The 125,008-nt window shown below is 44.6% G+C and overlaps 1 protein-coding gene and 1 pseudogene across 5 annotated transcripts; one reads left to right on the plus strand and one right to left on the minus strand.

Moving 5' to 3' along the window:
- Nucleotides 1-578: 578 nt before the first annotated feature.
- On the minus strand, nt 579-1,429 carry LOC118088473 (6-phosphogluconolactonase pseudogene; annotated as a pseudogene).
- A 26,151-nt stretch (nt 1,430-27,580) lies between these two features.
- Nucleotides 27,581-118,251, plus strand: MTCL2 (microtubule crosslinking factor 2). 5 transcript variants are annotated; one of them, XM_035122433.3, is made up of 15 exons: nt 27,581-30,612; nt 56,201-56,425; nt 66,426-66,584; nt 79,100-79,162; nt 87,031-88,260; nt 90,610-90,783; nt 91,216-91,341; nt 93,367-93,597; nt 94,701-94,823; nt 96,668-96,838; nt 106,008-106,259; nt 107,631-107,696; nt 108,829-108,899; nt 110,681-112,133; nt 113,701-118,251. In XM_035122433.3, the coding sequence occupies exons 1-15, from the start codon at nt 29,863-29,865 to the stop codon at nt 113,848-113,850; spliced, it is 5,244 nt and encodes a 1,747-aa protein (XP_034978324.3). In that variant the 5' UTR covers nt 27,581-29,862; the 3' UTR covers nt 113,851-118,251. The 5 variants fall into 5 exon arrangements, with proteins under 5 accessions (XP_034978324.3, XP_034978323.3, XP_034978326.3 ...); XM_035122432.3 differs by having other exon boundaries at nt 90,613-90,783; nt 107,625-107,696; XM_035122435.3 differs by having other exon boundaries at nt 27,582-30,612; nt 107,625-107,696.
- The last annotated feature ends 6,757 nt before the right edge of the window (nt 118,252-125,008 follow it).

Below are 125,008 nucleotides of genomic sequence, written 5' to 3' on the forward strand. Positions count from 1 at the left end.
GGGGCAACTCACTACTGATTTATTATTTCTCTTTATTAGTTTTCCATTTTTAAAACAAATATAAGCGAGCTTGCTTAAGTGCTGCAGTTCTCTTCATTGCTTTCACAGTTGGCCTGAAGAAATCCTGGGGTGGGGGTGGGGTGGGACAGAGACAATGAGGGGGATAGTTACCATTCAACAGCATCACCCAGGGACTAAGGCTTTGCGATGTGTCGATGCATCGTTGCATCGTCAACACCAGTTTGTAGACCACATCATAAGAACAGTTTCAAAATAATTGAGCTGGCGATGTGTTGTTTTCCCCCTTTAATTGTGCACTCACTTTACACCACATTAAACCGTTCACATGATAAAAGACTGTAACGCTGTTCCCTGCAACTCCTTTTACAACTAGTAGCTGGACCCAACCGTCCCCACACCTCCATTTCACACTTTGTCCTGGCTAAAGAAATAATTATATTGGTTACACAGTGCTCCACAAGTGTATCACTTCATTTATTTTTTTAAGAGGGGGAAGAAAGGAGGGAAAGACAGTGTTAGTTTAGTACCTCTCCTGGGCGCTACGACCAGATGTGGAGACCGTGACCTGGAATGTTGGCAGGCTGGGCTCTACCCCACAACCTGCACTTGATGGGCTCTCCCCAACCTGAAACGTGAGCTTCTACAAGATGGAGTGCTTCTCAAAGGGGATTGTCAACTCCTTTGCAGCTGGCTCATCCAGAAACCAATACAGCTTCCCAGTATGGGGTTGGACCAGGGCAGCTGGCAGTGGGTTCTCTTCATTACCTTCCAAAATACGCTTAATCACGGCAGCCTTGCTGTCCCCAGTGGCCACAAACACCACGCTGCGAGCTGCGTTCAACACTGGGATGGTCAGCGTAATGCATTCCGGAGGTGGCTTTGGAGAATCGCTAATGGCAGCCACTATTTTCTCCCGCTCCTGCAAGAGAGAATGATCTGGAAAGAGTGAGGAAGTGTGCCCATCTGGTCCCACTCCCAAGATCAAGAGGTCAAACACAGGCATATCCTCACCTTGGAAGGCCTCTTTCAGTTTTGCTGCATAATCTGCAGCTGCCTCTTCCACCGGTGGCAAAGGGTTGATAACAACAATTTGGTCCTCAGGTACAGCAATTTTAGAAAGGAGGTACATCTGGTAGCCACCGTAGTTGCTCTTGGGCTCACTGAGTGGGACGTGGCGCTCGTCGGCGAAGGCCAGGAGCCCGCCCGGCCTGCACTGCGCCTCGTGCTGCACCACCAGCTGCGCCAGCACCAAGCCCAGCTCCTGCGGGGAAGGGAACACCGAGACGTGTGGTGCCAAGGCCGCTGGGCCGCGCCACGACGACAAGGACCCTGGCACGGCGGGCGAGGCAGAGAGGGAGCCGCCGGTGGAATTGAAAGGCCGCACGGCGAGGGAGCCGGGGGGACCCATCAGGGGTTGGTATAATTGCGAGCCCTCTGGTGGCTGGTGGCTGCCTTTGCTTTCAGCTGTCTTTCCCCTCCGATAGCAGAACGGTCCCACTCTTAGCCTTGGCGCCTCCCCATAACTGCGGTGTCTCTCTCTACCCGATACAGGAATTGCAACTGGGCTGCTTCTTCTTTCTCTCCCTCTCTGTCTAGGGAGGAGTGGAAAAAGTTCACCCTCCAAATACGAGGGTCTGCCTGCCTCAGAGAGGAGGAATTCACAGTGTACATCGCATGACCTATTAATCTCTAGGACTGCTCCTTTGCCCGATCTTCACCCCACCACCCTACATAGTTCCATGTTTCAGACATTTATGATGTATCACTAAATTGTAATCTTTAGCTGGTGATAGACCTACCCGGCACCTCCACTGGCTTCAGCCCGGAGACTTCATCAACTAACTTCAGCTTGCCAACTTCCAGAGCTTTCAGCTGTTCATGAATATCCACCAGTCCTTTTACACATCACATTCATGTAGCTACTGACACCATTTGCCTTGTCCACCATTAAAACCTCCCACACACATAGGCATGCATATGCTAACCAACATCCATGATAAACACCAACGGATACATTCACTCATCATTCACTCTTCATTCATTCACATTTGTTCCCTGGCTTCAATCCGCAGATATCCACTGGCTTCCAAATTTCATTTGGGAGGGTTGAATTTTGCTTATTGAGCTCTTCACATTTCACAAATCCATGGCTCACTGACTTTTTTTTCTTTTTTAAAAAAGATGCCCTGCTATCTAGGTCACAGCAGGTTTGAAAGACTGAAGGTATGTGTTCTTTTTCCCCAGTTAGAAAAAAGCATTTATTAAGGAAGATAAAAATTTATTAAGGAAGATAATTTTTTTTGCCAGCTTCCATTAAGTCTATCACCAGATGTCAGCCAGCTTTTGACCATGGGTATCAGCTGCCTTCAAGCCACATCCCTCTCAGCAAGTGAACTTGCCTTATTAATGCTCCATGGCATCCCACAGCCTGATGATCAGCTCCGTCCATCTGCCAATTCTCCTTCTCCAGGTGGAAGAAGACTGGGCAATTCTGAACGTCACAGCTGTTGCCCTCTGTCTTCTGTTGGAGAAGTGGAAAAGGTCCACCTTTATATCCATTCAGCTGTCATGTGTTTTTGTGACATCACAGGTAGTCTGTAGCCAACAGTAACAGGCTGGGGAAGCATCATCATCTATGCACAATTGGAGGTGCACTTCAGCAGCGATTTATGTGTGTGCTTGTTTAATAATAATAATAATAATAATAATAATAATAATAATTTATTATTTATACCCTGCCCATCTGGCTGAGTTTCCCCATCCACTCTGGGCGACTCCCAATCAAGTGTTAAAAACAATACAACATTAAATATTAAAAACTTCCCTAAACAGGGCTGCCTTCAGATGTCTTTTAAAAATAGGATAGCTGCTTATTTCCTTGACATCTGATGGGAGGGCGTTCCACAGGGCGGGTGCCACTACCAAGAAGGCCCTTTGTCTGGTTCCCTGTAACCTCACTTCTCGCCATGGGTGTACCCAGGATCAAAACTAGGGGGGCACGCCAGCCACGCCCCCCAGCCACCCGATTGGCTGGCTGGCGATGACATGGCTGGGATCCCCCCAGGAGGCGTGGTTGATGTCCACGCCCCCCAGAGGAGAGGGGGCCATTTCCAGCCGTCGCTGCGGCACATGGAGGGAGCCACCCACGCTTGTGCTTCTGTCTCTCCTGCTCCTTTACCAGGAGCAGTGACTAAAACGAGGCAGCAGCAGCGAAGCTGCCTCCGTCGAGAGAAATGAAGTGCCGCAGAGCATTGTGGGGCAGCACTTTCTGTGCTGTGCTCGCTGTGACTTGAAGGAGTGTGGGCTGAAGTTAGCCCAGGTCCAGGTCCAGGTCCCCCTTGACAGAGGCAGTTTCGCTGCCGCTACTGCTGTTTCGCTTCAGCGTCCCTGCCTGTCGTGCTGTGCTCTCCCTTTTTTGCTTCTGGGGGGGTAGCTGCCCCCCGCCCCATGCTGGGTACGCCCATGCTTCTCGCAATGAGGGAACCGCCAGAAGCCCGTCGGTGCTGGATCTCAGTGTCCGGGCTGAATGATGGGGGTGGAGATGTTCCTTCAGGTATACAGGACCGAGGCTGTTTAGGGCTTTAAAGGTCAGCACCAACCTTGAATTGTGTTCAGAAACGTACTGGGAGCCAATGCAGATCTCTCAGGACCGGTGTTATGTGGTCTCGGCAGCCACTCCCAGTCACCAGTCTAGCTGCCGCATTCTGGATTAATTGCAGTTTCTGGGTCACCTTCAAAGATAGCCCCACGTAGAGCGCATTGCAGTAGTTCAAGCGGGAGATAACTAGAGCATGCACCACTCTGGTGAGACAGTCTGCGGGCAGGTAGGGTCTCAGCCTGCGTACCAGATGGAGCTGGTAGACAGCCGCCCTGGACACAGAATTAACCTGCACCTCCATGGACAGCTGTGAGTCCAAAATGACTCCCACGCTGTGCACCTGGTCCTTCAGGGGCACATTTGTTGATTATTAAAGAGATGTGTAGCTCACCCTGCATCCATATTAATACCAAGCAGGGACACACTGTAAAATTGTTGCAGGGGACCCTTTTCAGCACAAGGGCTGCATTTCCTTCTGGGGAACCTTCCAAGGGTCACATGCCAGTGTTGGGCAGAGACAGAGGCAAATGGAAGCAGAGCAAAAGCCAGAACCCTGGCTCGGTCAGATCTCTCTATGGCTTTTGCCACAATTGATGGAGGTGTCCATTTGGGGGGGGGGGACTCAGGAAGTAGGGATAGGTTAAAGTAGAACTCGGGGAAAGTAGCACTGCAGCTTTGGGGCTATGAGGATCTTCAGCAGTCTCTTCTGTCTCCCAAGTTATTTAACAGTTACATGAAATGGTTGTAGGTTTATTTATTTATTTAACACAATTTATATTCTGTAAAGCCTATACTGTAAGTGGTTTTCCAAAAAGGCTTTTGTTGTCATCTGGGCATTTGGCGCAAACTGTAATTTGGCCAGCAACAATTGGACCAATTGGCTTTCACTTAAGGCAGAGTTCCATTGGTATGCAGCCACTGAAACAAGGGTTTTCCATTGCACACCTTAGATCTTGTCACTATTTGACAGTTGTTGTTTTATAAGATTCCATTTGAACTCACAGGATCTCCAGCGACTCATTAGTAATATGCAATTTTTTTTGTCTAAGCAGAAAGGCATCATAATACTGTATAACTTAAGTCACCCTTGCTTAACTTAAGATAAGGCAGTTCTATTCCTCTTTGTCCCTTGGGCGATACAAAGTCTGGAGGGTTGTTCTACTCCACTTACTATCTAAAATAAAAATTTAATTCGCATCAGCCATTTCTGTAATTGGGATTGAAGAATTGGTATAGAGCCTTGAAATAAAAATAAGAACATGGGAAGAGTAGTCATTTTAACGGTTGCAATGCAGCCCAATAAGCTCCATTAAAAAATATTACTTGCCCTCAATTAATTTCTTAATTTTTTGAATAGCCAGCCAGCTGTAATTTTTTTAGTTGATTAATTTGATAGTAACAAAATTTAACTTTAACTCTCCTCTAATTCCTATCTCTAGAATACTATGATGATGATGATGATGATGATGATGATTACGACGAAGACATGTTTCTGTCTTGGTGGTCTTGAAACAAAATCTCTATACCAACAAATGAGGCACTCAGCAGCTGGAAACTTGAAAAGGTGGTGGCTGGAGCATTTCCCCTCTCTTTCCTTCCAGGCTAAAAAATAATAATTACGCACACCCTCCACCCAAGCAGGGGATCCAAGCGGGCTCCCCCCTCCCAAAAAAAAATCCCCTTCCAAGAGACCAGTCCTTTTTGATCCACCGGGTTGAGGTTATTCCGTGTTTGTCAACCACCGGGTTGAGGTTATTCTGTGTTGAGGTTATTCCGTGTTTGCCCTTGTTCTGTGCGTGTGTGGAAGCCTCCGTAAACGGGCTCCCATCTGCAAGTTTCCTTTTACAAGTGAGGCCATGGTGGTGGCTGGCTGGGGCTCCTTGCCACCTCTTCCTCCTGCTGAGTCACTCGGTGCCGAAGGCATGCTCAGCGCTCCAGGCTGATGAGAATTGAAGTCAAATGACATCTGGAGGGCCACCGATTACCCATCCCTGCACTAATTTCTTGTGGAGTGTCTTATTCTGAATCTTGACGGGGCACAGGCAAACTCGGCCCTCCAGATGTTTTGGGACTACAATCCCCATCATCCCTGACAACCGGTCCTGTTAGCTAGGGATCATGGGAGTTGTAGTCCCAAAACATCTGGAGGGCTGAGTTTGCCTATGCCTGATCTTGACCATAACACCAAACACAGACTTTACCACATTGTTCAGATGCATCATTCATGAACAGCCTTGCCTCTGTATCTGTACTACTACCTGCCCTCAGCAGAGCTTGGTAGCATCCATTCTTCAGGTAGCTAAAGGGCTGGGATTAGGAGAAGGGCCATAGCTTAGTACCGTAGTAGAGCATCTGTTTTGCATGCAGAAGGTCTCAGGTTCAATCCCCAGCATCTTCACTTAGGGCTGAGAATGTCCCATTTGAAATCTGGGAGGGCCACTGTTTGCAATTGATAACAATAAGCTAGTTGGCCCAAAGGTGTGACTTGGTATAAGGCAGTTTCTTTATTTTATGTCCTATAGGTTGGTGTTTTATTTAGTAGAAATGTTTGGGAACACTTGATTTAATGTCTGATACTCTTGATGATGCTGTATCTTTTTAGGAGAGTTGTGGGGAGAGAGGGGGTCCTGGACTTTATCAAGCATCATTCACCAGTATGAAATTTGCATAAGGATTTGTACGCCCAGCTTTATGCAACTCTAAGCAACTACAGAACCCTCTAGCATGCTTAATTTAATCAAAATCCTGACCTAATGCTTCTTGACAGGACCCCGGCAGCCATTTGGGAGGCATCATGCTTATGAGCTTCCCATAGATATCGGACTGGCCACTGTGAGCTACCATAGTTCTATGTTTTGTCAGGTAAAATTGTTATTTTATTTTATTTATTTTATTTTGTTTTATTTGGAGGTTTTTATCTTGCTCAGAGCAACCCAAAGCTACATACAGTACAACTAACCAACCAGGCAGACAATAAACCCCACACAGATACATTAAAATCAAGAGTAAAAAGAAATACAAAGCTAGCCAGTGGGCCCTGGCTGCTTTTTTTGGTGTGAGTTTATAACTTTATTCTAACAAGACCCCCGCCCCAGACCTCAGACAAGCTCTGCATGGGCGTAGCTCCCCTCACCAAAGCCCATTTGTGGGTTCCAACAACATATTTTGTCCAAACATTGATTTTGACCTCCACCCTCCAACCAGGAGGTTTGGTGGGCTCAGAAGTGGGGAAACAAGCAGGAGGGGAAAGGGTTGTACTTGAACACCCCTCTGCCTTCTACTTTCTTGGTCTAATGATCCTCTTTTGAAACTGCTTTTCCTTAGGACGGCTGTCAGGATTTTGTTATACCCATTTGCGTGCAATGTTTTGTTTGGCTCCGCGTCAGACTTCATTCTGTCTGGGAATCACAATGGACACTTTGTTCTGTCAGTTATGTACAAGGGAGGAGGATTAATGGCATCTTCCCCCTTGTAATAAGGTGATGAGAGGCAAAGGAGGGCAGGGCTTCTGCACCTGAAACAGCTGTATAGAAAAGCGAATTTTAACTGGTGTCACTTTACTCATTCCTGCATCATTGTTATCCCACCATTCACCCAATGATCACAGGACAGTTCATAGTCTCACCCCATTTTATTTGCATTGCAACCTTGCAAGAAGGGCTAGGCTAAGAAAGAGTAACAGGCCAGGATCATGCAATCAACTTCTTGGACGTGCAGGGATTTTGATCTGGATCTCTCTGATCCTAACTTCCAGAGCCTAGCCGTGGCCTATGGTAAGGAATTATGGGAACTGTAGTCCAATAACAACTGGAAGGCCACAAATTCCCAATCCCTACTTGAGATTCTGCCTCTGTGCCAGTATAGGGCATACTGACTCTTAAGCTGCATCTGCCAAAATTGCCTCATCTGTTATCAGCTTGTGAGTGGATGTGGTGGTGGTGGGGGGTCCATACCAGTGGACTTGGGTTTAGCAGGCAACTATTTAAGGTTTGCAAGTCTTTGTTAACAGAGGGCTTTTTCTCCCTTCAGCTATACCTGGAGAGAGACACCCATGGCGGCTCCAGTGGCCCAAACTTAAAGTCTTAACTGAGAGCAATATACTGCATGCACTGAACTACTGCCTGACCCTGTTTCATCCTCCCACAGTTAGTTTACTTGGCTACTTGTAATCTTGGCTCCTATTTTCCTTTTGTGCTGGTAAATCAGACGGTTTTCTTGGCATTGAACCTTGGCTCTAATTCCCTTTTGTGTTCGTTGCCTCCATTGGGTTGAATTCAAGGTTATGAGTCTTTATTAATTTTCATGCTTTGTTGGATGTTTAGCTTATTGCTGGTGCCATTCACTGCCTTATGTGCTGAAAACATCGAAATATAAATAGTTTGTGGTACTACGATGCCCTATTGATTATGCATTAGTCATCTTTTGTCGCCTTTGCAGAAGTCTAAATCATGCTTTGGTTGTTTTATGGAAAGACTCAGTTTCCATAATGATGAGGCAGCATGTAAGGAATGAGCAGAGGATAATTAGCTGCTATTAGTTGCCTACGAATGGGAACTGGGAATGAATGAATCTGTTAATTTCAGTTCCTCTCCGTTTCTCATTTCCCCAAAGTTCATTTCTCCACATTTCCAAACCAGTTTGCAAATTATTTTATTAAAAAGTCCTCATGAAAATTCACCATTTTGTGCATTCCCCCCCTAATTTATTGTATTATATATAATTTATAAAGTAATGCATTTTGTATATTCTTTTCAGTAATGTAACAAACATTTTTATGGATACTTTACCTTTTGTAGACATTACATAGCTGGAGAATTGTATTGCAAAATTTGGAGAAATTTTGAAGAATGGCTGTATTATAATTCTCATATTGCTTCAGAAAGTGTGAATTAGGAAGCTTCACCTTTAAAGAGAACTGCATTGAATTTCTCCCCCATCCCCTTAAAAGTAAGATATTTAATATAGCAAGTTTTTTCAGTATATTCACTGTGATTCTTTCCAAATTATACACATGAAACCTTTCTTGGAATATGATTGGTTGACTGTTTTTGCCAGGGCAAGATATATATGGCTCAAGGAGTAGTGACCCTTCCAAATGGAGACCTACTTCTATCATGGGCTAAGCAAATTCAGTTGCTTAGGCCCTTGCTATATAACCTCAGAGACCTTTTTGACTGCTGCCTGACAATTGCCAACTGCTAGCATCATGGGCTGAGTGAGATCCAGCTGTTCAGCCCCACACCCTTGCCTCAGAGGACAGCAATGGTAGCTGTTGCCTGGCATTTACCATCAAGGAAAGACTTCCATCATGAGCTGAATGAGATCTAGCTGCGCAGCCCCACTCCCTTGCCCCAGGGGACACCAGTGGCTGTTATTGCCAAGGAAGAGAGCAGGAAATGTCACATGGACAATCCTGGAAGACCATGTTAGCTCTGTTCCTGATACCAGATTGGAATGTGATATTTCTTATGACAGTATTTTATAAGCCACAGCTTACAAAAAGGGTTGCAGCTCCACAGTAGATCATCTGCCTTACATGCAGAAGGTCCCAAGTTCAGTTTCCTGGTAGGGCTGAGAGAGACCCCCTCTCTGATACTGAAGTTTTTCACCTTATGCATTGACAACCATACAAGAATAACAACTGCAAGAGAGAGGAAGACTTAACCAGCTGTGTTGGTGTTCTATGTTCTTCAACATTGAGCTTCAGATGGTAAGTCAAAACTCACTATTGAATCACAGTCTGACCTAGGGGAGGGTGTGAGAGTAGCAGTACCACTATGCAAAATATATTATAAAGGTGGTGGTGGAAGAGGAGGAAGGGGAAGAACAACCAAAAATGCATAGTTGGGCTAAAGAAGAGTCCCAGGTCTGAAAAGATTAAAGACTATTATTCTACACTATATGCCAGACTCCACAGTCTATAAAAACTGCAAAACTGGTGATCATGCACTAAACATATACACAACCTTGATGGAGAAACCATTGTTCAGACTGTTTTTCACTGGATAGGCACAGTTATAGAAATTAAAGGCATGTTGTGGGTCCAAACCAAGGCTGCACTTTTGAGTATCATTCTGTTTATGTTAGTGTTGAGGTGAGGGATGTGTGCTATGATTGCCATATGGAAGCACTCTGTGTGCAATTGTGGTGCACAAAGCAATTTCCATGTGGATCTCTTGTATTTCATGGAGTTTCCATGTTTCCTGCTGGTGGTGCCCATGCCTGGTAAAGAGGCTGATTATTATTTGCAATTGAGGAAGGTTAGCCAAATCACCAAAATCAAAGAAATAAAAAGAGGGCCAACATTAGCATGAAAGAGGGCCAACATTAGCATGAAATTTGCTAATTCATATGTATAGATGCACATTTAGAAATGATTGCTACGATTTAAACATACAGTACATCTCACTACAGTGGGGTAGACTGTGACCTGGGCACCTGCTCAGTCTGCTATCTAGCTGCTAACTGTTAAGGGGCAGTTTTAGGGGCCCCTTTGCTCTCCCTTATTTAAACTGGACTGGGACTCGACAACCCGTCAATATGGCGGTCTGCAAAATGGGACACATGGTCACCCTAAATTTGGGATTGGTGTCCAAAGGTTGGTATAAGGTGGGCTGAGGCAAATCCCATGTGTAGGTATAGCACAGCATCACTGAATCCTATCTCATGCTACCAAGGAACCCGAAAGGCCATCGGGGAGGCTCTATAAGGCAAGTCCCTTCAACAACCCTCCTGCATAGAATGTTCTTTGCCGTTGTCCCAGCATCACACAGTGCAATAGTTAAATCATTTATTGCCTTAGCCAGGCACCCTTGAGCCTCTGATGGTTTCCATGGCAATAGCTCTTTTGTGGAGAAGCAGACCAGCCTAGTAATAAGCATCCTAGGGTAGGAGAAAAGGATTTAGTGTACCCAAGTTAGAGTGTCACTATGGGGGCAATAATAGGATTGCAGGCTGCCGCTTCCAGCTCTGTTTTTATCTCTTCGTAATAAACTAAAGTGTAATGGAGGGCTGGGGGCAGTGGGAAAGAACAGAGATGTATTTCCGACATTTAATACCCTGCTGACTAACCCAAGGGATTCATGCATTGGTTTCCAAGTACGAATAATAATATATCTAAAACAAAAACATGAAAATGAAACAATAATAACACATACATACAAAAGAGACTCCCACAAGCGACAGCAAAAATTGGCTCAAACTCACCACATGCAGTAGCTTTTCTGACAAAGAACAACAACTTATGGGGACCAATTTCTGAAAGATAAAAGGGAGTCAGCCAAATGGACCTCCCTATGTAGGGAGTTGCACAGCAAAGAGACCACTACTGAGAAGTCCCTACTCCATATAGCTTCTTGCAATACTTTGAGTGGCAAGGGTCCTCCAAGCAAAGACGCCCTTGGCAATCTAAAGGCAGTGGGGGAAGGGCATAGACTAGAAAATGAGGCTCTTCTTTGGCTACAATGCACCCAGATGATTTGGGGCTGCAAGGATCAAAACCAGTACTTTCAGTTTGACTACAACATGAACTACTAGCTGTTGAAATACCTTATGGCAAGGAGGGCTAACCTGTGACCCTCCAGATTTTTATGAGACCCCAAACAGCTGCGTTGGGTGGCCACTTCATTATGTCTCACATTAGGACTGGTACTAGCGTCAGTTTTTTCATCTTCATTCTGCCCATTACTAAGTTGAGATTTTACTCAATTGTAAGGAAAAGGAAACATATAATTTCGTGTAATCTGCCCTCCCCGCTGGTGACACAAAATTCCATATCTTCTTACAACTCTTCCTGTGGTTTCATGTCGACTCCATGGCAGACAAGATGGAATGTTGCAGGATAAGTCCCATGCAGGGTAGCAGCAATCCCCAGTACACTTGCTAGAACCTGCCTAGTGGATAGGCGTGGAATCACTATAACACAGTGTCTCCAATCCCAACAGACAGGCTACAATCAATGGTACCAAATACTGCTGGGATGTTCAAGAGTCTTTAAAAGGTGACAATTGTCTCTTAGTTTGACCAATGCGGTTTAGGTTCCCAAAGCATGCCCTGAAGTCAGATTTGAATGGATCTAGATGAAGAGTGGGAAACCTCGGGGCAGGGGCCAAACATTTTAAAGCCACTCGCCATTTCTAAAGTCTTTTTTGACTGGTTGTCCATGCTCACTGGAAGGACAGATCGTGAAGCTGAGGCTCCAATACTTTGGCCACCTCATGAGAAGAGAAGAATCCCTGGAAAAGACCCTGATGTTGGGAAAGATTGAGGGCACACGGAGAAGGGGACAACAGAGGATGAGATGGTTGGACAATGATCTCGAAGCTATGAACATGAGATTGACCAAACTGTGGGAGGCAGTGCAAGACAGGAGTGCCTGGCGTGCTATGGTCCATGGGGTCACAAAGAGTCGGACACGACTAAACAACAACAACAACAACCATGTTTTTAACCAACGTTTTAGTCTCTTCTGTGTTTATTTTAAAACCTGTCACTTCTCCAAACCTTTTAGTTTCTTCTAGTGCCTTAGGAACACTTACTATAGGTTGTTCCAAAGCTCAACAACTTTTCTGCCTGGATTTTCACTGTTTGAAATATGGCAATCCTAGCTTATGTGCATGCTTATTAATACCGTACATACAGGCATTGATACAGGTTTGTGTTTATATTTGTGTGCATATTTGTTTCTGTGTGAATTCCAACCCTTGCTCTCAACATCAATTTAGAATTCCTTTGACTCCAAGTCTTTGCAAAGATGCTTATACACTTAGGAATGGCAAATGGGACCAGAGGTTTCTGTTAGGGCAGCATAACGCAACAATTGGCCCTTAAGAAGTTATTTACTATACATGTGGGATTTTTAGGGTCCCATCCTCCATCTTCCACTCTACTTCTCAGCAGCACCACACCAGAGCTGTTAAGCACATGACCTCATTAACACTAACTAGGTTTGGACTCTGGGATGTGGGTGGCGTTTCTGTGCGCTGCTCTGATTCAGCAGAAGCTGCTTAGCCATGCTGGCCACATGACCTGGAAGCTGTCTGTGGACAAATGCCGGCTCCCTTGGCCTATAGAGCGAGATGAGCATGCAACTCCAGAGTCGTCCACACCTGGACCTAACGGTCAGGGGTACCTTTACCTTTACTTTTTGGTTTGGACTCTACAGAACCAAAGAATCGTATACTCACTTTCCTGGGAGTAGGTAAACCCCAATGAACTCATTGGGACTTGCTTCTAAATGGGCATGCATAGGATTGGAGTTTTAAATAAGCGGTTGCTTAAAACTGCTTGCACTGTGAATGCAAAGTCAGCGCTTGCCAGAATGTATCTTACTTTTTGTTTCCTATCTTCTATTAACAGCATTCACTTTTACTGTTAATGTGTGAAAGCTTATCAGCCATCAGCCTGGGAGGAGAGACTGAATGAAATGAAGATGATGTAGATAGTGGGAGAAGCTAACCAGTGAGTGCTGTATCAGTCTGTCTCATTGCTGCCTTAGGGTACCAGCAGCAGCTGCTGCAAACATAAGCAAGTCTAGCCCAGCAGCAGACAGACTGGATGGTTACCAAACCTTCAGCAGCTCAGCAGAGGTACTTAAGTTCACAGCTTTTCATCAGAATTCCCAGAAAGCTGCCCGCTAGTGTTGAATCCCTGTTTATTGAATCATACTGTGAGGAGCGGCTCTTCTTGCAGATATAACAACTGCAATGATATACTAGCAGCAGTTCCTCAGTTTCTCCAGGGGCAACAGATTCCTCCCTCCCCCACTGCAGCCAGGGTGCCATTCAAGAATGATCAAGCTCTAACCAGCCCTCAGTGGAATTTTCTATAGATTTTGTGTCTGTTAAATGGTCTGTGCAAGACCATTCCTCCCCTTCTTTTTCATCTGAATGCTGACTTCCTCTCTTGGCTACTCAAGCATCTACAAATCTTCCCAGCATCTCCAACTCATCACTGACATTACTTTGGATAGGTCCCAGTAGGTGTTTAAATGGGATTCAAATAGACAATTATAGGATGTTAGGCAAGGCCAAGGGAAGAGTGGGGATATGCCAACTATATGGCAGTGAAAAAGAGATTCCCCCCCTTTTTTAGGACTCCCAAATTCACTTCCACTTATTAATGCTGGTTCATCTGGAGCCCCTTATATGTTCATAGGGGGAAAGGATACAAATCTCAAGACTCCATATTATTTCCCTTGCCAGGAGAAATGTTAGGTAGTATTGGATCAGATGATGAGTTCACCTAAACCTGATGCTATATGTATCCTTGCATATAGGGCAATGATGCCAACTATATTGAGCCAATAATGTCTATGCAGTAGTAAGTTCTATAAAATTTAATGAGCCTTACTCCCAGCTAAGTGGAGTTAGAATCGCATCCTAAATCTGGAGTAGAGAATGCCCTACAGAATTCATATGGCAGAATCAGGACTAATAATACAATATGAAGGACCACTTCATAGATGCATTTGTTACTCAGGAACCAATTTCTATGTACAAAATGTATGTATGCAGGATCAGTTATGAAGGGTGCCCATATATTAAAAATGACATATTTTCCCTTCAAAATAATCCATGCAGGACCCTTACCAGATTCTTTCTTTTCTGAAGCTGTGGACACATTACTATTTACTTGGGCCCCAGTGTGCTCCCATTGCTGGTGTTTGGAGCCAGGTATATAAGTATAATGTTAGCCTCAGCCCTTACTCATCCTGTAGTTTCTTGAGAAATGCTGCTGCTTGATGGGGTTTCTCTCAAACCAATTTCCATCTGATTTGAAAACGTAAGCTGCGGTGAAGCTGAAGTCTTACACTCAGGCCCGGTTCTAGGGGTAGTCTCAGTGGCGCGGGGTGCCAGGGCGCGGGGCTGGCAGGAGGGCGCTGTGTGGTGCAGCGGGGGCACCGGAGCAATCTCTGCGCCAGGGCGCCCGGGCGCCCGACTGGCTTGAGATGGCCCTGGTTACACTGGAGACAGCTGTTGTGCATACAGAGATGACAGTTTCTTTGAATAGGAGTTCAGAGTTCCTTTGCTACCTGATTCATAGAATCATAGAATCATAGGGTTGGAAGAGACCACAAGGGCCATCCAGTCCAACCCCCTGCCAACCTGGGTCTGTGCAGTTAATGGTGCTCCTGGATGTAGATGAGAAGGAGTTTTTAGATCTCAGGATGAGATTGGATAAGTTTTCTGAATCTATGGACTCCTTGGACAAATTTTGTTTGTCAGTAATCTTGCCTTCATATTTAACTGTCAGATTGGATTCTTTATGTATTGCTGTTTTACTGTTTCATATTAACTGTCTTTGTTGTGTTTTATTATTTTCTATTGCACACCACTTTAGATACTTTTAAAAATGTAAAGTGGTATATAGCCTAAATATTTCAAAATGAACAAATAAAATTGCCCTGGTTTCGTTAAAACTGTAATATATTAAATAATGTCTAACTACTGATGCTACCAGTCAGCACATTTTCAGTTCTTTGAGCAGTGGATTTGCTTCTTGGATTCTTGGCGGTCCACAGTTAAACTATGGAAATTGTTCCCACAGGAGACTTTGATGGCTACCAATGTAGATGGCTTTAAAAGAGGATTGGACAAATTCCTGGAAGATAAAGCTATCTACAGTAGATGGCTACTAGCCATGATGGCTATGCTCTGCCTCCACAGTTGGAGGCAGTAATGCTTCTGGGTACCAGTTGCTGGAAAGCCACCGGAGGGCAGAGTGCTCTTGTGCTCAGATCCTGCTTGCAGCTTTCCCATAGGCATCTGGTTGGCCACTGTGAGAGGAGGATGCTGGACTGGATGGATCATTGGCGTAATCCAGCAGGCTCCTTGGAATGTCTTATGTTCCCTGCCACCTGGACTGCTAAGCTGATTGACAAATGAGTGGGAGTAAACGCTGTTGTTTGAGGACTATTCAAGAGCGGCCAACTACATCATACCATGGCTAGGTCCAAATAGGAAAAATGTGGTTACATCATTTGTATTTGGTGAGAGGCCAAATTTGTATTTTGTTAGATTTGGTTCGTTCATATTAGATCCCTTCTCTGTGGCACTGCTAGTTCACAGGTTCCTAATTCCTTGTGTTCAAGAGCTGACTTCCTAGGAATAGGAGACCCTGTCAATTTCAGTTTCTTTCAGTTTCCGATTTGTCCAATTTTAGGTTCTGTTCTCCACATTTCCACATCAGTTTACAATTTTAAAAAAATCTCAAGAAAATTAATCAAGAGTTTTGGGCAAATTTCTCCTAATATAGACATTTTTGTACACAATTTTTCTTAATATACACATTTTTTGAAAAGCAACTGCACCTAATATAATGCATTTTTGCATTTTTTCTCACTGATATATGCATTTTTGTTCACATTACTTGGCTGAAGAACTCACAGTTTGCCACATCTTGTAGAAGTGCAGATTCCAGATGGCTGGGCTTTGCCTTACATATTGTTTCATAAAATGTGAATTAGGTAACCTTGCTTTTAAACGTGAACAATTTCCCTCCCCTGTCCCATGTGTAATTACCATTGATGTAAGGGTGTGAGTGCAAAGGGACATTCTTCTGGGATTGCATATTCTCATCAATGGCTGATAGTCCTTATGGCTATATACATACTTACCTCTGGGATCATGCATGCCTCTGTATGCCAGTCACAGGAGCAACACCAGCAGGAGACAGTCATGTCCTGCTTGTGGGCTTCCCACCAGCATCTGGTCAGCCACTGTGGGAAGCTGGTTGCTGAACAGGATTGGCCTTTGGTCTAATCCAGCAGGGAGGGCTCTTCTTCTGTTCTTCTGCTTTGATCCCTGCTCTCCACATCTGCATGACAGATGTAGAGAACTGTAGCATACCTTAGTCTGCATCATACCTGCTATGAAAGTACGGAACTGGAAGGGACTTCCTTGCAACTGTGCCCTGAGGAAATTTCAGATGAAGCTGCAGAGGAAAATGTTGACTACATCTCATTTCTGTGACAAGTATTGGGGAGTACACAGCCGTACACCTGCCAAAACAAAGGGTCTGAGATAGGAACAAGCAACACAGTGATCCTTTCTTCCTCCTGGAACATATAATGCAAAGCCATTGCTGGCTGCTTTTTACACTTAAAAGACAACAGTGCAAAGCAGACACAACAGAGACTTGAATAATCTTTTACCAAGGTGCTTAATATTGGGGGCCGGGCTGCATTATACCAGCCAATGCCCTTTCTTGGTTTGCTTCTGCCTGCCCTTGATTACCTATTGACAGAGAGCTGTGTCGAGCAGTATACAGCTGTACACGACATCTGAAGCCATGATTATCTCTGCTGAAGGCGGAGCGTTTTTGCCTAACCTCTCTGCCTTTGAAGTGAATTCCCACCTGCTAGCACAGAAAGGAAATATTGTTTGAGGTGTGGGCTGCTCTTATTGATCTGCAAGCTGTGCAGAGGCTCTGCAATGGCTGAGGTCAGGTTGGAGCATAAATCCTTTCTATCTTTCAAAGCTTCCCAAATGTATTGGAATTAAGTATAAAATGGAGGCCTGAGCTAGTGGAACTGGGCTAAAGTCCACTTAAGCCTTTGCTGCTGGACCCAGGTTGTCTCTGCTTTTGTAAAGCAGAGAACCATTGGTCGCTGAAACGTATGTGAAACAATTGTGGTTGACAGCATTATTTTACAAGTGGGACTTGCAGCAAAATGTTGCAGTGTAGAGTGCTCCTGTTTAGGATTCCAACCTGTCAACCATACCTTCATCCACAGGCCCTCATCATAATTTCCATTTCCCTCCCAACAAATACTAAGCAGGCTATGGCCATTAAACATCCTCAGACTTCACTGGACTCTGTCTGGTGTGTGTGTGTGTGTGTGTGTGTGTGTGTGTGTGTGTGTGTGTGTGTAGGAGAGAAGAGTTAAGAACACAAGACTCCTGCTGTATAAGATGAAAGATCCATGTGGCCCAGCATCCTGTTCTCACAGTGGCTAACCAGATGCCTATATGAAGACCACAAGCAGGACATGAGCACAACAGCATTTTCCTCAGTTTTACTTCCCAGTGACTGGTATTCAGAGGCATATTACCTCTGATAATGGAGAAGGTACATAGCCATGATGGCTAGTAACCACTGACAGTCTTATCCTCCATTTAATTGTCCAATCTTTTAAAGTCATCCAAGTTGGTGGCCATTACTACATTTTGTGGGACCCAATTCCATACTTTAGCTATGTGCTGTTCTTCCTTTTGTCAGCTGTAAATCTTTCAACATTTGGCTCTATTGGGAGACCCCAGGTTCTAGCATTATGAGAGAAGGAGACCCCAAAATTCCTCTATCCACTATCTGCACACCATGCATAATTCCACGCACCTCTGTTGTGTCCTCTCTTTTTCCTACACCCAAACCCCCAATTTTCCACATAGGTGAGTTCATTTTGGTTGCTCTTTTCTGAAACATTTCCAGCTCTGTAATATGCCCTTTTTGCGGCACAGAGATCAGAACTGAACAGAGCTTCCAAGTGCCTCTTCTCACCCTGGCATTTTCCATGTGTGGCAAAGCTTGAAAAGAAATTTTAATTTCTGCAGACAGGTTAAGAAAGCTTGGAGCTATTGGTGATCTCTTGGTCAATGTGATTAGGTCAAGATCACAAAGTATTCCATTCAGCAACACCTCTCACAGCCACTCACATGGGGTGGTGCTGAGTACGCAGGGCAGGAGCAGCACCATGCTGACTTTAAGAAGCACTTTGGAACACCTGGTGCTGACTTGCTGCTATGTTCTTGCAGCCTAAGGGCAAAGATATTCACAAAGTTTTAGAGCAGTAACACTGGGTTCATCACTTAGAGTGCAAGCCTCACGTTGCAGCGTAGGCTTTGTGCACATGGCAATTTATTCTAGAATCAATGGATCAATAGATCTATTCAGACATTTTGGCACCTGAAGTGGACCCCAAAATTGTGCTCCACTCCCCACCAGGGAAGAAGAGGTGAGGGAAGGTTTATATCAAGAATAAGGGGTGAAAGAAGGAGGATGTTGGGATCTGCTGTCCCTGTGAATCCTGCCACCTGGGGCAGTCACCTCTCCTTGCCTTGTGGTTGGGCTGGCCCCGCATCTATTGCATATTTGTTGCCCCTGAAAAGTGCTTCTTGCTTCAAAAATGTTGTTTGTCTTCAACCACTTGTACAGCAGGTCTTCAGTACATTTACAGGAGGTGGTAAATGGGCAACTTCTGAGGGAGAACTCTTTAGCCCTTCAGCAGATGGCAAAGGCAAAGCGTTGCCCTGAAATAATGGGTGAGGATGCTGTTGAGAAATACTCTTTCCACCATCAGAGAGGCATCCTTCATTCAATTAGATTTGTCAGCTGTCTTAATTTTGCCATGGCAGTCATGAATAAAGAAACATTGCTTTCAGGACAAGCAGATGTCTTGAATTTGTAAGGTATGTACATAAAAGGAAATAAACAGTGTTTGAACTGTTCAGAAATACAAATTCTATCTTCCACACAATCCTCTCACATCTGCCCCCTATCCCACTAGCACACATGGCTTCTGAACAAATTGCTAGCGTGCCTTGCTCAAAAAAATCCTCAGGCACTTTGAAGATGTCAGGAGGCATTTTGTTGAGTTGGCCAGTGAGATTTTTTTATTTCCCTAGGTGATTTAAAAAAAAACTCCCTAAAACAAACTCATTGAATTTTTTTTTGTTGATGTTGAGGATCTTTTCCCCCCAAGTTATTGTATTTTAAATAACCTTTAGGACTGGTGTTTGGCATTAGTACTCTTATCGTAGTTATGTATGCCTAACTCAACCCCACTCCTTGGCCTAAGTGTAACAGAACTGACCAATTGGCTGAGATGGCAACCTTGGTCTGGATTAGAGAGAACACTCCCTTTGGAATTACTACCTGCAAATTAAAATAAAAAAATCCTTCCAGTAGCACCTTAGACACCAACTAAGTTTGTCATAGGTATGAGCTTTCATGTGCATGCACACTTCCTCAGATACACACGAAAGCTCACACCTATGACAAACTTAGTTGGTCTCTAAGGTGCTACTGGAAGGATTTTTTTTATTTTGTTTTGACTACGTCAGACCTACCTGTAACTAGTACCTGCAAATTGTGTATCTAGCCCAGAATTGCCAAATCAACATTCCCAGCCTCACTATGGGCTTGTAGTGTTCTAAAGCAAAAGCTGCACATTATGTTCTATTGGGTGATGATGCTGTTCTTGGGATACTGCACTATCCTTGAAACTGGAAGGCATCTGGCAGCTCTCCTTTCCTCACTTTGTTCTCAAATCCCTCTGTGAGCCCCGCTGCCTTCTGCCAATTTCGCAAGCTGTCAGAGTGAGAGCGAGAGCGAGCTTACAAATGGCTGAACGGTGCCCTCACTGCCCATCGTTTTCTTCTGCCTCGCTTGCTGCTTTTGAGGACAAAATTGATTGTGGCATTAATTGGTTGCTCAAATTCATTGAACAGACACCTAATTGTGCTGGAGGACTGATACTGACACCATTCAAGAGGCCACTGTCCTCATTCCCTTTTGCTCACATTTTATGCCTGAACGGCGGGAGACCCTGCAATCATTTGGGCATGTTGCAGAGGAAATGCAGGCTCATATATATCTACCTGCTGGTTTGGAGCCAGCAAATCCTTCTAAGTGTAGCCTTCTCTAAGCCATGACCCCTCTTCACCTTTAACACTGATCTCCCCCCATGCTGCTGTTAATAATTGTGTGGCCTCCAAAGAGCTCTTTCCATCCAAACAATAATGTGGGCTCTCAGGAAATTAGCATTCCCAATTTCTCTGTTCAACCACAACTCTTAAGGGCCAAACTACACATGATAATATGCCTTAGCTTTTTAGTGCAGGTGTTCAAAATGCACATTGTATCGGCTGGGGCTCATAATTAAGGGTATCAGCACAGGCGTGTAGAGAGAGAATTTAACCCTTTTCTCCATTGCTGTAGTCCTGAGGAATACCGTTCCTCCAAAGCTGGTGTTTGCTTTGGCAGGAGGGAGAGGAAGAAAATTCCCCATTGACCCATTTAACATCACTTCTAGTTTGGTCCTGAATGGATGCCATGCAGGGCCGTCTTAAGGGTATCCAGTGCCGTGGTGCAAAATCCCTCCGGCGCCCCCCGCTTGCTAGGCGCCATTGGAACGGCGGCTAGCAAGCCTGCTGTTGCGAGGGGGCGTGGTGGGAACAGCGCACCGAAAGGAGCCCTTTCAGGCGCTGCTCCTGCCGCCCTGAACATGAGCAGTGCACGGGGCTGCTGGGCGTCCCAACCCAGCGCCCCTGATGGGGAGGCGCCCTGGCTCAGCGCGCCACTAAGCCAAATGGAAAGGACGGCCCTGATGCCATGACTGTATTAGCTCATCCTGCTAGTTGAATTGGGGAGCATCAAGATTCCATCCCATCATTCATATCTGTTGTCATAGGCATCCATAAAAAGAGAGCATGCCATCATAGAGCACCATCAAGAACTGACAATAACATAGATGAATATCAACTTTACAGGTGTTTCACTTAAAGATGAGCCTCCCTGATTCACAATTTCCTGAACAATATACAAACACAGACATCCTTCAGAATGTGTACTTCTCCAAATTTTTGCAATATTCATGTTAAAATGCTGGTGAATTTCCATGAGGACTTTAAAAATAGCACAAACTGATGTGAAGATGTGGACAACTGAATTTAAGATGGAAAAATGAGAATATGAGTAGAACTGAAATTGACAGATTCATTCATCATCTAGTCACTGTATGTAAAAAGTTATGAAGTTCTTCTAGCTTTTGTAGCTCTGGAAGCAGTGCCCAGGAGACTATATTAAAGGGGGCCAGCTCAAAAATAGAGCAGGGCTCCTGCTTCTTTGATAGTTTAGAACAGGCATAGGCAAACTCCGGCCCTCCAGATGTTTGGGACTACAATTCCCCTGACCACTGGTCGTGTTAGCTAGGGATGATGGGAATTGTAGTTCCAAACACCTGGAGGGCTGGAGTTTGCCTATGCCTGGTTTAGAAGCTACTGTGGTAATTAAATGGTATATCTATTTATTACTAATTGTGTAGAAGAGGGAATTTCAGCAGGTATAGCTTGCATGACAGATTCTTAAGGCTTTGCACAATAAGTGGACATTTGTTTGGTGCAGAGCCTATGTCTTCCTTCGGGATGTGCTTCTTTTGTGGGCATATTGCATTTCCCAAGTAGTTAGCTCCCACCCCCCTACCCCCCATAAAATCCTGGAGGATTTAGCAGATGAGACCAATAGTGGGTCCAATGGTCAAGAAGGCAGTTTCTGCATGAAAGAAATTAGAGGCAGATGGGACTTGTCAACCTGGGAAGGTGGCCCATCTAGAAGAACGAAAACTCTGGCCCTAAACCTCCACTGCCTTGTGGCTATACTCATTTGTGAGAAAAGCTTCAGGAGTATAGAATCATAGAGTTGGAAGAGACCACAAGGTCCATCCAGTCCAACCCCCTGCCAAGCAGGAAACACCATCAAAGCATGCCTGACATATTGCCGTCAAGCCTCCGCTTAAAGACCTCCAAAGAAGGAGACTCCACCACACTCCTTGGCAGCAAATTCCACTGCCGAACAGCTCTTACTGTCAGGAAGTTCTTCCTAATGTTTAGGTGGAATCTTCTTTCTTGTAGTTTGAATCCATTGCTCCGTGTCCGCTTCTCTGGAGCAGCAGAAAACAACCTTTCTCCCTCCTCTATATTTATCTATACTGTATATCCTTTTATATATTTGAACCTGGCTATCATATCACCCCTTAACCTTCTCTTCTCCAGGCTAAACATGCCCAGCTCCCTAAGCCGTTCTTCATAAGGCATTGTTTCCAGGCCTTTGACCATTTTGGTTGCCCTCCTCTGGACACGTTCCAGCTTTTCAGTATCCTTCTTGAACTGTGGTGCCCAGAACTGGACACAGTTCTCCAGGTGAGGTCTCACCAGAGCAGAATACAGTAGTAAAATTCAAAGAACAATCCATACTCACTGCAGGACATCTTCAGGAGAAGAAAAGACTAAGAAGTAAACCTTACACAAATCCAGAGTGGAGTCCCTAAAATGGTGGGATGGTGCCTTGTATGTCTCCTTCTGGCAACTCCTGCAGCCAAACTGGTGCCAAACGTATTACTCTGCTTTCCTTTGAACCTCATCAGTGAGGCTGGGGGTGGGAAGGTGGGTTCTCATCTGGGCAGCCCAGGACCTCCATACACACTTGCACAGGTTTGCTTAATGTGTGTGGCAAGCCAGACACTTTTGTGTTACCTGACCTCTAAAATCAGACCTGCTAAGGAGCGCTTTATATACAGTTCATATTTTATCAAAGATGTACAGCAGGGCTGGGAAAACTGTGGCCCTCCAGATGTTGCTGGACTATAATTCCCATCATCCCAGACAGGCCAATATTTTAGTTTTGTGGCAAAAGTGCTGTTTTGGTCAGATTTAAACTACCGTATGACTTCAAATCAATTTGCAGCCGCAACTGCCTCGCTGCCAGAGTTTCTGACACAATATAATGGTGGAGTAGACAGCCCCATTGATTGCTTTAGCATGCTGTGCCTGCAGCTGCTGTGTGCAAGTCACATGACTTCCTGAGATGCGCTGAATGCCAGCTTTGATTTACACGCTGATAATGTAACATTTTTATGAGACACAGAGCTACAAACTACCGACGCAGGAGGACAGCTAAACAGAGAACACATACAAAAAAGCAGCCGCAGATTTATCCCCAAGTAAATGTTTAAATGCTTTTCTAGTGGAAGAGACACTGCATTTGTGTCCACACTGTAAATGCTTGTTGAGATGAATTTCATAGAAACATTGAACTCTGGTTGAGTATTGCTAGATATCTTTTTGAATTTACCAGTGCAAACAGAACCAATGGTTGGATTCTGAGGAGGCTAGGTTCATAAGCTTGGGGTCCTTTTTCTGAAGTAGAGAAATTTTGGGATAGTGAAAAGTGGACAGGGTCTGAGTATTGACAGATAATTTCAGATGGAGTGCAAGTAAGTGCTCTGATGGTAATGTGCATTATTTCACTTGTATCAAAATGTGGAAAGTGAGCATCATTGATTGACTCTGGACCATAGCTGCAAAGTCTCCCGCTGAAAAATGCGGGATCAGCAGCGGTGCGGCACCGGAAGCCGCTTCTACGCATGTCCGGACATGGGTAGAAGCAACTTCCGGTGCTGGCGCTGCCCGATTTCCGGTGGACAGAGCAGCACCCGAAATGGAGCCTCCCTGGCAGGAAGGAAATCCAGGGGATTTCCGGGATTTTTTTCTATTCGGGATAACAGTGGGAAACAGATTAAAATCTGGGGGTTTCCTGCAAAAAATGGGAGACTCGGCAATTATGCTCTGGACTGATGCTACCAGGAAATAATCCTGCAGGGGACATTGAGTAGGCCTGAGTCCTCTGTTTACCAGGGTTGGTCACTGCAGAGGCTGAAGGAGAAACAAAAGGCCTGATGGAAAATACCGGTAACAGCAAAGTTTGAAGAGCTATGTTTCCTGGTAATTTACAAGCAAGGTAAATTGGAAACAGCTACAAATTGTACACATACACAAATGAGCAAAGCCTTAGGGAAAGCAGTGAGCATGGAATGCTCAGTGGAAGTACAAGCTTAGTAGATACCACTGCCTACAGATGCAAAGAAGATACAAACCAGAATAAAACAGAGACAAAGGACCATCTGTTATACTGTTCCCCATTATAATATTTGCTTTCTCTCAAAGGACAAAGAATCCAGAAAAGAGGCAGGGAAGTGAAAATGTTAAAATGCACGGCAATATGTAGATTTGAGACAGATTAGGACCACAAAGTGTTTCCGAGAGAAATAAAAAGATATGAGACAGATATTGTTGTGAGTTGGGGTGGAGTTAGGGTATATGAGGTCTTGAGTCCCTTCTAATCCCCTGGATCTGTTGTTGTTGTTTAGTCGTTTAGTCGTGTCCGACTCTTCGTGACCCCATGGACCATAGCACGCCAGGCACTCCTGTCTTGCACTGCCTCCCGCAGTTTGGTCAAACTCATGTTCGTAGCTTCGAGAACACTGTCCAACCATCTTGTCCTCTGACGTCCCCTTCTCCTAGTGCCCTCAATCTTTCCCAACATCAGGGTCTTTTCCAAGGATTCTTCTCTTCTCATGAGGTGGCCAAAGTATTGGAGCCTCAGCTTCACGATCTGTCCTTCCAGGGAGCACTCAGGGCTGATTTCCTTAAGAATGGATAGGTTTGATCTTCTTGCAGTCCATGGGACTCTCAAGAGTCTCCTCCAGCACCATAATTCAAAAGCATCAATTCTTCGGTGATCAGCCTTCTGGATCTAGCAAGGGTTGAGATCTGGTGGAAGATTCAGTTGTTGAAGCAGCCAGGCCAGTTTCTTGGAAATGGGCCTTAAGTGCAGGTCATTATCATAAGAAAGGAAACTGCTCTGTGCCAGAGGGCAAATGGCTGGGCTCCCCTCCCTCACCTGGCTGGTAGTAAGAAAGACGAAAACTAGAGTTGTGTGTATGAGCTGAACTACCGTAGAAGCAGGCAGAAGCCAGAGTGTGAGAGTCATGATTGATTTCTGGTTGAATCCGAGGCTGTGGCTATGGGAGGAGCAAGACCTTCTGGGGTATTAATGCTGTGAGCCCCTCCATCAAGGGTTCAGGTTATGTACATGTGTAAATAAACCATTTTTCATAAATACATCATAGTCCCATTGCCCCTCATTCCAAGGAAACCAAACCCTTGGTAAGCACCTGGAACCTCCTGGAATCTTACACTGCTCAGAGATTGGGATGGTGTGCAACATTACATTAAAAAATAGATACAATGGTATCTTGGTTTAAGAACAGCTTAGTTTATGAACAACTTGGATTAAGAGCGCTGCAAACCCAGAAGTACCGGTAGGTGTTTTGGTTTGTGAACTTTGCCTTGGAAGCAGAACATGTTTCGCTTCCTGTTGAGTGTGTTCCATTTGTAAATTGAACCCCCCAATGCTATGGGAAAGCACGCCTTGGTTTAAGAATGGACTTCCAGAACAGATTGAGTTCATAAACCAAGGTACCACTGTACTTTGATATTTTAGTCCATAAGGCTAAAACTAAAGGCTTCTGACATGATAGTAGTGATAATTTCCCCCTTTTGCCATCATATTGCATAACTGCCCATTTTGGAAGGTTTGTCGGTTTGAATGACATGTTTGCTATGATGAGATGGCACTCCAAAGAGAATTAACACTGAAACAGTAATAATGATGATGATTATGATATATGAAGGGACCCAGGTGGCGCTGTGGGTTAAACCACAGAGTCTAGGCCTAGACCAATGACTGTACGTACTTTGGAGTCACTGTTGCAACAATAAATATCAGGCCTCCTGGCTGCTGGTTTGCTTCAATATCTTGGCTGTACAGTGGTACCTCAGGTTACAGACACTTCAGGTTACAGACTCTGCTAACCCAGAAATGGTACCTCAGGTTAAGAACTTTGTTTCAGGATGAGAACAGAAATTGCGTGGCGACGGCAGCGGGAGGCCCCATTAGCTAAAGTGATACCTCAGGTTAAGAACAGTTTCAGGTTAAGAACGGACCTCCAGAATGAATTAAGTTCTTAACCCGATGTACCACAGTAGTCTTGTTTGACTGTCCCACCTAAGCCTGCGGAACTCACGGCTGCACAGTGAAGGCTGCAATCCTATTTCAAAGGGGAATTTTACTTCTTCTGAGGCTAATAGCCAAACAGAGGGGGGCAGACCCCATTCAGATCTCAGTGGAGAATGAAGTGAAAAACCTCCCCTTGCCATGCTGTCTTCACTGTGAGAATTGCACTCCTCCAACCCCTTTCATTATTTATTGAAAATCAAGATTCATAATTGCCTGGTACATAATTTAAGTGCACTTCTAATTTGGGTAGCCTTGTGATTGCTCTCAATAGGACCTGAGATCTAAGTGCAGATGTGTAGGATCAGACTGCACATCTTGCATCAAATGACCACCACTGGCTTAAATTCATGCTATTGTAAGGTGGAAAGAGGAGGATGAGGCTGGGGATTTGCATGGCACAGAAGTACAAAAATATATTTCAGAAAAGTGGATGTTGAATAATTTAAGCATAATGAGAAATGTCCAAAGGAATCAAGTGCTACAATCCAGGCTGGTTTTTTTTGTTTTGTTTAAAGGGGGCATGCTATCTTCTTTTCCCAAAAGGGAAGCCATGTCTGACTTTTGCAACAGAAACAACAAAGAGTTTTATCTTTCAACCCAGCAAAGGGTTGAGTCTGCCTGTCTGTGGGTTTCTTAATGTCAACTAATTTGAATTGACTGACTTGTATGGTATCTCTGCTTTCCTGTATTTGCTCATCTTTTAATCTCATCTTGCAAAATGTCCCACCCCCACAAGATCTCTCTCTATTATTTTCACTGTCTGATGAAGTAGGCTCCTGTCTACAAAAGCTTATGCTCGAGAAATTTGTTAGCCTTTGTCTCAGGAGTCTTTTTTTTAAATATTAAATCTACTCTTAGCACTTCCATGAATTAAATCACATAGGGCCCTTCAGATGGTGTTGGACTACAATTCTCATCACCCTGACCATTGGCCATGGCAACTGGGGCTGATGGGAGTTGGAGTCTGGAACTGGAAGGCCACAAGTAGCAACTGGAAGGCAACAAGTGCCCCATCCCCGAATGATCAGAATAACTCTGGCTTGCAAGTAATCTGAATCATAGTCATACATAAACTCAATAAATGCTCTTGCTGCAGTTGTTTTTGCTGTTTAGCAAAGCACTGTGTTTACATCAATTTACCTTAAGTCAGGGCTGGAAGGTTGCAAGAAGCATCCAGTCCAAGAGACTGCTTTGTCCGGCTATTAGGAGTTTTTGTAACAGGATAATGAACCTCATATTCTGTGCATGCTGTAGAGCTGAAGAATGAATCCCTTTGCTTTGGGAGTTATGCATCACATGTGAGTTCCGCTAAGGCCCTCCCACCCCCAAGTGTTGTGTTTTTAAAGGGATGGACTATGTCTGCTGTCCTCTTTAACACAATTGATGTCAAGATCACCACCATCTCATATTTCTTCCAAGAGCTTCAAGGTGACATTAACCCAATATTTTAGGGACGTAGAGGTATTTCCTCACATGAAGAAACACAAAGATGAGATCACCATGGACTGCACTTTCTTAGAAATGGAAGTACAGCAGCATCAGCAACACCACCACAAAAGAACTGCTGGATTACATGAAACTCCAAAACTCAGACAAGGAAGAGGTAAAAGCTGTAGGATGAAGCCAGGATAATATTCAGATTCAGTTAAGGCTATATATAGAAAGTAAGGGAAGGACCCTAAGCTGGATTGATTGTGTTTGGAAGGGAACCAGAGAGGCTTTATCCAAACAAGCTGAAGGAATGCACCTTTGGCAACTGACTGTAATAATAATGGATAAAAATAGTATTCCATAGCATAAAAAACTCTGGCATTACAACCATTGTAGATAAACAGAAAGGCTGTATTTCTGATAGCCAGCCTACTAACTGCAGAATAATGCAACTCTCTTCAGATTATTCCAAGTAGTTTGAAGATAATGCTAGTCTTGATTAGCTGCTTAATTATCAAGAGGCTGGCTGATGTAGAATCATCATCATAAATTAACACTTTACAGATTTAAATAAAATAGCAATATAGTTGGCAACAGTGTTCAACTTGAACATCTGGCCTGCATTGAAAATAAATCAAAGTAAATCCCATCAAGAAGAGAAAAGGAGTGTCAGTGTGCATGCAAGCAATAATGGCAGTCTGGAGCTGGCATAGGACAAGGTGACACAGTGCTGCAATAGGGATTTAATGCTTATACCCTGCCTTTTTTTTCCTAAGGAGCTCAAGGCAGTGTAAGTGGTTTCTACTCCTCTGTTTTAACCTCAACAACAAGCTTCTACTAGCTAGGGATGATGGGAGTTGTAGTCCAACAACAGCTGGGAACCAAAGCATGGAGACTTGGATATGAAGAGAGTTTAGAAGCCAGTTCTGATGTGGCTGGTTGCTTCTTTCCCCTTACTTTGCAAGCTACTACTTTCAGAAGCGAAAGAAAATCTGTCATAAAGGCTGCTTCTGCAGAAACAAAGGCAAACCGTATTAAATTACTTATGTCTTCTCTCCCTCCCCCATCTGTTCTGTGGTTCACCTGCAGGGTCTGCCTCTAGTCCGTTCAGCCGAACGCAACAATTGCAGGGCTATTTCCTGAGTTTCCTGATTTTTTGCAATGATGGGCCAGATCTGATATAGTTCCAACGTGCTGGTCCTTTGGTTTTCTATAGGAAAAAAATCTAGCGTGGTTTGCAGAGTCGGGGACATGGGTGTAGTCAATATTTATTTTTTTTAGGGGGGGGATTATGTGGGGGGGGGGCAGAACCGAGTTTTCTGTGACGCAATTGGTCAGTTAGTTAATTATTTCTATTAATTTACTTGATGGGGTGGGGAGCTGACCCCACCTGGCTACGCCCATCGACGGGGAGCAGCATTTTCCAGCCTAGTACAGTAGTTAGTTAAAAATACAGATGTGTCGGGGGCGCTCAAGCATATCCGGAAACTACCGGTACAAATCCTGCAATCTGGAAGGAAGGCGTGCCTCTTAATCCCAGATACGAAGCGCCACTATAGTGCCGCAAAGGTACTCTGCGTGTGCTCAGAAGCACTCATTACCCTGCATGTTCCAGGAATGAACCCCGGTTAAAAAAAAATAGCTAAGGGCTGAGAGCTCCGGTAGTACCGCTTCTGCCCAGTCTGGAGGATCCCGGGAGAAAGACGAAACAGGCCGGCACGCCATATTTCTCTGTGTGTGTGTTTTCCACCCATAGAGGAGGGAAAACTGTCTAGGCGCTCAGCCGTCCGGAGAAGGAGGTCGCTGTTGCCTCGAGGATCCGAGCGCCCCCCTCGGGCGCCTCTCTCCGCCTTTTGTTCCCAGACCGCGCGCGCGTCACCGGCTTAGCGGCTGGGCGGAGAAAGCAGAAGAGGGGAGGCAGGCAGAGGAGCTTGTTGCTGCTTTCGGCGAAGGGAGGACCGTCGCGGCGTGGCGGCAGCAGCCGTTTAGCGGCCAACCTGACCCTGTTTCGCTCCAGCCCGGAGTCAAGCTTCGGAGAGACCTGTCCGGGGAGCGCGCATCTCAGGAGAGGAGACGGAGTGGGTTTCCTTAGGCGCGAGGATGATAAGCGACTGTGGCCCCAGAGCGCTCCGGGGCCCCCAGTGAGGAACCGGCAGCGCGCTTACAGCCCGCCGGGGATGGCAGCGCCGGCTGAGGCGGAGTCCAGCCAGCCCCTCGCCTCAGCTCCCGCGCCGCCGCCGCCCGAAAAGAAGAAGCTACAGCGAGCGCCGTCCCCGGCCAGACCCAAGGATGTCCCCGGCTGGTCGCTGGCCAAGACCCGGCGCGGCAGTCACCCGGGCTCGCCCGCCTCGTTCTCCTCCGGGAAGCCGGGCGCGGGGGGCGGACACTCGCGCCGGGCTGGGGGCGCCAAGGATGGCCGCGGCGACAAGAAGGGCAAGGCCACGCCGCCAGTGGGGGCGAGGGGCGTCGGGAAGAGCTCGGCAGGCCGCGCCGGGGCCCGAATGAAGGGGCGGAACCGCCTGGCCGCGGCGGGGGGCGAGGGGGCCACGACCTCCGGCGGCTCCGGGAAAGGGTCGTCGTCGCGCCCTCAGCTGCCGCTCGCCCTCACGGACAGCAGCTCGGAGGTGTCGGACTGCAGCGCCTCGGAGGAGGCCAAGCTGCTGTCGCTGTTGGAGCTGGGCGGGCTGAGCGGCGGCGGCAGCGACACCGAGTCGCCCCCGAGCAGCAGCGCCCCAGCCCAGCCCGCCAGCGCCTCCGCCGACGGCGCGTCCCCGCTGCCCGAGGACCCGTCGACGGCCGCCTCGCTGGCCAGCAGCCGCCTTCCTCTCAGCACCTCGCTGGCCTTCTCCGACCTCACCGAGGAGCTGTTGGACGCGGGCGTCGCCCGGGAGCTGGAGGAGCTGCGCTCCGAGAACGACTATCTCAAGGTGAGGGGCGCTGGGTTCGCTTCAGGGCAGCTCGGCGGGGATAGAACGAGCTCTCGGGAGCGAGCAGGCATGGGGCTGCGCTTCCCCACAAAACACCCGCCGGTTTCCCCATAGCAGCGTCACGCGACAGATCCCCTCCCCTCCCTTCCCCGACCCTAATCTCCGGGCCTCGTGGGACAACGGAGCGGGCACCACGCGGACCCTGGAGGGGCAGGCGTGTCCTCCTCCGAAAACAAGACACGCCCCTCCTCTCCAACACCCCTCCCTCCCGAAAAAGGAGGAACGCTCCTTAACTAAATTAAATTAAACTATTGTCTTTCAGTAAAGCGAAACATTGACACCCCCCCCCTGCATAAGGCATATTTTAAGCTTGCAGGCCATTATCCCCGTGGAACATGTTGCACATCCTCGAACATGACATCTCCCTGCAGCCCTGGTCTGCATGCAGAAGGTGCATAAGACAGGTTCATGTGTTCCTAAAAACAAGAAACATCTTGCTGTGTACCATTTGGAGATCTTTTCTTGTCTTCCCCTCTGTGCCTTGCATTGCATTACTGAAAAAGGCTTCTCCATCTTGCTGTGTGGTAGGATTAATGCCCCCTTTGTAACAAATCTTCTGTGCTAGATACAGTGACCTTAGGCAAGACCTTTTGCCACCCAGAATTTCAGAATGCTTCATTGGAATTGGCGCTCTGTAATGAAAGATGATCTCCACCGCCCAGCATCTACAGGATGCTGGTTATGTGGAACATGCCCACATCCTCAGAGGCAGCACCTGCTGGCTTTCTAAAGCTCCTTGTAATTGGCATTCCTCTGCCTCATGGGGCAGTTCCTCCCCCAGCCCAGCATCAGTTCCTTAGAGCAGGCGCTCCATAGTGTCAATTACTTCTCTTCTCTAGAATCAAATAGAACAGCTGCCCCTTGGTCATATGTAACTGAGGCTTTGCATCACCTTCTAGCACAACAGAGCCCCAACTTTTGTAGAACCAGATGCCTTCAAGGGGCATTAAGACCTTCTCTGGTATCAGAGAAAGCCATGTTGGTACTGATGCCTCTCATTCCTAAAGAAGGTATTGTATAGCCCCAAGGAGAAATATTCTTCATCTCATCAAACAGAACTTACATATGCTTAGGGAAGGATATCTTCTATCATGAAATCACATCCCTCACATTTATTTCAAATTCTTTGCTGCCAGAATCAAATTCATAGTTGATAGTGTCATGCTAAAAGGTGCCAAGGATTTTCTCTTGTAATAAATAGCTTCACTCTCTAGTACAAGTCTTAACCACATCAGTGTTTCAAGGAAGGCAGACTTTGGGGCCTAATTAAGCAAATACTTCCAGGGGCTATGTACAATTTCTTAGGGCTGGTTATTTTATCATCATGGGAGGCCACTTCCCTGTGGTGACTCTGTATCCAAGTTGTAATGTAAAGCACAGCTCCTGATTGCTGAAGAGTTTCCACTGCATTACTGGGTGTTTCTAGGAATGCCTGGCTGTAGCACAGAGGGTCTGTATAGAATCTGAGGAATCTGTACGTTGAGTGTTACTGGTTATGACAGCTGGGACACAGAGTTGTGCAGAAGTCAGGTGAATGTGTTGAACCACATCCCTTTCCCAAATTTACATTTGCAAACGCCTGGTTGTTATGGCATTTCCGGGGGAGAAATGGTGAAAAGGGAAGACAACTGAAGGCGGCCCTGTTTAGGAAAGTTTTTAATGTTTGATGCTGTACTGTTTTTAATATTCGTTTGGAAGCCTCCTAGAGTGGCTGGGGAAACCCAGCCAGATGGGCGGGGTATAAATAATAAATTATTATTATTATTATTACTATTACTATTATTTAACCACTCACATGTCTGCAGATTTTTCTTTGTAAATACCCACTAGAGAAATTTTCCCATCCTCCTTTTTCTGCTGAGCTTACTTCAGATTTCAGAGCCTGTCTGGACAAAAAAATGATGAAAAATGACCAGGGAGTGGAGGGATTTGTATGGAAAAATTGACTGGTCGGTAAGACAGTGTTTGATCCTTGTGGGAGCTGGGGGGTTATTTGCAGGGAAGAACCAGTGATTCTCTCCTGCAAGCACCCTCTCTTTCCACTTGCGAATTCTGTATTGTGAATGCCCTCCTACAATAGCATGATGAGTGAATCATGAACCCCATGTTTCTATTGTAATGTGTGGTTCTCTTCTCAATTACTCTTGGTGGTGCACCTCTCAGTTTCATAATATACTGTAATAAGTTTTGAAATTCCCAATCTGGCAAACAGATGACCTGATGCAGGGCAGCATTTGCATTCATCTCTATGTATCAGAATTTCCCATTTTGGAGGTAATTAAGTTTTTGCAGGGTTTATTTAGTCTCAGACACACCCTTGGTCCTGTTGGGTGTGCTCTCTTTCCCCACCCAGAGAGACACAGTATATTTATACAGCTCTATACAGACTTTCTGGGCCCATCCATATGGAAATTTCTAAAAGTTTTAGAAGCACTTTTAGTATGCTTCTGGACTCTCCCATACATCCATATGTTGTTGTTGAAACTTCAGCATTCTCTAATATTCCTGTCTGTCCCTGTGCAGATGGGCTGATCTGTCAGATATTTGCACTAGTCATGCATTCTACAATGTCAGTGCATTTTGCATCTTCAAAGTGGGGGAAATGTACCTGCTTTCTTGGAGGATGTTTTCCATGCTTCTGTTTAAACCACTGAGCCTAGGGCTTGCTGATCAGAAGGTCGGCGGTTCGAATCCCTGTGACGGGGTGAGCTCCTGTTGCTTGGTCCCAGCTCCTGCCAACCTAGCAGTTCGAAAGCACGTCAAAGTGCAAGTAGATAAATAGGGACCGCTACAGCGGGAAGGTAAACGGCGTTTCCATGTGCTGCTCTGGTTTGCCAGAAGCGGCTTTGTCATGCTGGCCACATGACCTGGAAGCTATATGCTGGCTCCCTCGGCCAATAATGCGAGATGAGCGCGCAACCCCAGAGTCGGTCACAACTGGACCTAATGGTCAGGGGTCCCTTTACCTTTAATAGTATGGAAAGCTACTTTGCAGATGTGCCCCTAGAATGACTTGGAGGAATTGTTTCAGTAGTGTTTGGGTAATGTAAGAATATTGCTTGACATGTAGCCCTGTGGTTTCTGGAATGGTAGGGAGTCTCTGGGCTGTTGCCAAGCTCAGCTTTTGCTTGCTTCTCTTGGTAGTACTACTGAACAGTGATGGGTTTATTTTGCAGGATGATGTTGGCATGGCAACGGTAGTAGGTGTTTATTGAATGGCTGAATATAACAAGCAGCTCAGATAGTGGATTAGGTTGCTGGCTGAAGCACAGGTTCTTAGTGCCTCTGAGAGGTCTGGCAGCGTGGAGAGCAAGAGTCCCTTAAGTGTAAGATTATATATACTATTTGGAAAAAAAGCAACCAATATGCTGGTCTAATCTGATTTATATAGAACAATCTAGGGAAAAATCATTAGGCATAGAAGATGGCCGTGCAACCATTTTTCCAGGGGATGATTTATCTACCCTGGTCTCGTTCCTGCCCTTCAGAACAGTTGTTCTCCACTCTTTTAGCTAGAAGATCCAGCAGTGGAATCTGGCATTTGGTGGGTGTGCATCCGTGTGTTAGCATATCACATCTGGGAAAGCCATCTTTTGCAACATCCATGGCTGAGATTCCTTACTGACCCACTTGGTGGCTCAGCCCTCCCCCATTTAATTACTGTGTTGGTCGTTCCTACTCGCATATACTTTCAATCTGTGTCCTGGGTTTGCAATGTGCATGATTTCTAACTACTGTGTTCAAGTAAGTATTGGCTCCTATTTTCCCTACAGGCGTTCCTTGTCATTAAACAAATGCTGTGTCTGTTCAGGTCAACCTTACCTTTTTTGGGGGGGGGAGAGGGGTAGAACAAGGGTTGTTTTGATGGTTTAAATACAAAAAACCTGACCACTTTCCTTGCTATTATTATCTGCATCCTAACTGTTGAAAGCATAAGAAATTTAAAAAATTGGCCAGTAGCACCTTAAGAGACCGGTTGAAAGCATGTCAGTGCCACAACATGGGGGGGGGGTGATATTAAACTAAGCTTTACCTTGAGATGGGGACGCAGGTGGCGCTGTGGGTTAAACCACAGAGCCTAGGGCTTGCTGATCAGAAGGTCGGAGGTTCGAATCCCTACGACGGGATGAGCTCCCGTTGCTCGGTTCCTGCTCCTGCCAACCTAGCAGTTCGAAAGCATGTCAACGTGCAAGTAGATAAATAGGTACTGCTACAGCGGGAAGGTAAATGGCATTTCTGGTTCACTAGAAGCAGCTTAGTCATGCTGGCCACATGACCTGGAAGCTGTACGCCGGCTCCCTTGGCCAATAACGCGAGATGAGCGCCGCAACCCCAGAGTTGGTCACAACTGGACCTAATGGTCAGGGGTTCCTTTACCTTTACTTTATCCTGAGAATACCCATTGAAATTAATAGACTTAACATAGCCATATTGATTAATTTCAGTGGGTTTATGCCATGGGTAGGCAAACTAAGGCCCGGGGGCTGGATCCAACCCAATCGCCTTCTGAATCCTGCCTGTGGACGGTCCGGGAATCAGCATGTTTTTACATGAGTAAAATATGTGCTTTTATTTAAAATGTACAGTATCTCTGGGTTATTTGTAGAGCATAGGAATTTGTTCACCCCCCCCAAAGTATAGTCTGGCCCCCCACAAGGTATGAGGGACAGTGGATTGGCACCCTGCTGAAAAAGTTTGCTGACCCCTGTTTATGCTATGTAAAACATAGTTGAACACCACCCACACTCAACTCTTCCATAGGATTAGACAGCTACATCCGGTGGCATGATTCAAGGGACAGCCACATTAGAAGTTCCAGCACACAAATCTTGACCCTTGATTTGTCCCTTGCAGTTGTGCCAGTTGTTCATGGATGCCCTTTCTCTGCCTCAAGGCCACCACTATGTTCTCCCTGCTTTTATTTGGATGTTCTGGATCTGAATATTTTTTATGACACAGGCTTATAGTGTAAACCCATTACACCCACACATTTTATATGAGTGCAGCTCATTCTGATTTCAGAGGCCGGTGAACTTCTGAGCTATAGGGCTGGGGACTGCTTATGTAGAGTAAGTTCATACAAAGCCAAATAAAGTAGTTCGTAATTTTCTTCCCTTCTAAGCAAAGGGGAAACTGGCAGGAAGTCAAGACTTAAATTTAGACTGGCCCTTAGTATTCTGATATAAAACGGCTGTGCAGATTCAAAGTTGCCATGGTAATGTAATAACATGCCATGCTAATTAGAAATACACAAGGACATTTATGTTAAAAAACTGGGGGCATGATTAACAGGGCAATCCTATATATGTTTCCTTAAAAGTAAAAGTTTAACTGCAGTTTCTTTCCAGTAAATGTGCTTAGGACTGTAGCAGAACACTGCAGTTCTATACATGTCTACTTAAAACTAAGTCCCATAGGGTTTAATGGAGTACAGTGGTACCTCGATTTAAGTACACAATTGGTTCCGGAAGTCTGTACTTAACCTGAAGCGTACTTAACCTGAAGCGAACTTTCCCATTGAAAGTAATGGAAAGTGGATTAATCCGTTCCAGACGGGTCCGTGGAGTACTTAAACTGAAAGTACTCAAACTGAGGCCTACTTAAACCGAGGTATGACTGTATAGGATTGCAGCTTAAGTCTCACTTGATTTTAGTTTGATATAATTAAGCGTGCACTTCACACACTCAGCTCACTAAAATCTTTGGGACATTTACTGTTGTTTGAGACTTGCCATTTCGACAGATTTGGCGATAAGTCTGCTACTGTAACGGTTGATTTTATCATCCTTTGAAACTTATCACCCTGTAGTTTGTTTTCACTCTAGTCAATTTCAGTCTAGTCAATTTCGGCTAAATTATTTTCTCTCTCTAAATATTTATTTTGGTAATATGATTGGTGACTAAGATAAGAAAGACAAATGTTGCAAGACCTGATCTGCTACTTCAAAGCAGACCTATTTGCAAAAATCTCAGTTTCTATTTGATTAATTGACATGATCAAGATAAGCTTTTCAAATATACTAGAGCATAAAAATAGAGTAGTACAAAGACCACACATTCAATTCACAGTACCTGTAGTCTTAAATTACTGTATGGCAATACAAAGTGTCACAATGTTTTTTTCCTAACATCTCAAGAGATGAATGAATACAAAATATTAGATTTACTTTCAGGAAGGCTAGCATTTCCAAGTCAAGTATGCTTGAGCTGCCAGTCTTGGCACTCAAAGCTGACCTTACAAAGAATTGAAAACAGACTCAAAAGTTAGTTGAATTGTAGCCTGTCCATCTGCTCCAGTGTTGTATACAGATGTGATCCTGTTTGTTGCAGCAACAAAGCTTACAGACCAGAGCCTCCACCCACTTACCAAATTTAGGATTCACTTGACCGTGCTGCCCTCATTTGAGGGAACAGATTTCCCCAGTCATTAATTTCCCCCCATTCACCCTTTCTCGTGTATATGGTAAACACGGTGTTACCGTATATATCCGTCCTCTACAGCTGTTTTACAGGCTGCTGACTTAGCTGTCCAGTACACCTTTTGTGAAGGGATTGCTTGGTGGGTATGGAATTAGAGGCAGAACTCTTGACTTGTAGGGGTGGAGATTTGATGGCACAGAACAAAGGTGGACATAGTTTTAGTGTTTGATTTTGTGCAAACTGGATGAGAAGGCTGCAGAGTCGTCCCCCCCCCCCGCACAAATTGTTGAGAAGTGAATTTTACGAGGCATCTATGCACAATTCAGGTGCAATAGTAAATCTGGGGCAGAGTCTAGGTAGCCACAACTACCGTATACAAATCTGATGTGCAGCAAGGCCTAGATGGCATTTCCTAGTATGGTGGTGATGCCAGTAAGTATTTATGCCTCCTGGGGCGCTAAGAAAGATAGAATTTTGGAATGTTTAATAGCTGTAAAAATAATGCACATGTCCTTTTTTAAACATGCACGCACTCCACTTTCATCTGAAATCTGCTGTTACTTGGGGTGTACTCCTTACTTGAGGATATTCTGAGCACCATTGCAGCTGCATCTAATCTTAGCATGCAGAACGGTGGGAGAAACCTGTCTTACGGGGTGGGCTTTTTTTTTTGGTCATTTACTGACCAAGGGCTGCATGGTGTCAGTGTGTGGGGATGCCTTTGTTGTTGTTGAGTAACTTTCTCCACCCCCTCCTCACACACACTAAACACAGCCTCCAAGCTTCATTATTACACACTCACTCATACAGTACATAGAGGCACAAGCCCTTAATGCACACCCAGAGTTGAGATCCCATCATGCCTCCCCCTGTTCCCCCTCCTTCCCTCTCTCTGCTGATTGGTGCTGAGAACAGTTGAGGATTATGCAGATTATCCCCACCGACTGGGAGGAACATATACATGCCATTGTGTAGCTGATTGGCATTGGAAACGGCTGTGGAGAGAGCTAATTAGTGGCCTCCTCAGCTTTTCCCAATGCTAGTTATCTGGATCTCATCCTGCACCTCCTCTTGTTTCCCTACTGATTGGTGCTGGAAACAGCTGAGGGGGTGTGCTGATTCTTCTATTCTTCAGCTGTTTCCAGCACCAATCAGTTGCATAGCAGGCCACATGTGGCTCTTGAGCTGCAGATTGTCCCTATGTGAACTAATGCAACAAGGGCTAGCTAGAAGCTTATGTGTATTTTGTTGCATAGTCCATTCACAGTAATGAAAGTCTCTTCTGTTTAGTTGTTTGCTTTTGAGTTCTCATGTATAGTCAAGTGTTTCTGAAGTCATAGTAGTGAAATGGTGCCTCGCAAGACAAAAGTAATTCGTTCCGTGAGTCGCTTCGTCTTGCGGTAATTTCGTCTTGCGAAGCGTGGTTTGCCGCAGCAAAACAAACATACAAACACCACCGAAAAACTTCATCTTGCGAAGCACCGAAAACATCACAAAACGCTTTTGTCTAGCGAGTTTTTCGTTGCGCGGGGCATTCGTCTTGCGAGGTACCACTGTAGTTCTAAACTGTTTACACAGGGGGATCCATGGGCAAAAAAAATTATTCCTTGGAACCAGGGGGGTCCATGGGCAAAAAAATTTATTCCTTGGAACCTATTCTTATGACTTACACTTGGTACCGGTATTGGGAAATTATTCCCTGGTTGACTCCAAGGTAAGGGAATGAGTAGTAGCCTACCCAAAAGCATATGCTGTCTGATTATTCCTTTCCACCTTCATTTTTGGAGAAACCTAGTTTCAGAATTGTAGGTTTAGCTAATTTTCCAAAAACCTAAGCATTATTTTGCTGCCTCTTCCAGCTGGTCAGAAGCCCCATATGGACAGAAATGCTCCACTGTAAACTGCTAAAAGGAAAGTAAGCAAAATGAAGAATATTGCTTGGTTGTTTCAAAGAAAGTGAAAAAGCTCCTGGGATATGGTTGGTAAGCTGCTTTCTGCAAGACAGAGAGAAGGCTGGAGGTGAATTTTCTTGCCTTTAAAGGTCACCCCCCATTAATGCTTTTGATAAATCACCCTGTCATGTCCAACTTATTATCTGGGGCTTATGAAATATTTCCAAAGCCCAAGCATTTTGCTTTTGCAATGGCTCTTACTAAATATATAAATGAAAAAATATAACCATCCCTGTGATTTTGTAAAAACTTTTCTTTCAGACAAATCACAAAAAGCTGCTTGTGTTTGAGAACATTTAAGCACAACAATTATTTCTTTTTGGATACAATGTTTATTTTAAAAACAAGTTTCTCTAGGAAGAAACTGTTAGAGTTCACTCTTGATTGGTTAAAGTAGGGTTACCAGATGTCCTTGTTTCCCAGGGCAGTCCCCGAATTTGTGAATAAGTCCATGGACAAATTCCATCCCTGGATTTCATCTAATGTCCCTGGGAAATGCAGCAGCAGCAGTCTCAGCAGTCCAGAGCAGTTGGCTCTGGCTGGCTTCAGAAGCTGCTCGGAAGTCCCCATATGATAGTGGTACAGGGGCTCTAAGATGCAGCTTCTGGGCTGCCTCCACCTTCCCTGACCCCAGCAACTAAGCTGTGAAGGGAGGTTTCATGCTGTCTTTCGGCGCAGCCTCCCAACTCGTACTTGCATGCAAGCAGGAGCAGGGTGGGGATCCTTCAGCTGTGAAAGGAGGCTTCACAGGAGGGGGTAGAAATCTCTCAGGCAACAGGATGCCTCCCTTCCCAGCTGAGGGATCCCCGCTACCTCCTGCTTGCATGCAAGTAGGAATGGGATTGGGGCTGCTCCGATGGGAAGGGAGGCATCGCGCTGCATGAGAGATCCCTGCCCCCTTGCTTGCATGCAAATAGGAGTTGGGATGGGGCTGCTCCTCAACGTGTAGTATTGATTGATTGATTGTGTCCCCGGATTTATTGAATTTTTTTTGGTAACCTTAGGTTAAAGCACTAGGGGTTTGAAAATGTTTGCTCTCCCTTGCTCTCGCTTCCTTATCTTGCAAGTAATTGGCATGACTGTGCATGCACCATTATTCACAGAACCCTGGAAATCTAGTGCAAAGACACCCCCCCACCCCCGGTGATCTGTGCTATCACTGCAGCCGGTTGCCTATAATGTGGAATTCTGCCTGCAGTTGCTTCTCTTTAGAGAACTTTTTATAGGAAAGGATGGTTAGTGTAAACATTTTGCAGGCTGCTTTTTAAACAACTTAAGCTCTTTGCTGGTGTCAATCTGTCAGTATAGTGAGGTGAGTGAAGATTCCCTCATGAAGTTAATAGCAGCTTTCAGTGATCATGGTGGGGAGCAGTTTTTGCCTGGATTGCAGCAGGAGAAGAAACTGTTGACTTAAAAAAAAACAACTTGATACTGATCACCTGCCCTAGGGCCTGCTATTTCCAGAAGAAGAAGAAAAAATAATAATGCAACTTCAGATTATGTATATTTGTACTTTGGCAAAAAAAAGTGATTATCATTATTATTTTCTTTCTCCCTGCTCAACCTGTAAAAATGTGGACAAAGTCAAGATTACTCGGTGGGTTTTGGTTTCAAAGACTAGACCTTGTTCCTTCTTGCGTCTAAACCAGTTGCTGGATTTTTAGTTGTAGTTTCTGGGAGGAAATGCACAAGGTTGTCAGAAACGTCTGTCTCAAAATATCTATATCTATATGCATGTGTTTGTTTCAGTTCTATTGATCCGAGGAGCACAGTGCAGTCGTGTGTGGAAGCTCTGTCTGAGCTCTGTAGCTGAAGTTTTCCTTCCTGTTTGAGGAGTTGTACTGATAAGGGAAGAGCAATCTACTCCATTTGACTAGGAGAACAAACATGTAAGGATGAGCCACCTGCTTCTCCTTTTCCTTTCTGGCTCCAAAGATCTGTTAAGAAAAGGAGATGGGAACATTTTCATGCTCGAGAGGCACTGTGCCTTTAAGAAGCACAGCAGCCAGCCACGAGCCACCGCCTTGTCATCCCAGTGTGTGGGGAACAAGAGCTCTGAGTCCCTGTTCAGCAGAATGGAAAATGTGAGATGTGATATGCCGGCAGCTGCAGAGGGATGTGAAGACAAAGAATGGCACTGGAGATTCCATTTGCAACAAGGGGAGGAGAAATCTTCCAAGTCAATCACGTTTCAAAATAACAGGCATATGCCATAGATAACTGACAGATGGGATTCGGAGTGGCCTTAGCCCAGGGGGTCCAACTGGCCTTCTGCTCATCTTCCGATTCAGGCTTTTCCTGCTTGCTTTGTCTTCATATACTCCACATTAATGTTGATCACCTCATGCCTTTCCCTCAACCCTCCCTTCTTAGTAAAAAGCAAAACTTGGCTATGAATCTGCTTTGCTTTTTCTGGCTTCCCCAAGTGTGGTAGGGATATACACCAAGCCAGCAACAGGAAATGTTAGTCCTCGAACAGGACTATCTTATATTATGTATGTATATCCAACCTTTAGTCCATGGAAAGCCACACTGCAAGAATCTCGTAGGCTCTAAGTTCCTAATTTATGCTTGCTTTTCCTCTTAATTGTAGTTATAATGGAGCTGTGGAGCCCAGAAGTCATGATAGGTGATTCAGGAAGTGTGATCCACAGTTAGAACTACTGCTTCTATAAACAATCTGGAAAGTTGCGTTTTAGAATTTTCTCATCAGTTTGCATTGCATCTCATTGCATTGCTGCAAAAAACTAATAACGTGTGAGTCATTTGTGTCCCCAATGCAGCATGTAATAAGAAAAGCAACTTGTGGCACCTTTTTAGTTTTCAGATCTAAAGAGCATATTTGCAGTAGCATGGCTTGAAAGATAGTGGTTGTTTGGCTGTTAATTTATACAGGAAGGTGTAAATCTGTGACATGATTTCCTCCCATCTCTCCCCTCCCCCACCTGCTGCTCCTTCTCATTATAACTTCTGAGCTGTCTGCTGTTTTGTTGGCAAGATGTGGTCATAGTGTTATTGTAGGGTTACCATATTTCAAAAAGGAAAAGACCTTTTAGGAAGACCTCAAAATTGCTGAGCTCTTTTTAGACAATGCCCCAAAAGTTGTTGTTGTAGTTTATATATTGGATTACATTACAGGAGATGGGAGACAGACTGAACTTGGACACTGCTGCATAGGATTGGATTGGAAAATCACATCTGTGGTGGTAAAATTGAAGAAAGGTGGTCTATATTCTTTATACTGAGTCAGTCCTGCCAAATCCTACTTAGAAATGCTTCTGATTCAGTTTGGGACATTTTGCATATAAAGCATGTGTGTTACCACTAAGCTGCATCCTTGTTGTTTAATAGATCATAAAGTCCTTTGTAGCAGTTGCTGTTTGGGAAACGAGTCTTTTTCACTTCATCACGTTAATCCCCCTAACCTGGAGATCCTGAAACTACTGCAGTTATATGGTGGCCCATCTTAAGACTTCCCTGTGGAAATCTTTTCTTTGCCTTGCGTGAATTACAGTACTATTCCTTCTGTCGGTCTGTGGCTTGCAGTTAATTGAAAACTGCTGCTTTTGTTCCCTTTAATCTCTAAGGAAATGTTCCCTTGTTATCCCTTGATACCAATTTCCATGTTGCAGTGCGAGATCATAAGAATATGAGTTCAGCGCTTGCCATACTAGGTCAGATCAATGCAGCATTTCCAACTTCTATGTTTTTCAAAATGTGGGCTCCCTGAATTAATACTGACTTGTGGCGGTGAGGGGGGAGAATCTTACAAGATTATTCAACAATACTATGGTTACTTCTCAGTGTTTTACTTAATGTTACTAGGTATATGTCATTTTCACTGACATCATGGATGTAACAGGCAATTTAACATCAGTACAAAATATTTTCTGATTAAGACCAAAATCATTCATTTGAATCATAAGTGAGGGTTTCAGATTATGGAGAACAGAAGCATTTATTTGAAACGGCGAGTAGCCAAAATCACTTCTTCCTAGTGTTAGAAACCGAGAGATGAAAGCTAGGAGCTAAATGGCACCTTAAACCTAGATTATGGCCACAACAACAGAATGTCTAGGCGCATTTTTATAACAAGAATACAAAGCTGAAAATGAATGAACTGCAGTTAAAATATTATGTTCATTTTTCACATGGTCTAGTCCTTCCCCGCCTTCCCCCCTAATATTCATAAGATAAGGTTACCAGACATCGCCATTTCCTGGGGACAGTCCCCGGATTTACAAAGTAGTCCCCATACAAAATCCATTGAAGTTGAAAAGTGTCCCTGGATTCATTGAAAAAAATCTGGTAACCTTATCTTAAGAGGGTCTCTTCTTCAGTCTTCAGAGAGTAGCTGAAAGTGGGGAGGCGGAAAAAAAGGTTCTCCTTTCTTTCCACGCTGCAGTTTTTATCTGAAATGCACCTAGAGCAATGGGAGTTTCTGACACTGCTTCTTCCATTCAATTGGTCATAGAATCGTAGAATTGTAGAGTTGGAAGGGATCCCAAGGGTCATCTGGTCCAAACTCCTGCAATGCAGGAATCTCAACTAAAGCATCCATGGAAGATGGTGTACAGTTCCTCCAGTTTCTTCGGACTACAGCTTCCATCAGTACCAGGCAGCATGGCCAGTGGTACTAGGTATGGGAAACTGAGCCCACATGCGTTCCTCGTGGGCCTGACGCCTCCTCCCAGGCTCTACTCTCTTCTTGAGGAGTAGACAAACTGAAAGGGGTTGTGGGTAGTAGCACTGGACACTGGGTTTCATATTGCCATTCTTTTCTTGTTTAAGAGAGACAATCCTGTTTAGCTTCCTGGCTGGTGGGCCAGGGATCACCAGTGGGCCTTGGGATACTTCCAGGTGGGTCTTGGTGCAATAGACTTTTGCCTCCTCCCCGCCCCAGGTTGTGCCATAGCATTTTGGCTGGACCACTGCCAGCACCAGAAACTCCCCCCCTTCCACTATACTGTATAAATGTAGTTAGGATACCAGGTTGGGGAGGGGAGGGGGCCTTCTGGTATGGAGCCAAGCATTCCTTCACTCTTCCGTTAACGTCTGCCTAGCATGTTGCCTGCAGTGGTGAGAATACATTAGGGAGCTTCTTGCCATTGATGTGGTGGGGCTGGTCCCTCAGAGGAATCTGATTTGAAGGATGCTATCTTGGAAGGGCGTAGTTCAGGGATCTCTCTGGTTCAGCAGGCTTCAGGTTGAGGCGTTGACTTTGTATTAGAGTTTGGGTCTGGGTTCAGCACTTCTGCTTCTGGTGTTTCTCTGGCTCTTCTGATCTGGCTGGTTCCTCCTGAGTCAGATTCTATCTAGGCTGCTGCTCAGTCTAGACCAGGGGTCCCCAAAATTACCTGGCTTCGTTCAGGCTGGTGCCCGCAGCGCCAGTCAGGTCGGAAAAGCGCCGGAAATAGCTTGTGTGCATGTGCACAGGCCTCCTTCGACCCGGAAGTGTGCCGGAAATGACGCTTGTGCATGTGCGCAAACTATTTCCAGTGCTTTTCCAACCCGGAAGTGGGCAGCTGTGCCATGCTAGTAAGAGCGGGCAGCGGGGGTTGTTGCGGGCCGGATAAAAGAGGTCTTTGGGCCGTATCCGGCCCCCGGGCCGTAGTCTGGGGTCCCCTGGTCTAGACCTTGTCATGGTTCAGGGTATTTAGGACTGGTTTCTTTATTAGCCTATTCAATGTAGTGTTATTCTTAACAAGCAGTGCTTTTCTTCTAGAAAATAGGTGCTGGTACTCATCACAAAGTTGTTCCAGTAAGTGCTTTTTAACACGCCCCCCAAAAGAAATGCCAGTAACTTAAGTAACTTTTTTTAAAAAAACCCCAAAAGAAATGCCAGTATTGCGTACCCCCTAAAAAAAAGCACTGTTAACTAGCCACAAATAACAGCTCTCTGTTAGAAGCAGGTAGATTCCTGGGTTTTTATAATACTGTTGCTTAACAACGTTGTGGCATATATACTGGGGCAGCAGCTGTTGATGCAAGCCAGATATTGTAGCCCAATTGATGTTTGTAGAACTTAACTATTCCCTCTGCTCCTGTCCATTTCTCTCCAAATAGCTTGCACATATACAGTTTATTGTGGTCCATTTCTTTGCCAAAAAGTGTATTGGATGTAGAGATTTACAGATTAGAATTATAGGGCTGTCTAGCTGGGGTTGTAGACAGGTTGATGGATTTATTATTGACATTTTGGATCGCACCCAATCTCGCAGTCAATCTAAGGCTGCTGTACTAACGCTTCCTAGCGTGTCCTCCTATTGACCCCTTGGCAGCACATGCTAGGGCAAAACAAGCTTTGTCTAGTAGAGAAGGACTCAGGATTCTGGGTAGGTCTCTTGTATACAGCTGTTTCAGGATCTGCCTTTAGGGGCATGCACCCATAAATAGGTTTTAATATTTGCAACACCAGTATGAGAGTTTCTGCTGTAAACTCTTAAATAAGGAAGTCTTGTTATAATTGTTTCTGGCAATAAGGTTCTTGAATAATTTTGCTGCTCTCTGCATAGGGTGCAGTGAGAAGTATCACTTAATCCAGGCACCCCCAAACTTCCGGCCCTCCAGATGTTTTGGACTACAATTCCCATCATCCCTGACCACTGGTCCTCTTAGCTAGGGATCAAGGGAGTTGTAGGCCAAAACATCTGGAGGGCCGCAGTTTGGGGATGCCTGACTTAATCTCATTTGAGAATAAAATACTGGGTGCTAAAAATACGAGACAGGCAGAATGGAAGTACTTTTGAAATTTTTCTTTGCAATTGGGAGCCGTGGTTGAGCATTAGAGCACAAGCTTCATATTCATAGGGTCCAAAATCCAGTCCTTGACATCTCCACCTAAAAAGGATCTCAGGATACAGGACTGAGAGCGACTTGTGCCTGAGATTCAGGACAGCCACAAGTAATCGGGTTTAAGTTTAGAAAAAAGGTGAGTCAGGGGAACATGACAGAGATGTATAAAATTATAGAAAGTGGATGGCTGCCAACTTGGATGGCTTTGAAAGAGAGTTAGACAGATCCATTGAGAGTAAGGCTAGCAGTCATGATGCCTATGTTTTACCTGTGGGTGGCTGTATACCTCTGAATATCAGTTGATGGGGATCACAAGTGGGATATGACTACTGCACTTAGGTCCTGCTTGTGGGCTTCCCATAGGTGGCACCCCTCTATTCTCTGCCTTGGTCAGATCACCCATGGAGTACCGTGTCCAGTTCTGGGCACCACTATTTAAGAATGATATTGGCAAGCTGCAAGGTGTGCAGATAAGGGCAACTAGGTTGACCAAGGGCCTGGAGATAATATAAATCAATGTGAGGAAGCAGATATACTGTATATTCCTGCATATAAGACTACTTTTTAACCCAGGAAAATCTTCTCAAAAGTCGGGGGTCGTCTTATATGCCGGGTCGTATTTCTTATACGGCGAGTATATCCCAAACTCTATATTTTAACTGGAAAAGTCGGGGGGCGTCTTATACGCCCAGTCGTCTTATACGCCGGAATATACTATGTCTAAGAAAAGTTCATCTGGAAGATTTATTTATTTATTTATTTATTTATTTATTTATTTATTTATTTATTTATTATAATGTCAGGCTTTGACATACTTCTTTTAGAGGAAGTTCCATAGTTTAAATGAACTGTTTTGTTTTTTTTAATAAAAAAAATGTCTTGGAGTGCTACTCAGAAATAAGTGCCACTGAATTCTATGATTCTTACTTCTGTTTAAGTGGATATAGAAATTCAGCCTTACTGCGGTCTTTTTTTTTTAAATGGCGTTGAAAGAAATTCTGTTGAGAAAATAAAAAAATTCCTTCAGTAGCACCTTAAAGACCAACTAAGTTTTTATTTTGGTATGAGCTTTCGTGTGCACGCACACTTCTTCAGATACACTGAAGTGTGCATGCACACGAAAGCTCATACCAAAATAAAAACTTAGTTGGTCTTTAAGGTGCTACTGAAGGAATTTTTTTATTTTGCTTCGACTCAAACCAACACGGCTACTTACCTGTTGAGAAAATGTTCTTTTTTAAACTATAGTTTTAAACTATAGCACCCTCCCAGTATTGTTCTAACCATTAAAATGCCTGAGAGAATGACGACGTCTTAACCTGATGCTTCAAAAATTAGAAAGTAGGTGCCAGTCGAGCCTCCTTGGGGAGGTAGTTGCACAACTGGGGTTGCACAGCTGGGAAAAAAAGCCCTCTTATTTCTTGCTACCTACATAGTCTTTAATTGTTGCACTCCTGGACTTCTGCCTGAATCCTTTGAGAACAACTGCCAGTGTAGCTAGATGAACCAATACTCTGGCTTAGTAGAAGGCAGATTCCTATGTCCCTATCTTATTGCTCAGGCAACCTGTTTTAGCTAATCGTTTGGCAGGTGGTTCTTCTTCTTCTTCTTCTTCTTCTTCTTCTTCTTCTTCTTCTTCTTCTTCTTCTTCTTCTTCTTCTTCTTCTTCTTCTTCTTCTTCTTCTTCTTCTTCTTCTTCTTTGTTTTGCTGTAGTCCTGGCTCTTTTTTGAGGTTTGTCTGGCTTCTGGAGTTCTCTTTTCATGTTCAGGCTGAACTCTGCCCAGTAACAATTTCCTCCCCTCTTTTGTTGTTCATTGCAGCTGTCCGAACAGAGGTTTCTCCACCCCCTTCCTCCATAGAAATAAATACCTGGGTGCAATGCTTTGATGCTGAGGCTTCTAGAATGATGGGTTGAATTGCTCTGCTTATTAGTTTGAGGGTTTTTTGTTTTGTTTTTGTTTTACAGTACCAGACTCTGCTTTGATATAAGCATCATTTATAATAATGTCTTTCAAAGGAAGTTAAGCATCATTACAGACAGTATGGCCTTTAATTATACTTGCCGATTGAAACCTGATCATGGTTCATGCAAGTCACTTTTGCTGAGAGAGGCTTTGTGCAATAGCAGTGATCCCCGGACAACGTAGGTTTCTTTTCAAAAGCAGTCTTCTTTCTGAAGTGTTTTTCAACAATGGACACCTCTCACACTGTGTGCTTGGACATCCTGCCCCCTGGAATTCTCTGATACAAATGTGCATTCTTTTCAATTTATGTGTCTGCCCAACCACACTAATCAGTCCCCTGCTGTCGAATACAAGCTAGGAAGTGGTTGTATAATTTTAACGTTGTCAGTTTCTGCTTTGGAGGCCAGGATTTATCTTCAGTGAGGTGGGGCCAACCTCTTTTAAAAGTATTGTGTGTTCTGTAAATTCTTGCTCTGGCTCTCTGTTTCTGCTGTGCCGCCTCCTACTCGATCCCCAAACTCGGCCCTCCAGATGTTTTGGGACTACAAATCCCATCATCCCGAGCTAACAGGACCAGTGGTCAGGGATGATGGGAATTGTAGTCCCAAAACATCTGGAGGGCCGAGTTTGGGGATGCCTGGCTTAGGGACTGCTGCCGTACTGCTAGGGAGATTGAACATGCCCCCAGAGCTTTTGATACTTCCTATTAGAACTCACTGCTTGGAGCCATAATTCAGGGCCACTTAACTAGAAAGCCAATGCCCAGTGAAGTGGGAGAAAGCTATAGGGTAGTAGTAGTAGTAGTAATAATAATAATAATAATAATAATAATAATAATAATAATAATAATTTATACCCCACCCATCTGACTGGGTTTCCCCAGCCACTCTGGGCGGCTTCCAACGAAATATTAAAATACATTATTTTGGCATTATTTTGCTGTGTTTCTGATTGGTAGTGTTCCCCTGCTAGGGCATGAAATCCAACGCCTTCCAAGTAGATGGTTGTCCACAGTAGCCTGGTCTACCTTTGGTTTGTTGCCCTGAATGGCACTAAAGATTTTGCTGAATGGTGCTAATGCCTTAACTAAATAAGTTATCAAATGGTGATTAACAAGATGAAATATGCATGTGGAACTGGTTTGTGTGTGTGTGTGCCTTTCCCTAGTTTGGGGTGCTGCTTTTAGGTAGCTTTCTCATTCTTTTTCATATCTTAATTTAAAAGGAGTGGGGTGAGGAAGATCGTTCTGTGATGGCAGTTTGCTAGGATATTGCAGATAACTCTGAATCCTCTGGTGCCCTTGGATATAATGCCTCATTTCATCATTGGATGTGACATGCTGGCCGGGAGGCAGGTTTTCAAAGCCTTTGTTTGTGTACCCTCTTTGCTTGCTCGCTCAATAGGAAGCCTTCCTAATGGGTGCCATTCTGTGATTGGCTTTCCTGTGTGGATCATCATAAGCAGATAAACCACTGATCCATGAAGTACAAGAGGGGAATTATCTACCTGCTCCCACTCTCCAAATTCAAATGGACAAAAAGCCTGAAGGTCTCCCAAGGGGTGTAGGGAATGTGGCCAACCAGAAGTGGCTAAGAGAGCTCAGCCACCTTGTAGGAGAGCTACTGCCAGTGAAACAGGGAGCAACAGATGGCTCAAACCCCAGGGTATGAGCAACATTCCCTGTTGCTACTAGCAATAGGCAAAGGGGCTGGGGGAGCACAAGCAACAGGGAGTTCATACCATCCCTTAGCTTACAATATAGACTATTCCATGCACCATCTGGTCTTATTTTGTGATACCAGTATGTGGAAGTGATTTTGGATTTTCATTTCCTTTTATCTACATGTGCTATCAAATCTGAAGTTCTGCCAGGTTGCAGGCTCTATAGGCCCAGGTCATTTGACTGGGTCTGTGCCATCTGGAGATGGTTCTAAATTGAGCATGATACAGAATATACCCATTGCTGTGTTGTTGGATTGGGGGGCGAGTGGCAAGCCTGTGCATTGGTCAGCTGGAAAAAAAATTGTTACTATATTGATATTAACTTTCTAAATAGTTCTTGTTTTGTGCATTTTGAGGGGAGAAAATTCCCATTCATAGACATACCTAGTGGTGTAACTGGGTGATAGGGTTTTTTGGGGTGGTGGTGGTGGTATTTCAGATCCTGATCCATAGATAAAAGTGCACCCCTTGAAGTCTTCTTTCTTTGGCAATCACTCATAGCTGAGTTAGATTGTCTTCCATGAAAACGGTCTTAACAGTGAGTCTGTGACTGTGGAGGCCTTATAACACCAGTCCTGAAAGACCTACATAGGCTCCCAATACTGGTATGTTTCCAAGCACAATTCAAAGTGTTGGTGCTGACCTTTAAAGCCCTAAAGTAGGGGTCGGCAACCTATGGCCCATGGGCCAGAAGTGGCTCGCGGAGGCTGTTTAACCGGCCCACGAGCTGCCCCTGAACCGAGCTGCCCGCTCGGCGAGTCCCTGCATACTGTGCTAAACCGGCGCAACACAGCTTGTGTGGGGTCTCTCTTCTGTGGCTCTTGAAATCGCTTCTGTGCGTGCCCAGATGCCAGAAATTGCGTCTGCACATGTCCACGGCACCAGAAATCACTTCTGCGCATGCCCAGACACCGAAAATTGTTTCTGTGCAGGCACAATTTTTGGCATCTGGGCATGTGCAGAAGCAATTTCCGGCGCCGCGGACATGCGCAGACGCAATTTCCGGCATCATGCTGTGCTGGCCCGGCCCACAGAGGATCTCCGCGGGAGTGATCCGGCCCATGTCTGGTAAGCCTTGCCGACCCCTGCCCTAAAGCCTCAGCCCAGTATACCTGAAGCAGCGTCTCCAAGGCAGAGGGCCTTCTTGGTGGCAGTGCCTGCCCTGTGGAATGCCCTCCCATCAGATGTCAATGAAATAAACGACTTTTAGAAGACATCTGAAGGCAGCCCTGTTTAGGGAAGTTTTTAATGTTTGAAGTTTTATTCTGTTTTTAATCTGTTGGGAGCTGCCCAGAGTGACTGGTGAAACCCAGTCGGATGCCCGGGGTATAAATAAATCTTCTTCTTCTTCTTCTTCTTCTTCTTCTTCTTCTTCTTCTTCTTCTTCTTCTTCTTCTTCTTCTTCTTCTTCTTCTTCTTCTTCTTCTCTAAACCCAAGTACTGAAAATTCATAGGAATAGGTTTGATCTGCTGATAAGGTGTGTGGTTTAAGTTTGGGTCAACAAATACCCAATCAAAATTTAGTTTGGCTTGAGTAAACTATTTGGTTGGACCTCCAAATCAAGTCCCATTCATTTTTCTTAGTTGCAGTCCAGAGACAACTGGAGCAAGTCAGGTTTCTTCAGATTGTGCCTTCTGGATGAAATCCTGTGTCATCACAGCCTACTCATCATACACCTGTCCAATAGGAAGAAAGGAGTTTCCGCCCCTATAGTTGAACAACATTGTTTTGGTTTAGGTGTTCCTCCCACCTACTGAGGGGAATCCTATCCCCACCCACAGTTTCTTCTTTATCTCCCTGTAAAGTATTTATAGAAATAAGTCCTTTCTCTCTCAAGTGCCCTTGCTCTAGGCTCTTTGCGTTCAGCGCATTCCCCTCTGATACTGAAGTTTTCACAGTTATTCTTCCAGGCTGTCGGGTCTGTTTTATGTTTTAATGGTTGATTCTCATGAGGGAAAGTGATGCGCTAGTTTTGCTGAACTGGTTGAAGTATGTCAGCCTGGGAGTCCCGGGAGGCAGTAGGTTTAGTTGTGTATATGAAAAGGAGATGAAAGCTTGAACCAACTGATGGAGTGAATGCTTACCGGTAGACACTTAACAGAGTTCATCCTTTACAGGGACCATCTTCATAATTCAGCCCATGGCCCAGGATGAGGCCATGGTGAGGTGACTGATTGTCAACAAGCCTCACTGAAATGAGCCAGAGCTTGAGAAAGAGCATTAATGTGCTCTTGTGCAGCTCCTGTTCATTTCAAAGTGATTTCTGTCCAAAGTGAGGATTTTGTGGTGGAGTGTGACAGTGCTAAGTTGTGTGTGTGTGTGTGTGTGTGTGTGTGGGGTGTCATATGGTTATTTCACTTTATGCCCCAAACTGTCTCAAGCCTGCTTTGATAGTGCCATACTTGCATAAAGAAGAGTATAATTCTTCAAAAGATTTGGTAAACCTTTCTTTTGGTGAAGCTATGTATGTGTAGATTCTTACTGGGTACCACAAATCCTTGTAAGGATTCTAGGAGCTCCCACTAAATATCCAGTTGCATTCATGAGGCATTTATTGTGGAAAAGGGTACGGTTGTGCAGGCTGGGGTAGTGTGACTTTTCGAAAATGTGACTTCTGAACCCACTCCTAAGGGAGCTTTGTTTACCTCTGCACCAACATGTGAAAGTAGTCTTGAGTAGTCTGGTCAATTTTTAATGAAATGGTGCTCAGAAAACCACTTAGGGAATTGATGGTGAAACCACAGAATAGAAAGCCACTGAATATGCAGATGTGGTGCCTGCTCTGGGCTGGAGGTTTTCCCCACATGCTTTAAAATGTGCATATGCACACACACTGAGCTGCATTTGATTGACCCATTGCACTAGAGCAGGGGTGGCCAACTCCCAAGAGACTGCGATCTAAAACTAAAAACTGGCAGTGATCTATCTCCTTTTGGGGGGTCAGGTCAAAGTTGTTGAGCTTTTTATAGGTAGGAGGAAGGCCCTATTTTTTGGAGGGGGTTTGGGTCAAAGTTGTTTGTACATCTTGCTAAGTGAAGTTAAGCAAAGCAGAGGCCACAGTCCAAAAGGCAAACAAGAGGTTAGCATCCTGGATGGGTCCAAGTAGCACCTTTATACTGGAAGGCAGGCAAGGCAGGCTTGAGTATTGCTACAACAACCAGCAAACCCAGACTGAACCAGAATTAAATCTCCCTCTCACCAGCTAGCCCCACTGCTGATGAGTGAAGCCTCTTACTTTTCAAGGGTTCCAATCTGTTTTAGGAGGTATTTAGGAGTGGCATGGGCAAGGTTGAGGTTTCCAAGCTGGAGTGCTTAGAGTCTGAGGAAGGTAATGGGACCTCTTCAGGCCACTGCCGTTATGGGCTCTTCTGGTGCTGGGACAACTGCCTGGGGAGGTAGGGATATTATAGGCTAATTCTGAGGGCAATTTAGGCTCCAAGGCCTATTTCCTTGAGGAGGAAAAGCACTGAACATGACTCTTGGAAGGCTAGGAATTCAGGCTCTTTTGCCTTTTCAAGCATGCTTGGTATCAGATGCAGCCTGGAGCCAGTCCACTTCTGGAAGAATAGATCCATTATTAACTATACCAGATGCATCGCTGCCCAGGACACTGCATGCTGGTAGTATTTTTGACTAAATCTGAACTGAAAGAACTTAGTGCACTAGAGCTGCTGAAGTATTCTGAAGCTTTTATTTCATATTACTTTGACAGAAGCAAACCTACTTTTAGCTACTCACAGGCTGCTCAATCTTCCCATTCCATTCCAGAACACTTGGAAAGGCTCCCATGAGGCCCTGGCATGCACCCACATAATTCTTTGGGTGGATCTTATTTGTTTTCCAGGATCAGGGAAGTACAACTTTGTGGCAATTGGCTCTGACGCTGGAAACACAGTTACTGGAGAAATGTTTCCTATTCTGGTACTTGATGTTTCTATACTCTTGAATGCCGCTGCCACAATGCCACATCCCTTGTGGATGTGCTTCAGCATATTTCTGTGGCCTAGAAAGGGTATATTGGCTGAGTACAGTACTCCAAAGGGACATAGGAAGCTGTCTTGTACTAAGCCAGGCCATTGATACATCTAGTTCAATATTGTCTTTGCTCACTGGCAGTTTCTCTTCAGGATTTCAGACCGGGCATTCCCAGTCCTACCTGAAGATGCTGGATGTTCAGCTTGTGACCTTTTGTATGCAAAGTTCTACCACTGAGCTATTGCCCATTGCTTGAGTTTATGTCAGTGGCATTCAAGGTGTCAAGTTGCTGTTTGGTATCTTTTGAATTCCCTTGGCGCCCTTAACCATACTTGTAAACACCACCTTCTTGGGGAAGTGACTCTTTTCCCAAGCCCTTCTCTTTTCACTGCTTCAGGGTGAAGACTTGTGGAAATTTATTAACATAACAGTTGTGGAGTTGATGGCTAGTCATCACAAATTTCTGTTTATGAGTTAGTAAATCTCCAGTTTGAACACCACCATCAGAATAATGCAGGAGCAGACGTGGCAAAATATAAAAAAAATGTAATAAAATAAAATAGAATAGGGATCAGCAACCTTTTAAGACCAGTGGGCACATTTTGAATTTTGAGGGAGTTCTGAGGGCGCCAGTCACAAAATGGCCACCACAGGACTATGGCATAACACAAAATGGCTGTTGGGGGACATGGCATAGCAGAAGATTAGAGAGTACAAACATTGTTAATTTCCTCTCTCCCACCCACCCTGACAATCTCATGGGAAAGCAGCTATGTCTTGGTGGTCCTGAAGAGCTATCAAAGGCACAAGAACACTGTTTTCCCAGTGCAAATCCTAAACCCATGCCTCAGCTGCCATCCTGCAACCACTTACCTAGGAGTAAGCCCCAAGAAATGAAAACAGATTTACTTTTGAAGTAGGCACGTACTGTATACCATTGTACTGAAGAGTTAACAGTTTCTCTGTGCTATCATTGACAATTATATAGCATGTCGTGGGACTTGATTTAAAAAAACAAAACAATTTTGTGTGTGATAAGCAGCTGTACAATATATTAAACCCAGTTCTTATTATAAGATGAGTTCCAAGAAAAATTCATGATCTTGAGCATTGCAGGTAAGATACTCAGGGGCAGGCAGAGGAAGGAAATAACTTTGTGATCCATAAGGGAAAGTCTTTATTCTCTACAGCACAATATTTATTTTCTGATTTGTCATGTATTTTTAATCATGGCTGTTAATGACTTTTAGCAGCCATTTTGGAGTCCATGTTTACAGTCTACTAGCTGGGACAGAGCAGCTGAGATTTTCTATTAATTTGGGGAACCAGGAGCCCTTTTGACGTTACTGTTGGTATCAAGTCAGAAGTAAGGCTGCTGCTGCAGGTATAAGGACAAATTCTCAGGGAGACAGCTCTTGGGCCTTGTGACTGGTGCTTTGTAGCTTTCCTCTTGCTGTGCAGTCTTTTATCCTAGAGTTTTATCCTAGAGTTGCTTTTGCTTCTAATCTCCTAGGGCTAATTAGTCGGATGGGCATTGCTTGGCTGCACTCTAGTTCTGGGTGGTCTTACACAGGGAATTCCCCCCCCCCAAACCCCCCATTTTGCCTGCAAATTGTGGCTTTTTATCTGTTAATCTCACTCATTGCTTGGTGCCTACATGTTCTGAATTATGTAGTGCAGACATCTAGAGGGATTTTTCTTAGTGCTGCAGTGGAAACATTTTCTGACATGCTCACAGTCCCATGTCAGGATTGCATTGGTTACTTCAATGCAGGTACAGTGGTGCCTCACAAGACGAATTTAATTCGTTCTGCGAGTCAATTCGTTCCGCGAAAAATTCATCTTGCGAATCGGTTTCTCATAGGAATGCACTGATTTTTTTTTAAATTAAATTTCAATGCATTCCTATGGGAAACCGCGATTTGCAAGATGAATTTTTTGCAAAACGAATTTGTCTTGCGAGTCACCATCAGATCGCAAGACGCATTCGTCTTGCGAAAAATTCGTCTTGCAGGGCATTCGTCTTGTGAGGTACCATTGTAATTGTTTTTAAAGCATTCACAAATCGCTTATTTATTTATTTTTACCCTCATAAATAGATGAAAAAGAAGTAATAGTAAACCAGTAGAATATTATTCTAATAATATGCTGTTATATAGAAGTACAGGGCAAAGCACTGTCCACATCCCTGGTAGTTTGGGTTGGAGGGAACTGAAGTTCATTCTCTTCTTCTTAACTCCTTCTCTTGCCCCTTCAGAATAGGGGTTTTTAAAAACTGATTCTCCATTGTAACCTCCCAACCCATATTTTATCTATCTACTTACCATATTTATAATCAGGCCTTTGGCTCATTAAACCATCTATGGCCTTTTAAACTGCGAGGGATATTGTTTTTGTTCATTAATCTACTGGTTTTACCTCATAAGAAATAGCTTTGTAAAAGGACACTGCTGTTCTGTTGGATCATACAGTAGTTTTTTTTGGGATTTTTAATGTGGTTTTTAAATAAACAAAAAAAAGAAGCTGCCTGAGGACTTTTTATAGTGGAGAAGCAGTGTAGAATATATAAACACACAGGTACCGTATTAACTGCCCTCCTCATTCCCTTATTGTCATATTCTTTTCTGAGGTCCATCACATACAAGCTTTGTAATGCTTGCCCTGTCCATTCTTTGACCATTGTACTTTCCTTCCTTAGGATGAGATTGAGGAATTGCGGGCTGAGATGCTGGAGATGAGAGACGTCTACATGGAAGAAGATGTCTACCAGCTACAGGAGCTCCGGCAGCAACTGGACCAAGCCAGTAAGACCTGCCGCATCTTGCAGTACCGTCTGCGAAAGGCAGAGCGGCGCAGCCTTCGTGTGGCACAGACTGGCCAGGTGGATGGAGAACTCATCCACGGCCTTGAACAAGACGTCAAGGTAAGCCTACAGTTACAAGAAAGAAGACATTTGAATGGTCCTGGGATTTTTAAAAAACCTGCTTTGTCCTGTTTCAGATTAATGGTCCATTGTGCTGTTTATTTTCACTACTGGTATCTCTCCAAGGTCTTGGGCAGAGGCCTTTCCTGACTCAAATACCAAAATCCTTTAACTTGGAGGTATTAGGGATTGAACGTTTGCTCTTCTACATGCAAAGCATGTGTTCCGCCAGTGCTGCGTAAGGCTCTATTTGGTGTGCATTTAAGTTGTGTTTTGCAAAAATAACTGCTTCGAAATGACTTGCTCGAAAATGGATCCGTTGCCATACTGACCTAGAGGAGAACTTTGAAGACTTGTGAAATGCTGCTGTTGGGTATTATAGCAATTTCCCAGAGGAAACCATGAAGCTTGGATTCCTTTACACAAACGTAGTCCACCTCTTACTAAGTCAATAAGGGCAAGCAAGATAATGGCAAGTAAAGACAAACAGAGATTGGAGTTGTAGTAGAGTAGACTCAATTCATCTATATGCCCTTTTGGATGTGAGTAAGAGGCAGCAGCAGATCAAGTCTTTTGTGTTTTAACGCTTCCATAATTTTACTGTGCAAACATTGAAATTCCCATTGGGGGTATCCTGAGAATCTCAGCTTTTGAAAGAAGCGTATTTCTGGCCCTTGTGACTGTGAAGATAGGCATGAAAGTGTGTGGGCAATGCTAAGTGAAATCTCAGAAGCCAAGTAGGTGGGGGAGAGGAAGGCCAGGGTTTCATTACCCGTCATGGCTTCATTCTCCTATGACCAACAGAAGCAGAATAGAAAATGCAAAGGAAGTAAATATATGCAAGTGATTGTTAATTTGCATAGATGCCATGGAATTGATCATTTTCTTGCAGAATTTGAATTACCTGTGGTTTGTTGGTTTGTTTTATTTTTTGCTGTTTTTGACGGTCCTGCACATATGCAATTCTGCGTAGGTTCTTTCTAGTTCAAGCCTTGGTGGCGAGAGTGAACTGTAGCTTGCTCTGCTTGAAATGATTCCTTTGAGGAGTAGGCACCCTTTAGCTTTTAATTGCTGTCTTATTTACTGTATAATTTTGAGTTGACCAATCCTACAGAGTTCCAGGTTTAAGCTGGTGTTGCATTGCACATAGTGCAGGCTGAAATGAAGAGAGAATCCGTCTCTCTGCCTTGCAGAACAGAGCCAGTGATGGAATCTATAGAATCCTGCACCTTTATCCCACACTTCCTTCATAGAGCTTAAGACCAAGCTAGATGTGACATTTGCTGTGTAATTGGTCTTTCTTGAACATATAACCAGCACAGGGGCTCCTGAGCCAGATTGGGGCCATGGCATGGTGGGAGAGGGGACTCTTTTCCCGTTTCCCTTTTATTCCTGCTGTTTTCCTGATTGGACTTGACTGCTATTTATCTGTACTGGGAAGAAAGCTCCCATCAGGATTCTGATCAGGACTGTAGGTTAACCCTGCTCCAATTCCTCATGCTGTTATTACAATCTGGCTCATCACATATTGCACACAACTTTTGTGTGCATTGTCATAGCTGCATATCCCTTTGAACCTGGGCTCCCCAAACAATTTTTAGCAACAGCTGGACTCCTTGATGTACTTCTGCTTCTACTTCATTCCCTTTTTCATTGCACAGGCACTAGGCTTCTTGTGATGTGCAGACCTGGGAAGGGTTAGTGATAAGGATATGCTTTCTTGTCAGCTCAGTTTACAGTCATGGGAACTAAGCAGCTGACCAAAGAGGCTGAGCCCCTTCCCTGAGCTGCCCAAGGGCCTTAGCTGGCTCTTGATGATTGCACAGGCCAGCTGGGTGGTGCATATGCTGCTTAGGCATGGCACTTTATTGGCATTGCACAGTAACACAATCTGCTTGAGGAATGCCTCCTTTCTTGCTGCCTCCAAGGCCTGTTCCATTGCTGTGGCCCTTTGAACAAAGCTGCATTGCCTAATGGCATAGGCCAGGGGTGAGGAACCTCAGGTCTGGGGGCCAAATACAGCCCTTCAAGCTTCTCTATCTGTTCCTTGAGCCCCTCCCTACACCATACTCCCCTCCCCCAAGCCATGCCATTCACTGGATGTACTTCATATTCTCATTAGGTGTTTTTTTCCTGATGTCAAAACAAAATTTAAAAAATCCTTCCAGTAGCACCTTAGAGACCAACTAAGTTTGTCATTGGTATGAGCTTTTGTGTGCATGCACACTTCTTCAGATACATGAAACCATGCACACGAAAACTCATACCAATGACAAACTTGGTCTCTAAGGTGCTACTGGAAGGATTTTTTTATTTTATTTTGTTTCGACTACATCAGACCAACACGGCTACCTACCTGTAACTTTTCCTGATGTGTCCTTGAACTCTGATAATGCCTCTCCCCTGCCTGGATGGAGGATAGAGAGAGGTTTGTGTGTGTGTAGAAACTAGCCTACTGTACATTTACATTTGTTGCTCCTCCCACTTTTGCCTCTGGCCCCACCCACCACTGTCACGAGGCCCCTGCAACATTGACCCAAAGGGATGTGACTCTTGGGTTGCATTCGACAGGGAGTGGAAGCACAAGCAGCTGGGGTACCAAAGGGCAGGATGAGGGAGTCTGTAAAATGTTTAGCCATGTCGACAGTGACTGGCATGGTGTGGATGAGGGAAGAAAGTACTGGGAAGGTTGTGCTCTTTGCGGGGGGGGGGCATTTCCCCCATGATTAACAAAAGCAGAAATGTTAGCTCCAGAGCTCCAACCCTTTGGACATTCTCCAAGGGCAACTTGCATGAACATCCTAAGCAAATAGCACTGGCTAGCCTTATTACTGTCTAAGCAGTAGAATTCAATTCTTTGCAAATACTTTGTTCTCCCCCTTTCCAGTTAAAAATGAATCTACAAGTTCACCCACAGAGTTAGTTGTGCCACTGGCCCTTCCACGGGGCCTCTGTGTGAGTTCCCCTGTTGTGGTGCATAGACTTGAAAACAGGAGGCATTTAGCTGGTACAATTACCACCCCCTGCTTATTCTGGTCACATATTCTGTGGTCTTTTATCCTCTGGGCTCACAGTGAGAGAAGGAAGGCAGGTTCCCTGGCAGTATGCTGTGTGAGAATTTGGCCATCTCATGGCCCTACAGACCTGGCAATTTGAGAAGCAACCCTTGTGCTGTCAATCCACATGGGCAAGCCTTTCAACTGGGCAGAAGTCCCAGACTCTGTGCATGTTCCCCCTTTCTAGTTGACTGGAAAAAAGAGAGAGATATAGTAATAAAATGTAGAGGTGGTTTTTTACTTGCATAGAGACATGGCAGGCAAAGTATGCAGCTCTCTCTGTGCAATCAACTGTTGAACAATTTTAATTAACAAAATAGGTGTTTTTGAACCTACCCATCTGAGGAGAGAAGGACAATCAATGCCCGGCACTGCTTGCCATTTCCCTGCAGGGGCAGCTTTTACTTGTAACTCTTTCTGTAGCCAGCACCTGTGCTTGTATTTGGTCACGATGCACTGACAGTAAGTGCAGCAGCCTCTCCACTTACACTGGAATGCTGTTCTTCTTCAGCTACAAAACGCTTTTTCGTTGTTGCCGTACCTTTTATCCCAGCTCAGTAAAGCCTGGGATTGAGCCAAATGGAAGCTTTTAAACAAAGGACTGGACCTGCTGCCAAGTGCCCCAAGCACCAGAAAATGGCAGTTTCTGGAAATGAAGCATGCAACAAGCGACGGATGACAATCTCCACCCAAGCATCCATCGCTAACTGCTCTGTAATTAAGAGGATATGCTTGTGCAGTTGTTTAAAAGTCAATGTAGCTACCACCTGCACCTGCTGGGGTCCAACAGAATGTATTCTCATCATGATACATGCACTGGAATGAGGTAGTAGAAATCCTGCCCTACTAAACACTACTGTCCTCCCTGTTTCGATGGGGGTGCTACGTGTTGGCAATGCTCAGTCCTGTATGTCAATATCTGAGTCTGCAGTAGGATTCAAATTGGCAACTTGAGGAACGCAAGGTGAGGATTTAACCTGTATGCCACAACTCAGCTAGTTCAAAGAGAGAGAACTGCAGGGAACATGTCCTTAGAAGTTTATTTATACAAATAGGCCAAAGCAAGGCAGGCGTTACTGCCTGGTCATTGTAAAGGCTGCAGGTTTTGGGTTGCAGCCAACTGAGTAGACACATTGCAATCAATGGACCTAATTTATCCTTAATTTCAGTGGGTCTACTTATGGACCCAACCCATTTCTTTATAAAGGGCCAGCAGTTCTGGTCCAAACAGCTCCTTTCCATGCTTTCTGCCCCTGAGTATTTATATCACCATAGCTTTGAGAAGAGGCTAAAGCACATGGCTTTGATACTCTGGAATGAATGCGGCAGTCCTAACCGTTGATCCATACTGCTGGCAGGGATTAGAAATTGACACCACCAGCAGGGGAACTTGACCACCATGGAGGCCCTTTCTGTGCCCATGGAAATGATGGAGGAATATATGCTGCCACTGGTGTTCCTTCCAGTAGTAGCTGGAATAAAGCTCCCCAATGGGGGTGCTTCAATGATAGGGTGGAAGCAGAGCAATGGCTCCTCTGGATCCAAAGTCAGTCCAGTTCCTGGTGAGGGACCTTTTTGGGGCACATGTTACGAGTTGGTGCAACCAACATAGTTGGGAAAACTGCCTTCAAATTGTTCCTCCTGGCTAGCAGGAGCCAGTCAGGCTGCAAATGCCATGGAGAATTCCCTTGCTCCATGCCCCACCCCCCAGTTTGGGTTTCTGTCTTGGTGTGGGGAATGATAACATCTTGTTCCACAGCTTGTAGTTTTTTTAACACATGGTTCTTCAAAGCATTTGAACATATGTTTTGACTGTATGAAGCCACATGGTACTGAGACAGACCATCAGTGATCCATCTGGTCTAGTATGGTCTCCTCTGGCTGCGAGTGGCTCTCTGGGGTCTCCCCCATCACCTGCTACTTGATCCTTTTTAACTGGAGATGCCAAGGTTTGATCTTTGACCTTCTGCATGCAAACTATTAGTCATTCCAGAGCTTCTGAATGAGGACTAGGAGCACAGCCTACACCCCTGGAGGCAGAAAAATATCCCAGGTGCCCAAATGTTTAAGTGTAGCTGTTGAAATGGGTTTCCTCAGTCTCAGGCCAACACCCTGCCAATTATGTAATACAGAGCTACCTTATACTGAGCTAAAAGGTGACAAGGGGCACCCCTTTGCTCCCTCAGCAGGCTGTCTGGGGAGGGACAGATTGCTCTTGCCAGAGGTCTACAGGAACCTTATGAAATTGGGTTGAGAGCCACATGGAGACAGGTCAAGGGACACATGCACCTCCACCCACTATAGTGCATGATCTCCAGTTTTATGAGGGATGGGGAACCTACAGCTTTTCCAGATGTTGCTTGTCTGCAGCTCCCATCACTGCTGCCAGTTGGCTATGTGGGCTGGGACTGATGGGAGTCCCAACAACATCTGGAGGACCACAGGTTCCCCACCCCTGAGTTCCACGCATGCTGTGTTCATCTAGAGTGCGATGCTTCTTAAGCCTGGGGGCTGATTTCCTTAATTGGAAACATAGAAAAGTTACGAAAAGCGACATTATAATATGTAACCAAAGATGTTAAAAGTGTGAAAATACATTTAAATGTTAAAACCATGTTCACACTTTAAAAAAAGAATTAAAAAATAACATTTAAGAAAACACGTTCACATTCCAGATGTTAATTACACCAGCATTTGTATTTATACATTAGATAGCCATAATTAGTGATATACAAGCAGACTTCATCTCGGCTGCATCATCACATCAAAATGAGGATATGAGCGATGTTAGAACTTTTGATAGCCATAGCTATTGATTCATGAGCTGATACATGTTGTAGGAGTATATGTCGCAATTCCAGAGAAGAAGGTTGAGTTTTCAAAATGTAGCATTTATTTAGCCCTTCACCCTTTAGTTTCTTCCAAAGAGGTCATTGCATGGACTTGGCCCTCTTCTGAGCTAGATGTAGTGTGATAGTTGCCATATGCTTGTCACGGTGCATTTTTCTTGCTCTGCTCCTTCCCTGAACCCTGTAACAGCTGCCTCCTGGTTGCCTTGCCATTTGCTATGATCAAGTGTTTTCCTTGCAGGAGTAGGAAATAACTGGAACTCCCCACCCCCACCCCCAACCTTGATGGTGTTGCTGGAGCCTCTGGCTAAGCTGATTCCATGCTAGTAGCTGTACTGCCATTTGCCTCTTTCCTAGCTCAGTTTTCAGTTCCCATAGTCAGGATGCAACTGGGGATTTGTATAAATAAGTAAAAAATGTGGAACACAGGGTGACTTTTCTAGCATCAGCTGTGCACTGTAGGTCACTGCGTGCTTCTTTCCATAATCCATTGTAGCATTCTGCCTCTCCAACCTGCCCTGTCCATCACGATTGCCCTGGTAATGCCTCCGGTTTCTGTCCTTTGCCCTTCACATCTTTGTGGTGTAAAACCCATGCCAGTTTCCTGTCTAGCAGGGAGAAAGCCCTCTCTGCACATGTCAACTGAAGTTCCCCCTCCTGACACTTGAATATAACTGTAATGGCCTTCTCCAACCTTTGCAGTTTTTTTTACCATCATGCAAAAGAAACAAAGGAGGTCCTCTGTACAGCGAGGTAGTGCCCAGTATTAACTGTAAGCTTGCTGTGGAAAGACTCTCATTTCATTTTGGGGACATGTACCATTTGCAATGCGTGCTTCCCCTCCCCCCCAAAAAACAAACACCCAGATTGAGCTCAGCCAGAGACCTGTTCTTTGCACAGTACTGATTGGCTAACCCTTGTGTCAGTCTCAGAAATGCTATTCCTTTTCTTAGAATTGCAGTAAAAAAACAGTATAAGTGTAAGAAACCTCTGAAAGGTGGGGAGGGGAGTTAGAATCATAGAATCATAGAGTTGGAAGAGACCACAAGGGCCATCCAGTCCAACCCCCTGCCAAGCAGGAAACACCATCAAAGCATTACTGACAGATGGCTGTCAAGCCTCTGCTTAAAGACCTCCAAAGAAGGAGACTCCACCACACTCCTTGGCAGCAAATTCCACTGCCGAACAGCTCTTACTGTCAGGAAGTTCTTCCTAATGTTTAGGTGGAATTTTCTTTCTTGTAGTTTGAATCCATTGCTCCGTGTCCGCTTCTCTGGAGCAGCAGAAAACAACCTTTCTCCCTCCTCTATATGACATCCTTTTATATATTTGAACATGGTTATCATATCACCCCTTAACCTTCTCTTCTCCAGGCTAAACATACCCAGCTCCCTAAGCCGTTCCTCATAAGGCATTGTTTCCAGGCCTTTGACCATTTTGGTTGCCCTCTTCTGGACACGTTCCAGCTTATCAATATCCTTCTTGAACTGTGGTGCCCAGAACTGGACACAGTACTCCAGGTGAGGTCTGACCAGAGCAGAATACAGTGGTACTATTACTTCCCTTGATCTAGATGCTATACTCCTATTGAGTTGAAATATGGTGTGGAATAATTCAAATTTATGTTTTGTTTTTATTGTAAAATGAAAAAAAGATAAAGAAATTTAAATTTAAATTATTATTTTTTTAAAAAAGAAGAGGAGGCAATCAACATTCATTGGAAGGTATGTGTTTATAAGGGGTGAAGGCTGTGTGGGTGTGTGGAAAGCAGAACTCAACCCGCAGCTGGAAAACCCACGTATGTTTGCTGGTTTGGCTGCATACAGTCTAAAGTTTTATATAGACTCAGTGGTGTTTCCTAGAAATTCCCTACAGGGTAAAAAGGTAAAGGGACCCCTGACCATTAGGTCCAGTCGTGACCAACTCTGGGGTTGTGGAGCTCATCTTGCATTATTGGCCGAGGGAGCCGGCGTATAGCTTCCAAATCGTGGCCATCATGACAAAGCCACTTCTGACGAACCAGAGCAGCACACGGACACGCCGTTTACCTTCTTGCTGTACCGGTACCTATTTATCTACTTGCACTTTGGTGACCTTTCGAACTGTTAGGTTGGCAGGAGCTGGGACTCAGTAACAGGAGCTCACCCCGTCATGGGGATTCGAACTGCCGACCTTCAGATCAGCAAGCCCTAGGCTCTGTGGTTTAACCCACAGCGCCACCCGCGTCCCATTCCCTACAGGGTACCACTATTTTATTTGGGACCACACAGTGTGGAGGGTCTTGAAATTAGATAATGATGTTTTGCCACCTGGTCTCTCGGTTGCCCCCCCCCCCCCGTGCAAAAGTTCCATTTTTTTTTGTAAAGTTAATTTCCTCCTTCCCACTGAAGCACCTCTCCTCTTTCCTTGGGCTGTGATAAAGGACTACCTATGACCCTAATTATCAGATAAAGCCATATTGTGAGAGCTTTATTGCAGAAGAGGTCAAGCCCAGAGTGTCCCTGGGGACCAGAATTCATTGCTTGGGATTTGCTGGAAAATGATGTTTGTGAACATAAGGCCATCAGGACTGTGGAACTACTTCCTGTGTCTACAGATGCATTAAGAGATATGCCCCATATTAAGAGTAATTCAGTGTTCCATGACTTCATGGAACAGACAGTAAAGCTCTACCATGCCCCATTTTTGACATTTTCGTTTGAAAGTCTGAATCCTGAGTCTCAAATAGTTTAGGTTCAGTATTAATTCAGTTTGTTCAACAGAGTCACATGAATTGTGTTCTTTCCCATTTTATAGCTTTGGCATTTGACTTACCCTTTCCCTCCTGAATGCTCTTCCTGGCTATACTTTGGTCGCACAATCTGAGTCTGACATGTCTTAAGTGCCAGTGGCAAAGCCTATTTGATGCTTCTGCACCTATGATAGAGAATTACGTGTTTTTTTTATATGCTCACATTACAGTAGGAGGTATGGCTGGTGCTACTGTAATTGCTAGACTACCCATTGCACAATTAATATTGACATTAGTGAACCTGTTTGTAACTTTAAAATTTGATGCATGCTCTTCAGTTCAATACATTTTTTTTTAAAAAAATCTTATCTTGGTTCAGTGGGGAAAGCTCCGAGAGGATATTGTAGCACCACCAACTTGTTGCCCCTTCTATGCCTGTGGATTCACATAGAATTATTAGGTGGTGACCTTGGTGCATCTGAAACTTGCTGATGTGCATCTAAACTCTGCCAGCCACCGCGGCGAACAAACTCAGAAGTGACTGGCATCTCGGTCTTGTATGTGACAGTTATTCCCTCTCCTGTAACCAGGGAAGCTGGCATTCAAAGCACCATTGGACATAAGATCATAGACATAAGGACATAGAACTTTTGTGAAAGTTCTGATTTTGGGGGGCTGTGCGGCAAAGCATACACCATAATGCCGCTGAATAACAAGAGGTGCATCGTTTACTACAAGGAAGAGGGAGTCAAGAGGTTGTGGTTTTCTCCATACTTCTGGTTTTTGTGCAAAGATGGCAAGATGTGCATATTCAGTGTAGGCACAGCTCTTGTGCTCCTTTACAAAGAGTTGCACAAATCCTTTTGGTATTGTCCAATAGGAGCACTTTTGCTTCCTTTTTCAGTGCATGTTTCTAATGTGCAAAGCCATGCTGTGTTCCCAAGATGGCTGCATCCTTCATTAAGAATAAAGTATTGGGCCACATAAGGGAAGGGAGGGACCTGCAAAATGTGTCTCTTGGTAACAGTTCATATCTTGAACATAATTATGCTGGTACAACTTGAATTAAAGGATTGAAAATGAAATCTCTGCAAAATGCTTAGCTACAATTTTATGCTGCAAGGCATAGCTCCTGCTTAAGCAATTTTGAATGTTGGCATGCATTTTGGAAGAAAATCTGTTTCTTTCTAAATAGATCAGGAAAGCCCAATACTAGTGAGCATTTTGGAACAGAGACACTCAGGTGGGATATATAGCTCTGATCAAAATAGAATCTAAAGCCCAATGTCAGTACTGCTGGTAATGTTAGCTTGTGCATCAAATCTGAGGACCAAACCTCATATTACTTTTTGCTGTGTTTATAGGTAGCCAAAGATGTCTCTGTGAGGCTCCATAATGAACTGGAGACAGTGGAGAAAAAACGGATTAAGCTGGAGGATGAGAATGAGGACTTGCGCCAACGGCTCATTGAGAGTGAGTTGGCTAAGCAGGTGCTGCAGAATGAGATGGATAAGCTACGGGAGGTAAGTACTATCCTAAGGGATTGCATTTCTGTCTTCTCTTTTCTCCCAAGGAGCTTTGATCAGTGTTCCAGCTTCACAGCAAGCCCACGAGTTATTTTAGGCCGAGAAGGAGTGACTTGCTCAAGGCATATAGAATCTACAACATTACATCTTCCCAGGTCTCCTGCTTACCTCTTTGCTACTAGTAAGTTGTGTTCTAAACATGTGTTGGGAAGTGGCTGAAACATGCAAAAGACATGAAATTGGATGACCATCAAGTTGCTTGCTTGTTAAGGCTCCCTAAGGCTGTTTCTCAAAATTTGCACACATCTACTGGCACAGTACAAAGATGTGTATATTTGGCTCCCCCCCCTTTTCTTTTACTTCTCTCCTACTCTTGGATTAGGGCAAAACTCCAGGGCAAAACCATTGAAGTTGAGGTTCTTTAGGAAGGGAGGGCTTCTCTTGGACTCTACATTATGAATCATTGGAATTGAATGGAAGCTGTAATTTCAATTCTGGGAAATCAAATGCAAGCAAAAGAGAACTACGTATCGTCAACCTTTCCTACAAAGTTGGGGGGAGAACAGAGCAAAATGGAGTATTGACCTGTGGTTGATGGTGGTTGAAAGCTGTGGAGCTTGAGGCTAGCCATTTAAAACACATTGTGGTCTTATCTTTTTCATGTCTGCCCTTTTGGTTCTTGCGTTTGCTGCCAGCAGCTAGAATGTGCCATATCCTTGCTTCCTCCAAGGGAAACTAGGTATAGTTTAGGCACTTCTCAAATCCATTTGATGACTTGCAGTCAAATGGGGTCATGGAAGTGTAGCTGTATGGATCTTAGACCACTAAGGATCTCCTTGGCATCAGGCTCTTCTGGTACCATTATGTTGTACAGTTCTAATGATGCTGTATGTAGGTACTTCACAGCAGGAAAGTGGCAGTGTAACATAAAATATTTGGGTTTTGCTGAAGTGCTACGGTAGCAAAGCTGACCAAACACGCATGTTCAATAGCTCCCTACAGGATTATCTTAAGGGAGAGCAACCAGTTCTTGGTGCTCACAAGGTTACAAAAAATGTCGTGTAGAATGGAACTGTGTGTGAGGTTAGGGCAGTAGGCCAAAAGGAATCTGGTTTCCAGTTGCAGTCACAGCAAGAGTTAAGTGTCTGCAACATGGAATTACCCTAGTTGGAGTCAGGCCAGGCAAACTCCCTTGCTTTACTATCCTGATTCATTCTGCATTAAAAAAAATACAATGGCCAGTTTTTTTAGCCTAAAGTTGACACACCTTGGTCTTTTTAGCCTAAAGTTGACACACCTTTTTCTATAAAACTAAACCCTTCCAGAGCAGTACTCCGTTGCACTTGCACTGCTGTTTCTGTGTGAACTTAAATCTTATAGCAAATAAAACTAACACATAGCAAATGCCCAGCCAGCCCTTCTGAATGTTGTAGGCTTTGATCCACTGGATCAAAGAGCATCTATGAATGGTTGCAATTGGAAAAAAAACCCAATGACTAAAATGTTTTGATTTAAAAGACAGTTAAATTGATCTTTTAATCTACTCCTTGATGATACCTGATGGGTGCTTATTTTTATATGTTTTGTTACAGATATTGTGTGTGTGTTTTTAAAATTCTATTTTCCCTCCCTGATTAATTGTGAGGGGTTATTGGGTTGTTCCTGTTTTTATTTCGATTATGTATTTTGTGTTTTTATATTGTGTTTTTATCCTGTGAACTGCCCTGAGACTTGTGGGTATAGGGCAGTATGCAAATATAATAATAATAATAATAATAATAATACCGGTAATAATAATAATAATAAATAGGCTTTCCTTTGCCCTGACTTAGAATTGCTGCTAATGGGCAGTTTGGTTCTACTGCGGTATCTTAACCTTCTCTCAAAGTCTTCAATTCTCTTTGCAGATACATGGGGGTTTGTCCTTAATCATCTGTATGGCTAACAGACTTGCAACAGGCTCTTATTGACAATTTCCAATATGCAATTATAAATGTGGGTATACAACCATATGAAGAAAGGTTGGTGTATGCATAGGGAACACACAGCCATTTCCTTGACCACAGCCATGATGACAGGCTGTTGGAACCCCTTTCCTACATTTTTAATTTTTTATTCCTGAAGTTCTGTATCCACTTGCACAGCTGTTTGGAGAAATGTTAGTGGGTGCAAATGGACCTGTAGATCCCTACAGTAATGCCTAGGACAAATTTCAGAACAGAGCAAATGGCCGCAAGGGCAGCTTAGAAGCCTCAGCCCTCCGTAACCATATTGGATAGGACTTGCAGCTTTTCGCTTTGCCTATTGTTCTCTAGGCAGCCTGTCTGCCCATCCACACAGCAGGCAGTACTAATGGGCATGAGATTGGTTTCTGAGCAGTCTGTGTGCATGATCTGAATAGCAAGTGAAAAGAAGTACAGTAGCTGTCAGTGGGAGATGAAGGCGAGGAGAGGGTTGTCCTGTGGCCAGCATGCCAGACTTGAGTCACATGATGTGTGTACACAGAGACCCGAACAGTTGGTGTTGCATACAGATGACTTGGATGGTGTGTGTGTACACAAACACACACAGAAACACACAGAGGGAGGGAGGGAGTGTAGTAGCAGTTTCGGTGTGAAGTGAAGGACTGGAACACATTGCAGTCCAGTTTTTCTTTCTGCTGCCATGCCTTCCTCTTCTTCCACCCCTGGAATATATCTTGAAAAATGAGAATGGAACTTGTTGGCTTTCTGGATCACGTTGGAAAGCTCTTCAGTAGGTCCCCCAAGGCACTGCTATAGCTCTAGAATGGTGTGAGGTCTTGTTTAAAAAGCATCTAATTGCTCAACGTGGGATATAATACTCCTAAGCATTGTGGCCGAAGCAAAGCCAGGAAACTGGAAGCGCAAGGCAAGAAGAGGAAGATCTCAAAATCCAAATTGCTGCTGAATGTCTGGTGCCTCCTTAGGATCGGGTGGAGTAAAGTGGAGCTTTATAATGCTGCTGGGCTTTTGCCAAGAGTGTTGTGTTAAGTTTCATACTTCTTAGTTAGCAGCCACAATACTAGGAGTATTATATCCCACATCGAGAATTTATATCTTGGAGAGAAGGCTATTGATTCTGTGGCATTCCAGAGCAGAACTGTATATCTTGCACCATTAGAATCCGTTTTGTATTCTAGGATGAGTGTTCCATAGTTCACAGACCAGGATGCTGCTAATACTCATTTTCCCCATGGAGCTCTGTTTTTGTAAGGATGTGCTGGTGCTGTGGGTGAATTGCCTTTTCCCGCCTGCTGTTGGTTAGCACCTCTTAACCATGTACAGTATTTACAGTTCTGTGTCTTGTCAACGGCTTCCTTGTGTGCACATGCTGAGATTGCATCTGGGGCTTGAAAGCAGTTCATTCTGAAACTGTTCATTCTGAATTACCAGTGTCTGTGCAGGCAAAATTGTAAGTCTCTATGGTCCATCTAGATCCTTTCCCCACCTCCATTTCTTAAATCCCCAAATTTATGAAAGGCAGTGCTTTTGTGTAAGACAGGCATGTCCAAAGTCCATTTTGGGGACCTAATCCGGCCCGTCGGTCGGTTTAATCCTGCTCCTGTGGCAGTTTATTTCCTGGGGTAAAATCCCCCCCCCCAAAACCATGACAACTTCAATCCTATAAAAAGGTCAACAACTTCAACCCTTAAAAAAAGCTAAAAACAACTTTGGGGTAAAATAATAAAAAAAGTTCAAAGGTCAACTCTGGTTGGCCCTTTGGGCAGCCCTCATGGCCCCTCACTTCATCAAATCTGGCCCTCTTTGAAAAAAGTTTGGACACGACTGGTCTAAGAGGTGGCCAACTAGCTGTCTCCATTGGCTCCAACCAGCTGTGCAGCTGTCTCCATTGACTACATATTCCATTGTTATTAATGCACTGTAAGGCTAGCTCTATATAACTTGGGGTTAGCACTCAAGAACTGGCACCTCTTGGGAAGACAAAGAGATTACTTTGCATCAGCTAGCTGCTATGTCTTTCAATGGAGGGAGAAGGGGGCCGATCCCTAGCCTGCTGGGGTCTTTGCAGGATTCAAGCCCAGGCACCAATTTCACCTTCTGTTTTCTTCCTTGCCAAGAGGCATTTGACTTAATATCTAATCACAGAATCCCTGTTTTGCAAAAACAAACATTCATCTTCAAAACAACACAAGATACACAAAATACACAGAAAAAAGATCATGTAGAAACACCCATACTTAATGAAAATGTTCAACACCATATGTCTTCAGGATCTTAAATCATGATTAAATCGTCGTCGTATAGTCGTTTAGTCGTGGCCGACTCTTCGTGACCCCATGGACCATAGCATGCCAAGCACTCCTGTCTTGCACTGCCTCCCGCAGTTTGGTCAAACTCATGTTCGTAGCTTCGAGAACACTGTCCAACCATCTTGTCCTCTGTCGTCCCCTTCTCCTAGTGCCCTCAATCTTTCCCAACATCAGGCTCTTTTCCAAGGATTCTTCTCTTCTCATGAGGTGGCCAAAGTATTGGAGCCTCAGCTTCACAATCTGTCCTTCCAGGGAGCACTCAGGGCTGATTTCCATAAGAATGGATAGGTTTGATCTTCTTGCAGTCCATGGGACTCTCAAGAGTCTCCTCCAGCACCATAATTCAAAAGCATCAATTCTTTGGCGATCAGCCTTCTTTATGGTCCAGCTCTCACTTCCATATATCATGATTAAATAGTCTTCTAGTTTTTACAGGTGACTCCTGTCTACCTCACTGCGGGTCTTTCCCCCCTGCCCCCCTTTACTGTAAAACATTTTCATGAAATTTTCTTTTAATGTGTAACAAGCAGTAAACTTGAGATATTTAGTCCATAATTTCCCCCACACGTCCATCTGAATGGTATAACCCAGGCATCCCCAAACTTCGGCCCTCCAGATGTTTTGGCCTACAACTCCCATGATCCCTAGCTAACAGGACCAGTGGTCAGGGAATATGGGAATTGTAGTCCAAAACATCTGGAGGGCCGAATTTTGGGGATGCCTGGTATAACCAAAGTCCTTGGACCATTTAATCATTGCTTCTTTAACTTCTTCCTCCTTTACTTCCCAATCTAGCAGGAATCTATACATTTTCAATAGCAATTTCTTTTTAGTTTGTATTAAATCTTTTTCCTGTCTTGGTGTTTCCGTCTCAAACCCTTTTCTTTTATCTAATTTAAGTATGTTGTTTATTTGATGGTACTGCAACCAACCCATAAAGTAATCCCTGATTCCTTTGAACTTTCTTAATTTCAATTGGTCTTCTTCTTCTTCTTCTTCTTCTTCTTCTTCTTCTTCTTCTTCTTCTTCTTCTTCTTCTTCTTCTTCTTCTTCTTCTTCTTCTTCTTCTTCTTCTTCTTCTTCTTCTCAGCTGTCCCAAGATTCTTGTGTTTCATTGGAAACAAGTTCTTTAAGACTCAAGCAGCCCCCTTCACATGTGTATTGCATGAAGGGTTCAGTTTGTCATATTTTTTATCAACTTGACCAAAGGGTGATCATTTATTTGAGTAGGCTCCCTTTTAAATCTTTGCAAACCTGTTACTTTTTAATGCATTCCATTTTCAGTGGGCAGGTAAGGCAGCTTCCTTTTTCAAATGCTGGTGGGTGCGGGGAAACTCCTTCTTCTAGGCCAGGGGTTCCCAACAAAATTTTATTGAGGACCCCTCATCGAGCCGCTATTGTGACAAGGACCCCCATTAATTCCTAATCCTAAAATTAAAAAGTGAGAGCCAAATTAAGAGTCTTTTTATATTTTATATTTTTACGTTTTTTACAGTTACAACAGAGTACTCCATAAGTATACAGTTAGTTTTAATTTTCAGTTCTTAATGAGATGAGTTAAATCTGTCCTTTGAGTCCATTATTTCTGAAATATTAGGTTCCAAACTTGAAACTTTCACTCTGAAATCCGACCGACATGAAATCCGACATGAAACACATGGAAGAAAATGCTTGCTCACACCGATATGTGGTTGCAAATGGAAGGATCTTTTTCATTGCCTTATCTCCAAGTTTCTTATAGTCCTTGCGGCATATAGCAGAACTACTGCCTCTATCTAATTCTAGTTTTGCGCTCATGCAGGAAGCGGCCAAAACAAAAAATCTGTTATCATACGAAATATATTTAATATATTTTTTATTCTAATAGGATCTTGAGGACCCCTCTGGCATAGCTCGCGGACCCCTGGGGGTCCCCGGACCACCTGTTGGGAACCACTGTTGTAGGCTTAGGGACTCAGCATTGAATCGTTTACATTTTTTTTAAAGTGCAGGCAGCACAAATATTTAGGTGATGGCAGTCGATGAAATCCAGCTGGCTTCCCTTAGGATATTCACACCTTTCAGCAGCCTATTTATACCATCATCCTTGGCAGTGGTTCCAAGTGTTCCACCGTTCTAGTCTGTTCTAAGAAGAAACCAGCTAGGTGTAAACTTGGAGCAGTTGCATTTCTTCAATACATGTTTGAGGTGGAGACCCCAGAGAACAATCGGTTGGGGGTCTATTGCCTACAGTGCAGCTTCAGTTATCCCATCCTTTGTCTTTTGCAGTTGCCTGTTAACCTACTGCACACTGGTGCTCAGGCACGCACAAACTACCTCTGGAAGGCTTCTGAGCAGTGGGAGGGGGCTTGCTCCTAAGGGGATTATGTGCTGATTATTCTCCAGCTGGAGGGAGCATCTCTGATAATTGGATAAGTGTTGGAAAGGCCAATTAATTGTCACGCGCACTGTTTGCACCTGTGGCTTCATTTGTCTTGCAGGGGGAGGGATTCAGAAAGACTTGTTTATGCTGGAGCCTGGAGGGCTCTGAAAGGGAGCTTATGTGTGTGTCTGGTTGCATCAACATGGTAGCAGTCACATTTAATCACATTTGTTAGCTTTTGCTATCGAATGTGCACAAACTGCAGCAAAAAAGGGGGGAGGGCATTGAAAACAGCAGGGCAGCCAAAGCAGTTATGAAACCAGCCAGACCCAGTCTGGCTTATGCTGGTGGCAGCCAAGTAAGCAACGCAAAGCTGGTCATGGGAATTGCTTGTTGTGATGACAGAGTGACCATAACTATTATATTGTCCTGCACTGCTGATGCAGCATGTCTATCAACAGGAAGTTCCCCTGGAAAAATGGGGGGGGGGCATTTCCCTTTCTTATACCCCTCCCTCATTGTGGAAAACCAGTTATTTGCTCTGCACTTGTACATATTGTGATAAAACAAACATTGGACTCCGTCCTGACTCATAGCGATCCATGTCCTGTGCAAAAAACAAACAAACTTAACTTCATTCTGCAATTTATTTTGCGTTTGCACATTTCTCTCTTGCCTTTTTATTTTTTAAAAATTGCATCCTTGCACACAATCACTTGTTTGCATAATTTTTGCTTTTGGTAATCATGGTGAAGGTCACTAAAAACACGCCCCCTGACCACTGGAAATCCTCTGAGCCCTTCTTCTACTACCCTGTGCATCATTCGTACACTCTTTCAGCTTTTAAGAGCTAGGTATTCAGAATGCTGGGTTCTTTGTCGAACAAATAAACCATAAATACATGCATTTATATATTACTTATTTCATATAATTTATACACCGCTGGTTGTAAAAAACCAAAAAAACAAACTCAAGGCAGTTTACAGAAAAATATGACCACTGTATAATTACAAAATACCTGTAGCTCTGAGTGGAGACCACCAGAATGGGTTGCCATAATTTGTGGAGTGGAGTGGCGCTGTGGGCCTAGGGCTTGCCGATCAGAAGGTTGGAGGTTTGAATCCCTGCAACGGGGTGAGCTCCCATTGCTCGGTCCCTGCTCCTGCCAACCTAGCAGTTCAAAAGCATGTCAAAGTGCAAGTAGATAAATAGGTACCGCTACAGCGGGAAGGTAAATGGTGTTTCTGTGTGCTGCTCTGGTTCGCCAGAAGCGGCTTTGTCATGCTGGCCACATGACCTGGAAGCTGTACGCCGGCTCCCTCGGCCAATAATGTGAGATGAGTGCTGCAACCCCAGAGTCGGTCACGACTGGACCTAATGGTCAGGGGTCCCTTTACCTTTATAATTACAGAATACCTGTAGCTTTGAGTGGAGACCACCAGAATGGGTTGCCATAGTCTGTGGAGGCTGGAAGTGCTAAAACACTACAAGGAATTCTAGACTGCTGCAGAAGGGAGCCCCCAAAGCTGTCTGTCCAGCAAACAGAGCCAGCTAGCCTCTATCTCACAGGCAGCTTGCTGGGTGAAATTCATCACTGGCTTGTTCTTTTTTTGGCTTGTGTGGAAGGGTGGGAGCTGGAATGGCTGGCTCACCAACCTCATCAGGGATCATTTACTGCTGTGGTGCAAATGTGTTGGATTTCTACTGGAGATGGGATAAAGCAGCACTGTTTGGGTGCTGCTGTCTCCATATCCCTCCCTTGGACCTCCAGCTTGCTGTCTAGTAGGGTGTGCCAAGCCACTGAGAGAAGCTGTGGCTTTTGAAGAATAGGTTTGTCCTTAATAGGAGTGGCCTGGATCTCTGAGCACAAGCACCGGCTCACATTTCACAGCTACATTTCTTGGCTATGGAGCTGTAGCACCAGCTTTTGAATATTTTTGGCTCACTATATGTGGACAGAATGGCGTCCAAGGGGCATCATTCTGACCTGTGTTATGACTTTTATTGATGCGTATCTCTCTGCTTGGTTTACTGAACACTTTGTGGGAGTATTAGAGGGTGGGAGAGGCAGACCAGCTTTTCATTATAGCGAGCTTTTTAATAGCACTGGCTGCATTTCGTCTCTCCTGCAGAGTGAGGAGGTGCTTGTTAGAGGCAGAAGAGAGACGTAAATTAGGCAAGGGGAAACCTTTTATTGGCAAGTATTTACAAGATTTTGAGCTTCAAAAGCTGCAGCAAAAAACTACAATCTTACCTAGTAAGAGGGCATCAGATGTCTTATAAGGAAAGCTGTGCTGGATCAGGCCAATGACCTATCTAATCTAGCATCCTGTTCTCACAGTGGTTAACCAGGTGCCTGTGGGAAACCTTCAAGAAGGAACGGAGCACAGCAGCACTCTTCCCACTTATGATTTCCAATGACTTTGCACCCAGCAGCAGAGTTGGAAGATAGCCATTGTGGCTAGCAGTCATTGATAGCCCTATTCTCCATGACATTATAATCCTAATCAAAACCACAGCAAATTTGTGTGTTATTTCAGACTTGCTGGTGGGCGAATGAGGCTTGGTGAAGGCAGGGTACCTCTGCCCAATGAATCCCTGGCTGAGCTGGAATTTAAGCCCAGGTCTCCACACTCCCAAGGTAGTATCCCCTGTGACCACGTGGGCTTCTTCTCTGACACAAAGGATGGCAGATCCACTGAACCTACTTAATTGACTGCAACCCTATTAGGGTTTATTTTTGAGTAGACATGGTTCGGATTGTGCTGTCATCTGTTATGAGGATGCCAGGGCTGGGCTGTGGGCACCAGTGTGAGGGCAAGTCAAGTAAGAAGCCATAGACTTAGAGCAAATCAGAAGTTAAGACTGAAGAACAACCAAAGGAATGTGCCATTTCTCTCTGGTTTTCTGCCAAAAAGGCTGCAACCTGCAGTCCAGTGGTTCACCATATGGTACAGCCACCCCACAGATCCTAGCAGCTCCTGACAAAAGGAGGAGGGAGAGGAAATTCTGAATCAAGCACAGCCAATTTCTAAAGCCACTTTAAAATTGTACGATCCTTGTTCCTTCAGAATCTGAACATGCATGTTACCTTGCTGAATCAGACAAAGGCTGGGTATTAAGGCAAGCAGCTCTGCCGTTGTTTATTCCCAATCAGAGGAATTCTGAACATTCAACAACCAAGTGTGCCCCCTGCTACTTGGCACGGAATAATGATAGCTTTCATTACCGGATGTTACCAATTCCTATGCAACATTATGCAAACACAACAGTTGGATTCCAAATTGATGGCTTCATTGTCGTTGTCATCTTCCCAATTCAGTGTTCTACTGGGAGAGTGAATGGAATCTCTGAATACTTCTACCTATTTTTTTGTTGGAAGACTAAAATATAAGAATATTTAAAAGTTATGAATCTTTATTTGTTAACTGTACCTGGCAAATAAGGCATTCAAATGATTACTAGGCTACTGGGGCATTAATTCAACCCCCCCCCCAAATAAAGTGGTTTAACTTGCTAATAGAAGGGAGGAGACCCTCGTTTGTGGGGAGCATAGTGATTTGGAAATATAGGGTTATAATCAACTGCTTGCTTTTTATCTGAGCCTTGCAAAGGTGGTTTTTCTGTAAAGCTTCAGCCAAGGTGATTAAGGTGTAATTTTTTTTCATTGGACCTTGTGCTGTTATTCTTTTCTCCAACTTGAAAGCACATGTCTTGACTATGAATAGCCAGGCTGTGCCCATATGATCAAGAATCTTCAAAGCTTTCTAGCCCTTTATAAAGAAATCTCGACCTTTAATATCTCAGATATGGTACCTTATTCTCTACACAGTGCTTTCCTTTCCTTTGTGTTTGTATGTAGGATGTGTTTCTGCTGCTCCCCAAATGTCAGACGACACCACTTAGCTATAGAGATGTGTTGATTCCCATACGAAGTGGCTTCTATTTTCCAATTTTGTCAGGAAAGCTAGAGTCATTTGTGTATGCTGCTCTTCTGGCTTTGCACACAGGAATTATACCTGGCCAGATCAAAATGACAGCTTTCAATAAAAGTCACGCATGGGTTTCCAAGAGCTTTAATTATCACTTGGGAATATCCCACCCACCCTCATCCGCTGGCTTCTATTAATGCATAGCACACCTGAATGAAAGTTGTGACATTTAAAGCTGAAAAAGCATAACACCCAAGATTGGATTAAGGTGATGGGGAAGACCCAGGTGCAGTTTTCAGAAAGGGTCCCTCCCTACCCCCCAAAGGAGTGCAGGAACTTAAAAAACAAAACAAAACCCATACTGAATTAAAATAATTTGTTAGTTTTATTATACATATTTGTATACCACAACAGACAGTGTATACCACAATAGCAGTGAGTAAATGGAGGCAAGATGGCCTCTTGTAGACATACATAGGTTCTGGTGCAATTGTTCCACTTCTACCATTATGGTCCAGCCCTGTGGTTCACACCTACTCCAGTTTATGCAGAAGACGTATCATGCTTGCCTACTCCAGATGACAGCCCAAACTTCCTTAAAACTAGATTCAAATTAAATGCTGTTGCGATGTGACTGGTGATTGTTAATAATGAGATATACACTGCATTACCACGGTTTTCTGTTGCATGGCCATCTCCTTCACTGTCCCACCCTCACTGGGCTCCATTGAAAGTGGCAAGGTCAAGAAAAGCCTTCTCAGCTTCACTCATACTGATTTCCTTCACTCTTCCTGCTTGGATTCTCATGAAATGGTCAAAGTTTAGTGAAGCCTTGCCAGTCTTATGAAATGTCTTATCAGATTCCTTTAAAAAAGTTAAGTACTACAGTAGTACCTTGGTTTTCGAACGTAATCCGTTCTGGAAGACCGTTCGAGTTCTGAAACGTTCAAAAACCAAAAACTCAACAGCCAACAGCTAAGCCTCAGGATCTCGCACTCAGTGGAAGCCGCGTGGCATGTTCGATTTCCGAGGCGTGTTCAAAAACCGAAATGTTCGTTAACGGAGATGTTCAAAAACCGAAGTACCACTGCACAATGCATACTATTGCTGTTGGGCAGAAATACTCTCTGTTTTTTTTTTTAGGGTGGGGGAGTGGAATCTCAGACTGTTATGGACTCCAGCCATGTCAGTTGGGTGAAGGATAATGTCCCTTACTCACAGTGATAGAAAAGGAGGAGGAATATGTTAAGGACTAATGCATGTTAATAGCGCTTAGCTCGTTTTCTAGTTTTTTTATTTCATTTTTTTGTGTGCTGAAAAATTATTACAAAGTTAATATCTGAGACATTACAATATAATATAGCGCCATTAATTTTGTTGCTAAATTATATGTGCCATTCAATAAATACAAAACATACAGAATTAAACTCCTATATGGTTCTGGGAGTAAAAATGTAGAATGCTAAAAAAAAGGGGGAAAGCTTCTAAAAGTACTCCCAGCTGGTGACTGGATCAACAAACTTTAGGAGTTGGCTTTAATGTCAAAATACTATATAAGCTCAAGATAAATGGGCTTCAAATAGAATAAATTTGTGGAAATGCAGACTATTTCTATAATATATAATATATTGCTTGGTATGGTTTTGATAAGTCATGAAGAACAAAGAAATATATGGGTTGTAATAAAAGACAATATGATAGGATGTAGAAAGAGTGATTAAGTTATGAAAATGAATACTTTTATTAAATATCCATATGATTCACAATATTTCATTAATGAAGGGCTCATATTACTTAAACTCATTGCCTCTTTAACCGATTCATCACTTAAAAAATAATTTTGATCAATGTGTGCAATGTATTGTGAAACTTTGCTGGAAATAAATTCAGTAGATAACTATCCTTTGCATTACCTCTTCTGTTTCAGAATTCTCTGAAGAAAAGAGGATCACGTTCTCTTGGGAAGACAGACAAGAAGTCATCTGTCCAGGTACCTAACACCTTCCTGCAAAGTAGCTTGCAAAATGTGCTTGCCATGAGGGCTGAACTGCTGGGCACTTGTGTAGTTGCTTCACCTTGTACCTGAGGACAACGTTCTCTTTCTCTTAACCCCATCAAGGGAGAACCTGCAGCTCACTGGTAGAGCAACACACTCTGAGTAAAGAGCGTCCCAAGTTCAGTCCCTGGCACCTCCAGTGAAAAGGAACTTTGCTAGCAGGCCTGAGAATGATCATAACCTGGAGAACCACAGCTAGTCTGAGTAATAGACCAGTAAGCAATGGTCTATATGCAACAGTGAGCTGACTTAGCATCTGGCTACTTCAAAATGTACATTGGGGCTGGTCTTCAGTTCTTGAGGAACAGATATGTGGAATGTGTTTGCCTTAGAAAACATATTTGCTTTAGTTGTCTTAACACCAGCTGTTGGAATGTAGCTCCCTAGACTAGGTATGTTCAGCTTATTGTGTGCATGACCTGGCATGGGGAGCCAGCCCTATTCCCCCTAGCAAGAAAGCTGTACAAATACCTTTTTTTCAAGATAAGGAGGGGATAGAACTGTCCGTTGCTCCTAATTATTTTCTCACCATAGAGGCCTGGGTAGTGGACCTACCGTGCTAGTATGCAGCGCAAGTTCGGGATCTTTTATTTTTTATTTTGTAGGCAAGCAAAGCAGAGAGCCCTGCCTTATTTCTCTTGCAAAGGATGCCACTTTTAGCTGTTAGGGTTTTCTATGATTAACAAACCATAGAATCATAGAGTTGGAAGAGACCACAAGGGCCATCCAGTCCAATCCCCTGCCAAGCAGGAAACACCATCAAAGCATTCTTGACATATGCCTGTCAAGCCTCCGCTTAAAGACCTCCAAAGAAGGAGACTCCACCACACTCCTTGGCAGCAAATTACACTGTCAAACAGCTCTTCCTGTCAGGAAGTTCCTCCTAATGTTTAGGTGGAATCTTCTTTCTTGTAGTTTGAATCCATTGCTCTGTGCCCGCTTCTCTGGAGCAGCAGAAAACAACCTTTCTCCCTTCTCTATGTGACATCCTTTTATATATTTGAACATGGCTATCATATCACCCCTTAACCTTCTCTTCCCAAGGCTAAACATACCCAGCTCCTTAAGCCGTTCCTCATCAGGTTCAAGCAGAGGTGTGCGCTGTAAGAGGAACAGGCAACAGGCCTTCGAATTTTCAAATGTTCCAGCATGTCCACCTGCTTCGGCATATTTACCAGTTGCAACATGCTCTGGCAAATAAATATTTTTACTTTCTGAAAAGTGAAAGGTTATCCTATATGCCCTCAAGTGCAGCTGGTACCATGATGCAAAGGATAAAAGCTGATGTTGAAACTATGCACCAGTGGCATTTTTGTTTCTGTGCTTGTGCAATTTATTGTTTTTTTAATATGGAAAGGTACTGACCACATTTTAATCAGGTAGAAGAACAGGCTGGCATTTTTTTAAAAATTGCCTTTGCATTCGATTTTTGGATTCTAGTGGTTAAATGCTCTGCATTGCGTTGGTTGACCCTGAGTAGCAGTGGAATATCTGGAATACATTATCCAAATCCCCTGTCATAATGCCAGGGGGTGGCATTAGAAAGAAGCAGTGATGCAAAGGAAATAGCTTGGTGACAGAATAAAACAAAGCTGGAATGAATTCCAGTCCATTGCGTTGCATTAAATTGAGTTCCTGCCCCTCTTGAAGCCCGAATTGAAACCAAAATTAAAATTGTATTCCGAATACAACCATTTGTTACACAAATAGCTGGGGAAATTATGCATGGTTCTGCTGAAACTTCGCACTGTCCTCATTTTGACCAGTTAACAGTGATCTGGCAGGTATATTCATGTTTTTGTCCAGATACCTTTAAGGAACAATAGCACCTATGCATGCTTATAGCTCATGATAGATTGAAGCAGTGGTAGACTTATCATCTTCACAGAAATAATTATAGGCATTTCTCCCTCAAATGCTGGTGCAACTAAGACCAATGTTTGTCCTGTAATATACACTGCAGCTTTATATACCATAAATGTTGATGAAAGGATAGGGTCACAAGCATTAGCCTCCACCACACCCTAGGAAGAGTTCTGAACTGGGTGTGGGTTGATGGGTGAGTTTTATTAATGATATTTTAGCAGAGCTTAAATATTAGGCAATGCGTATGAACTGCTTTCCATGTGGGAATTTGCAGTGTTTGAAGCAGTCCTTTTGAAGATCCTCCATCCTTAAAAGAAGTACTATCTGAACATCTGGAAAGATGATCTAGTCCATGTTGCATCAGTGCTTTCCCTTTTCTGACACTTCTATTATCAGGCGAAGAGAATAATTATCTGTAGGGAGGATGTAGCGTCCTAGGAGAAAGTTTATACACTGTAATCTGAGTGTTTGAATTCCCAGTCTCCTCACACTTCCTGAGAGTTCTTAGACTTCCTGTTCACCTATATTGGTCTGCTGCACTTAAATATATGAATAAGACTATTATGTAAACACACACGCACACTTTTGGAAGCATGCTCTGCACAACCCCCTTTTTTGGAAAAACATCTAGCCACATATAAATATATGATTTGTGTGAAATGGAAAAGAACCTTAGTAGAAAATTATAAAGTCCATGTACCGCTTGGCGGTCATATGTTTAATTGGTGGCTCCAGGATGATAAATTAGCAGTTGTTGAGTACAAGTAAAATATTGTAGCTAAACTTTCTGTGTAGATGTGCTTGGAATTCTTTGAATAAATAACACAAATATGGCCAGTGTTCAAAAATCACCTCAATTTAAATGCTTTATGCAGTTTGCCAAATTGCACGTCGTCTTTCTTTAAATCGGAAAAGGAGAGAAAGGGATGGGAGGCATGAAGAAGTATTGTTGAGAATATGGATATATAGGGAGAGGAGAGTGGCGAATGGGACTGGGACCGGGATTAAATTTGTGCTTTGTAAGGGTACCATGTCCCCCATGTCCATTTGACTCATACCTCTTTTTGGACTTATGAGTTTTATAGGATATATTTCATATCCTATAATCATATCCCATGTTGTTGTTTGTTATGGATTTTAAATTGTATTGTAAACTTCCTTCATGAGGATAAATAGATCCTGGTAAACAGATAGCAGCTGTTGTTAGAAGGAACAATTTAATACATATACATGTATTTTCCTCCCACTACCAAAGAGGCCGTATTCCATGTACAGTCATAACTGTGTAGATTCCTAGATCCCCTGCAATTAATCACCCATTCAAAAGCAAAGCTTTCCATGACAGTTACTGTTTTACTTCCACGGTACATTCTTTGTCCCACATTCAGAAGAAAATCTGTTCCTTTCAAAAGGGTTTGTTCATATGAGGTATTTAAGAATCAATTCACCTGATCATCTCTTCAAATCTGTATGGCTGAAGGAGACTACTACTATGACTAGTAGTACTACTACGACTAGTAGTAAAATTCATTGTTGCCACAGCCACTCTGGGCAGGCTACTTGATTTGGTAATAAATCACCAAACTGGGAGCACTACAGCTACAATGCCCACATCCATATGGCTTCATCCTGAAGTCTTCTTGACATTTGAACCCCTTAAGGGATAGTTACAGGTGGTAGCCGTGTTGGTCTGCCGTAGTCGAAACAAAATAAAAAAATTAGCACCTTAGAGACCAACTAAGTTTGTCATTGGTATGAGCTTTCGTGTGCATGCACACTTCTTCAGATACCTGAAGATGTGTACATGCACATGAAAGCTCATACCAATGACAAACATAGTTGGTCTCTAAGGTGCTACTGGAAGGAATTGTTTTTATTTCCCTTGAGGGATGTTCGAGCATTTGAAAACCAGGCGCCAAAAGCATTAAATTTTGTAAGTTACTTTGCTGTGCAGGGTTTCCATTGAACCTTGGTGTGGAGGCTGTGTTTAGAATTCCAAAGCAGCATGAATGCTCATTTGCTTGCATCAAAGGATAAACAGTCACTCTGTTTTCTTCTCTTTCATGTGTGATTTTTCTGTGCCTGAATCTGGTGCAGTGAATTTTTGCATGCGCAAGGACAACAATGCAGGACATTCTAGAGAGTTAATAATAGCTGCCTTTTTCAACTGTGGCTGATGCAATGTCAGGCCTGACCGTTGCAACTGAATGTTCACACTGTATTGGCCATCTGGAAAGGAGGTATTGAGTGCCTGGTGGAGAGTTTCTTTTCTGGGGAGGAATTCGTCCGTTTTTTCCCCTCCCTCAGTGAGCTATGGAAACAGGAAATGAACTAATTTTATAACCAAAACAGTCATTTCTTATGAGGTAATATTCCTTGAGGGGAAAATTCAAATCTTCCACAGGGAATTTGAGCAAATAAGTCTCCAAACTGTATAGTATTTCCTAACGGTTTGGAGGGCGGGGGTTGTGGGGCGGGGGGAGGCATTGGAAGATCTGTGAGAGCAGAGCAGGGATTTCTCTCCGCCCTTGTATTTTGCAGGGAAGAGAACAGATTCAACCGCTAGCAATGTGTAGACAGGGCTTTAGTCACAGTTATTTGGCTCTGTTTTGGAATGAGCCATAAGCACTCTCCCCACTGTAAAAGCTGACTTCCTCCTTCCCTGCCATGTCATGGGGCCTTTCAAAAGGGAAATGTTTTCCTCTGTTTCAGCACGTTGCTCCGCCTTTGAGGTGAATTCACAAATACAAAAACTGGGCCTTGGTTTCATCTGCGGGGTTTATTTAGGAGCAAGCCCCCGTAAGACCTAGAAAGGTCAAAAAGGTTCCGTCTCCTTAACCTTACCCACTTCAACCCACCCCAGCGGTCCGACATAATCTTAGAGTTGATTCAAACATGCATTTAAAAATGTATGGAACAGGCTGTCCTGACTATGCCACTTTGTACTAAATGCATCATGTTTTTTGTGATCATGTGAACCTAAGCATTTGGTGGGGGACTTGAAGATGGCGCTAGGCTAGACGGAGAATTAGATACTTTGGAATTTGATCAGCTCTCTTCTGTTTGCTAAATCAGTAACCAATTGCAAGTTGACTCCATAGAGGTATTTCCTTCTCTTGAAACCTGGAGCATGACTAACCCTTTCCACTACTGAACCTTTGCCAAACTGGTTGTTAGTTCTGAAGGGTGCATAGAGCTACCTGATTTTTAATTTTTCTTTGCAGCTAATTGCAGCTTAGAGAGGAAGGATTCCCCTTGGGGAAACAGTTCATGGACAAAGTGTTAAACTCTCAATTCCCCCACATCAAGTGCAAATGTCCAAATCCAAATAATCCCATTGTGGCTTATTTTAGGAAAACAAAAAGGCATTGGGAGATCCAATCACAGATCACACACATCATATTTAGTGTGACTCTTGGGGCAATTACTGAAATCTTAAGGAAAGGAAAATTAAGAAGGGGATAGGAAGAAACTACTGTGTTTTGTAGACAGTGATGGATCAGTTCATTTGCAGTTTGGGGACAAGAGATAATACAGTGGTGCCTCGCAAGACGTAATTAATTCGTTCCGTGAGTTGCTTCATCTTGCGAAGCACGGTTTGCTGCGGCAAAAAAAAAGCAAAAAAAGGTCTCGCGAAGCACAGCCATAGAAAACTTCGTCTTGCGAGTCACCAAACCCATCGCAAAACGCTTTTGTCTTGCGAGTTTTTTGTTGCGCGAGGAATTCATCTTGCGAGGTACCACTGTATAATGTTATGGAAAAGGATACATTGTATCTGCTTCAGATCATCTCTGGTTCTCAAAGCCCTGTACTTCATCCACTCAGAACCCAATATAGTCCATTAAAAATTAGCAGTACAGTGGTACCTCGGTTTAAGTACACAATTGGTTCCGGAAGTCTGTATTTAACCTGAAGCAAACTTTCCCATTGAAAGTAATGGAAAGTGGATGAATCCATTCCAGACGGTCCACGGAGTACTTAACCTGAAGCGTACTTAACCTGAAGCGAACTTTCCCATTGAAAGTAATGGAAAGTGGATTAATCCGTTCCAGACGGGTCCGTGGAGTACTCAACCTGAAAGTACTCAAACCAAAGCATACTTAAACCGAGGTATGACTGTACAACTCTAGAAATATCACATATGCAAAATAGATTATCCAGAATGTGGATTATTCTGGAACATTTGAGGCTCATTTATAGTATTTCTCTTTGTATGGATACAATTGTTGCTTTTAATAGCTGATCAATGCTTTAATTTGGGGTGGGGGTGTATTTCTTTTAATATTTTATTGGTGAGTATATGTTTAAAATTATTCAGATTGGGCTGTCAGACTGTCTCTCCTCCCCTAGCAAACCACCCTCTTCATTCTGGGTTAAGCGCAGAATCTTCATCTGTATAAGATTCAAATTTTTCAAAAAATTATGGGAGAGATGAATCACTCTTCTCCTGGTGGGAGTGGTGTTCCTTTGGCCTGTGTTCGTCTTAGACAGCTGGGCTCTTTTAAGGATCTGTTTAGAATTGTAGCCCCAAACTCCAAACTAGCAATAAGTTCAGCTGAGCATAGTGGGGCTTTGTTCTGAGCAAATACACACGGGATTACATAGCGTATGCATTTTCACATGATAGTAATATGAGGCAGGGGTAACTGGTGATCTACTTGGGGAGTGAAAAGTCTTCTCCACCCCAGTTTTGGAGTTGGGGGACCAATCTTATTCCTCTCTCATCTCCCCTCAGTTATTGAACTTCAGGAAAGACCAAATACTTAAGGAGTTCTGTGACAAGGCTTTCTTTGTTCGGAGCCATACCAATAAAAAACCCCTTGTGTTTGAGCTGGCAATTTAAATCCAAAGACAAAATAAGCCTTATTTTATTTTTTCTTGCAAACAGTATCACAGATTATAGATGTAAAATGCAGTCTTTGTGTGTCAGAGTTTAAGCTAATTTAGAGACGTGCAGCACTGTGGACCCAGGGCAAAGCTGTTCTGTTACTAGATTTGTTCATTCTGTTTATATTCTACAGAATGTAGCCCAAAGGACAAGTTATTAGAAATTGAAAAGTATGACCATTCTGCCCTTGGGGACTGGAATGGCAAGGGAAACACTATTTTCTATAAACTGTTGCCACTTGTGTTGGAAAATTCCTGAGGGGGCTACCTTGGGGGCAGGAGGGACCAGACTAGCTAAAGCAGGAGTGTCAAATCTTGTATTGTAACTGGAAACAATCAATCTGCAGTGTGTGCACTGCATCTCCTGATGTTCTTGGACTCCAACTCCCTTCAGCCCTAATTAGCACAGCCAGTGGTCAAGGATGATGGGAATTGTAGTCCAGGCAACACATTGGCTACCCCTAGCATAAGGTACAGTGGTACCTCGCAAGACGAATGCCCTGCAAGACGATTTTTTTGCAAGACGAATGCATATTGCGAACTGATGGTGACTCGCAAGACGAATTCGTTTTGCGAAAAATTCATCTTGCGAATTGCTGTTTCCCATAGGAATGCATTGAAATTTAATTAATGCGTTCCTATGGGCAAAAAAAGAAATTTCAATGCATTCCTATGGGAAACCGTGATTCACAAGACGAATTTTTTCACAAAATGAATTGACTTGAGGAACGAATTAAATTCGTCTTGCGAGGCACAACTGTATACCAAACTTTCCTCCTCAAGCAAAAGGAAAGCAAGGCAATATTCCAGGATCATTGAGATAAAGAGGTTAATCACCGGAAACAAACAAAATGGCAAGCAGATTTTGCCCCCTCTTGGCTTGCCTGTGGATGTAGATGTTACAAAGTTCAAGTAGGTGGATAGTTAGTTTTATCCTTCATGCCATAATAAAGGTTAGCCTCAGGAATAATCTGTTTTGCACAGAGCGCCCTGCCCAAAGTGTCATTTTTAGTAATGCTTGCACCATTTGTACCTTTCTTTTATCCTAGGAGGACAGCGCAGACCTCAAGTGTCAATTGCATTTTGCTAAGGAGGAATCTGCTCTGATGTGCAAGAAACTGAGCAAGTTAGCCAAAGAGAACGACAGTATGAAGGAGGAGCTGACGAAATACAGATCCTTGTATGGGGACCTGGAGAGCTCCCTCTCCATAGAGGAACTGGCTGACTCCCCTCATTCCAGAGAGGCAGAGCTAAAAGCCCACCTGAAGCTTGTAGAGGAAGAAGCCAACATCTTGAGCCGGAGGATAGTAGAACTTGAGGTTGAGAACCGAGGGCTGAGGGCAGAGATGGACGACATGAGGGGCCAAGGAGACAAAGAACTCTTAGGGCAAGACATCCGGTTTGCCTTCTCCATGACAAACTGCGGGGACTCTGGGGACAGTGTGGTGGAGCTCAGGCGGCACTTGCAGTTTGTGGAGGAGGAGGCAGAACTGCTAAGGCGCTCGCTGATGGAGTTGGAGGAGCAGAACAAGCTCCTCATGAATGAGCTCAATAAGTACAAGTCAGACCACGACCTGGATATCACTCTGTCTGAGGACAGCTGCTCGGTGATTAGTGAGACCTCCCAAGAAGAACTGGCCACGGCCAAGGTCCAAATCAGTGAGCTAAGTGGCAAGGTTAAGAAGCTCCAGTATGAGAACCGTGTCCTGCTCTCCAACTTGCAGCGCTGTGACCTTGCTTCCTGCCAGTCCACTCGGCCCATGCTGGAGACGGATGCTGAGGCAGGCGACTCTGCCCAGTGCATCCCAACGTCGCTTTGGAGAGAGGTGCCCATTGGGGGAGAGAATGATGCCAAGGAGAGAGCACCTGGCAATGGCTTTAGCAAGTCGCATGAAAGCAGCCCCTGCAGGCTTCTCAAGTCCAAGGACTTTGAGACCCTCCTTGACATCAGGGACCAGGCTGCACTTGTCAGCAAAGCCATTGATGTCCTGATCTCTGATGCCAATGGCTTCACCTCCAGCCTCAAGCTCTGCATGGACAATGACTGTGCAGAGCTGGTGCTGAGTGAAGCTATGGATAATGAGAGTATGACTGACTCTAAGCTGATCAGTGCCATTTTGATGAGGCTTGGGGTCCTTCAGCAGGAGCTAAACAACTTCATGAGGAAGGTGGACTACATTGGAGACCACCTGAAAGACCAGAAGGACTCCTTGCCAAGCGCCAGCTCCCAGGATTCCACAAAAGAGGCTCTGCAGAAAGCTCATGGCTCTGAATTCCAGGTAAGGCTTTCCCTGAGCTGTCAACAGTGACTCCCTGGCAGTGATTATTGCTTTATTTGCCCATGCTGTTTTCTCCTGCTTTAACAAATCAGAACCTGGCCCTGTTAATGTAACTTCCCTTTTCTGCCTCTCTCTTCTGAAATGACAACTAACAACTGGCTCACTGCATGGAACTGTGGCTAGTGACAAGGTAGGACTCTGTTTTAGTGGAGTGTGCATGAGGCAGGAGGAAGATTGCTTTGAGAAATGGAAACTACATTACAGCTGCTGCTGAGAATTTCTTTAGTACCAGCTGTAGCCCAGGTATTGTGCAGAGCAAAGAAATTGCAAAATCTCTCACCAGAGAGGCTTACATGTGATGGGCAGGCTCAGACATTTACTTCCTTGGTAACAAAGCCAACATGCAGTTACAGAATGATTTTCACATGTGGAGAGGGGTGTCTGAAAAGAGCCCCCCCCCCAATGAAAGTAAAAAAGAGAAAATTATAAGATTTGAAATATTTTGTAGACAGGGATGAGGACTGCTGCCTTGACCCGTCAGCAACTTAAAACTCTCTTAAAATGATATAACTGAGGGCCAAACTAAGTAAGATTCAGGATTAGGATCTCCACCAGATTAAGGACTCCATGATTAAGATCTCTTGTGTTGTTTGTAAAACAGATTGAGGAAATGGTACTCTGGGATAAGATTGAGTAATCCTTTCTTCCCATGCCCTTTCCCCAATATAAATGCCACCTCCATCCCACCCTGGCCAGCTGCTTTTAGTTCTGTCAAGTGTCTTTGGGGTGTGTGTGACTGCACAGTCTCCTATGCCTGCCCTGTTCTTCATACTAAGCCAGGCACCCCCAAACTGCGGCCCTCCAGATGCTTTGGCCTACAACTCCCAGCATCCCTAGCTAACAGGACCAGTGGTCAGGGATGATGGGAATTGTAGTCCAAAACATCTGGAGGGCCGGAGTTTGGGAATGCCTGTACTAAGCAATGTCATTGAGGAAAGGACATATGAAACAAAACATTAAACACCCTCTTCTAGAGGAACATTTGTAGGTTTTATCCAATTTCACCCTAAGCAGATACCCTTTGCTGGCTGGGGCTGATGGGCGTTGTAGTCTATCTGTATTTGGAGCGCACCAAGTTCCCCATCCCTGATGTAATCTCTTCTTGAGCCTACTGCAGAATGATGTGTTTCTCACTATATCAGAAGGTGCACTTACCCATTATAGAAAGGACAGATGAGAGAGTGCTAGAAATCATGATAAATAAATTGTGGATCTGGTCTCTTGGCCAGCCAGGTTACACACCCTGACTGGACTGTGGGACAGTGAGAGAAAATGTAGCTGAGAACAAGTTTGTTCATCAGAAATTGGTGTTGCAATCTAGGGCAGACCTCCCCAATCTGGGGTCCTCCACCCCAGCCATCGTGGGCAAGATGGGATTTGTGAGTCCATCATCATCTGGAGGACACGAAGTTGGAGAAGACTGGTCTAGGACAGCAGCAGCTAATGGAGTATGACTGTACACCTGGCCTCCTGGCAATTGTATTGCTACTGCTTGCAGGAAGTGGCATTGTATGGGTTGCATCGGCAACAACACCACATTGGTGTCACCAATGTGCCCACACAGTACCAGGCTCCCTTCCAGTTCATCCTGTCTGGTAAACGGTACTGCTGCTGTTGCCGGGAGGCCAGGTACATGCTGCTGCCATTCCCTATGGCAGTGTTTTTCAACCTTTTTTGGGCAAAGGCACACTTGTTTCATGAAAAAAATCACGAGGCACACCACCATTAGAAAATGTTAAAAAAAATAACTCTGTGCCTATATTGACTATATATAAATCGAATTTTTCAATTTTTCCCACGGCACACCAGGCAACATATCGCGGCACACTAGTGTGCCGCAGAACAGTGGTTGAAAAACACTGCCCTATGGCTGCTCCTAAGAAAGGTCTCACTTTTGAAGGGAAAGGGACCTGGGGAGGGGTTGCAACCTCCTGAAGCACACTCCAGTTTTTCAGAGTTCTATTTTTGTGCATGCTCCTGGCCCTCCTCCCTTCCTCCCTCAACTAGCTCCACCCCAGGCACTGCATGGCACCATAACTGGTGTTTGCACATTTTTTCCCTCTCTCTCTTTCCCCCCCTTCCCAAACAATCCAGCCCACGTGTCTGCTCATTTTGTGTCTCCTTTTGTTTTCCACTTTGTCTTCTGCCACGGTAGTGAAGTTCCTCCTCCTCTTCATCCTTTTTGTTGTCTTGTAGCTCTTATTGTTCCTGAGACCCATTGTTTTGTTTGTTTTTTCTTTTCTTTTCTGCTCTTTTGGTTTGTTCTCATTAACTTGCCCATGCATGCAGCAGTCTGACTTTAGGGAGCCCCCCGACTGGGACATCACGGAGAGCAGGACCTCTGATCTCTACCGCAGTAGCAGCAGCAACAGCACCGCCACCATGGATGTGGATCCCAACATGGAACTTGACCGGAGCTACAAGTCATATCAACCAGAGGAGAAGGACTCCTATGTGTCTGAGGCAGGTGTCAAAGTATATGATTTTGTTCCCAAAGGGAGGCAAGAAGGCTGGAGACTCCTGGGGAGAATAAGTTGACTGCAGAAATACTAGATCAACACATTTCATGTGGGTGGGAAAAAGAATGGCATGGCCCATATACAGATCTTGTGTTACCTATCCCAATGTTACATGACTTCAAGTGAGAAACAGGTGGATGTGGCTGGAGGCTGGGGAAATAGCCTAATGGGCCTAATTTAACCTACAGATCAGAGATTTCTCACCATAACAACAGGATGTTACGTATAGGCCAAGGTTGTTGGCAAGAAGTTGGCTGTTCTTCCATGGGCCTTTAATAATATTTTTTAAAAAATAAAAAAAGACATGGAGAGATTAGTCTTTGCAAGGTCCTTGCAATCTGACTGTTGTTGGCTTTTATTAAACTATTCCCCACAGATCAAAGAATTGCAACTGGTCCTTTCAGAGGCTAATGAGAGTTTGAGGGGCCTACAAGAACAACTCTCCCAGGAGAGGCAACTGAGGAAAGAGGAAGCAGAGAACTTCACCCAGAAAATCTGCCAGGTCAGTGAGATTTGCCTGGAGCCACTTTCCAGGCTGGAAGATGAGACATGCAACAAGAGTACAGGAGGGACTAAAGCAGGCTTCCTCAACCTTGGCCCTCCAGATGTTTTGAGACTACAATTCCCATCATCCCTGACCACTGGTCCTGCTAGCTAGGGATCATGGGAGTTGTAGACCAAAAACATCTGGAGGGCTGAGTTTGAGGATGCCTGGACTAAAGGCACAGGTCTTAATCCTTCCCATTACTTCAGGCACATCCTAGTGCAGCATTGTATGAAAGCACAAAGCAGCTCCTACCTTGTTTGGCTGCCAGGAAAGAGGCAAATGCTTCCATATGACCCCTCAACATGCTGAGAGTACATTATCCATAACAAGCATGCTCTGAAAACAAATCTGAACTCTGCAGTCCTCTAACAGCCAAGCAGAATTGGTGGAGTCAGCTATGGGTTCTCTAGCTTCCATATAAAGATAGCCATTGTTTGTGAGACCTCTTCTGTCTCCCAAATCTCTCTCAAACTTGGAAGCTGGATGTTGGAAGATTCAGAACAGACAAAATAAAGTACTTCTTTGCACAGCTTCCCAAAGGGAAGTTAAACCATGGGATTTGCTTCTGCAAGTTATAGTGATGGCTGTCAACTTGGATGAGCTTAAAAGACTACTAGAGAAATCCATGGAAAATGGAGTTATTAATGGTTACAAGGCATGACGTCTGTGTTCTGCTTCCACTCTTGGAGGCTAAATACTTCTGTTGTTGAGGATCTCAGGTGGAGAGAGTCCTGTTGTCCTGAGGTCCCATAGACATCTGTTTAGCCACAGTGAAAATAGAGTGCTGGACTAGATGGACCCTCCACCTGATTCCGCAAGGTTCTTCTTGTTCTCTTGCCTACTTTGTTCTGAGTGATTAACGGCAATCACTAGAATCCTCTAGTCATGTCTGGAACTTAGCTATTCTCCCAGATGCATCAGCCACAGCAACAGGTGCCAGTAAAATATTGTGGAAAAAGGCCATTCACGGGAGTTAATAGTCAGGCCTCTGGGTGTCTTTTACCTGTGAGTATTGTATTTAGACAACAGGCATGAATTGCAGCTGCCTGGGAAATACAGTTGATAAACACAAAAGTAACAACCCCAGAATTTTGGGATTTCTAGTTGCAGAAATTTTGGGAGGCATGTGAAGTGTTAGTGGAAAGCTCAAGGCAGTTACTGAGTTGGAAGTTTGCGATGGGGATGACGATGACTATGTCCTTGCCCAGAAGCCATATTTGTGGCTTTTCATTGATGTAACCCCTGACATGTGCTCATAACCCTATGATGCTTTACCCTTTCTCTGTATGCTACCATCCTGGTCCTTTCCAAAATATTCACACGCACACCCCAAAAAAACTAGTCATAGCCCCAAAACTGAGCGGCTGAAGTGAACTTGTGTGGATGTGAAAAATCAATGAAAATTATTTTCTTTTAAAAAGGATGTGAAAGTCTCTGTCTCCAGACTTGGCGTTTCTTTGCTCAGCAATCTTTGATTATTTTGGTGCACTCGCACTGTTACTTCACTCTGTACATTGGTACCTCGGTTTATAAACACAGTTGGTTCCGGAAGTCTGTTCATAAACTGAAGCGTTCATAAACTGAAGCGAACTTTCCCATTGAAACTAATGGAAAGTGGATTAATCTGTTCCAGACAGTCCGCGGAGTACTTAAACCAAAGCGTTCATAAACTGAAGCGAACTTTCCCATTGAAAATAATGGAAAGTGGATTAATCCGTTCCAGACGGGTCCGCGGAGTACTTAAACTGAAGCGTTCATAAACTGAAGCATGGGTGTAATTGGTTCCGGAAGTCTGTTCATAAACTGAAGCGTTCATAAACTGAAGCGAACTTTCCCATTGAAAGTAATGGAAAATGAATTAATCTGTTCCAGATGGGTCCGCGGTGTTCATAAACCGAAAATTCATAAACCGAGGTGTTCATAAACTGAGGCTCCACTGTATAACAAACCTGCTTTCCATTTCTTCCCATCCTCTGTCAGTTGAAGGAAGATCACCAGAAGGCCCTCTTGAGGCGAGAATTTGAGCTGCAGAGCCTGAACCTTCAGAGGAGACTGGAGCAAAAGTTCTGGAGCCAGGAGAAGAACCTTCTGGTGCAGGAATCCCAGCAGTTCAAGCAAAATTTCTTGCTCCTTTTCATGAAGCTCAAGTGGTTTCTGAAGCATTGGAGGCAGGGAAAGATCCTACAAAACGAGGGCAATGACTTCTTGGAGGTATGGCAGGCTTTGAGCACGAGCTTCTCTGCTGAGTAGTCAAAAAGTATACTACTGACATTAAAGCAGATAATTCTGACCTTTTGTTTTAATCATGTGTTTTTGCTTCTATTAATTGGTTTGAGTTAATTTTTCTACACTTCAATAAATTGCATAGATAGCCACAACCGATGTATTTTTGCTGTATCATTTACAAAGAGAAGGGAGAGAAACAGAGTGAATGAGGCTTCAATAATAGTGTGGATGAACCAAATCACAGGTGGCTAATTTGTGTCCCTCCAGATGTTGTGGTATTATAACTCCCAAATTCTTTGACCATTGGCTACTGCTGGGGCATATGGGAGGGGGAGTCCAACAACATCTGGAAGCCACAGGTTATCCACTCTTAGACTACATATTATGTCTCCTAGATAGCAATGGGTGGTATTCTGGCTTCTCTCTTTGGGCTCTATCAAAAATTGCCAAGGACGAGGCTCATATCAACTCCAGTTTATCAGTTGCTTCCTGTCTTCCATATGACCTTCTCAAGAACTGCTATCTCGCCTTTAGCATGTAAGCTGCTTTCTCAACTGTGAGAACTGCTTGGTGAAGGTCGGCTGCTGAAATACAAGGCAGTTTCACACATGAGGCTTAAATGGAGATGCGACACGGAGAATCACAAGAGAGGCATAAATGCACTTTTTAGTGCCACAGATTAAATTGCTCTAAGAGACGTGACTTACAAGGCATCTTTTCATAAACTTAGTGATTGCAGGCTTGGCAACAACAGCCTCTTGGTAAACTAGGCTAGCACATCCAACAGATGATTCTGCTAGGCACAAAAGTACAGAAAGATACCTGGGACAGAAACACAAAAGAGGAGAACGCTGTTGAAAGTCACTGTGATGATGTGACACAGAAGCATCTCTCGAGAGTGCACATTCCTATCTTGTTACAGTCTGTATCCTTTATCTCACTGTTAATCATACTAAACCTGTTTACCTCTGTTTAAAGGATCCAGTAGGTCAGGGTACTACTGTTGGGTCCTTTTCTGTGCACAAAGCACTAGAATGCAGCCACTGAAGACTTGCACTCACTTACTTGCCCTGCCCTGTGCTTTCCAGGTGAACAGCATGAAAGAACTGTACCTGCTGATTGAAGAGGAGGAGCTGAACCCCCAGCAGCAAGCAGATAACAAGATGTGTATCAGAGATACCTGGTCCCAGGACTCGGTGAGATGTGATGAGGTACCCTGCTGGGGGAATTTCCTTCCTGCTTGGGATGCAGTGGGATGAAAGTTCCCCACAAAGAGCACTTAGGCCTGTAACTCGGTGGCAGCTGAAGATCCGTGGCATCTCCCATTAAAAGGATCAGGTAGCAAGTGGTGCAAAAGACCTCTCTCACTTCCTGAGACCCTGGAATTCTGCCAGTCACAGAAGACAGTTCTGGGAGTATGGGCTGAGTCCAGCCAAGTTGTGCTGGTGGAACAACCTCTGTTTGTGTAACAGAAGTTCCTGTCCCTCTGCTCCTCCCAAGTACCTTTTGCACCCCGCCCAGATTTGGAGACCTGTGCAGATCTGGGAGGTGGTGCTTAGGGAGAAGATAAGAAGGGGAACTTCTGTTTTGCAAATCATTCCACTCGCACAGCGACTTTGTTGGATGCTCCCCAAAGACCTGCATAGAAGGCAGCTTCCTATGTCTGTTCCTGAGACTTAGACCCTAAGTAACCCTTTCATTTTGCATAGAGCACCAAAGAAGGGAGGGGTTTGTGCAACTTTTTTTTTAACCTTCCAGGATAATTTCCCCTCTCTTGTACACTGCACATTCTCTCCATCCCAGAGGGAGAGGGATGAGGGCCATAAGCGGTGCACTCCCTGACGAAGAGGGGCTCATTCTGTGAAGCTGATTGTAGCAGCAGTGCAATTAATTAATGGGTGAAGGGAAAGAACCCTTAAATGGACAGCAGTTGTACCCACTGAGAACCAACGGAGGGGTAAAGCTGGAGCACAAGTTGCTCAGAAGGCATGTCTATCCAGACCGTGCCACACTCTTCAGCCACCATAAATGCTAGACCTGTTCTCTGATGTTCACTGTGTTTTGTTTGTTTGGAGTATTTACTTCCCCCCCCCCTCCCGAAAAATTCCTGCCAATGCCCATGTGTGCAAAAAGTCTTAGATATTCATTAAATCACTTATTCAGGGAAGATGTTCTTCACCAGCATTTTTCTGGCTGCTGATTCAGTAACTACTTTGTTACTCAGGTCAGTTTCACCTGAGCTGCTTATTTCTCCTGCTTTTTAACCAATCCCCACAAACCACAGAGAAGTACTTTGAGGCTGGGCAGGGCACAGACGTCTGTTTTTGCTCACCCTAAACTGATTATCAGACTAAACTAGTTTTCCCATGAATACCCAACTCTGAGAGAAGTGGCATAAGTTTAAATTCAGGTGTTGTTGTTGTTGTTGTTGTTTGTTTGTTGTTGTTTAAATCATCCAATAAGCTTCCTTATTGCATTTATTACTTTCACTTCACCATCATTTATATCTGACCCTTCCCCCAAGGAGCTAAGCGTAGCAGACCCCCTCCCACCACTTTTTTATGGCAATCCTGCCAAATAGGTTGGGCAGAGAGATTCTGATTGGCCCTTCAGAATGTTGAGTGTGAATTTGAACTTGGATTTCTCCAGTCTTAGTCCAGCACCCTAACTATTATACACATGAACACACATGGGAACACACATTGCAGGGGGTTAGACTAGATGACCCTTGGTGTGCCTTCCAGCTCTACGATTCTATTATTCTCCCTGCCTTTAGTTCAGAATGCATGCTTCTCCTTCAAACCCCCTCTCTTTTCGACTGCATAAGGCAGGCATCCCCAAACTTCGGCCCTCCAGATGTTTTGGACTACAATTCCCATCATCCCTGACCACTGGTCCTGTTAGCTAGGGATCATGGGAGTTGTAGGCCAAAACATCTGGAGGGCTGCAGTTTGGGGATGCCTGGCATAAGGATTCTGAAAAGTGATGGCTGTTGTCTAGAATCTGGTGTGTGCATGGCAGTCATACTTTATTATGCATTTTTTTGTATTTCTAGCAGGCCAATGAGTATATCAAGACCCTATCAGACATGAAGGTGACTTTGAAGGAGCTGTGCACAGAGTTGCGTGAAGAGAGAAGAGGCATGAACGAGCTGCAGCAACAGTTTGCCAAGGCTAAGGCAACCTGGGAAATGGAGAGAACTGAGCTCAAATGTCTCATCGCACAGGTCAGACACCCAAGCATCACATTTTTACTCAAGCTGCATAAAGTTTATCTTCATTCTAAACAAGAAGCAACTCACATTCTCTGGTTTACCTTGCATGCTTCAAATCATGGCTTCAATTTAAGTTTGGCGGGAGGGGGGCAAGTGCAAACCATAGTTTGCCAATTTTTATGTAACAGGAAACAATGGCATGTCTGACCAAGAGTGATGGGGGCCATCAAGGGTTTATAAATAGATGAGGAAGCACACAAGCCTAATTATGCCATCATTTGGCCTTATGTTTAGATCAGCCTGTTGCATGAGTGGTCTGTCACTGTATTGAGATCTTCAGTCATTTCTAATGATTTTGGGGGCATCAGGAGTGAAATAAGTGATGCTTTATGGTGAAGTGGAATACCCAAACTCAGCATGTTTTGATAAAGTGGGAATGGGTCCCCAAGCCTGGAATTGGGCTTGGCTAACAAAAAAGATCCATTGTTTCAGAGACCCAATTATGAACTGTTTTCATACTCCATTGTTATCCCAATGGCACCACTGGGAGGACAGTGTTGTATCTAGGTGGTTATCTAGGTGGTACGTACATGAGATGGTCCAGAAATGGAGCATGGTGCTCTGCTGCTTTTGTATTTATATATTTTTTTATTTCTGCTATATCCAGTATATTATGAAAGAAAAGCCTTTTTGCCAGCCAGAACTAACATAATCTGGCACTCTGCCCTGGTGTGTGTTCTTGCAAAGAGGTAATAAAGCTCAAGCCTCCTGACTGTAGTTGTGTGGGAGTCTGCTGCAGAAATGGCTGAGTGAAAGTGCTTCTGACCAAGAGCTCCCTTCAGAGGAGGCTGCAAGCCAGCCCACGGGTTTTCCTTCCATGTGTTCTCATTTCCTGGTTGATGCACATGAGGGAACCTCCAGATATGTACAAAGAAGCAGCTGCAAACCTTGCCTTTGGCATTATGCCTTTACACATACAGCTGACTCATGAGGAGGGTTTCCTTAGCAGATCCTGTGGCTTTCCTAGACCGCACCAACTAAGAAGAGTCTGTCTGCTCACAAGCAGCACGGCAGTATCTGGGCATCCTTTGTCCTCTTCCTTCCTTCCCTCCCTCCCTCCTGTTAACACAGTAGTCTGTTCCATACAGCCTAGGGGTTGTCCATAGAGTGTAACCTGTGTTTTCCTCATGTGTGCACATTCCCATAATCGCACGGCAGATGTAGCGCATGAACACCACTGCGCTGCTAGCTATTTTTCATGATCTTGGTGGCACTTTTTCAAGTTGTCATGACAACAGATACTGGAAGGTGCATTTGTATCCAGGTATGTGCTGGGTCGCACATTGCATTCAGCAAATAATTGCACCCTTGGGGCAGTTTGGCAACAACATATATAGCAGATTTGGCTTATGTGAGTGGGCCCCTAAGTAATGCCACTATCCCCAGTGTGTTTGTTTTTTTAACCCTGATCTGTTAGGCAGGTTAAGGGTCATATAACTACTCTAGGAACATGTGGCATTGCCAGCTGTCCACTCCAGTTGTTATAAGAATTATTCTTCAGAAGAGAAGTGTACAAGGGCATTGCTCTAGGGCCCTTAGAACTATTTCTCATGCCCCTCTTTGCTACCAGAGGTCCAGTGGTCTGTCAGTAAGAATGAAGGAAGGAGGCAAGAGACTCTCCTTCTCTTCTGCACTTTCCTCTGTTCTGTTTCTGCTTTCTTGTGTTCTGGTTGTTCCTGAACTCTGTGTCCATAAGCTGGATAAGATTCCCCCTCTGGGATAGGAAAACACCAACACATCAATATTTTGATAGTATGACAGCTACCTCTCCACATCGAAGAACCTTTTTCTTTAATATGCCTTGGAGTTGATGTCTGGAGATCTGTCACCTTGACATCACAGCACATCTTCTGTCTCAAGTGTATTCCCATTCATGTAGGTGCATGCCCAGCATTAATGCTTCGAGTTGCTTATTCAGCAGCTTTCTAAATAACGTGTGTTGAGCTTGGGGGAGCTAGAAGGACGGAAATGAGAAGACTGTGTCTGCCTCCTGGCTGGTTTTGTGGCTAAGATCAACAGTAACATCATCAGTCTTGGAGAAGGGTTGAGTCATCTCCCCTTCCACTTCCGTCACCCAGAAATAACTCAACCCAAGCACAAATTCACATCTTGCTGTGCATATAACATGCCCGGTTTTGTACCCATAGATGCAGAACAGTACTGGCAAGGACTCTCTTCTGCTTTAAATCTGGTACCTTTCCAGTAGAATGTGAGAGAAATTCCATGGCTCCTTCTGCAAAGGGGAAAACAAAACCTTGATTTTTCTTTTTTTTAAAAACACACCCCGTTTTTGAGCTTGGGGCTTGGTAATCTCCTAATGTCTTCCAGCAAAGCCTAAATGCAGCCATTGGATGCAATCCTCTGGTTCCTTTTTTCCAAAGCCCCTGTTTGCTTTTGTCCTTATGTTGCTATCCTGTGCTATTGTTTTTAAAGAGAGAGTTCCAAAATTCTCTTGAAAAGAATGTTCAAATGCTTAATTTCTGAACAGGCTCTGACAAGTCTGAGCTAGGTCCAGGCAACTCATGTGTCCTGTCTGGAGACTGGACCTGGGAGTTCCAGTGAGCCTTTCTTCCCCCTAAACCCTAACCCCCCCCCGCCTAGTTTTGTTGCTCTTAGTCAGCTGGAGCAAGTCTGAATCCTCTTCTATAGCTGGTTTTGGAGTGACTCTTCCTTAAAACAGCTCTTCTGTCTTACTGTGGATTCCAAGGGAACTGGAGGATAAAAACAGCCCAAATTTAAGAATACCACTAATGCAAGGGACCCAGGTGGCGCTGTGGTTAAACCACTGAGCCTAGGGCTTGCTGATCAGAAGGTTGGCGGTTCGAATCCCTGTGACGGGGTGAGCTCCCGTTGCTTGGTCCCAGCTCCTGCCAACTTAGCAGTTCGAAAGCACATCAAAATGCAAGTAGATAAATAGGAACCGCTACAGCGGGAAGGTAAACAGCGTTTCCATGTGCTGCTCTGGTTTGCCAGAAGCGGCTTTGTCATGCTGGCCACATGACCTGGAAGCTATACGCTGGCTCCCTCGGCCAATAATGCGAGATGAGCGCGCAACCCCAGAGTCGGTCACGACTGGACCTAATGGTCAGGGGTCCCTTTACCTTTACCTTTAATGCAAAATAGTCAGGTGAGAAGCAAAGTCAAAAGGATATGATACTCTGCTTTCTGTGAACACAGATTAAGTGGATCGTTCAGGTTAACATAAAATGTGGAAAGGAAGTGCTCCAACAGAAGACACTACATCTCCCTCCCTGCAACACTTCGGCGTAATGGTGCTATATGGTTATCTTAGTGTGCTGCTTACTTTGAAATGCTAGAAGAATGACACCTTCACTTTGGCTGCTTCAAGATTGGACCGGGGGGGGGGGTAACCATAATCTACAAAACACACTGCAAGTCTTGAAACTGATTCCAGAGGCTGCAGTCCGAACTGTGGCCTGCAAACCACCAGTGGTCTGTGAGGTTCATTTAGGTCTGTGGATTTGTGGTTGAAGACAAGAGCCAGCACATCCATTGCATTAAATATTGTTGGCTGGGCTCCTTTGGGAGGAAGGATGAGATATAAATTGAATAAATAAATGATCATTCATACAGATTTTTAATTGTATATTAATCACTTCTTTCATTTCTTATATTGTATTTTATTGCATTACAATTTAAATTCAATATATAAAAAGAAGCAACAAAAACACAATTAAATATCATAGCGCATTTAGCACTGTGCATCGCAATTGCTATAGAAGACAGAATAATCATTAAGTGATCTGCCAAGACCCTCAGCATTTTTCAAATTGTTCATGGGGAAGAAAGTGGTAGAACCACTGGGTTAAAAGGATAAGCATGCTAGGTGTGTTCCTTGTCTTCAAACCAACCAATTCTACTTTTAGTTCCCTTTTGGAATATACTCAAAGCTTGCATTAAGATAATTGATCTCACAAGATTCCTGGTGATGACTCGGCTTATTATTGATGATCTGTCTTCTTAGGTGGGCAAAGGGCCATTCCATTGTCGTCGTAATATCTGCTTTGTGGGCTTTCCCCTTAAGGAAGGCACATGCTTGACCCCACCTTGCCTTCCAGTATCAATCGCTCTTGTCTATAAATACTCATCTTATAGCCAGCCAAGTGATCAGCACCACATGAAGAATTTGGGTGCAGCTCTTAAGCTGTTTCTATTTTAGCCTCTATTACTAGCATCATCAGAATCTTAATGGCAGCAATTGAAGCTGGCTTTATTCATACATTTTATTGATTCCCCTCCCTCCCTGCTTTGACTGAGATGAAAGGAAAGATACGCAACGTTATGTGTACCTTACCCAGGGTCTTTGGGGAAATAGGTTTGTTCAGAGGCAATTGATAGAAATTTTGTCCTTGTTCAGGGTTGTAGGGATCAATACTGATTGCTCTGGTCAAGCTGAACTGTGAGAAACTTGTGGTTTGCAGCACTGAAAGAGATGGAACCTGCTCCTGAGCAGGAGATAATACTATAGGTGTGATTCACCCCTTCCAACAAAGCCTAGCAAGCACATTGGATTTACATTACTAAGGAAGTGTAAGGCTCATGGAACAGTGGTGAACAAGCCAAACAAGAGTCAATTCTATGGGCCTTGATGGGCAGGCCTTGCCAAAATATCACACATGGACACACCTATTCAGATTATAGATTTGTATATTTTCATTGTCAAACTAATTCCATGCCCCCCCCACATGGAATGAGATGCAGTTGTTAAACTGAGGCTGAATCCATTCTTATTTGTGCACTAATACCAAAGAACCTTACTCTCTCATCATGACCTAGGAGGAGGAGCTGCCATGAGCTGGGATTTCCTTCTCACCAGCATGGCTGACTAATCGAAGGTCTTGATGAGTCTGTGATTGGGAACTTTCCGGGGTACTGTACTAGTATTATTAATCATAATTCACCCTAAGGCTGGCTTACAACAATTTAAAACACAGCATTAAAACTGTACACTTACAAAAAAATGCAACCACAAAAAATTACTTACGAGTTGATGGCTTGCATGAATAAATGTTCACACAGTAATGCACAGCTTATCTATGTGAACCAGACGAACAAATGGAGACCTGCCACAACTTTATCAGAGAAGAAAACAGACATAGACACTTATTGTATTGGAGGAGAGCAGGCAGCAGGCTCCCAGTTTTTCCCCAGCCTAACAAATCTGACCCACTTCTTCTACAAGTAGCCTTACATGTAGTGAACACATGTCAGCTTCTGCTTCTGGGAGACTCCTGCTTTTTAGGTTGCTAGCAATTCACATGCCACACATTGAGTAGTTTGAGGAATTTGGGCAGGGAGTTGGGGGAGGTAATTTTTGCAAGCACATAAAAGTGTTTAGACTGCACCGCCTGAGCCCTCTGCTCATGTATTTGGCTTTTCACCCAGATATCAAGGTTTTTTAATTGACTATAAGTTGGCAAATAAGCTGCAGTTACCAGAAACAAATTCAGTGTGCCCAGACAATTGATAAATGTTGTGATAAAACAGATACTGCACCTACTAGAATAGTTTTCTAGGGCATGTCCAAATGGAACTGGTGCAGAGCCTTGGGAATGCTATCCGCCTGCAACAGAGCTATGTGGAACACTTCGTCTTGCACTGGCGTTGGACAGGATGCGCTTTCACCAAGAGCTCGGGTTGTACAGTGTGTATAGCTGACTCCCTATGCTAAGCATGGTATTATCCTAGGGCAGAAAAAGTGCCCAAGAAATGTAGAAACTGCTGCCTGGGTGAGTCCTTAGAACAGAGATGGGGAATGTGTGGCCCTCCAGATGTTGTTGGATTTCAGCTACCACCATCCATTACCACTGCCCAGGCCGGGACTCAAACAACACCAGGAGAGCCGCAGGTTTTCCTACATAGCATGAGAAGATAAAGTAGTGCTATAAGCAACATATCACTGCGTACAGTCATTCTGCCAATCCAGGAGCATCTCTTGTTCCTAGTGTGGCTCTGCACCCTTGTTCTGCCATTGAACAGGCAAGTGGGGGGTGGGGAGATAAGGAATAGAGCTGCTGACACATTAGTCCTTCATTGTCATAATCTCTCCACTTATACAATGAGGTGGCAGCTCGTGGTTGAGCCCTTGTAAATTGATGCTACTTTCTTTTTATTACAGCCTCATTTCAGCAGCTGCATGAAGACACATTAGGGTTATAAAAATGAAGTCTCAAGTAATAACCCACTTGCTGGTACTTTGCTCTGGAGATGCCATTATTAGATCTTTCGTGGATTCCCCCAGATGCCCATTATCTATTTACTCACCCAGAATGGCATCTGCACCGCTGAACTGCTGCTATGCATAAATGCAGCAAACATGTCCAATTATTATCTGATTAGAATAATCATTTCCTATTCAGCTGTCTGAGCTGTCATGTGCCTCTGGGCCTGAGAAAGGGGGCTCCTAGAATGAGCTTGCTGTTCTCTGGAAGTGCAGTGCTGTGGCCTTTATTTTGTTGGGGCATGCATTTAACTTGCACACCTAGTATGTCGTGCTTGCCTCTGATCTCACACAGCTGGCACAATGGGTAGTATGCAAAGTGTTAACCCCAAGGATTCTCAATGCCCTTGATGCTAATCTCCCAGACAGCAATTATGTAACCAACTTCCTTGGCATCAGCATGCAGTTAGCTTGTTACTGGACACCCAGTAACAAGTAAGCAGTTTTGGCAGAGGCTGCCGACTCACCTTCAGTCCAACATATACATGTGCAAGGAAAGACTGTTGGAGAGTCTCTGACTCCTGGGTGACCACAACACTCGTATTCTGTTTGTAAGCTGATTACAGGAGCTCACTTGCTGAGCATCATGATTTGGGGGCCTTGCCTGCCCAGAAGGGAATTGATTGCACTGTTGAGCCAATCATTCCTAAGGCTTTTGTCTCTCTGTCTGCTTTGGAAGTCCCTTGATGCTGGCTCTTCCTTGCTATAGTTCACAATTCCCCTTTTAGAAATTGCAGTTTGCTGGGCAGCGTGGCTTTTATTGAATATATTTAGATCCACAAACGAAATGCCCTTGTACTAGCCATGTCCTAATTGATATCAGTATGTTTGACTGCTATGTTTCCTCTAAAGATTCTAGGATTGCTGTGAGCTATTCTGTTCCGTAAATAATTTCTGATTTCATGTTTCTTCCTCCTTTTTTCCACCTCTGTAAAGCATATTACCTATTGAGAAGTTTACCACTATAGAAATGTTTTACTGCCATTATTAACATGCCACACTTAAGAAGAAGCAGTCTCTTTTGCACAGTGTTTTAAGTGGAATTGAAGGAGTGTGGTAATCATCCTCATGGTCACTGTTATATACAGATAAATGAGGGAGCTAATTCATGGAGGTGTCAGTAGGATTTAGCACTGTAGTATTTCCAGAGACATCTAGAGTCCTGGAAGTATTATCGGCCTTTGCAGTGTCTCCCAAAAACATCAATCAAATAAGACGCTCTAATAGGATTTAACACTATCCTCAATTTCTTCTGCATCAGCAATAGCAATTAATCTGTCATATTTGAAAGGGGAATATCATAATTTGCTTTCTGTTCATGGCAGTTTACAGTTAGTATGTTATGGGAGCAAACTATTTCTCCAACAGTTCTCCAGCCTCGATCTCCATTTGTTATGGGGGCCATTCTTTCACGTTATGGAACCTTGTCCATTATCTCCCTGTTTCTAGACAGCTGGTTGCTGCATCAGCTATGTGCTGGTCCATACCTTGAGAAAACAGAGTATTTTTCTCCCTAAAGTAGCTCCTTCCATAAAAAGGGCTGAAGCCCAGTTCATACTCCTGCAAGCAGACTGATGCTGTGCAACATCTAAAAAGCTGGCCTTTATAGCTCTCTCATTGGGTCCTGGACTCATGCTTATTAGTATTAATTCCTGCTAGAAATAGGTAATTATTTAAAGCAGCAGTGCTCAAAAATGCAAGAATCACTGCAGATGGAGATCATGGGGTTGGCCAGCTGCACAGTCTCTGGCTGCAATTGATAGCTAGCTGTGCAGTCCAGGAAGCTGTCGAAGAAGAAGCTGGAGATCAAGGGGGCTGGCCAGTCACCTGATTCTGGCTGCACAGAGCTGTGAAACGTAGCCATGGATTACCCACACTTGTCAGCACCATGGTTGCCAGCTGCCCTGATCTCCTTCCCTCCACTGCCTGTTTCTTCACCACCACACTTCCCTAAAATAAAGATACAGTTCCCAGAGTTCCCTGTGAAGAGGGATCGCTTGCTAATCCACACTGAGAACTGTAGCTCTTTGAGGGGAATAGGGGACTCCTAACAACTCCCAGCACCTCTAACAAACTACAGTTCCCAGAATTGTTTGTCGGAAGCCATTACTGTTTAAAGTAATAATAATAATAATAATAATAATTTGTACCCCACCCATCTGGCTGAGTCTCCCCAGCCACTCTGGGCGGCTCCCAATCGAGTATTAAAACAGTACAGCATTAAATATTAAAAGCTTCCCTAAACAGGGCTGCTTTCAGATGTCTTTTAAAAATAGGATAGCTGCTTATTTCCTTGACATTTGATGGAAGGGCGTTCCACAGGGTGGGTGCCACTACCATGAAGGCCCTATTGTCTGCTTCCCTGTAACCTCACTTCTCGCAATGAGGGAACTGCCAGAAGGCCCTCGGCGCTGGATCTCAGTGTCCAGGCTGAACGATGGGGGTGGAGACGCTCCTTCAGGTATACAGTGGCATCATAGTGCTTTATATGTATTGTGTAAATGTGGCCCAAGTCTGATTTTTGCCAAATGGAAAAGGGGGAACATAACCAAGTTTTTTAGGGACCCAGGTGGCACTGTGGTTAAAACCACTGAGCCTAGGGCTTGCTGATCAGAAGGTCGGCGGTTCAAATCCCTGTGACGGGGTGAGCTCCCGTTGCTTGGTCCCAGCTCCTGCCAACCTAGCAGTTCGAAAGCACATCAAAATGCAAGTAGATAAATAGGAACCGCTACCCATGAATATATTCCATTGAACCTGTCCACCTTTCCAGCACAGCAAGCCAAACAGTCTCCCATAACCAACCTCAGACAAAGGCAAGGAAGCTGCGGCCTTTGAATTAATTGGGTTCCCTGACACAGCTACTCCCTTTGTCCCACACAGCTGGAATCCAAGCCTGGGAAAGGCTTGACAGAGCGAGCACTCTCTGACTGGAAGACAGCTCTGAAGAGGGAGAGGGAGGAGCACCAGCACCTCCTGGCCGAGTCGTACAGCGCCGTCATGGACCTGACCAAGCAGCTGCAGATCAGCGAGAAGAACTGGGATCAGGAGAAGCTGGAGCTGCTGGACCGATTCAAGGATGAACGGCAGCAGGCAGAGCAGCAAGTGAAGGAGCTGCAGAACAAAATAAATCAGGTGAGAATGGAATACATTGTGTGGGTGCAACTCGCCCTCCGAAGTCTCAGCGAGTATTTCAGCAAGTGTGAATATAATGTGCATACCCTTAGCAGAATCAATATAGGCTGGCAGCAATTGATGTCCCTGCATGAGCATAAGTGTGGGTATAGAGGCAGAGTGTTGTGGTCGAGTCCAGTCCTGGATTTAAATCCTTGCCCAGCCACGGAACTCCCTGGGTGACTTCCAGCCAATCACTATCTCTAGCCTACGTCTCAAGGTGGTTGGGAGAAGGACAACTCTGTATGCCTTCTGAGCCTCATGGAGGAAGGGCAGGATAAAAGCATAATAATAATATGAATCTGGATAATGATGCTGGCCAACAATTGCCTATCCCCTAGGCTTCCTTGTTCCCATGAATGCATGCATGTGCTTGCATGCAGCACACATGCTAGCGGGGTACACATAACCCCCTCATGCAGAGATGCCAACATGATTTTCTGGTTCTTGTATTCAACAAAGTTCCACTGGGTGATGCTGAGTAGGATTAACATTCAATACGACCTTATAGAAGAAGATAAATTTGCATATAATCTGACTGCACTTGGCATTATATTCAATTTTATCTCCCCTTTTGCAGATGGGGTGCAGGGCCCAAAGATAAATCAGGATCCACACACAATTAATAAGATGACTGGCAGCCAGAGTGTCAACATATTAAGCTTTCCCCATAATTTCCAGACTAGAAGAGGCTTGACCTGTTGCATTTTTGCCTGCCTCACAGCTGTTAAAAGACACAAAAGCTCCACATTCCCTCCACCACCACACATCCCACCCCAAACCATGCAGTGAAATCAAGGTTCATGAATTGTGAACCAGCTATGTTACTGTAGGTGCATGTGCGTTTTGGACATCAGCAGGCTACAAACAAATGAGGCACCTAAATAAAACTGAGACTCTCTTTCATCTCCCCTGTAGATTTTGCATGCTCTGCAATGGTGGAATAGATCCTTCTGTCCCCCAGTGGCACACTGAACACATTCCTTTGCCAGCAGTTAATGTTTCATTGACTCATCCCCAGCCTGACCCTCTGTCAAAATGGATCCTAAGCAACACATCTGCCCCTAAGCTGCAGTTTCTCTATTAGCGATTGATTTTTTGAAACAGTGTCTCTGCCAGAAATATGTGGGTGCTGCAAGGAACACCCAATATCCCACGAGTACTGTGATGCCAGTGGGATGTCCCTGCAGGGGCTGAACCTTGCAGTGCACCCATTAGAAACTGAACAATTTTTTTAAAAAAAGGTGGTTGTCCACAGCAATGCCACTTAGAGGACAAATCGCCTCCTATGTGCAGGCCCAGCACTAGAATTGCTTTGTCTTTCAGCTGCAGAAGGGAGCTGACCTCTGGGCTTTGAAAAACTCTGAAATGGAGAAGCATGGCAGTAGTTGGAAAGAGGTAAGCTGGGCAGGAACAGCTTTGTCCTAACCTGTAAAATTCAGGCAGAGATGGCATGTGTTGGGGTGTGAACTAAAACCTTGCCCCCAGAAGGGTGGATGGAAGCTGTAGAATTATGCTGGGGACAAATTATAAGGGAGTGATCACATGCGATACTTGTGAGCATTCCAGATGCCTGTGCTTGGCTGTTTTGGACACAGGGTTAACTAGACCTCCTACTGGTTCAGCAAGGCATTCACTAAATAGGTTACATGTCTTTTATTACTTATGGTGAAGATATTAGGAATGTATTTCCTGAGAGGGGCTGTGTGACAGACAGAAATTCAACAGGGTCAGCTATTTCCATCTCTGCGCCTTTGTGCTGAGGAATGCTGCATCTGTTGAATTTACCTGCATGCATTAAAATATCCTAGCCTTGGTCATGATTGCTATTTTCGATCTCTTAATAGGACTTCAGATTTCAGCTAACTTTGAAGTGCATTTCTATGAAAACTGTAACATAAGGCAGGCATCCCCAAACTTCGGCCCTCCAGATGTTTTGGACTACAATTCCCATCATCCCTGACCACTGGTCCTGTTAGCTAGGGATCATGGGAGTTGTAGGCCAAAACATCTGGAGGACCGCAGTTTGGGGATGCCTGCTGTAACACCTAGACCAGGGGTCAGCAAACTTTTTCAGCAGGGGGCCAGTCCACTGTCTCTCACACCTTGTGGGGGGCCGGACTATATTTTGAAAATAATAATAATGAACGAATTCCTATGCCCCACAAATAACCCAAAGATGCATTTTAAAAACACACACTCTACTCATGTAAAAACATGCTGATTCCCGGACCGTCCGTGGGCCAGATTTAGAAGGCGATTAGGCTGGATTCAGCCTCTGGGCCTTGGTTTGCCTACCCATGACCTAGAGCAATGAGTATTTTTACTGAGCTCTTGACATTGCACTGAATTCTGAAATTTAGGGGAAATCCCCACAGAACACTTTTTTTGCTGCTGAAGTGCAAAGTGAAGCCTTACATTCCTCTGGGAAGCTGACTCCTCTTGCCCTCTTTAGCTAAGCTTCTCTAGGCCTGCCATGATGTTGCAAGGCACCACTGATGATAAAAGGCCTCTCTAATGTTCTTTTCAGACTCTCAATGAGAAAATCACCGACAAAGAAACTGTTTCCGAAACAGACATGAAAGGAAGCAACTTAAAAAGGTGAGATGTGTGCAGCTTCTAAGTTTTGCTTCTTCCTTCAAAACTTCACCATCTGGAAAACAGTCAGCCGACTCCTCTAGCCATACTCAAGCTTAATGATTGGTGAGAAAAGCACACCGAGGTCGTGGGGTGAGGTAACATGTTTTCCTTCTCTGCAAAACTGGTAGCTGGCAACACCTAATGCCACAATGGGGCAGAAAATATAGACAGCTTGATTGTTTGCATGTGAGCCTATCTGTATAATTTACCAGCCTCCATACCTCTGCCTTCAGCAAGTGTAAATACACAAAATGCATATTGCCATGGAACTATTTGACCCTCATTGCATCTTTCAGGGACAGAAGTAAATGGTATATATGCTCATATTTCTTAACATGCTTTTATTCTACTCCCTTGCTAAAAACACAAAACATGTTACCTTGATAATGGTATTGCCTTTTAATCGCTGCATGCTACTATTTCCCCCCCCCCCCCCAACCTGTCTTCCTTGTGTTCCCTGTAGGTGATTATTTAGGACAGGGGTAGAGATTTTGTGGCCACCCAGATGTTGTTAGGCTCCCAGTGCCCATCAGCCCCAGTAAGCAAGGTTACTGATCAGGGACAGTGTTAGAAACTGAGATATGAAAGCTAGGAGCTATATGGCACCTTAAACCTAGGTTATAGGCGCCACAATGGAGTGTTTAGGTGTGCTTTTTTATAACAAGAATACAAAGCCGAAAATGAATGAACTGCAACTAAAACCTTATGTTCATTTTTCACATGGTCTAGGCCTCATTTGAAGACAGAAAAAACACACACACCAAAGCCATACTTCCCCTGCCCGCCCCCCTGATATTCTTATGAGAGTCCCATCTCCAGTCTTCAGATAGTGGCTGGAAGTGGGGAGGCAGAATTGTATCCAGAGCTCAGAAACTGCTCACACTATATGAAATTCCCTGTCACAAAATGTGCCTAGAACAATGGGAGTGTTGAATGCTGGTCAGAGATGAAGGGCACTGCAGCCCAGCAATATTTGGAGAGCCACAAGTTCCACATTCCTGATTCAGAAAAAAAATCTGTAAAATGCAGGCAATAATTCCTAGTGAGCTTGAGCAAAAGAGTACCCCATAGATTATTTTATAAGATTCTTAGTGCAAATTGAATTGTTTCCCTTTTCACACTGTCTGGGACAATACAAGAGTGGGAAGTGGGACCTTCTGTTGAGCTTCACAGCAATTCTACTGCAAGAGAAGTGCTCTCTCTCTGTGGAGTCATGACTTTTAGAGACATTAAGAGTCTAGGGCCAAAGCTCTGTGCAAAGAATCACACACCATGTAAGTGTGTGTGTGTATGAAACTGGATTAGGTAGCATTAATGTGAGTGCAGTGAACTCACCACAGTCACTTCTGTTTTAGCAATGCACACCCTTTTCCACACATGCATCAATTATGGATCTGGGGGTCAATTCCCAACATTATTTACCCTACTCATAACTTAAGGGATAATGGAGATAGTGGGGAATGGCAGAAGACATTAGCCTTTGCAATGTCAGAATGTCCAAATGGAAGTTTGGAATGCATAATTGGAAAGCAGGTCTGCAGGCATCCATCTGTCTTCTGTCCATTCTGACATTATTGAAGGCATGCCTTCCATCCTATTTTTCTTGCTTTCTTGGTCATCTTAAGAGATGACTTGGAAAGTAATAGGAGAATAAGCTTCTACTTAGGAAGGACAGAGCCTGGAGGTAGAAATAAGACACCTTCCCTAATAAATGTGCTTGTTCCCTTCTCTATTCTATCCAGGACCAAGTCAGTCTCCTCAATGTCTGAATTTGAAAGTTTGCTTGACTGTTCTCCTTATCTTCCTGGCAAAACCAGTCCCATCATCACAGACAACGTCCGCGGCAAAAAGGGCTCTCCAGCTACACAGGTGTTGCCTGACACTTTGAAGGACCCTGCAGGGTTTGCCCCCAATAACTGTGCCTATCTGAATAGTGAGCAACCCATGCCAGAGAGCCTGACCACAGAGAAGCTGGATGTCTCGTCATGCAACTTCACCCAGACAAGCAGCTTCTCTGTGCGGGATCAGGCCCAGAAGCATGTGCAGAGAAGCTACACTGCTCCCGACAAGACTGGGATCCGCATATATTATAGCCCACCGGTGGTACGTAGGTTGGAATCGCCCCTAGTACACAAGAGAGACGGGAAGATAATGGTTGAGCCTGGCTTCCTGTTCACCATGGCCAAGCCTAAGGAAGAATCGGACAGCTCCGAAAACATGTACAGCCGGTGGCTGTGCAACTTCTCCAAGCAGCACCGAGAGCTGCTTGACAGCAGTACTGTGAGCGAGAAAGCTGTGGCCCCTGTGCCCAGATTTCCGCCTTCCCTGCATGACCTTGAGATCTCCGGCAACATGAGCGACGACATGAAGGAGATCACCAACTGTGTCAGGCAAGCTATCCGCTCCAGCTCCCTGGAGAGAAAGGTTAAGAGCACTTCCAGCCAGACAGTAGGATTGGCCAGTGTTGGCACCCAGACTACCCAGTTTGTCAGCATCGGTCTGCAGACAGACATGCCCAGGGGCAGCATACACAGCAGCAAGAGCTGGTCCCCACGAAGCTCCTCCCTTATATCCGTTCGCAGCAAGCAGATCTCGACCTCTCTGGACAAAGTCCACTCCAGGATCGAACGGCCCTGTTGCTCCCCCAAGTATGGCTCTCCGAAACTCCAAAGAAGATCATCTTCTAAGCTGGACAGCTCCAAGGACCGAAGCCTGTGGAACCTCCATCAGACTAAACAGAATGGCTCAGCCTGGGCTCGTTCCACCACCACTAGAGACAGCCCAGTTCTCAGCAACATTAATGATGGCCTGTCCAGCTTGTTCAATGTTGTGGAGCATTCTGGGAGCACAGAGTCCATCTGGAAGCCAGGATGCCAGGAAAGCAAAGCCAAGCCAGAAACTCCTAAGTACGGGATAGTGCAGGAGTTTTTCCGGAATGTGTGTGGCAGAACTCAGAGCCCCACTTTGGCTCCAGAGAAAAAAGACCCAGTAGGAGGAGACAGCAGCAGTAGCAAGAAGCCGGAGCATTCCTCCTCAGTTGTGCTCCAGCAGTCTGAAAGTGCCCCCAAGGTCCTTGACAAAAAGCCCTTGAAGCAGAGCTGCAGCGAGGAACCAAAGCTGTCCATCCCAAGCCAAGGTGGCAAGGACAGAGTCTTAAAGGAGCCAGACATCATCTCTGCTATTATTGCCAATGAGGTAGTGCTTGCTTGCTTTAAAACAGGGATGGGAGACTTCAGGCCTGGGGACCAAATGTGGCCTTCCAGGCCTCTCTACCTGGCTCTCAAAACCAGAATATACCCCTTGCTGACCCTTCTTCACACCCCAAGTGCTTCTGCATGGTTAAAATGTATCTGAACCCTGATAACCCCTTTTGGATGCCATAGGGGATGGTGTGTATGTGTATAGAAACTAGCCTGCTATACAAAAGTATAATTTACATCAGTCGTTCCAACCAAAAGGTTCCCCACCGCTAACCTCCTCCAGCCCTTCCGTGAGCTGAAATGTAGCATAGCATTATCTCCTATCCACTGCAAACTTCAAGGGCAAGAAGCAAGGATGTAAACAACCACCATCGTATATTGCATTGACCACCACTAAGAGCTTAAAGAGACAAGGGGTCAGGTTTGGCAAGTGGACCCATTGGGGACACACCCTGTTCTGAGTGTGAGACCAAGGGTGTTGTTAACTATCTGCACCTTTTTGACTCTACAGCTTCCGATTTGCAGATCATGAGTAGCTTATACGATGGAATTCAACATTGTGCTATGTTGAATGTCCTGCCACCACAAGCATTGCAGCTTGCCAGACAGAACAATCCCTCCTCTCCTCCCTTGTGTGCTGTTCTGGGGGTTCTGACCCCGCCCCCAAATTCTGGAGGCATCATGGGAGGAGGGAGGGAAGCCCAATTGCACAGGCAGAATCCCTTGCTCAGGACTTAACGCTGACAGGACTCTGTAGGTGAATCTCATCCTAGAATTGCTTGTCCTGGTTTCTTGCAGTTTGTTTTTGCATTGATATGTAGGCAGGTGGTACAAATCTTGACTGAATTGTAATCCAAAAGGGCACAGACAATATGAAATAAAGCAGACTTGGAAATCAAGTTGTACCTAAGCCAGGCACCTTTCTTGCAGTGCATTCATATGGCTAAACAGTTCTGCTACAGCAACAAGTTTTAGCTGTGCAATGGAACTTCCCTGCTCTCTCCTCTTCCTATGTGTGCAAAGTTCCAGAGGGTTGGGCTGTGCCAGCCTAGCTTACACAAGGCACAGGTAATCAGAAATGTCTAGCTCCAGAAAAATCCATGAGGGTGGCACCAGGCAAACCTCCCTGTTCCATAACTAGGGTGCCACTACCAAAAAGGCCCTCTCCTTGGTAATTACCTGCCTCACTTCATTCTGAGGGGAACCCTAAGCAGGTAGATGTGGGAGAAGGCGATAACCTGGTCCTAAACTATTTAGTTAAAAGCAGCACTCTACCTATTGCTAGGCTTTTAATGGTGCATTTCAGCTATTTGCAGTGCTTCAGATACCATTATCTTCATATCATCCCTGTGAAGTGCTACTGCATTATCATCTCCATATTGCAGATTTGTTGCAGGGGGTGGGTCAGAGCCTAATCTTAGCAAGACCATGTAGGGAGTTTCTTGCTGGGGCGAGATTTGAGCATTTGAGATTCATGTCCTTTAACTGCCACACTACGACGGATCTCAAGTTGCCCCTCCTTTTTCACATGCTACCCTTTCCTTCTCTCTCTCTCTTTGCAGGACATGGCCTGTGATTGCAGCTCCCAGTCGCTGACTTCCTGTTTTGCTCGGCCATCGCGCTCAGCTGTCCGCCACTCCCCTTCCAGGTGCAAGCTGCACCCTTCTGATGGCAGCCGGTTAGAAGAGAAAGCAGGGCCTCTGAGTGAGTGAGAGGCTGCGCTTGCTGCCGTGCTGATGGAAGAGCAACCTATGCGCTGGAACTGCCAGTCCCTCCGGCACCTCTGGGACTGGTTACTTCTGAGCCAGCTGCAGATGAGGGGCTCTGCTCTTAGATACCCAGGGTGACACCATGCACCTCCTGTCTCACCTTAGCTCAACAGGGATACCGGCAGCACAGAGGCTGTGCTATGTGGGCAGGGGACAGAGTGGGAGAGTCTTGCTAGAGGTGTGGTTTCTCGGTCACTGGAAACCTTTCTGTCCCTCCCCCCTCTCAGTAGGAACATGACCTCCAAGAGCTGGACATTGCCAGAGTCTCGTGAAGCAGTCTGTACTGTTTCCATGGCATTGTGTGTGTGTGAGAGAGAGAGAGTGAGAGCGCGTTTGTGTCACCAGTTTGAGGAGATGCATCTCTCTCCTTTGTGCAAAAGGCATCACAGTGAGGGATTAGGGAGTGCAGTATCAACAAAGCTGCTTGGCCCCTCCCTGCCTTGGTCTCGGGGTGGGGAAGGAGAACAGCAGTCCTTCAGGAAACAGCTGGTTTCAAAGCCTTAAGAACTCCTCTCAGAACAGCTGTACTATAGGATTTCCCCAGAACGAGGCATTCAATATGGTGTACAGAGAAAGAGGGCGGTGGGAGGGTGCTAGCAAAATTGCCACCAGGAAATGCCACCATAGCATAAGTGCTCCAGGCTGTTGTGTACAAGTAGATTGGAAAAGCCCTGGACTTGCTCTGCAACCATATTTGCATGGATAGTTTCCCCCAGGTGTGCCCAACATACAATACCAGCACTAGGCCATGCACCCAGCCTGTACTGTGGTGCACAGTATGGTCTATTTAGAGTGCTGACACTCTTGATAAAACAAGAGCACAGTTTTGCTCTACCGGTTCTCCTGCACCTGACCTGTGGGAAACAGTCCTGCAAGCATGGTCTGTGTTGCCTTCCTGTCCACGTGCATCAAACTTCCCATGATTACTGAAATGCATCAGTAGACCTGGATTTTTTTCATCTTCAGGCCTCTGATGCCATCTCCATGGCTCAGAACAATTGTTGCTTTGTATCAGCCTCTGTGCTTGGCTGCTGCGGTGCAGTTGAGCACCAGGAGTTCACAGAAAGGGTATGCTGAGTCCTCCGTGTCTACAATTCCAGTCTGTTTCCATTTCTCCGTGCCCTACACAATGGGTAGCTGCAGTTATTCCTAAGGAGAGTTGCTTCTGTCATTTGTTGCTTGTTTTTCAACTGGAAATCTCAAAACTTGCCTCTGTAAGAATAGTTAGTTTCACAGAGAGGAAATTGCTTGAGTGCAGAGGTGAACAAGCACAGAGCCCATAGAATGAAAATACAGATGAGACAGTGAATGGGTAGAAGAGGTACCATCTTTTCAGTGCTGCAGAACATTCCAAGTTCCACAGGAGACAGGGGGTTGTGTGCCTGCTGCATATATCTCAGGGCAGAGCTTCTCCTATGGTTGCTGCCAGTGCTCTACTAAATATTTTGATGGTTGCTAGTTCCTGTGAGTCAACCCTATTCCAGAGAAAAGGTATTTATGGGGATCCTTCAGCATCCAGCATAGTGCATTATCTGCTCATACAAACAACTTTCAGGGCTCCAGCAGAGGATCTCTCTTTTAATTGACTCGTCTGCTTTGCTGAGGGATTTGGGGAGTAGGCAAGTTTTGCTGCTGCTCCACCTCCAGATTCAGTAGCACAGATTTGTGTGTATTGCAACTCTTTGTAGGTCACACTTCTGCAGGGATGTGATCTGAAAGGTAGGACAATTCTGGGTCACAGTACATACACCACTGAGTGGAACATATGCGAGAGCAAGCCCTGGCTTCCTTGAAAGTACCCTTCCAGAGAGAGCTGGCTCTTCAGGAACTGTGCCACTCGAGAATGCAGCTGGGGGATCAGAAGTTAGAGTGGTTGTCCATGTAAAAGAGAAAAAGCAACTCAAAATTCCCTGCGGATAGAAAACTTGAATGTCAGGCAGAATAATCAGCTAGAACACACTCTACCTCTGACACGTCTGCTTTTCACAGGCTGGGCACTTGATGTGAGCAATTGTTTAAACAAGCCACGTCACCCACTCGTGAAGTGGTATAATCACATGGAAGGGCTGTGTACTATGTGGTTTTTAGTTTTTGTTTAAAAATATACATCAGCCTTCAGAGAGGATTTGGAAGGAATATTCTTTAGAGGTGCAGTAGAACCTGACTGATCCATATCAGAATCTCAGTGGGTCAGTTTTTTGTTATTATAATAAAACAGCCGGTCATCCTTATAGTCTACAGAGAAGATTATCACAGCCTCCTCTATCAATGAGATTGAAAAAGAGGCTTGAAAAGCTGAAATGAACATGAAATTTCTTAAACCCACAAATCTTTGCAAGCAGGCAACATTTTTTAAAAAATAAATCTTCTGAAACCTGCATTTTGGCTGACTTTCAATTGATACCTTGCAAGTCATAATTTTTAATTTGTATTTTTAATTTGAGTTTTAGGTTTTTGTCATTTGTGTGATAAAATTCAGAAGTTCAATTCATTATGTAGCTAATTAGTAATGCAGCAATGTAAATGTCTGTGACATCATATTATTTAAAATAACTTGCAAAACAAGAAAAATATTGTTTTTTATTTTTTTGTAAACCTTTGACATGTTTACAACTGAAGAGACCATAGACATGGCTTGGTGTACTTTGTGCTAATATTTTTTCCTAAATTCTGCACCAAGCTAAGCTGAATTTTGCAGTGAATAAATTCTGCTGACTATATTTGCTTATTTTTGCCTACTATTATTCTGCTTCTCCCAAGGCATGGAGAGGGGCAAAGGTCTGGGCAGAACAGGGTGACTTCACCCTGGCACCTGGAGATCCAGATCAGCCCCTTATCCTCTGCTCGTCAGATTCAACTAAGACCACTCATCCCATTGCTCATATACTTTCATGCACATCTTTACTTGAAGGACTAGAGTGGCCCTCAAATGAGCTAGAACTTGAGAGATTTTGCTTTTGCAATCTCTCCCCATCCCCAACGAGGAATATTTCTGATTGATTGGTCTCAAATATTTGCAGCTCACTTATCACTAACACATCATAGTCAATCTGCCTTGGTCCTTCCACTGAATCTTCTTCAATTGTAAGCTCTATTGTTTCTTTACAAAAACATTAGATGAAAGAGACCAAAAAGCCATTCATAAAATGGTATTTGAGGAATGAATGATTCCTCTGGGAATCATGTCTGAGTGCCTCTTACTCTACAGAAAACTACTGCTTGCTTTCTTGCCAAGTGATGGGCACCTGATTCTCCTGCAGCCTTCCTTGTCCTGAAGTGCATGTCCATTGTGTTTGTTATTAAAGGTCCATGGGTCGGATTCAGCTAGCCCATTCCACCACCGGAAGCCAGTGCAAGGGCTCCCACTAGCACATTGGAGCATGCTCTTCTCCCCCCATGCCTTCCTCCAGATCTGCTCTGCAAGGTCAGTGCAGTGTACAGTGGGAGGAAAGCGGAGATCATTCTCTCAGGCAATAAATGCTTGTGCTGATGGAGTGACCTCCATAGTGCTGTATTGAATTCTACCCCATGCTGCTATTTTTAGCAACAGAGATGCTTCAGGGGGACCTGAAACTTCATCCACCTGAGTTCTTTGTGCTTGCTTTCAAAGAAGCACACATAGGATTGCAGCCGAAGGGAGACATAACAGTTTCACTCCCCATAGCGTTGCTGTCCAAGATGTCTCTGGTTTGGGTTAAAAGCAAGAAAAGCAAAACAACATCAGGGCTACATAACAAAAGCTTTGGTATTCCCTGCAGCCAATTGATCAGTTTAGTGTACTTTTTTCCTGTGCTTTGGCACCTTCAGAATGTATTAGCTGATGAGGTTAAACTAAATCCCAGCGAAGGCTCACTGAAAGCATCTTTCTGCTTCCTGTTTTGATGCAGCAACAGGCTATGTTGAGCACTGGCCAAGGGGCAGAGAAACCAATGTAACTTTAAATCCTTGATCTCCAAAGGAGTTTCTTTAAATACTGCTGTTCTCTAAATTTGGGAGTAGGGAGCTAGGTGAGGCAGGCAGAAGATGAGCTAAAATAAAAATACCTATTGGATTATGGGATTGCAGGTGCCAAGCCAGGGGCACTGTCCTTGTATGACAGTCTGTGGATCTGCTCATTGTGTTTCACGGGGATAGTGAGCTCATTCTCAGGGGAGACAATCAGCCCTGATGTCTAATATGGAGCTGGTGAAACATTATTTCAGGGGCCTGGAGGAGGCTGGAAGCAACTCTGCGGAATGCCATCAGACATTCCCAGCCTAAGAATCTGTATGCTGGTAATTGCCTGGATATACTTGCTTGGCTGAACAGACAGGCTGCTAACACTGCCTTGGCAGAGCAAAGAGGGGGGGGAAAGGGGCCAGCATCACATTGCCAGGTATAGGATTCTCTTGGAGCCAGTTCCTGCATTACTTGAACGGCATTCACTTGCAGAAGTTCAAGGGCCCCCCACATTCCCTTTCAGACAAAATTGCAGGGAATCTGAATCCCAAGGCATTATTGCTTCTGTAGGCAAGCACATTTAAAGTGATATAAGGACTGACTCTTGGTAAGCACTGCAAGTCAAAATAAAAATAGCGTGCAGCTAATGAAAGACAATGGGGCAAAATACACAAGGAATGGAGTTAGGCAGGAGCTGTAACAAGCACATAATAGCCCCACCCCACCCCCCGATAATGTGGGACTCACATTATTCACTCTCAGGGCTGTGTGCTCAGAAGGTTACTTATTCAGCACAGCCTATTTAGCATTGATTCCTGTGAACTGCTGCAGCCTGTTCCTAGGTGGCTGAGCTGCTTCATTTTGGCAGGCCAGCAAGATCCATGCAAATATCACATCTGTGGCCTTGTTCTCTGTCTCCATCCAACTGTGTGAGTGTTTCAATTACCACTAGCAAACGCAGAGCTTGTAGCAACTAGGCTGCGCCGTCGCCACCAAGCGCCTTACTGTGCCAGGGGAACAGAGATGGTCTGCCTAGCTCTTGCTATCTTCCACATACAGAGCTGGGCAGAGGCTGGGCCTGTTCTCATCAACAGAGCAGAAATGCAAAACAGACACTGGCAGCTGTCCAGCTCAGGGCTGGGCAGGCTTTTCTGGGGCAGCCCCTTTCTATTTCTTGCATGAGTTTGTAAAACGGGGTGGGCAGGGAGTGGGGGTTAAAACATGCTTGCTAACTCCTGGTGTAAATACTTCCTTTTGAGATGGTTTTTAGCATTTTCATTGGGAACTCCTTTTTTAAAAAGAATCTTCTACTTTTTTGATTGTGATTCCCACCCCCCACCCCATTTTGACAAAAATGCCTTTTAATTATTTGTATATTCTTAAAAGTTTGTCTTACTCTGTAAATAACTGTGCTGGATATTTCTTGAGTATTGGAGTTTATGGATCCTGAGACACTTTGTCATTAGCAAGTAGCATCTCTTACCCCCAGGCAAGATAAAAACTTGCAGCATCCCTTTTGCCAATAATGCTCCAATCAGCAACATGTCTCCATGCCCACAGCAGTTGGGCTTTGCCTTGGCAAGGTTGGTGTGGAAGGCTTGTGACTGAGCACATCCTGAGATGTGGACAGAGGGTGCAATCTGATCCACAGCTTTGAAGGAATCTCAGCAGAAACTGGGCCACCCTGATCAGCATCCCATGGGGACTGGCTGTTGTAAAAATGGCTCTATCAAAATTTTACATGAGCTAATTCAACTACTAAGTTTCCTACGCTCACAACTGGTTAAGTCGGTCCTGTCCTATTTTCTAGCCCCCCCTGTCTCCAAGAAAATATGTGCATAGCTGAGGGTCTTGGTCTTCCTCCATTCCCATGCATCCCATGTATGCTTTCAGCCCATGCAAAACCCTGCAGCACTTAATGTACAGCTGGATTATTAGTTATTGCCAGTTCAATTCATGCTGAAATCTCTGTCCATCACCCCTTGCTCTCATGCTTTCTGCAGGGATCCTAGCTCTGTGCGCATGCAATTACTTTGAACTGAGTTGTGTGCAACAGAGCACTTGCATATGGTCTGAAGGCAGTTGAGGCCACAGGCTTGCTGAAACTAAGCAGGTCTGGATGTGGTCAGTGCATGGATGGATGGGTGACCATCTCCAAACCCCCATATATGTGTATGCCACCTTGGGAGGGGTGTCTCGTGATGGGCGAAAGGTGGCATCTAAATGTAAGGAAAAAATAATTCTTATAGAAAGGATCCTCAGGAGGCTGCAATTCTGAGTGCCAAATAAATAGGAGAGATACTTAACCCTTTCCATTTCAGCTCTCTTCCTGCTCAGAGCTGCCTCCTTGCTTTTCCTCATGAGCAGTTCCAGATTTATATATACAAGGATAAATTAATATCTGGAGCACCATAAGGATGAAGCAACTTGGAGCATTTTGAGCAGAGCAGCAATCTGCAATGAAAGGTTTGAGTTCCTCCTCTTGCAACTCGACAAAAAATTGCAACCGTCTGAAGATGTTTATCAGGGGTGGGGGGCACTTTACATATAATTTTTCATTTGCCCATGACACTGGCTTTTGTCAGTAGGGGAGGCGGGGTCAGGGGTCTGCCTGAAAAAGCTCTGCTTGCCATTTTCTCTTGCTTCTGCTAGAAAGCTGGTTTGCAAGCATTTCTTCCTGAACTGGGGCAGTCTTATCTGTTCTCTCACCTCTTTTCTCACTCTGACACCCCCCCCCCAGCCCAACTCATAGGTGAAAACAAAACTTCTCCACCCTACACACAATTAATAGATGGAGTTCTCTGTTTCAATGTGTGCTGATGGCCACTGTTTAGATTCAAAAGGCAATTAAATGAATTTGTGAAGGGTGAGCTTTATATCAGTGGCCGTTAGCCATAATGGAACGCCCATGTGTAGATGCAGTATGTTAACTGAATACCAGTTGCTGAAAGGAAATGGGAGGGGGGGAGCTGTTGCCTTCATCCCCTGCTTATGGGCATCCCATAATTATCTGGCTAGCCACTGTGGGAAACAGCACCAGTTTAGATGGATGTTTGTCTGATCCAGCTGGTCTCTTGCGAGTAAAGGGAAAAATAAATGGCACCTTAGAAAGAGCAGAAAGCAAACTAGTGTTGAAGGGTTGTTATTTTATCACCACTACAACTCTTTACACATAAGCAGCTTCCCATATGAGACTGAGACAATAAATTAATTGTGTGAGGACTTTGCCGCTTCAACAGTCTAGGGCCGAGTACAAACAATAAATTTCCCAAGTCTTGGAAGACAGTCTGATAGGGCCATAGCTGCCTGTATTACGCACACTTCTCTGCCCTCTCTCCCATCCTGCTATAGTAAAATGGGTTTGCCGGATTTTTGAAGCACAACAAAACCAATTCGAACAGAGATCACAGGAAGTGGCTACTATTAAACCTAGTTCAGCCCTGTGCCCATGAACAACAGCAAGCCTCAGACTCATAGGCTCATCCTTCCCCTCTTTTGTATTCAGCCACGAGGAGACAGAAAATTTTTGCTTTCATTTTCAGCTAACCAACATTACTCATTATGTCTAAACTGAGAACTCTGGTTTGTGTTAACTGTGATGTAGGGAAACAAGCTAGGATAGGTAACTGTGGTTTGAAGATGCCTTATTTCCCTAAATCATAATTAACATGAGGCACCTTTTGTCCAGGTTCGGAGATAACCACCACAGTTTGTTGACAATAGAAAGGAAAGCTTTCAATCTCCTTAGGCAACTGCAGGAGAGGAGGAGCTCACTGCTACTCATGTACGTAGCACTGAACAGTGTGCTAATAAGGCCAGTGTGTGAACTGAAGGGCACAATAATCAGATACAAAACTAGAAGAAGAGGAACTTTTCCATATTACAATACAGTCATGCCTCGGGTTACGAACACTGCGGGTTGCGTGTTTTCGGGTTGCGGACCACGCCGAACCCAGAAGTACTGGAACAGGTTACTTCCAGGTTTTGGCTCTCGCAAAAGCACCAAATGACATCACACAGAGTGGCATAGTAGGGGGCGGGCTGCCCCGGGTTCCACCCTGGAGGGGAGTGACACTCCCCCCCCCCCCGCGAGCGAGCAGCCAGCCGCTGCCCAGTAAAAAGCCTTGCTCGGCAGCTGGCTGCTCGCTCACTTGCTTGGCCGGCATGCTTTGCTTCTTCCTGCTGGGACGGAGGCAAGGGGTGGGCCAGAGAGGGGCATCAGTGGCTGCTGCTAATGCCCCTCCCTGGCCCACCCCTCACCTCCGCCCCAGCAGGAAGAAGCAATGCACGCGCTGAGCAGGTGAGCGAGCAAGCTGCAGAGCGAGGCTTTTTAAAAAAAACCTCATTCCGCGGCTTGCTTGCAGTTTGCTTCTTCCTGCTCAGGTGGAGGTGAGGGGCGGGCCAGGGAGGGGCGTCAGCTGACACAGCCACTGACGCCCCTCCCTTACCCGCCCCTCGCCTTTGCTTGAGCGCGCCTAGCAGGTGAGCGAGCAGGCTGCAGAGAGAGGCTTTGTAAGAAACCTCGCTCCACGGCTTGCTCACGGTTTGCCAGTGCCGCCGCTGTAGCATCAGGATCCTCGAGGATCCATCCCGGCGGCACTGCTCTAGCTTTGGGATCCTCGAGGATCCATCCCGGCAAGGATCCATCCCGACGCATGCGTCGTTATGTAGCAATGTTGTGCGTGCGCGCTTCGTAGTCATACTGCACATGCGCACTACAGAGCGGGTTGCCACCCCGGGTGACTGAGTGGCTCCGTATGCCGCTGGTCATGTGCATGCGCAGACGAGGCGCTTAATGCTGTGAACGCTGCAGGTTGCGAATGTGCCTCCCACACGGATCACGTTCGCAACCAGAGGTATGGCTGTACTATTAATCAGTCGGGAGACTGGGTGTGCATCTTGGTGACCTACTGACATTGGGTGGGGTTTTTCCTCCTCTGGAATCTCATCATAGCACTACTGAACGCTGCTGTTGAACACTGATCCTAAATATAGCTTACCACAAGCAGACCGTACCCTAAGCTTTGTGCCTCCTGCTGGTAGAACTTGGCGCACTTGCAGCTGTCTGGCAGTTATAGGGGAATCCTCCCCTAATAAAAAGGAGTCAAGTGACAACAGGTGCTCACACTTTATCATGTTGCTACCTTAGAGTTTAGAAGTGGTCAGGCTATGGCCAAACTCCTGTTACAACCATCCCTATTCCCATTCCCTAAAAGGAAGAAAGGCAAGGGGGTCTGTCGTGTAAGCGAAGAATTCCTAGAGCCTCAAGTGGAAAGAGTCTATCCTAGCTTTCAGACTAGACTTTTAAGGAGAGGCATTTCTCCTTTTACCCTGTTAACTTTCCTATTCATACCCAGTTTAAACACGTTTCTGGCATGTTTTCAAGACAAATTGATTCACACAACGCTGCATACAGCTAGTGCCATGATATGACTGCTTTTGCTGCCCCTTTCAGGTGTATGCCCGGGATCCATGGCCCGGGTTTACATCTTACCGATGCTAAATGCCTAAGTGGACATCTGAAGGCAGCCCTGTTTAGGGAAGCTTTTAATGTTCAATAGATTATTGTATTTTAATACTTCTGTTGGAAGCCGCCTAGAGTGGCTGGGGTAACCCAGCCAGATGGGCGGGGAATAAATTAATAATAATAATAATTAATAATAAGTGACTGGTTTCCCTGTTTAAACAGTGATGTCTGTCTGGTGGAATGCCACATGGGTAAACTCTTGTGTCATCATGTTTCAACCAGGTCCCATTCCCTTGGATTTTGCAATATCCCTTCACAGATTTTCAAACACTTTTTTTCTTTTGCTTTCATTGTATTACCAAGCACTGAGTCTTGGCCTCATTTGTTCTGCTGGCCTTTTCTTGCAATGTTTTACTTTAATTATATCCACTCTGCTTTGGCAGGTGCCTCTTCCTTTGTTTTCACTTCCTTGTTTGCAGTGGAGCTTTCCTTCCATTCTTGATGTTGCTTCATTTAATCTTTATTTGCCTTCCTCTCACTTAGCCTTTGCCAACCTGTTTTCAACTCCCATCTTCCCCCTAGCCAGCATGGCTGGGGGTGGAGGAAGTTCTAGTCCAAAACATCTGGAAGGCACCAGGTTGGCAAAGGTTGCTGTAGCCCTCTTCCACTTCCCTAATGTTTTATGTTCCTTGGCATGATGTCCCATTGGCATTCCTCATCTCCACCATAAGCACCACTGTGCTGTCTCGGGGCTGATTCAAATCACTAAATTTCACCACATGATCATGTACATGTAAACTGACTCTCTGATTGTGGCTGCATTTTTAGCACACAACTGCAGGGGGAAATTCAGCAGTGTGAACAGAGCTCTGTAGTCCCCAGCAATGTATTGTCTAATTTTTATTTCACATGCACGTTTCAGTGTTCCAATTTTATTATTTTAATCCTCATATGTTATGTATCACATTCTTCCCTCTCTATCTTCCTGAATTGGTCCTGGATCCACCGCCTCTTCTTTTTCTTCCTGCTAAGCACCACTTGCTCCTTTGTCTTACCATTCATCTTTCTTATTCTATTGCTGCTTCTCTTTTCTTCAGCCCTTTGCTCCTCTTTGCAACTTTTTATTTAGCATTTTCTTCCACCTCATATGCCTTCCATCCATTATTGCTTGACCACCAATCATGGTGCTTTAAAATCATTGTTCCCTAGAAGGTTGAATCATTCCTAATTGGTTTGTGTTTCTTTCATGTATACACCTGTGAATCTGCTCCATCCAGTTTCCTCATGAAACATGGTGGATCCCCAACCCTTCCAAAAATCTGCACCTATAAGAAGTAGTCCAAGGGCTGATTTTTGCTCATTTTTCTCCTTCTTTTTAAACAGGTCGTAGCCACCTGGAGCAACTCGTGCCATACACATTGAAAACTGAGCTACAAGTGTCCCTGGGAGCAATGGTACATAATAAGTTACCGGTATCACTCCCAGGGGGATGGTATGAGGGAAAACATGGCTACTACTATAGGGGTAGCCATTTTTTGTTTTGCACAATGGGTCCATGAGTGTGGTCATGCTTTTTCCTCCTTAACAGTGTCCCTGGAAAGGATGGCACATCATCACATCCCCGTTCTCCCAGGGACATTTGCTGCTCCATTTTCAACATCTACAGCCAGAGCCATGCTTTCTAGCTACTCCAAG

The sequence above is a fragment of the Zootoca vivipara genome, chromosome 7 (assembly GCF_965207765.1).
Source record: "Zootoca vivipara chromosome 7, rZooViv2.hap1.1, whole genome shotgun sequence".
Lineage (NCBI taxonomy): Eukaryota > Metazoa > Chordata > Lepidosauria > Squamata > Lacertidae > Zootoca > Zootoca vivipara.

Bases quoted from the DNA above. Each gene is read 5' to 3' on its own strand.
- MTCL2 (XM_035122435.3), top strand. From the start codon at position 29,863: ATGGCAGCGCCGGCTGAGGCGGAGTCCAGCCAGCCCCTCGCCTCAGCT. The intron at 56,426-66,425 runs GTAAGCCTACAG...CTGTGTTTATAG, and splicing joins GCCTTGAACAAGACGTCAAG to GTAGCCAAAGATGTCTCTGT. The intron at 106,260-107,624 runs GTGAGAATGGAA...TTTGTCTTTCAG, and splicing joins TGCAGAACAAAATAAATCAG to CTGCAGAAGGGAGCTGACCT.